The sequence below is a fragment of the Lytechinus pictus genome, chromosome 10, assembly GCF_037042905.1.
Source record: "Lytechinus pictus isolate F3 Inbred chromosome 10, Lp3.0, whole genome shotgun sequence".
Lineage (NCBI taxonomy): Eukaryota > Metazoa > Echinodermata > Echinoidea > Temnopleuroida > Toxopneustidae > Lytechinus > Lytechinus pictus.
In genome coordinates, this window is record NC_087254.1 from 37011263 (window position 1) to 37155441 (window position 144179).

At 36.5% G+C, this 144179-nt stretch overlaps 2 protein-coding genes and 1 non-coding gene across 4 annotated transcripts; 2 read left to right on the forward strand and 1 right to left on the reverse strand.

Annotated features, from left to right (window-relative positions):
• Positions 1–21273: 21273 nt before the first annotated feature.
• LOC129269571 (TATA element modulatory factor-like) lies at positions 21274–81602 on the reverse strand. Of its 2 annotated transcripts, none has more exons than XM_054907083.2 (17): positions 80981–81602; positions 69844–71088; positions 60209–60276; positions 53372–53475; positions 50226–50399; positions 47938–48105; positions 47311–47396; positions 46712–46838; positions 46047–46203; positions 43638–43785; positions 39680–39974; positions 38702–38864; positions 36649–36774; positions 34939–35079; positions 33125–33250; positions 32546–32656; positions 21274–26119 (listed from the first exon to the last, which is right to left on the reverse strand). In XM_054907083.2, the coding sequence occupies exons 1-17, from the start codon at positions 81246–81248 to the stop codon at positions 26090–26092; spliced, it is 3537 nt and encodes a 1178-aa protein (XP_054763058.2). In that variant the 5' UTR covers positions 81249–81602; the 3' UTR covers positions 21274–26089. The 2 variants fall into 2 exon arrangements, with proteins under 2 accessions (XP_054763058.2, XP_054763059.2); XM_054907084.2 differs by having other exon boundaries at positions 60209–60273; positions 80981–81591.
• Positions 81603–82032: 430 nt separating this feature from the next.
• Positions 82033–82142, forward strand: TRNAI-UAU (transfer RNA isoleucine (anticodon UAU)). The gene is made up of 2 exons: positions 82033–82070; positions 82107–82142. It is a non-coding gene; the product is annotated as a tRNA-Ile (tRNA).
• Positions 82143–130442: 48300 nt separating this feature from the next.
• LOC135155775 (uncharacterized) lies at positions 130443–143591 on the forward strand. Its single transcript, XM_064106001.1, has 3 exons — positions 130443–130544; positions 136915–137022; positions 137508–143591. Exons 2-3 carry the CDS (start codon positions 137008–137010, stop codon positions 140304–140306), a joined length of 2814 nt encoding a protein of 937 aa, XP_063962071.1. The 5' UTR covers positions 130443–130544; positions 136915–137007; the 3' UTR covers positions 140307–143591.
• The last annotated feature ends 588 nt before the right edge of the window (positions 143592–144179 follow it).

Consider the following 144179-nt stretch of genomic DNA (forward strand, 5'->3'; position numbering starts at 1 on the left):
GTTGGGTGTATTGCGCAATCATGATATAGGCCAATCAATCAATCAACGGAAACGACGTAGCTCCAAACGTATAGATTCAACTCGTCCAATATAATTGCAACCCGGCCTCATCTTGTTTTTTGGCCCAATCGAAAATACTCGAGACAGTCATCTCGGCCATCTCGGCTCAGTGCTGAGAGAACATGTCGAATAATATGTCAAATGTTTTCTTCCTTTCCTAAAAAGTAGCCATTTTCGACTTTAGTTTATTTACCGTAAATTTATGTTACTGGCGCGGTCGCCAGATATGATTTAGTTGTCCCCCTCTTTTGAGATTGAAGACATCTTTATTTTTTTTTGCTTGTCAAATTTCTTCGGGTATGAAATATCCTTAATTTGTGGTTGATTTTTTTTGGGTCAAAATTTGCCCCCCCCCTTTGGAAAGTCCTGGATCCGCCCCTGCTAACGCTCTATGAAATATCAATAAATTATGATGTTGTTCTACCGTATTTGCTGCATTTAATTTTTTATTCATTCATTTAGGCCTACATTCAGAATCAGAAATCATATTTGTATGTACATGTATAAATATACACACATTCCATGCACACATTGTCTGAACACGTTTATATATTCATCAATACATCTGCTGCGCTTGAACGAAGGTCAGCAAAATATTGGTGACGTCATCATCCATTGCGATTAAAGGTAAATTCCAGTTTTGGGAACGATCTCAAAATGACTTTTTACAGAATTTAATATAATGATCACCAAAGTGTCTGTTTGTATGAATAAAAAATATGTGCCAAAGGATTCTGGAAGAAATTGTGTAATTGCTGAGAAATAAGCAAAATAAGCGCGGATTCGGTCACTTCCGTCGGGTCTTTATTCCAGCAATAATAATACACTGTCCCACGTGTGCTTATCTGTGTTGGCGATCTTCAGTGTGATCGTTTTTTAGCTAGATATTATGATTTCACAAAGTTCAGTTTATGTAACTGTACCAGATCTAGATCCACGATGATATATTAATACTTTGCCTTGGTTTTACAGACTTTCTCACGAAATCAGTGTTTTACTGCAACTACGTTCATTTAGCTTTAAGCAATCTATAAGTATGTATTTGTGATACTTTCCGTGGCTGGCTAAGCAGTGTGGATACTTCGTATAGCAAAATGGTATTGCAATTATAATTCATATAATGTTTGTGGGTTCAATTCCTACTGCGTTCTCTTCTACACGCGCGATCCAGTCATTTTGTTTTTTTGTTTTTTTCTATATTTTTTTCCTCTGCTCTATTTCGGGGAATTCAAAACGCAATGTATAAAATTGTTTCTAGAATAAATTATCCAAACATTTTCTTCGTTTTTTCAATCCATTTACAAGATATTCCAATTCTAGACCGACTTATTGACCAATATATTTCTCTTTTTTGTAAATTTCATTTTATTTCCCAAAATAGTGCTGTTATGATAATTGTCGATAATTATCATGGTTGGTATGCAAATGAGGAATCTTGTGACATCACATACTCACTCTTTCTTTTCTATCAATTATATGAAATATGAAGTATCTTAATTTTCTCCTCATTGTAATGTGATACAACTGTTTACTTTTCCAATTATTGCTATTGGCTCAATCTATCATCAATTCAAGAGGGTACCTAAATAATTATTATCAAACCTGTAAAAAAATCATTAATACAATCATGGACCTGGCCACGGTGGATTATCTATTGTTACTGGGGGTGCTGTGACAATGCTCAGCACCCCCAGTAACAATAGACTAATCCTCCGTGGATAGGTCCATGAATACAATTAAAAAAAAAATAGTGAAACTGATACGTCATAAACTCTCTCACTTGCATATCACTGAGCTGTGCATTTAAAAAAACCCGCTAAACTGATGCTTTGGAATAGCGCATCTACATACAAAGGCCTATAGTATGTTTTCAATCTGGGGAATTTTGTCACACAAAAGTATTCATCGAAGATGAACTTGGAATATGAATATTTAGTCCAAGACGTATTCAACTTGACCAGCAGAAGGGGCTAGGATGATATATTTGGGGGATGCGTAGTGTTGGTATATATTTATAAGCAAGCAAGAAATATAAAAATAAAAAAGAGGGAAAGGAGAGAGGGGGCAGTTGTTGTTAACTGCTTTTGCAAAAAAGCAAAAATGGGCACCCCTTCTCTCCCCCCCCCCCCTGACGAAAGCGTGAATGATGATGTGTCGGTCTGACTCATAGGTATATGAATAACGACATTTACGATTAAAATTGTCCGGTTCGCGGAGTTACCTCACGGTAAAGAAATATATTTTCAAAGATTATTGGCGTCTTTTTAAAATCATGATCTTGTTTTTTTATGTATACTGACCAATGTCAAAAAGTTATTCCAAGTCCATGACCCCGTTGGCATTGACATAGATCGCTAGGCCGATCATGTTTATAGAAATTTAAAAAAAATAATAATAATAATGATAAAGAACCATTTTACTCCATCAAAATTTGCAATATTTTCTTTAAAAAGATCATAAATGTTAGATTTACCATATAAGAATGAGAAAACGAACGAAAAAAAAACCGAGGAAAAAGAGCTGGATCGCGCGTGTGGAAGGGCACGTAGTGGGAATCGAACCCACACACATTATAAGACACATAATTGCAATTTCCATTTTGCTATACGAAGTATCTACACTGCATAGCCAGCCATACTGCAGTTCACAAATAGATACTTATAGATTGCTCAATCAATAACAATGCAGGGTGACATCATCCATTCTGAAATGGCCTTCCTTCAAGCGCAGCAGTATATACGTGTCATATTGTTCATGACGAGGTGAATTATATTACTCACACACACACATCCGTCCGTATAGTAGACAGGAGAGGCAATACCGGGGGAGGTCTGTAGGGCCGGGTGGGGGGGGGGGGGGGGACTCAGATTTGGAAAGGGTAGGGGCGTGCGGCCCTTTATCTGAAATCATACCCTACAATGAGGGGCAGATAGCCCTGCATATTTAGTGGGAGTGATTGGGAACTGGAATTTAACATGGTAGTGGCGTACCGTGGGCATGGGGGGGGGGGGGGGGGGGTAGCAAGAATTTTGAGGCACTTAGTGGGCGCGCGAAGAGCGCTCAATTGCCAGGTATACTGACATAATAGAGACATTTAAAGGACTGTGCCATTAAACGGATATGTATCTCACAGTGAGATACATATCCGTAATGTCACAGTAAAATTATCACTGATCAAACAACATGAACAATGCGAGCGCGAAGCGTGAGCTGATATTTTCTAATATTCTTAACAGAAAAAATACATTTTTTTTTTAAAGACCGTTTTTTTTGGAATTCGCGAAGAGCAGACATATCTCACCAGTCCACTAATGCGAACGTAAGCACGGCCTTGAAATGTTTTATATTAAGACCGTGGAAGGGGGCAATCACTTTAAGTATATAGTCATAAAAAAGCATATGTTACTACATAAAACAATAATTGCGAGGAAATAATTTGGTGTATATTGACTTGAAAACGGGATGTTTTAGTACAACGGGATTATATATCTCATTAATCAGACAATGCGAGCACCAGGAATTATATATAACGCCCTAAAGCAAATTGTGTTTCATAAAGTGATGAAAAAATTTCTATTGTAATAAATATAACATAATACGATACAATATACAATAATTTATTCTTCCCCATTACGTTTCTCTTTCTTCTTCTTTTTCTCCTTTTTGGCTAAGGTTTAAAGGGTCAAGAAATACACAACGGTCAAGTTATACAAGGACATGCAGTGGTCCAGCATGTCTAGAAATCCAAGATGGCTTCCAAAATTGGAGTCTAAACACTAGCGTACCTACGGGGGGGGGGGCAGACTGCCCCCCTGACGAGTCACAACCCATGCAAGGGACATATCCCTGCCCCCCTGATGAGTCTTGAAGACCTTTTTTTTTTTTTTCCTTGTCAATTTTTTTCTGGTACGAAATCCTTTATTTATGGTTGAAGACCTTTTTTTTTTTTTGCTTGTCAAATATTTTGGCGGACGAATTTGCCCCCCTGTTGAATATCCTAGGTATGAGTCTAAAAAATGGTTGTTGTATACCTAAAAACTGAGATAGTTTATTTAATATCCGCCTGTGGTTTATGACTATGTTGTCTAACCCTTGGTTTAATGGTCAAAGAATACACTAGGATAGGTTAGAAGGATGATCAATGGTCCTGTGTGTCCAAAACTCCAAGATGGCCTCAAAAAGGAGTAAAAATGGCTGTTGTTACTTAGAAATGGGCATAGTTCATTTGGAATCCTCCCGGGAGATACAATACACTATGGTTTCAAGGATTAAATAATAGTTTTGGATTAGTTAATGGCATGAAGTTGTCGGCAATTATGCCTAAAAACTCAAAGATGACTTTCAAAATGCGTCTAAAACGAGTCCACTTAGAATTAATCATAGTTATGTGAAAAATATTTGTTGTCTATGGTATTGTGGTTTGAAGGCTCAAATAATACTTCGAGACAAGTAACATTGATGATCTTTTTTTCCTTTATTGGTGTTTAACCCATGCTTTAAAGGGTCAAGTAATACATTAAGACAGGTTACAAGGTCAGTCAGTGGTCCAGCATGTCCAAAAATTCAAGATGGCTTCCAAAATTGGAGTCTATAATGGTTGTTACCTAAACACTGACAAAGTTTGTTTAGTATCCGCCTGGGGTATATGATTATGTTATCTAACTCTTTGTTTAATGGTCAAGCAATACGTTACAAGGACAGTCAATGGTCCTGTGTGTCAAAAAATCCAAGATGGCTTCTAAAAAAGGAGTAGAAAATGGGTGTTGTTACTTTGAAAATGGACATAGTTCATTTAGAATCCACCTGGGAGATATGATTTTGGTGACTACACTACGGTTTTAAGGATTGAATAATACATTTGGATTAGTTACAATGGTATGTGTCCATTATGCCTAAAAACTCAAAGATGGCTTCCAAAATGCGTCTATAATGAGTCCATCACTTAAAAATAGTTAGTTATGCAAAAAAATATTTGGTGTCTACGCCATTGTGGTTTGAAAGCTCAAAAAATACATCGGGACAAGTAATAAGAATGGTAAGTTTTATTTTTTGTAAAAAAAAAAAGATCCAAAGCGACTTCTAATATTAAATTACTGCTGTTCCCTATTCATGAAACCTTAGGCATGTTAGGATATTCGTAAGCACTAAAATGACGTGTCTCTAAATTGTGGTACATTTTAGGCGAAAGTGGCATTTTAAAAGTTTTTTCGGGCTTTTACATACACCGTCTAAGTTTATAAATTTTATAACACTTACTTTGATGAACCTTCATAAAAACAATGCCGAGACACCAAAATAATGGCTCTACATAGGATAATGTATGAGGTATTGCCATTTTTTGTATCAATTGTGGCCAACTTGAATGGAATTTTTTAGCCTTCTTCAATTTTTGGACAAAATGGACAACAGCGTTTCCATGTAATTCGTCTTAATCTATATTAGTTGACCCTTGAAATCATGGGAAAGACACGAAACATATATTTAGGAAGACAGCATGCACTTTGCAGCCAATTTAAAAAAAAAAACAGCAACCCATTTTTGAAGCCATCATGATTTGTTTGAGAAACTGCACCACTAACAAACATTGATTATTTTTCCAATGTATTTTCCCTTGGAACTATGATTTTCTATTTCTATCAGTTGGATATTATATGATTTTAGACCAATTCAAATTACAACGTCCATTATAGATGCCATTTTTGATTCTCTGACACACTAACTGACTATCTTGTGAACATGTCCTGATGCATTATTTGCCTTGAAAACGTTTTAATATAAACTTATTTTTACGCTGCAGTAAGCAATCGATGATATACTTTAATTTTTTTGAGTTGATGGTTCAACGACTGCCGTTTTGGACGCCATATTGGATTTCCAGTTACCCTGGACAACTCTCTTTTTTAAACTATAACCTGTCTCAATCGATTTTGTTTAACCCTAAGTTTCATGAAATAGATACTTATACCCTAAAAGTTATAACATATCAAAAATTTAACCTCGGTCAAGATTTGATGTTGGCTTCGCCGTCGCCAAAGTCATTGCCGTCGTCGGAAAAGCGACGTCCATGTTTTGTTTCTGCTATGCAGGCAAGGAAACATGGCGAGCAAGTTGAAGTTTGTTTTATTTACAAGAATATTTTTATGAGGAGGCTGCAGCCTACAAGCTCCGCTTTTTAGCAGCCTCCTCCATTTCCAACCTGTTAAAATGATAATTTCAATTCGTTTTTCGTTTCATTTCGTTTATTTCCATTTTCAACAATTACAGTTTATTTTGCACATTTTAACATATAAATAACAAAACATATTTCAAGTATTTCCTTACAAAAAATTATATTCAAGATTATTACATATCAGGTTGGAAATGGAGGAGGCTGCTAAAAAGCGGAGCTTGTGGAGTGCAGCCTCCTAATAAATATTCTTGTAGTTGCATAGCATATAAAAATCAAAATAACAACTTGAGCATGAACCAGTTAAATTAAAAGGAAATAGGGGAAATTAAAATAGAAAAGGAAATAAGAAAAAGAGAGATTAAAGGTCTCCAGAATCCAACCCCAGCACTCACAGACGGACCTCGCTGATCAACAGGAAAACGAAAGAGATGGACAAGTGTACGTGACATGATAATCATGTTTGATTAAAAAAATACAAGAGTTTGAGTGATGAAGAGTTAAATTCAATGTTTTGGAGAAATTTTTTGAACTTATATTTGAAAGAATTAAGGCTTGGTGATTCTTTGATGTTATTATTAATGGTTCCCCAGAGTCTAGGGCCTTCAAAAGTAAAAATTGATTTTCCAAGGATGGTCCGGGTAGTGGTAAATGGAATTCATCTGATTGACGTGTGGGATATTTGTGAAGAGTTTTGTTTTTGTTAAATGAAGAATTAAATATGAGTGGTAACATATTATTGTTTAACTGATACATGAATTGACCTAAGTTATATTGGTACAGTGTTTTTATTTTTAGAATGTTATTGTTAAAAAACAACTCATCCGTGTGAGATCTCCAGGACAAGTTGAAAATAACACACAATGCCTTCTTTTGTAAAAGCAATATTCTATCAAGGTAGGTTGAGTGTGTATTTCCCCAAACAATTGCTCCATAATTTAAATATGGTAAAATTAATGTTGAATAAAGCATTTTTAATCGTAACTATGACGTTGTGGCGTGCGCCTGTAATTCAAGCTGTGGGGAAGTAACAAATTGATGCAGATGTGGGGAAGTTACAAATTGATGCAGAGGTTCGAGGTTCGAGGTTCGAGGTTCGAGCCCTGGTCACGTCTTTCGGATGGTGACGTTAAAGGTCGGTCCCAGACGTAAATAATCATATCTGATTGATACACGTCTGACAAAACTCAAATACACACACACATGTATTTATAATTATTGTACGAAAAAAATGTAAATGTTGAAAATGATATAAATGAAATGAAATGAAATGATCACAATGCGATTTTGCCAGCATCGCCCTAAAATTATCAAACATTTGGCCCTATTCAATCAGCAGCTGTGAATCTTGACAGCCATCTTGGAATTAAAGAAGGCTGACGAATCAATCGGATGCTTTATGTTTACAACCCTGAGTATTGAAATATAGTATAGACCCTGTTTCGCCCAGCAGAAAGATTGTTTGAATTTAATACATATTTGGAATTTTTTGTATTGCTTATTTGAATTTGTTTTCCATCATAGATTTAAGATACCGTATAAGATGAAACATGTTTATTTTTTATGCAAATTAAGTCCGCGAAGCAGAGTTCTCTGTGCATAACAAAGATACAACGTTGACGAGTCACACTCCATTTTGAAAGGTTTAGGATTCGGACCCTTGTGTCGGCCTCCGCAGTTTGGGGAAAATTTTGATAAACGTGGTTTTATGTCCCGCCAGAAAAGAGTAAGTGTTCTAGAAATCATTCATTCTTTTATATATTTCATATTTGTCATAAGAGTAAGGTAAATTCAATTTATAATGTCACAATTTGCCCGGTTTAGCAACAAGAGCAGGGCGTTAGGTTTTCGGCGCGGTTTCCTGTTTCGGATTTCCGGTTTTCGGTTATTTTATCTAAACTCCTCAAATAAATCTCTCACTTTGATCGATAATCCCTCCTCGGTTTTAGTGAATTTTGATGTGTGAGTGATACCAATGAATAGATCATTTAATTTTCTTTTAAATGATACCCTACATGATACGATTATGGTTCACATGGAGATGCAGTGCCTTGAATTGTGGGTCAAGATCAAAATTCAAAAGTTGCAAAATTACACAATATTGAAAGTCACTGTTCTTTTTTTTCCCGTGGTTATTCGAGTTTCTCAGCGGTTTCTTTTGTTTTCATGCACCTTAACATCAACATTAACATGGAATCAAATTGCGCGTGCACTTGTTAAGGGTATAAAAACACCGGTTTTCCAAAAAAGGTGGTTTTGAAAGACTGGTCAATGGTCAATCGCGGGGTCAAACGTAATTTGGGTGTATGTATTTTTCCAAAGCTTTTTTTTTTAAAGACTAGCCAAACGTGTTTAGTATATGTTTTTTTCCCCCAAAGCTTTTTCCCTGGGGTCATATTCTGGCGACAACTTATTTAGGGGCCAAAATGTGTCAATATAGCCTACTAAAAACTTGTTTAGGGGGTTATTTTGCACGCAGAGAAAAACTCGTTTTGGGGGTGTTTTGAAATAATTTGGTCACGCATGATTGTGTACAACAATACATTTGACTGTCCCCCGGAGAACATCCCGGAATCATACCGTACTATTTTCAAATTCGTTCCGACGGGCCCCCCCTTTTTTAGGGGGGGGGGGGTTGTTGCTGTTGCTAGTCTATCTGTATGTCAGCGGATCCTACCGATGACGTCGTTATTGCACCATGCATTAAGCAGTTAAGTACATGCATTGAATCACTCGATCAGCTGGCCAGCATGGTGGATACTTCGTCTCGCAAATACGGTTTGCTCTTATAGTGTTTTAGGGCTTGAGGGTTCGACTCCCCGGTGGGTTATAAGCACCACATGCACCATCCATGAAATGTCAAAATATCGATTTTGAGGGTTTTTTTTGCAGAAAATGAAAGTGCAAGTTGTACTTTATGGTTCAATTTCTGGGCAGGAAAATCTGTTAGTTTCTGAGATGTGAGGGTCTTGAAGACGATGTCATGACATACACATTTTTGGTAAAATGCGCAAATGTAGTATGACGGACATCTTTGTTCATTTGTTTTCATGATATCTATGAAATTCTTTTTTTAGATGCAATTAAAACCTAAGAAAACATTATTGCAGACTATTCAATGTTCAGTAGCTGATTCTGTACTACCTAAAAATTGATTCTTTTATATACATTGAAGTATCATAAAATATTGCCCTGTTATATATATATATATATATATATTGTAAAAGAAATGGATAAAGAGAACACTGATAGGCGTAGCTTAAATCAAGGTTCCACAGAGCTATCTACCCTTTGGAAAAATGTCTCTGCCGGGAATCGAACCCGGCCCCAAGCTTTGAACGCCGGTGCCTTAACCACTAGACTATAAAACCACTGAATATATATATAGTGGTTTTATATGTATGTGTGTGTATATAATTACATATCAACTCTAGCTTCCAGTCTTTCTTGTTTTTCATACTAAAAGCAGAGATTGTTGGTATTAAAAAAAGAAAAAGCTGGATCGCGCGTGTAGAAGGAACGTAGTGGGATTTGAATCCACAACCTCTATTGAGACTCAAGTGAAAATCAAGCGCATTAACCATTTTGCTATACGAAGTATCCACACTGCTTAGCCAGCCAAATCAACCAGCATATAATTGACCCTCAGTGGCGTAGCTAGGATTTTTTTCCTGGGGGGGGGGGGCACTGGGGGGTCCTTGCTTTTTCAGGGGGGGGGGCACAATTTTTTCCGGTGTGTGTGTGTATGTGTCACAAGGGCGGATCCGACTATCGCCAATAGGGGACGGGGCCCGAAATTATCTTCACCTATATTTTCCCCGATCAGTCACTTCTTAGTTTTATTCTTATAAAACAACATAACATGAAATAATCTCATAAGCCTTATAAAAAGCGCGAGCGCGAAGCGCGAGCGATTTTTTAAAAAAACTTTCATGTATTTTGTCCTGAAAATTTAATATTCTGGGCAATGTTATGTATGATCCTGAACAAGATTCGTATGTAACTAGATGATAACTGCGAACGCCAAGCGCGAGCAGAAATTTATATTAACTGTTCTAGCATTATCGAAAAGGGACCTGTTAAGGACTGCTTACAGTTACCCACGAAGACGGTATATATTTCAATAATGGGAGCGCGAAGCGCTAGCAAAAAATTTATATAGTAACATGAAAGATTTTTTTTGCACGTCTTCCCCTCACGTACATTATTTCATTCACTCCTCTTCCTCTTCTTATTTTCCTTTTCTTTTTTTCTTTTCTTTCTCCTTCTTTTCTGTTTTTCTTTTCTTCTTTCTCCCTTGTTTTCTTTTTTTTGCTCTGCCAATTTTTTTCAGGGGGGGCACCTGGGGGGGCACACCAAATCTCAGGGGGGGGGGGGGGCACGTGCCCCCCGTAGCTCCGCCACTGTTGACCCTTAATACATCTCGATGACTGTGTGAACTACTGTATTGCAACACAGATCAACATTGTCATAATTTATGACGTCATTACATTAAAGTCGCCCTCTACGATGTTCTAAGATAACTATGTCTCATCAGGGCATTCCATAAAATGATCAACCTTTTTATACGTCCGATTCCGACCCCCATTTTTAAACTGACCAAGTCATGGTCCTTTTAGAACATTACAGACTGTCAAAAGAACAAGAAATCAGAGAGAGAAAATTCTATGAAGGTCCCACATAGGGGGTCGAACGTTATTTACGGAATTGCCCGTCAATCGGGGTAAGAAGAAGAAACGATTATCCGGCATTAATTTTATTAGATTCAATTCCTTAATTGAGATAACTGTAAATAATAATTGAAAGTATGAAAACTTTTCAAATTAATTTTAAGTTAAATGAATGAATCAAACGGTTGAAATTTAATAAAAACAAAACAAACAAAAGAATGAAGGAGGTAATTGGGGTAGTTGTCATCCAATTCGTTTCAATCATTTTTTCTTTTGCAGGGGTGATCTCTATTCAAAAATAAAAAATTCAAATGATTTTACAAAACATACAACATTACTGATTGAATTAAAAATGTGACAGTTACATTGTCATGATGACGTATACATAAGTAAAGGCGTGGAGTGAGTTAAAAATATCTCCACATCAATTTTCAGTGAAAAATAACGTATAAAAACAATATCTGTAATAAATTTGGAGAAAGAATCTAACGGTATCAAACTCAGCCTCACTAAGCCTGAAGATCTAGCGGACAGAAGGTCCTCAGTGCACGCGCGCTCTCTATAACATGCAGAATTTCCCTGCATCCGGCCTGCATCACCTTTTTTTTCGCAAACTATATATCAAGGATAAAAATGGAATCGGGTAGAGTTTCCGTGCCCTGGAAATGAACGTTAATACCTGCTTCTATCAGCAGACCATAATTTTATTTACATCCATTGAGTGGGAAATGTGGCACTACTATCAAAACTCAGGAATACAGAGTGCGTATCAATAACAAATTTACACTTTGAAAAAGTCCTGGGAATTGAAAAATATATGTGGATATTTTTTCACATATATTTTTTGGTTTTGGGTTTATCTAACAAATGAAAGTAAAACAAATTGACAGAAAAGTGAGCACTGTCCATTTTTGTAAAGCTCGCAGAAATTGGTTTGCGCAGAAATGCTCATTTTCACGCGGTGTGATCCTTCACCCAGCGTGAAAATGAGCATTTCTGCGCAAAATTAAATGAGCATTTCTGTGCAAAATGAGCATTTCTGCGCAAAATGAGCATTTCTGTGCAAAGTGAGCATTTCTGTGCAAACCAATATAATAATAATAAGAAAGGCGAAAACAAACTGACCGTGCGGAACATTTCTCATACATTTTATTTTTTAAAGCAAATAATAATAAAACCCAAGAATATATGTGAAAAACCGCAATTGGATAATCCATAATTTGGGTGAACGATGCAGGATATTGTTAATTGTCACTATCGTCTCTTAGGGAAATTTGGGGATTTCTTTTATGCAATATCTAGGACCTAACTAGTCTAAAGTCATATGTGTTTTAGGAGAAAATATCAAATGGTTATATATATAGTTCATAATCTTTTTGGGAAATCTGCATTCTTATTATTATTATATTTTTCTTTGTTAATGAATGAAAATTCACCCCAAGATATTGTTAACTGTCACCATTTGCCTTTTACGGGAAAGTTGGGGCACTTATTTTTCATATCACTCGGGGGGGGGGGGGTTATTATTTTTAATTTATTTTTTGCAATGTATTGGAAAGTTTATTTCATGATTGCTTTGCCTCTATAATTGAGTGAAGAAAAGAAAAAAACTGGATTGCGCGTGTAGAATGTACGCAGTGGGATTCGAACCCACAACACTTAAACGAAACTTAAGGGCAATCAATTTGCTATACGAAGTATCCACATTGCATAGCCAGCCGATAGAGCGCAGCATATTGGCTATTCATAATGTCTGTCACATATTGCACCATAAAGATTGAACAACTCACCATAATTTACCTCTATTTCTATGTACAAAAGGTATATCATGGCTGATGTACAGTATAGCGTTGTCAGTTAAATATTTGAGGGGGCAGACTTGCCGTATAAGGCAACTATATTTCTAAAATGATGCGAGCAAGAAATATTTTTTTAACCTTTTAAAAATCTAATTTTGAGCTAAATTTCTACATAATATTCAGAAATTTCACCTTTCCTTTCCCTTTCCTCTTCTTTCCCTTTTCTCCTTTTTTTTCTTGGTCGTGAAAATTTCGGGGTCCATGAAACCAAGACCCCCATGTATACTAGCGGTTAAGGAACAGCTCGAATACCCCCTTATATTATAGTTGTGAATGGATCATTGACAGTCATTAATATATTAGGTCACTTCCTTGTTTGAAGACAAATTATTCCCCCTTCTCTTGAAAAAAAAATCATTTATCGCGAAAAAGCTGGATCGCGCGTGTAGAAATCACGTAGTGGGGATCGAACCCACATCCGCTTAAGTGAGAGTTAAGTGCAATTCCATTTTGCTATACGAAGTATCCACACTGCTTAGCCAGCCAATAGAATAGAGTAAATACTGACTATGATAAACAAGTCTAAATATTGCAACACAGACACTGACGTCATCAACATGTGACGTCACCCATGTGCTGTCGCCCCCTTTGTCATGTCTGTGAACACTGTTAAAACGCAGCATGAAAACTTGATACACCGCTGTTTACTAACATTTTAAACGAGTGTTTAGAATGTTCAATAACCGTTCTTATTTTCTTGAGGATTGAATATATATATATATATAATATATATATATATATATATATATATATATATATATATATATATATATATATATATATATATATATAAACCCCTGAAAAAAGTTTGGAAATCTGAGTTTGGCCATTAATTTCTCCCAACTCCAAATATTATACACAATGCATATTTGACATCATTCAAAAGATCACTTAATTTTCTTTAAAATGATACCATGCTTGTTATGATTATACCATCACAAAAAAGCAGGATTCAAAAGAGTTGGATGAAGTCTGAATTGAAAAGCTGCAAAACGAGCAGAAATAGTCATGAATGGTCAATACATGCAGGACATGATTCTTTTGTCTGTGTGGGGTCTGTGTCAACGGAGATGAAATCCATTCAAATTAAGCCCCTGCTTCTTAATTTTTTATGTTTTGTTGTGGTTTATGTAGTGATGGTTTGTTTGTTTGTTATGTGTTTGCTTGTGCAGAGGTGTGTTTGATTCCATGTTAATGTTGATGTTAAGGTGCATGAAAACAATTAAAAGAAACCGCTGAGAAACTCATTCATCACCACGAAAAAAAGAACAGTGACTTTCAATATTTTGCAACTTTTAAATTTTGACCTTGCCCCACATTTCAAGGCACTACACCTCCATGTGAACCATAATCATATCATATAAAGTATCATTTTAAAGAGAATTAAATGATCTATTTATTGATATTAATTGTACATCATTTACTAAAACCAAGGAGGGATTATCGATCAAAGTCAAAAGAAACCGCTGAGAAACTCACTCATCACAAAGGAAAAAAGAACAGTAACTTTCAATATTGTGTCATTTTGCAACTTTTGAATTTTGACCTTGCCCCACATTTCAAGGCACTACACCTCAATGTGAACCATAATCATATCATGAAGGGTATCATTTTAAAGAAAATCAAATGATCTATTCATTGATATTAATTGTACATCATTTACTAAAACCGAGGAGGGATTATCGATCAAAGTCAGATTTCCAAACTTTTTTTTGAGGAGTTTATATATATATATATATATATATATATATATATATATATATATATATATATATATAAACTTTGTTGTTTAATATGATTTTAAATACTGTTAAAACAGCGTTTTACTGTGTATCATACGGGGGCATATGATAAAAACAAAACACTATAAATAGCTCTTTGTGTCAATATATTTTTATTTTATATTCTAAAAAAAAAAAAATGGATGGATACATGGATTACAAGTCCAGTGGCGTAGCTACGGGGGGGGGGGGGGGGGGGGGGCCTGGGGGGGGGCACGTGCCCCCCCTGAGATTTGGTGTGCCCCCAGGTGCCCCCCCTGAAAAAATTGGCAGAGCAAAACAAAAAAAGTAGAAAGAAGAAAAGAAAAAAGGAAAAGAAGAAAAAAAAAGAAAAGGAAAATAAGAGGAGGAAGACGAGTGAATGAAACAATGTGAAGGGAAGACTTGCAAAAAAACAAATCTTTCATGTTACTATATAAAACTTTAGCTTGCGCTTAGTGCCAGAATTGCCTGTTCGATGAGATTCATATCTTGCTCACTAATAGGCTGATATGGAGCAAGTTTTGAAGTCAATATACAAAAAATATTTTAGCTCGGACATCGAGCTTTCATCAATTTTTTTTTCATTAACAAATTTAAGTGCAACAAAATACATGAAAGTAACCACCAAAAAAATCGCTCGCGCTTCGCGCTCGCACTTTTTATAATATAAGGCTTATGAGATTATTTCATGTTTATGTTGTTTTACAAGAATAAAACTAAGAAGTGATTGATCGGGGGAAATATAGGTGAAGATTATTTCGGGCCCCGTCCCCTATTGGCGAAAGTCGGATCCGCCCTTGTGATACATACACACACAACGGAAAAAATGGTGCCCCCCCCTGAAAAAGCAAGGACCCCCCAGTGCCCCCCCAGGAAAAAAATCCTAGCTACGCCACTGATTACAACCACAACTATGGAAAGCCAGCAACTTATAAGATGCATATGTTTGTTTATCTTTATTTTCTAGAAAATACATTCAATGCTGTGCAAATATCCGATAGGAATAATTATGACAATGAAGGATTTCCACATAGTTGAGGTTGATTGGATCAATCACAATTCTTGAAAAAAGGGGCCCATAAATCCTTAAATTCCAGCAAATCCCTAAAATGGAGGGGTGGGGGGGGGGGGGGCTCATGTTCATGTACCTTGCAATGTTGAAAAAGAAGGGTATACATTGGGCATACGAATTATCGATCCCCCATATGAGTTTTCATATTTGTTTATTTCATGAAATGAAAAAAAAAGCGAAGAGGAAGAGAAAAGAATGAAAGAGTGTCTAAATGAGAAGTTATGCTTGAAAACATATAGGCCTACCTATATAATTTAAATAGAGATGAGCTCTCCTTTAAATCGTCTAATTGCGCCCCCCTAATCAAAGTAAACCGCCGCATCCATATTGAAAACAAATACTGAATGAATATAATGCCCACTGTTATTACATGTATTTTAATGTCCCGCTCCTCCCCCCCCCCCAAAAAAAAGAAATAAAAATAATCCGAATGATAAGTGAATAGATAAATATAAAAATGATAAAAAGCTGGATCGCGCGTGCGGGAAGGGACGTAGTGGGAATCGAACCCACAACTCTTATGCGACAAATAAGGGCAATACCACTATGCGATACGAAGTATCCACACTGCTTAGCCAGCCGAACGCAATTACGAAAATACGGATATCAAACTTGGCATCCGGTGTCGACATAGATCTCAACTGTGACGTGGATGACGTCACTAGATATCCTTGTAAAAGAAGGTCAGATCCTTGTTGAATCGGAATAGCCAAATATTCTTTGAATATTTAAGTTTTCCGTGGATACAATGAATAGCTGGACCTTCTCTTTCGGGGACTTCTTTTCCTCCTTGGAAAAGGAAACGAACACATCAAAATATATTTGTAAGAGTCCCCTTTTTCATAATCTGATCGGTTTTTTTTCCTTCTTGATTTTCCAGTCTTTTTTTGGCCATTCTAACAGTTTTATTCACACAAATTTGTGTTTATGTTGTAATTCTTTGAATTTTATAAAATGATCCCCCACATTAATTGTTTCTCTATACGTTTCCCAGTAGGCCTATTGGTAGATCTGGATGTTTTTTAATGAAATGTGGAAATGAGGAACCAGTTCTTTCTCTTTTTCTCATTTGCTTTCCAGCACCCGCAGCCCCCGCCCACCCCCTATTTTCAAAACCGTTCTGCGGCCCCTAATTAACTTGAACTTACATACCATCAAATTGAGCAATAATCGGGGAAATTTTTAATATTACTTCTTTTTCTCAAGTATGAAAAATACTCCACACATCTTCCTCACTAAACCTAAAATTAATGATAAGTCTTCTTGTAATTGAATAATAACTGTTTCACTGTCATGACTGTCTTATCTTTCTCGGGGTCCTCTTAGATAAGTGTTCATATTCCTCGACTAATGTTAATTACTTGAACAAATAAAAGCAGGCAGTCAGATGGATCTGTGATTGCGACATATCCAAGATGGCGGAACCGAGATATAATATCTTATTTGTTTGGCGGATGGAGCGGGTCGCTAGCTTGGTGATGTGGTTACTTCGCTTCTAACTGTTCTGTCTGCTTGGGCTGTCAATGGATTATACCGTGGGGATCGATCCCATGTAAGAGCCTATCGCGCTACCTAGTACCCATTTTTATTTTTTTAATGATCAATTTATGTTATTTTTTAAAAGAGAAAATGATGTAAATTTTATACTAAGAGTAAGTGATAGAGATTTAATAAAGAAATAAGAAAAAAAAAATCATGTTGGCTATAGAACCCCCCCCTTCCCACACAAAAAACCCTTAAATTATAGTTTGAGATATCAAGTTCCCTCTCTAGATTTGTCTCTATTTTCTCCTTGATATGTATTTTTATACCCCTTTTCATCAACCTCAAAACTCTAGCTTTGTTTTTTTTCTCCAACCAGTTAGAGATTGCCATTCTGCTTTTGTTGTAATTTGTGCCGTTACATTTTTGGTATCCAAACGCTCTACCTTAAATTAATTTTTTCTCTCTCTCAGATTCTCATTTCACTCTCACCTTTATTCACTTCTCTTCCTCTCGCTCTCTCTCTCTTTATATTCCCCTCTCTGCATCTCTGGGCCCCGTCTTACAAAGAGTTACGATTGATCCAATCAATGCTTTATTATTGTTATGTTCAGTGCATGTTTAGTTATCATAAATTTTCCAGTCATTATTATGTGTTTAGCTTTTAACATTGATAAATCATGTATTCATTTTCTTGTGCTCGATTGTCCATTATAGAAACATGTATTTACTTTGACATTTTACTTTTTAATGTTCACATTTACTATTACCATGTATGCACCGCTTTGTTCGAATTACCGACAGATATTTCATGTTGTATGTTATTGATGTTTTTGAGAACGGTATATAATATATTCTTTTCATATATATTGTTCGTTAAACCATAGAGCTATAGCTCCATGGTTAAACACTGGTTTTAAAACCTTTACTATGTCAATTGTATATTATATTCCACACGGCCCCAATGGAAATCAGTCTGTGAACTGTTTGGGCTTTTTAACCGTGTATAAATAAAATCAATCTTATCTTGTTTTATCTTATCTCAACTGTATGGAAATTCGTCCATGCCATATTTTTTCTACAAAAATGTTGCACAATCTTCGTAGTAAAAAAAGAGAATCACACTGTATCTTCAAGAGAACGATGAATGTATGAATATATACATCATATTTAGAAAATATTTTGAACAAATTTGCATTTTAGATGTTGCTGGCCATCCATAATTGTGATTGATCGGATCAATCGCAACTCTTCGTAAGATGGGGCCCAGTTCTCTCTCTAGCCACCTTTCAAAACCTCTACAACGCGACATTAGAGTCCGGTAACACAAAAGTTAACGATTAATCATAGACTCTATTTTCTAGATTGATTGTACATTATAATCAATGAAATCAATCATAGAAAACTGTTTTACATTCATTGCTAAGCTTTGTGATACAGGCCCTATAGATCTGCTTTTCGTGTGCAAATTTCTTTACGCGACACCCGCACCATAATTAAATCCCGTTTTCATGAATGTACGTCTGGTAATCAAATATGCCCCCTGAGCCGGCGGCGAGCCTCTACTATGACAGCTGGCTGGAGATATTCGAAATGCAGGGCCCACAACAGATTATGACATGGATAAGTGGTTTTTCAAACAAATCGAGTACATATTGAGTGAGGAAAAACTTACTGAATTAAGGCTTAGATATAGATCATTACAGTCCATCGAATCGATATTGCATTTAATGTGGATTATTGGTGGATCACTGGCAATTGATTCCATGGGTCAGATCACCTCTCCAGCCGAAACCATTTCGCATGCGTTGATATGTACACATCGTATGCAATAGGCCTATGCATTGTGTGCTAGAGGAATATCGTTTGTGTAGGAGTAAACAAAAGAAACAAGTGGAATGCCTCTGGCGGTCTCACCTGCATCACGCGATTCAATATAGCAGCAGTGCTGACTTTGAAAACTACTGTAACTCGCACAAGATGTTCAGTGATACTTGGTTACTCTTATGTCCACGTTTTATGAACTAGACCAATACACTTACAGAGATAATGATGGTAATTCAACAAATACCCCCAACATGGCAAAGTTCATTGACCTTACATGACCTTTGACCTTGAACATGTGACCTACAACTCTCACAGGATGTTCAGTGATACTTGATTACTCTTATGTCCAAGTTTCATGAGTGAGATCCATAAACTTTCAAAGTTATGATGGTAATTCAACAGATACCCCCATTATGACCAACGTTCATTGACCTTGGTCATGTGACCTGAAATGCGCACATGATGTTCAGTGGTACTTAATTACTCTTATGTCCAAGTTTTATGAACTAGACCAATATACTTTCAAAGTTATGATGGTAATTCAACAAATACCCCCAATTTGGCCAAAGTTCATTGACCTTTGACCTTAATCATGTGACCTGAAACTTGCACAGGATGTTCAGTGATACTTGATTACTATTATGTCCAAGTTACATGAATCAGATCCATAAATTTTCAAAGTTATGATGGTAATTCAACAGATACCCCCAATTCGGCCAAAGTTCATTGACCCTAAATGACATTTGACCTTGGTCATGTGACGTAAAACTCATGCAGGATGTTCAGTGATACTTGATTAACCTTATGTCCAAGTTTCATGAACTAGGTCCATATATTTTCTAAGTTATGCTGACATTTCAAAAACTTAACCTTAGGTTAAGATTTTGATGTTGATTCCCCCAACATGGTCTAAGTTCATTGACCCTAAATGACCTTTGACCTTGGTCATGTGACATGAAACTCAGGAAGGATGTTCAGTATTTTTACTTGATTAACCTTATGGCGAAGTTTCATGAACTAGGTCCATATACTTTCTTAAGTTATGCTGTCATTTCAAAAACTTAACCTTCGGTTAAGATTTGGTGTTGACGCCGCCGCCGCCGTCGGAAAAGCGGCGCCTATAGTCTCACTCTGCTATGCAGGTGAGACAAAAACCCCTCAAAATCGACTGAAGTTCAGACGTATTTGCGGGTTTTTTTCTTTTGTATACTCCTACATAAACGGTATGCCTCTAGCACACAATGTAATGGGCATTATGTCTTACTTTCCCCAGAAATGGGGATAAGATTCAAATTCCAGGGGGGACCACTTCCATTGATGAGTGGATACCAGGCACGACCACGGGGTTTCGAAAAGAACCCTAAACTGTTAACAAGTATTTGGCTTGTGAAATCCTACAAGTATTGGAAATATATCCTTTTTTCAGTATTTTAAACATCGTCTTTGACACCCTTATAACGTTACATAGACCTATACGTAACGTACTTGCCCACTCTGTCCCCTTTTACGGGTGGTCGCGCCTGGTATCCACCCGTCAAAGGAAGTGGCCCCCGGGCGGCCTCTCGAGCTCTGGGAGGAACCAAATGTGGCTCTGGAAAGTCGTCCTAAATCGGATGATATCGCTGTTACCATAGTAGCAACCAGAATTTTGCACACGAAACGCATATTGAATGTTTCCGTTGCAGATGCGAAACGAAAAAAAAATCTCATGTCACACAATTTGCATTGCAGGACAGAGTTTTACGACCATGACGACGGGCCCAAAAAGTATCTTCCAAAATCAACTACCGTCGTAAATAAGCGTTCGCGTTCTCCAACGAAAGGTCGGGTCTCTCTCTCTCTTCTCAACTATTTCCCACATTCTTCCTCCTTCAATTTTTTGTTGCTTATTTCCCCCAATTCTTCTCTAATCTTCTGTTGCGAGTTCGTGCTCTCTCTCCTTTTAGGTATTTTCTCTCCTTTTTCTTTTTTTTAAAGGAATGTGTTGATTGAATCTGAAAAAGTTTCATTCATGAAAAGAAATGAAAGCCACAATAATAATGAAATCCTGGGAGCACTTCATGAAAGGGCTTGTCGGACTAGTCCCGTTTTATCCAAAAGTTACCATAGGAACTGTGCTTCTCCGCCAATCAAAATCAAAGAAAGTTGTCAGATTTGACAATTTGTTGACGAAATATGTTGATGAAGTGCTTCCCAGAAGTGGGCAAGTTCAGCAATTTCAAGCAAGGTTAACTTTATTCATGTTCATGTAATTACCCAAGATTACGTAGACTTAATTTGATTTCTTACAATGAGAGATGAGTATTAAAAAGAGTCACTTTTTTTTTCTTACCTTTTAAAAACTACAAGGCAAAATGTTGTCCAAGGAAAGCGATTAAAGTTTCTTCAGAATTTACATTTTTTTTTTACTAATCACATTAGATAGAAACCTAGCCTCTTATTAAAGGGTAGACAAGATTGATTTCTGGGGCCCGTTTCATAAAGGACTTGCAACTGTTGTAACTTTGCCATTATGGCAAATACCATGGCAACAGGGCTCAGCAGCCAATCAGAATCAAGGTTACCATGGTAGTTGCCATAATGGCAAAGCTACAACAGTTGCAAGTCCTTTATGACACAGGCCCCTGATTCTCCATTGAATAACATTGACAACCGACAAACAATTGATTAAAAATACAAATAGTCATTTTCAATCACAGAAGAATTTCTTTTACATTAAAAATATACTACGATATGTTCTTATAATCACAATGCTTATGTCAATAAATTACTGAACTTTGATCTGACACAAGTACATGTAATATGAATGCAATTGGAAACCATGGCATCAAACATTGTGGAATTTGTAATGTTCTGTTCATACACTTTAAGGGGCATTTAATGAAACAAATAGACAGTGAATTTCAGAGACTATTGTTACAAGCTACGGAAATCCTAGTTTCTGATTGGCTAAGACCAAATTCATTAGTGAAAATCAACAAAACCCTTCCAAAGTCTTGAAATTAAAATCATTCAACAGGCAAATCACATTCATTCTAACATTATATTTCGTGACAGGCGGGGCTGAAATCATAGATTTAAGGATGATTGCTTTAACCTGTAACTGGCTTGTGACTTTGATGAGAAAATGGATACTTAAATTTCAGTATGATAATGGACATAATAACATACATGGCATGCAAATCTCGAAATAAATCAGCCATACACTGTACACCTAAACAGATCTTAAGCTTACATGAAATAATATCTACATCAAAACATTGTATCACTGAAATAACATAATAGAAAAATACTACAACCATACCTAGTTAGACCTCATAGCAAGCGATATTGCTTTGAATATTGCCAAATGAAATGTAAGCCAAAGATACTATAAATCATATTTGATAGAAGACATGATAGCTCAGCAAGTAGAGCAGTGGTTTTAAAATCCGTGAACCCGGGTTCTATTCCCACCTGGTGTGCTAGTGCCCTTTAGTAAGGCATTAATCCTGATTACCAGATCCCTCGGAGAGGACCTTAAGCCGCCGCTCCCCTGGCTGCTTGCTTACAAGCATTCATGAATTCTTAGCAATCAGATAAAAAAAAAAGATCACTAAACCATACAATGATATAAAGGAACATTTAAGACTAATAAACATGTCATTCAATATGTTTGCCGGGCCCACTGGAAATCTCTTCATAGCTGAAGAATCAAGCCTGGGTAAACAAACGATGTCATAGGCCTGAATTCTCAACTCGAGTTTAACTTAAATTCTAGTCTGAATTTGTGAGTTTAACTATGGATAGCCAAATGCAACATAAATGTTCAATAAATCAGCTCATTTGGCACCCGTATCACTCATACCTGTCTGGGAATATAACTATAATAAATTTTTTCCTCATTAAAGCATGAGGAAAGACCACAGTTAACATAAGAAATATAATATGACGTAAACAACATCGGTTGGACTGGCAATATATACAACTATTATTCCATCAGGGCTTCGCCCCTTCTGCGGAAAAAATAGTAATTGCCATACCAATTCCCACTATACTTTCTCAAAGCCTGATATTTTTGTACATTATACTTTTCAGATAATATGAATTTGAAATGAGTTCTATACAAGAAAAAAAGAACGAACATGATGTCTTATCCAATCTAATTATATTCCAAGTGGAAATACACATAGATAGTTTGACACAAGTGATGTCACTGTAAGCTTTCCAATAGTTCACCTTCAAAGGATGGGATATTATCAAAGGGACTTAAGCAGCAAATCTGAAATAAATGTATAAGGGTATCCAATATTATTTATCATATACAGTACAATGGAAAATATAGCCTTTTTCAATAATATCGGACTGTTAATTTCACCAGTGTTTAAAGTTTGTAATTGGATATTCCAATATCAACTATTATCATTTCCTTTCACTAAGGCTAGCTTTTACCCACAGGTGTAAATAAACAGTGAATACACTTCATCTTCATGGGCATATGGCTTCTTTACATTCCTAAAATTCACCTCTTCATAACTAAAAGCAAAACGGTAGTAAAAGTAGAGATTAATATCAAAGGATCTGCCAGTCTTTCCATCATGCAAATCAGTGATTAAGCTCTGAGACAGGATACTGAACTCTTAATTCCATGCTGCATTACCATTTGGCAAGCTATTATAGTAAATTGCAAAGTCCTTCAGACAGGAGTACAAGCCACAGGCATGTAGGTTCTTACTCATTTGTAAAAGTATGAAAGAAAATTACTTTTTTACTAGCAATAAAACATGTTCACCAGCCAGGAAGCAGGATTACAGTGAAATAAATCCAACACTGAAATGTGAAAGAAAAAAAAAGTCCTCTACGGTTTGTACTACAGTATAAACGTAATAATATAATATGAATCAGAAGTGCATGTAAAATCACTTCTCAAATTCATGGAATGAGGCTGCATTGCCCCCAAATACATGTAATGTGTATTGCTGGCAATGCATTCATTACATAAAATAGAACAATCTAAATTCATTAAAAAAATCTCAATTTTATGTTGCTGTGTTATATGCAAATAAATAAATTGAACAGAAATCTCGGCATATTTTTCACTGATGCAAGGTGCTAATGCATCTACAGACAAACTTTGTGATGAACATAGCTGACACAATAATGTTCAACAAAATAAAATTGCCAATTTAAAGTGCATTTAAAGATCACACAAGAGATAATCCTTCTTCATATCAAATTTTAGACAGAGATTTATCATGATATACATATATTTAATTTTTTATACAGAGTATACAAAAAAGCTTGAATAGTAATTATCATACAAAAATGGACGATAATTTGATATAAATACTACAATTAAAAGAAGTATATGACCCTATCATAACATCTCTTGGAAGAAACTCATAATCAAGTCGTTGTACAAAGTAAGAATTACCAAAATTCATTGGAAATAAACCCATAATAATTCAATAATACATGTACATCACTACTACACATGGAATTTCACATTGCTAATTTACTGAATATCTTTGAATAGCAGTGATCTAAAAATAATAAAAGTTCTGCAAATATATCTTTCTTTCTATTCATTTAAAATTCTGCTCAAATTGCACAAATCATCAGATATTCAACTCTCAAGAAAATTTTCTGAAGCCATGCATCTTGTTTAACGATACTCAATTACTCAAAGCATTGTTTGATCATCTTATATTCCTCAAATTGGCAACACTAATACTTATTCTTATTGTTAAACTTTCCTTTTATACTTTAATGTATACATCAGAAATAAGAGATTGAAAAAAATTATGTAGAAGTTCCCAATTTGCCAATTTTAGTTGAGAGGCAGTGATTTGACATTACCCTCGGTTGCCAATTTAAGGATTTTAGTGACTACGTTCCTTGAAGTAGTTTTTGGTACTGAGATAGATATATTGAGGTATCAAAAATGAGCGCAGTATACGCACACTTTTTTTTTTTCTGGTGTGTCTTGTCCGATTCTTTTGGCTTTGCATCAAGAGTTATTGGGCCAAGCCATGATAATGTGTTTAATGTGTCCTTCATGACATCAGTCTTAAGGGATGTTGCAAGAAAATACTTGAAATCAATTGCAAATTCAAATTTACAATTGATATATCAATCATAACTTAAGCAAACTGATTATCATTGCTTGATGCAAGAAGCAGACTGGCAACCAAGTGCAAAATGGCAAATTATTGCCAGATTTATCATTGATTTTGAACCCAAACTTGACTTGCGATTAATTGCAGGTTTCTTGCAATGTCTCCATTAGTCTCATGTTTATATTACCAAATGACTCGATACTTTCTGAAAATGATGAGTAAGAGAGGATACTGAAGCAGCACTTATTAATTTTCTTCAAAATATAGTAAAGATGTACACATTTTGAATTCAAACAATCAAAATAACATTCATCAAGCAATCTTTTTTTAGATCACTCCTTTTGAATGGCACATCATACATGTACTTGCAAAATGGCAGATAGTTGTATCATATTTTTTTAAACAAAAAAGGAGTAACATACCACTCTGGTAGATTATCTAATTAGTCTAAAAACGAATAATCTGATTATTTTGAACTTTGTTCAAGCCTGAATGAATGTGATACCATCATCACCATCAATCATCACCATCATCTCACCATCATCATATCATCACCATCTCATCATCATCATATCATCATCATCATCATCATCACAATAAACCATCGTCACTTCCAACAAGAAGTTATTCATACTATAGATACAGTAACTGTTTTTATTAATCCTCCAATTACAAATTAAAATTCTTTAGTCTAATTTTCAAATTTCAAAGAAATAGGAAATAATAGTACATACCTCATATTGAAAATGATGACTAGGTTAAATGATCACAAAATCATGCTAAAAAAGTTATAAATATGTAACATATATATCTAGTAAAAAAAATGAAGAGAGATGCCTAAAAACCATCATGCATTCCAAACATCACAGTGGGTCAAGTAACGCAGCAGATCCAGGAATCATTCACTACAAAAGACAGAAATCAAAGTCTTCTTAAACCCAAAAGATAACTTCCAAAGAGCCTCCTATGGATATCCTTAACAGGCAGTTTAGATGTCAGCATGTAGTACACATGAAATCCAATTCCTCTTCAAAAATGAAAAGCAGGATGGGTCTTGATATAACTTCATATCAGAAACCAATGTTTCCCATATTACGTTGATCCTCGGATTAAATCCTCAATCTGGGGAAAGAGAAACAAAAGGCTATCAGGGCCCCATCTTACAAAGAGTTATGATTGATCCAATCAATCATAACTCTATGGAAATCTAACAGTGTCATAATTTTTTCTACAGGAAATTTGCACAATGTCTTTTGTAAACAAAGAAGCACAGCGAATTTTCAAGAATACAATGAATGCATGAATATACATCATAGAAAATATTTTGAACAAACATATATTTTAGATGTTGACGTTGCTGGCCATCCATAGTTGTGATCGATCAAATCAATCGCAACTCTTTGTAAGATGGGGGTCCTGGCATGTAAAATAATGATGGAATACTGCAATTTTTAAGGGCAACTTGTCAAAAGTCTGTGCTGTGTCTTGTAGCATGAAACCCACTATAGAGGCAGTAAACATCTTTTCACCTACATGTAGCAGCTTTCCACATTCCCCATTATTATGCCTAAAAAAAAGTAGAGATTTGTTATAAAAAGCTGTTTGCAAGATACATCCAAGCCACCCCTTCTGCCCCCTTCCAGATCATTTATCACAATGAAGGAGAGGTAAGGGAAGTAGCGGCCTCTGATTATCGGGGCTTATTTAGTAAGTTTTGAATACCCTTCTAGCAAAGGAGGGTTCCCCGCAAAAGCGAGGTTCCTGACAAAAAGCCAGGAAAAAATTGCTCTGTACTATGTCTCTGACTTTTGACAAGATGCCTAAACTGGAGGCAGCTGCTCATCTATGACGTCACAAAATCAGGTTTGCACCTACTGAACAACATTGAGAGCTTAGGAAACAACGTGTCTGTGTTGAACCTAGAAGTAGAACTACTAGAATGAAAAACAATCCTGTTCCTTTTTTCCACAGACTGCTGAATGAATATGGACTGTAAAATTAACAAGTGACACTTTCCGATTGCATGACTTTGAGATATTATTTTTTTTTATTTAAGTTACAATTTTTTTTTGCTTTTGACACTTTTTTTAAATGAAAATTATGTCACCTCAGGGTTTTGTTTTACCCTGCACACCTACTGGTCTCAAATGTATTGGAATATCAACTCTGGCATAACTTGTGTCTTGGGTTTAGAAATTGCTCAGTTTGATAAGGGTTTTGTTTCACATCCGAACAAATTTTTGTTTAAACATTCTAACTAAATCATGGAAAAAATAACATATTTATTAAATATGTATCATTCGATATAACTTAATCCTTTTTTAGCTCATTAGGATTACCAGCAACTGTTTGTATCTAATAAAATAAATTTTATTTAGTTAACGTTTTACATTTACATTATTTGAAAAATGGCTAAACCTCAATTTGCTTACATAAAGGTTACATACATACTTATTTACCACATAATCAATGAAATGAAAAGCGAAACTAGTGGGTTTATGGAATGTGAATTAAAACAATAATAAAAAAATACAAATTACCCTTTACAATGCATTTTAAAATAAATATTGGTGTTAATTACTGTAAATATAACTTTAAAATATTCATTCTATCAGATGTCAGATGTTTCCAATGCTTGTTGACTTTATATACATGTACTACTTCTCTCTCTCTCTTCGTGCAATATCTCACATAAATAAGCCTACTCAGTGGTTTTACGAATTTTAAAGTGCAATTAGGGTCCATATAGTTTGATATTTTGTTTTATATAAATGCTAGTTTTTCGTATTTTATTAATAGTAAAGTATTTTATTAATAGTAAAAGTAAAGTCCTAATGGTTTCCTGTGTGTACCATTCTGATAGTTTTAACCTTACTCATTAAATATTTATAAATCGTATCTAGTTTAATTTACAAGTAATAACTTAGTATTATTTTTTTGTTTGTTAAGCATTTACAGGGTCATTTTCGTGGTGCACTTTGGAGGATTGTATTCAAAGTTAAAGGAGAATGAAACCCTTGAAACCAGCTGAATCCATATCAAAGAGAAAAATCAAAGAAACATATTGTTGAAAGTTTGAGGAAGATTGAATGAATAATAAGAAAGTTATGAGCATTTGAATGTCGAGATCACTAATGCCATGTAGATCCTCCAATTGGCAATGCGACCAAGATCTGTGATGTCACACACGTACAACTCCCTCATTACTTTAGTACTTATTTCGCTTATATTCTCACTATTATAGAGTCTATCACAAGGTGAGGTGTTCTCTTTATAAGAGGACAAGTACAGAGGTTTCACATCATTATATCATTGATGAATCGTTTGTCATATGATTAGAATGAGCAAAAAGAGATGTTTTGGGGTATATTTTCAGTGTCCAAAAGGGGAGAGTTGTTCATCTGTGACATCATAGATCTTGGTCGCATTGCCAATGGGAGGATCTCCATAGCATTAGTGATCTCGACATTCAAATGCTCATAACTCTTCTATTGCTAGTCATATTTTACTCAAACTTTTGTTGATCTTATTCTTTGATTTTTCTGCTTTCACAAAAGCTAACTTGCTCCAAGAGTTTTATTCTCCTTTAATTTTCTACAGGTATCCCTTTTGGGGTGCCTGGAAACGTTACCTAGTTTTCTGTTTGTATTTCTCCTTACTGAAATTAAGTGCACTGCGCGAGTGACCCTTTAATTTAATTTCCTATGTTAATACTGCGTATTGTTTATTGTCTTCTAATTCTTTTTATTTGTAATTCATGTTCATTCCAGTTTGTACTGCGAGACATGATGTTTTTAATAAAATCCATTTATCTATCTAACTCATAACTCTGATATTCTTTGACAGATTTTCATCAGACCTTCATCAATATTTTCCTCTTTCTCTAAGTTTTCATCAGCTTTTAATCCTTATTAAACTGGGGGGGGGGGGGGTCAATTTGACCCCCCCTCAACAAATTTTGTCACTACGCCGTCGCACAAATTTTTTGAGACCAAATTTTCCGACGCCCGGGTACGCGGTTCCAAAATTACGCAACGTTTTGTAAGTGCATGTCAGACAAGAAATTGCTCAAAAACGTGATTCCGTGTAAAAATTCAATGCAAATTGTGTTTTTCAACCAAAAATTATAAATGTATGATTATTCTTAGTTTTGTTGGTTTAAATGGATTTATTTTATGCTATTTATGATCGCAAAAGGGTCCTCGACAAAGTTCATTGGGAAAAACAATAAAAAACAAAGGTTTGAAAAAACAAAGAAATACATAAGAATTAAAAAAACAATAATTAAAATACATATGAAATTGATTATATTTTTGCTATTTTTTTGTACATATTTGTTAGAAATGTAATAATTGATACTCCCACCAAAAATTAGCATTCTACATGTACTAGCTATATAAATTGAGTTAAAGGCAAATACATATACAAAAAAACAAAATTTATGGCAAATTTTCATATGCTTATTTGCATAATTAATTAATAAAAAAAAAAAAAAAAATTTAAGTGAGTCAGAAAAAATGTCCCACTTTTGTAAAGTTGAACTGTTTAAAATATGAATATTTAATCATTAGTTTCATGATATGTCTTGATAGAGGTATCCTCCAAGTACATTCAGGTACCATTTTCATTTGATCCCGTGCACGCATGACTGAACATCGGACAATCTTTAGAAGACTGTCAGATCTCACTTGCGCCAAGTTACTGGGTGATGAATAAAACAGTGCTTTAGACAAAGACAGTCAGACAGACAGACTGGCATGCTCACACACACACACACACACACAAACACACACAACACACATGGTAATAACTGGTTCATAATTTTCTCTTTTCTGATTAAGCATTGATTTTTAGCAAGATCGCTGAATGTTTAAGTGGCAATTCCCGACAATCTTTCCCCTAAAGACACATTCACTACCACCATCATATCATCATCATCATCCTCATTGTCATCATCTTGATCTTGATCTTCATCATCATCATCAAGTGCACATAAATCCAATATGCTGGTTATGTCTTTTGTTGGTTAACAATGACAATTTACAATGGATGTCTGTGCTTTTGTTGCACTTGCCTATAAAAGGGCTTGCCTGATTTGGCAGCAGTCACTTGAGCCTCTTTTTACAGTAGCAAAAGTACACGAATCATGGTTCGTCCTCAATTCACACCACAACATATGTCATTTATGGTCACCGAGTATGCAAGGACTCAGAGTGTAGCAGTTGTTTTGCAAGGGTTTCGCCGCCGTTACCCAGATGTTCGGTGTCCCAGCAGAAAGACTGTTCTCCGGAATGTTCAGAAATATCACCGAACAGGAACGAGTACCAACCTCAACGCAGGGCATTCAGGTCGTCGCAGAACAGCAAGGAGTCAGCCCAACATCGATGCAGTTCGGCAGGTGTTGGGGCACGTTCGACACAACAACCAACGGATCTCGTCCCGGAGGAACGGGCTTCAGCTGACCCAGAGCACCTTCAACCGTATCACCCGGCTTGATGTACGATATCACCCGTACCAGATGATACGTAGGCATGAGCTCCTGGCAAGAGACCACGAACGAAGAATGGCATTTTCGAACTGGCTACTGCAAAGACCTCCTCGCTTTGTTGAAGATCTTGTCATCGGTGATGAAGCCTGTTTTTCGCTGAACAGTTCGCTCAACACGCACAACATCTGCCAGTACTCCCCAAGAGGACAGCGGCCACTCATCTTTTCGTACGAGAAGAAGAATTCACGACAGAAAGTTACAGTTTGGGTCGGCCTTGTCGGGAATGGAACACTCCTTGGGCCGTATTTCCTTGACCAGAATGTGAACGGAGAATGTTACCTGAACAAGATCAATGACCAGGTTGTTTCAACCCTGGACCAGATGCCACGATTCGCACGTCGACGAAACGGTCAATTCAGGCGTCTATGGTGGGCACAAGATGGTGCTCCAGCACACAGGCGAAGGATCGTAACTGACCGCCTACATCAGCCCTTTTGCAACAGAGTGATTTCGTTGAATGAGAAGGTTGAGTGGCCCCCAAGATCACCGGATCTCACTCCTCTCGACTTCTTCTTGTGGGGGCACTTGAAGTCAAGGATCTTCAGCAGCCCACCTGCAAACATAGAGGAGCTTCGGAGGAGAATCGTGGACGAGACAGACGTGGTACGCCAAGATGGGAACCTGATTCGGCGAGCTTGTCAAGGAATGCTTCGCCGAGCACAACTGTGCATCAGGAGAAATGGCGGACATGTCGAGGATTGAGTACGGAGGATGGAGACCATGGAGAACTTTGGGGGAAACAGATTCATTGTTGAACCACAATAAACTACCTCAACAAATACAAAAATTCCCTTTTAATAGTTTGTGTTTTTATTCACCGACTTTTGCAGTAATTGTGTGTCTGTGTGTGCGTGTGCTTGTGTGTGCATGTTTGAGTGGGTCTGCCAGTGCGCGTGTGTGTGTGTGAGAGTGTGTGCGTACGTGTGTGTGTTTGTGTGTTTCAGTCTGTCGGACTGTCTTTGTTCAAAAGAGTGTTTTATTCCCCACCCTGTAACTTGGCGCAAGTGAGATCTGACAGTCTTCTAAAGATTGTCCGCTGTTCAGTCATGCGTGCAGGGGATCAAATGAAAAAGGTACCTGAATGTACTGGGAGGATACCTCTATCAAGACATATCATGAAACTAATGATTAAATATTCATATTTTAAACAATTCAACTTGACAAAAGTGGGACATTTTTTCTGACTCACTCTGTACACTCTTGTAGTTTAAATCCGGCTCTACGCGCTTGCAAATTTTGGCGGCAATTGCGCAATCAGCGGCCGAGATCTGAGGGGGGGGGGGGTCAAATTGTCCCCCCCCCCCCAAGTATATACTGGTTCGAAATAGCCCAGTTAAGATAGGGTTAATAAAACCATCTTTCCATCAGGGTAAATTTCCCCCTAAAAATATTCACCCGGTATCTGTATACAGCCATACTGACCAATCACAGACTGAGCGTAGCATCAAGATGCAGTTTATAGTAGACATAATATCCTACAAAGATTTAATCCTGGACAGTGATGAGTTCAAATAACACATTGTAACCAAATAAATGATGGAATAGTGCACTATCCCATCATTGACGCCGCAGATCATGCAATCTCTCGGACGCACGGGAAAGCGAGTTGTCTCTACCAAGCAAGTCCTGTGATCTCCAACAACGCACACACTACTCAGATTCCGCTGAGCGCGGTGGCTCAATGAAGATTAGGTCAGTCAGCCCACTATTCAATTGGGCTCTGCAGCCCAGTGCATATATTTTGGTTCAGATTGGTAATAAATCAACGAGGACTTGATTATCAAGACCTATCCATCGTTCTAACTTATTAAAAGAAGGATATAACACAACCATACTAGGTGTTACTTTCAAAGGTGTAGGGGAATTATTCATCCTTGGTTGGACTGGCAATATTACTATTTATCGGCCCTCAGTAAAAATAGCAATTGCCAGTCCAATGTTGGACGAATAATTCCCGCTACACTTCCTCAAAACCTTGTACATTTGTATATTATATCTACCTGTTGTCTGTACATCTCTTTGACATCTTGTAGATCTAGTTTGAGTTCCTGTACCTCCTCTGCCTTTTCACCATACATCTGAAGCACTGCATTATAACGATGTTGGAGGTCCTAAATATTAAATACAAGAATAGTTGAATAGAGATGATGCACCAGCATTTTCAAAGTCACAGACTCCAATGTTTTCATGCAAAGAGAATTATGATTGTCACTTCGTGCAATTACATGTGAATTCAGGGCATATCTAGGAGACAGCTAAATAAGCTTTTTTCAAGAAGTCCCTATCATTATTGTTGCAACTTTATAAACAATGTAATTTTTGAAAGGTTAACAATATCTGAAGAATGAATTATGACAATACTTTGCAATTTGGATAGCATCCTTTTTTATTTCATCGTTTTATTATGTAATATTTTGTTAATTATTTAGGTTTGTTTTTTTTTTTTCTTGCCAAAACAGGATAAACAATGAAGCATTAATGACATGCATCCTTGCATTATACATATAGATGAGACAGACTATTTTTTCTTTCTTCTTCATTGATACAAGTATTATATTTCTATGAAGATTGCTACATACCTTTAGCTGTATTCTAAGTTCAGGTACATAACTAACTTCTTCTTCCAGTCTGTCCGTTTGATTGGTCAGCTTTACGATCTCTTCAGCCATCGATGATCTCGTTCTTTCCAGTTGAAAGATTTCCGACTAAGATAGACAGATGAAATACTTTACTTAATAAAGCAGCAACACCTTAGACTTACGGTTACACTTCGTAATTCCGAAGGTTGGTAATTCCGAAACACGTAAATTGCCTATACCTCGATGTTCGTTAATCCGAACATTTGTGGCGCTATTCCGAAGGTTCGATAATCCGAAAACGAAACAAGGTTCGATGTTCCGAAGGTTCGTTAATCCGAAAACGAAAGAAGGTTCGTTTTTCCGAAGGTTCGTTCATCCGAAAACGAAATAAGTTTCGTTGTTCCGAAGGTTCGTTAGTCCGAAAACGAAATAAGGTTCGTTAATCATTTCGTTTTCGGACTAATGAACCTTCGGAATTACGAACCTTATTTCGTTTTCGGATTAACGAACCTTCGGAATAACCGAACCTTCGGAATAACGAAGCTTCGGAATTACGAATGTATGCGTAGACTTACAATGGTACCAATACATACTTGGTTTTTTATTTCAATAGATATTACATGACACCTAGATAGATCCTTGCCAATTGATTGGTTGTTTGATATCGATCACTCAGCAAATTTTACAGTGAGGTCATCATACGTGCAATTTTGGTTTCATCCATTGTGTAATTTTGGATCCATCGCACGCGCGCAAATACCACCAGCACTACATGTAACTGCAATTCTGTTTGCAGCGTGAATTACCGAGTATGTATGTGATATCATAATAAACAGACCGCACTCGCTCAGCTTGCACTGCATGAATTTTTGCATCCAATGCAAAATGACAAGGATCTATATTAAGGTGTCATATGACACAAATAATGAATGTTGGTTTAATTTGTGCAATGGACAGAATATTTCATTAGGTAAAAGATGAAACGATCCATTCAACCAGGTGAAGATCATCATCTTTCACCTCCTGAAATATTGCACTCATAAACCTTCGTTATTTGTAAAATAACCTGTCAGAAAATTCATTCAAGCCTAAGTAATCAATTGGCCTCTGTCTATTCTCTGAATTCTTTGATAAGGAACCTGGGGTCAGTCAAAAATTAAGTATGTGATAGTGAATACGCCAATCTTATACAGTATGAGGGGAATTCCAATTCCTACTTTGACAAGATCATGGTATCCTTGAAAATCAAGATTTATGGGGCGGTGCAAGAATTTGTAATCGATCCCAAGTCACGTTCGGAATCCAAAATTAATCACAAGTCTTACAATAAATTGCAAGTTTACACTCGATTGCTAGTCTACTTTTTGGAACATGAACATGAAGTTCAAATTCATTTTTATTGCTAAAATTGATCAATTTTGTTTGGAAACAGAAATTTGCAACTGATTTCAAATATTTTCTTGCAACTGATTTCAAATATTTTCTTGCAACACCCTATAAGATTGTTATTCATGGACAACGTCATGGCATCAGAATCTGTATGCCTTTTATATATGTTTCTTTGTAAGAGAATAGCTTGGGTCTCTCTTATTGTAGACTATTTTGATAGAATACCTGACTATTCCTTTTAAATATTACATTTTTTTTTTTTTTTTTTTTACATCTTCTGACTGGGAGAGGTCTATATACAGAACTAAGTAACTTTTGACGTGTAAGATATATATCTGGCATATTTCAAATATGTTTTATACTGATGGCTTTGAATAAAGGTCTTGACTAAGATGCCTACGTAAATATCTATATGTGGGACAAACCTGTAGTTGTGATATTTCCCCTTCTCTCTGTTTCAGCTGCGATTGTAGACTTTCAATAATAGATGTAGCTGACCCAGACACAACACTATCATACACCGAGCCAGTCATACTCATGGACATCGTCCTCTCCAATATTTCATTCTATATGTAACATAAATAAAACATATTTCATGGTATCAGATGTTAAACATGCAATATTCCTTTATTAATGTAAGCATCTTTACTAGATAATGCATATGGAATAGAAAAAAAAACCCAAAGTACTCCTCTTTGTTTTTGTGAAATTTTCTACTTAAAAGAGTACAGGGGAAAAAAAATGACAATATGAGATATGGTTCCTACTAGGAACACTTCCAACACTCCTGCTGAACTACAGGTATTTGGATAATTTTGTTTTGTCACAAAACCATATGGTATTTTGAACAAGAGTGTCGCTTGGGCGAGCACGTAATACACCCGTCTGTAACGCGGGAAATGGAGTTATTGGTCAAGCAAGAAGTGGAAGGTGGCAACTTGACCTTTGACCTTTTGACCTCAAAATCAATAGGCTTCCTGGGATCCATGCTCGTGTCATAGACACCAAATTATATGAGCCTAGGTTAAGTTAAACTAAAGTTTTTATGCTTACAAGGACTTCAGAAGGGTAAGATGAAATCATGTCACTGTGACCTTGACCTTTTGACCTCAAAATCAATAGGCTTCCTGGGATCCATGCTAGTGTCATAGACACCAAATTATATGAGCCTAGGTTAAGTAAAACTTAAGTTATCATGTTTATAAGGACTTCAGAAGGGTAAGATGAAAACATACCACTGCGACCTTGACCTTTGACCTTCTGACCTCAAAATCGATAGGCTCCCTGGGATCCATGCTAGTATCATACACACCAAATTATATGAGCCTAGATTAAGTTAAACTGAAGTTATCACGTTTACAAAGGAAAATTAACAGACGGACAGACAGACGGATGGACGGACACCAAGCGGGATACCATAATAGCAGACCTGCCAACCTCTGGGAATGAAAAAGTGTATTCTTTGATTTAAAAAAATGTAATTTCCCCCAAAAAAGTGTATTTCATAATAAAATGTGTGGCGCACTCGCTCATCGCGGCGCTCAAGCTGCATGCAAGCTAAAATGCGCACTGCTCTTGCAGATGAAAAAAAAAAAAAACATTTAAACATGTGTATATCTCACCCTGGTTTTAACAAAATGATTGAAAAAAAAAACAAGTTACCTGAAATTACATTGGTCTAATAACCATATTTGTGTAAGTTTTATGAAATAGAGACCTATAGAGATGATTTTTCTCAATAAATTTCTATTTTGTAAAAAAAAGAAAAAAAAAAACATATTTTTAAAAGAAAACGTACTGCCGTATTTTGGTTGCAAAAACGTACTACATACGCCAAAAACGTACTGGTTGGCTGGTCTGTAATAGGACAGGCATATAAAAAGGAAAGGGAACTTCTTGTTGCACAGTAGACCCTGCCTAAGTCAACTTTTCATAAGTCAAATAATCGCCTATGGTATGTCAAGGCATTTTTTTCAGGCCAGAAAAGGCAAAAGAATATTATTTACATGTACGTCAAGAGTACGGTAGATAAAATGGGTGTAGAGAAATCCTCAAGTTGCCACAAATCAACGGCCATGATTGTATCTACATGTATGCATTGAAAGTTCTATGGACCATTTTCAAAACGAACTAACCTGTGAGGGTGTCCTTGATATACTAGTGATGAAGGACGGTCTGAAATCAGAATGGACGGGGGTGCTAGCTCGTGAACTGGGACTCGGTGAACCTGAGTTCTCTTCAGACTGCTGTAGCCGTCTCTCCTGTAATATAGAACAGAAGGAATTGAAGGATCTACATGTATATTTACAGATATCGTAATATACCCATAATGCACATTAGAGTGTGTTGTGGCAATGCAGCGCATTCAAGGGTATTTGCAATATAAGAAGCAGCGAAAGCATGAGGTGCTTGCACCGAGTGCTTTTGCATGTTTTTGCGAATATCGGAGATGCCTGCATAGTCAATAACATCACAAATTAAAAAATGTGCAATATTTGTTTTATAAAACGAGTCGACAGTACGAATTTGAAGGGGAAAGTATTTTTGAGGGAACACACAGATGAAGAGGTCACACCTGCTTTCTATTATGACATCCCAGGTACATGTATATCTAGTATGCGTGTCTAAGTAAGCACCTGCACCAATAGCCCCAGTTTCTATTGTGCTATGGTAAAATGATGCACCCAAGTTGCACAGTGCTGCAAAAAAATGCACGGCTTGGAGGTTGTGTAGAATTCTCTTTGTTACCTTCAGCTTTCTTCTCTTTCCCCCGTCATTTTCACTCATTTTCAGTTAGAAGAAACTAAATTTGTTAATATATTTTATTAATCGCATGCTACACCCCTTTATAATTACGAGTATTTTATTATTGTTTAGTTATTAATATATATTGTAAATCAACCATTGGAATTGGGACAAGAGGCTTCATGCCACAGTAATTAAGTTAACTTTTACTGTTCCTGGCGTTCCAATGGTTGATATTTCTTATTTTGTATAGTTTACGCTGAAATGTATTTTGTATATTATTTGCCGAATAAATAGTAATAATAATAATAAAAGTATGAACATGTGACTTGTATATACACTTTATACTATTTGCTACATCCTTGAACCTGTTTTATAAACAATCATGTAATATACCTTTTGAACCATTGATCCTCTAGTTTCAGATTTGATACAACATCCTTAAGTTTTTTTTAAGGTGGACGATTCATAAGGCTATTGAGAAGTTATACATGACTGAATGCGGAACTGCTGGCCCTTTTTGTGCTACATGAGATTCCCCATATTTTACCTGGTGGGTGCTTTCGTAAACCTATTTGTAAGTTACAAGCACCTATACGAATGACTGGTGATCCTATCTTCGAAGCTACATCCACACCAATAAAAATTTGGTGCACATATTGGATCACCAGTCATTTGAAAAGTCGCTCGTAATTTACGAACAGCATTATGAAACACCCACCAGTTCTAACAAGAATTTGTTTGCTGTAATCACAGAAATAACAAGAAATTGACTAAATTCTGATGAAAATCACATCCAATACACACAAAATTGCATGTATAGTACTGCACATAAAGGGTTGGCCTAACTTTTAAAACTGTTTTCAATCATATCAAAATAACTTGTAAGGGCACTTACGCTGAAATGTATTTTATTCTATGCAGTGGCCCATTAATTTGTTTTGAGTGTATCTTACATCTAGACTATCCCTTTAATTAAGAAATGCAAGAGATAATAATAACATGCTTTTATGTAGTGCATAATACATCAGAATGACATCTCTATAGGTGCTTTAGAGATAATTGCCCAGGTAATCGCTTTCTGGTATGCCCACACCCACACAATGCAGGCACTTTCTTCACTCCCTGGGAGCATTCCAACAAGAGTTTTCAAACTAAATTGCTAGACATACTACATAAGAGACATACTGGGGTTGTTTCACAAAACTTGACAGCGCTGACTAAATTGTCACTGCTGATAATTTCAGTGGAAACCTTGGTTTTGATTTGCTAATTTGCCAGAGTCTCTGACTGTTACCATAGTAACTGTCGGAACTGACAACTTTCTTGAAACACCCTCCTGGTGTCGGGATGACCGAGGTCACAGACACAAAGTGCATTCACTATTTGTTCCTGGGACCCAAGGAACTGCGTGTCAACGGATGAAATGCTGGAGTATCCTACCTTTTCCTCGAGCGCCTCCTGGGCTAGACTAAGCTTCTTCCTCTCCGTCTCCACCTTGATGTGTTCTAGCTGGAGCTGTTTCTCCAGGTTGGATTTCTGCTGCTGAGCCTCCTCGAAGGATCTCAGGTAATTCTGCAGCTGGTTCTCCATGTGACTAAAGTCCCTGAAAGATCACAAGAAAATGAGTAATGCCATCACAAGGGCTTGCTAAATAAGTGAAATAGGTGTAGGACATCCTTTACTTAATAGGATACTAAGACTAAAATTTGTAATTTATGACTTTTTGCTTGAACTTCCAACCTCTTAAACAATACTCTTCCATCCTTGAGTGACAATGCCATGATAGTACTACATCAGAATGACAAGAAGACATTCCTACTTTGCATCATTTAATTTGAGCTACTTATAAATATTCTGAACTTTGTTAGAGTATGTAGTCTGTAAGTCATGGAAAACATTTTTATGTTTATTTTCCTCTTCTTTTTCCCCCAATAGCAAACAAAATCATAAGGGAGAGACAGCAACCCGAACTTACACTCTAGCGTCCCTGTATGAAATAGTTACATCCATTCTGTGTGGAAGCATCGTGGTGTAGTGGTCTGGATTTTCGCCTTGCAATCAGAGGGTCACCTGTTTGAATCCCACAACGGCCTAGCGTCCTTTGGCAAGACGTCAATCCACAATTTGCCACTCTCCACCCAGGAGTTAAAAGGGTACCCAGTAGGATGTGAAAGCCTATGTAGTATGCCTATCAATTGAGCCTGGGAACTCTTGTTGGTGCCCAGGGAGTGGAGAAAATGCATACATTGTGTGCGGGCATGCCAGGATCCCATGAACAGGGTAATAATAATTGCAATGTAACAAAGCGCTAAATAGATGTAAATATCGTTATTATCATTCTACTTTTTTTGTTTTTCATAGATACAAGAAATATGTAACTCACCCTTCTCTTGATTATGTGAACCCAATTCTATTTACCTTGTTTTGCTTTCTTCCAGACTCTCCACTCTAGCTTTCTCCATCTCTAGCAGTGCCCTCAACCTAGACTTCTCCTGTCTTAGCATGGCTAACTGTGACTCTAGAGCAGCCACCTTAGAGCTGGCTTCCAGTGCCGCCTCCTGAGCACCTCTCTCCTTCTCGGCCGACACAGCTAGCTGCGTCTGCGCCTCGCTGAGACGTTCCGTCAGACTCCTTTCAACCTGTTCCCACGACGATGACTGTGCGTTGAAGGTGGCCTGTAGATTCTCAATCTGTCTGAGCAACGGTCTTGTAGCTGCAGAAATACACAACAAAAAATGCAATTTGACTCTGCAATTACTTTTTAGAAAATGACAGTCGATCTTCACATATCAACAACAGATATGTTTGAAATAAAATATTATTTTCTGAGTCTGACTCAGTGAAAGGCAGGAATACTCCACAGGGATTGAAGAATGTGCATACATTATTATGAAGTAAGACTTTACAGTAAATCCAATGACCGGAGTAATGATCATCTGTAAGCTCTTAACCCGTTGCTTACGGGAACTGGGTGGTCCCTGTGTTAAACATACGGGATTCAAAGAATCTCGGAGGCAACAGGTTAATTGCATTCCATGCTTTACGCACCTTATGAATCTAATGGAGCATTACTATTTTGAATTCAAATATAATTTTGTTTGTGATATTTATAAGTCTTCTTAACTGTTGTTTGTAAATGGATATTTATTGTTTAGTAGGACCCCTTTATAGAAGAAAATTTCAGCTGAGATGGATGTTCTACCCATCAGTGGAAATAAATAAAACGATATAAAATATATCATCAATGTTTTCTTCATACACATTCAATTAGCTTTCATGTGAAATACTCTGTACACTATGAATCGCTGCTATACAAAGTAGCCCTTTGCTATTATCGTCAGAATTAAACTTATAACAAAATTCTGTGAATAATACCTTCATTGAATAGTCTACTTTTTGTAAAACTGGGTGTAAGTTTGAAAACGAGAGTGAACTTTAATTGCAAAAGCAAAACTCACAATCAATGCCCAAGACTTTTCTAAAGAGCACTCTCCTATTCCAGGACTATAAAAACAACTCATTTACATGAGCGACTATCTTGTAAGGGTGTTCCATCACTGGATTATTCTTCAACTGACTCTCAGTAACACCTTATTTGTTTTTGCTCTTTCAGTGATAAGGGCGGGCTACTTTCAATCAAGTTTACCAGTGCTTCAAGCACACAATGAAAGGGATTTACAGTTACTAATCCAGCCTTTGTACTCGTGTATACAGGATTTAGCACAGTTTTCTCCATGACCCTATGAAGTTGCCGAATCTTTCTCTTTCAAAGGGTAATGCCAGAAATGCATGATCATTTTCCTCTCAGTCATGCCTTATCATTCAAACTCTCTTTTATATGGGCATTCATCAATAATAATAAGACAAACAATTATTTGTTTTCTAATAGTTTGTAGGTATTGCACTCTCAAGCATTTTCATCATCTTTTGTAGTGTAGGAGGAAGGCGGGGTAAGTTGAGCATAGGGGCAAGTTGAGCCACCGCCCCCAGGCCAATAATGAATGAGTCAGACATTATGGTGGTGTCATGTATTGATGACCCATTACATAACCATTAACCCCACCACATTGTTTTCAACTTTGAAACAAAAAGTATATTTTTAGAGGGAAAAATACAAATTTCAGCCAAAAAAGTAAAAAAGGGTGTGAAATAGATAAGTGTTTTTTACACACACACTTCTTTACATATAATAAAGCATAAGAACAACATTGTCAGTCCAGGTATGGATCTTCATTCTTGTCACAGTCTTTTACATGATGGATATATAAGAAATGTGTGGATGCGAAATTATCGCATTTAGTTCGGACTGGGGTAAGTTGAGCCAGCAAACATGGGGCAAGTTGAGCCCATGGTAATTCTTATGGTAATGTAAACAAAAACACAATCAAACCTTAAAAAGCCATCGATATGCAGGCAGAAAAGAGCAAATTCACATGACAGTTCTTTTACTTTTAGAGAATGTTGGTATTTTTAGAGAATTAGCAAGTGAAAAGACTTTAAATAAAAAATTGACATGCTGGTTCTTCCCGCATACATTTTGTACATAGTTTTTATGGCTCAACTTACCCTCGAAGGTGGCACAACTTACCCCATAGATGGGGCAAGTTGTGCCACTTTACATCGTTTTTTTTCAAAGGTCACAACGACTTTCAGTGTGGGGGTAGAAAGTTGTATATAGGTGAAAAAGATTTCCCAAGAATCATATTTAAAGGCAAGGTACTTATTTCTACAATATTATTAGTCAAATCAATTCTATCATGCAAAATGCAAAAAGTGTCACAACTTACCCCGCCTTCCCCTACTGTCATATAACATGACGAAAACCTCCATTTGAGAACACTATACCCCACTTTCCCTTCTCATCAATTCTCTTCTCCAAGTACGACAAACCCTAACTGCCCCAAGCAAGCAATTTAAGTATCAAAACACCTGTTTCTTGAAGTCGGTCCGAAGATAACACAACAGCCCGGCATATACAGTCACAGCAGCGGGCCACACACGATGGGATGCATGCGCAGGGCTGAGTGCGGTCCCTGCAAAGCATGCCGTCATTTTTATTCCCTTACTTTCCTTATTTCGAGGTCGATTTTCTTCGTTCGAAATTGAAAATGGACTAACATTGGATTACTGAATAGAATATGCCTTTGAAAACGTGATTAAATATCGAATACAATAATTTCATTCCGAAGGTCCTACTACAGGCAGATAAGTCTTACGTAATAGCACAGCTGTTGTTTATCTTTTCGTCCTTTGCTCAACGCTCATATACTGGCCTGTGGAGGTGAAATTGAGACAGCGGGGATTACCTGGCCAAGCACGGTTGATAAGGGCTTGGAAATGATTTTTGGGAGATCCAAATGGAAAATGGGGTATAATACCGCAGTTTGCAATCTGAACTGTGGTCTTCCTCCAAACGGGGGTTTGACGTAATGAGGTAAGATGTACTGTCTTTAAAGATGTGTTTTCTAAAAGGTACTTTTTCCAAGATGTACTATTTAATAGTTTTGTAGGTATTGTATTTCCAAGTATCTTTTGTAGTGTACTGTCTGGAATTTTGTAGAGAGCTTCAGAAAAAATGGCTTTATTTAGTAAAAAATCTTGCATAGCATCTATCATTTTCAATGTATTCCACTTGCTTTTCTGCTGATGTCATCAATCAGTTAGTCACATTGTGTTCCATTCAACTTGGGTTGGATAAGCCTTGCCATAAAATCATATTTTTCATGAAAGACAAACAATAATAATCAAAATAAATAATAATATCCGAAAAATTCCACACAGTACACACAACCAATATATTCATCTTCATCATCTTGAAGTGAAGTAGCACTTTGCACTGAAAGACGAACAAGAGACACTGAACAGAGAGGAATAAATAAGCCGGGGCTAAGAGTGATTATCCCCTGGCACTCATATAATAGCTACTTTAAATGAATAAAAAAGACCCTACTTCAAATAGTATTTCTCCCTATGGGTCATAGTGCATTCAAATATTTGGACATAAATAGGTGGCTTCCAGGGCGGCCCTTGCGAAAAAACATGAATCACAGGGGTCATTATTTGAAAATATTACAAAAATATGACATTTCCATTACAGTTCTGATCTGGCAAACACATGAATGTACTTGAGAGTTGTATAGTTATTTTGTTTTATGTAACCCTATAGCCACCCCCTTGACTTTTCAGCTGAACCTCATTCATGTATTAATTCATTGACTATATCAATATTGTATATTTGATGTAAACATTTTAATTGTTTGTTACTGTACCTGAACGAAATAAATTTCAATTGAAATGAATAAGTTTTAACTGCATGCAGCCGAGAATCCATCTAGTTATTAAATTGGCAATAACCATTTGCAAATTGGTAACTGACCTGCAGTGACACTTTGACTTAGCTCCTGGTTGCGTGCCTCAGCTTCCTGTAACCTCTGCTGAAGGTCAGAGATCTCTTGTCTGAAGGCGTCTTCCTTACGAGCATTCTGCTGATCGGCACGGTTCAGGCTCAGTTGGAGATCATTCACCTAGAGAGAGATTGAGATAATCCCATAATGTAATTTGGACTGACAATGACCTATTTCACATAAATACACACATTCTTAAAATTGTGCTTTTTCATCTCATCAAAAAATGGTGAACATACAAAGAGGACTTGATAATGTTGCTTTTAAATTTTCCTTTAAAAATGACATTCATAAGCAATAGATATCCTTATCAACATTGCCAATTTGAGTGCAAAATAAAAAGATCTATATCAATTCATAATTGATTATCATCTTTGTACAAGGTTTTGCATGGATTCACAATAACAATAAATCATACAACTGAATGTATCCAGCAATGAGGGGTAAGTTCATTCCAACTGCATAGCCAAAAACATATATGATACCAATTATATCTGCAGTAATTGAATTGAATTGGATATAAAGGAAACTTGTATCACATCGGTTTTACAAATGACAATGCATATGCACTGACAGGTTAACATAAAATTGCAATACCAGTGGGAGTACAAACATGTATGCCATATATGTTATCATTAAGCAAAATTAGTAGGTGTCCTTCATGCCATATACTTGCCGTCATAAGAGATTACATATATACACAATCTCCACTCCCCAAGGAGTGATCCATCTTTGAGGAGTGGAGTCCGGATGATATGAAAACCAAACTATTCTGTAGTAGGATTCCTTCATGCTGTCTCTTCACTCTTAGTCGAGATGAGTGTATACCTAATGCCCACTCCCTGGGGAGTGATCTATCGATGAGGAGTCGATTCATTCCAATATTAAAACAAATTAATCTGTAGTAGGAGTTGTCTCTAGCTTAGATCAAGTGTACAATCACTCTCCACTCCCAGAGGAGTATTCTATTGGTGAGGAGTCAAGTTAAACCATATCTCCACTCACTGGTGAGAATACCATCAGTGATATTAAACCAAACTTACCTGAGTCCTTGATGCAGTCTCCTCACCTCTAGCTGAGTTTGAGAGTATACCTAATCTCCACTCCCTGGGGAGTGATCAATTGAGTCAAGTCACTCCAATATTAATAACAAGTGGAATGCCTCTGGCCGTCTCACCTGCATCACGCGATTCAATATATCAGCAGTGGTGATTTTGAAAACTACTATAACTCGCACAAGATGTTCAGTGATACTTGGTTACTCTTATTTCCACGTTTTATGAACTAGACCAATACACTTATAGAGATACTGTATGATGGCAATTCAACAAATACCCCCAACGTGGCCAAAGTTCTTTGACCTTACATGACCTTTGACCTTGATCATGTGACCTGAAACTCGCACAGGATGTTCAGTGATACTTGATTACTATTATGTCCAAGTTTTATGAACTAGACCAACACACTTTCAAATTTATGGCTGTAATTCAACAAATACCCCAATTTGGCCAAAGTTCATTGACCCTAAATGACCTTTGACCTTGATCATGTGACCTGAAACTTGCACAGGATGTTCAGTAATACTTGATTACTATTATGTCCAAGTTTCATGAATCAGATCCATAAACTTTCAAAGTTATGATGGTAATTCAACAGATACCCCCAATTCGGCCAAAGTTCATTGACCCTAAATGACCTTTGACCTTGGTCATGTGACGTGAAACTCATGCAGGATGTTCAGTGATACTTGATTAACCTTATGTATAAGTTTCATGAACTAGGTCCATATATTTTCTAAGTTATGATGACATTTCAAAAACTTAACCTTAGGTTAAGATTTTGATGTTGATTCCCCCAACATGGTCTAAGTTCATTGACCCTAAATGACCTTTGACCTTGGTCATGTGACATGAAACTCAGGTAGGATGTTCAGTAATACTTGATTAACCTTATGGCCAAGTTTCATGAACTAGGTCCATATACTTTCTAAGTTATGCTGTCATTTCAAAAACTTAACCTCAGGTTAAGATTTGGTGTTGACGCCGCCGCCGCCGTCGCCGTCGGAAAAGCGGCGCCTATAGTCTCACTCTGCTATGCAGGTGAGACAAAAACCAATCTTACCTGTAGTAGGAGTCCTTTGTGCTGTCTCCTCACCTCAGGCTGAGATTGAGTATATACGCAATCTCCACTCCCTGGGGAGTGATCCATCTTTGAGGAGACAAGTCACTCCAATATCAAATCAAACTTACCTGTAGAAAGGAGTCCTTCATGTTGCTTTATAGTCTCTAGCTGATATTGAGTGAATTCACTATCTCCACTCCCTGGGGAGTGATCCATCTTTGAGGAGTCATCAAGTCGCTCCAATATCAAACCAAAATTACCTGAAGTAGGAGTCCTTCATGCTGTCTCCTTGCCTCTAGCTGAGATCGATCTAAAGCTAGCTTCAGCTCCTCCTTGGCATTCATCTCAACACTGAGGGCAGTCTCCTGTACCTTGCTTTCCTTGGCCGCAATGCTTCGATGGAGCTCTGCAATTTCCCTGTTGTACATAAAAGTGGAAGATATATTTATGTAAGCAACTGATAATGAGACTTGAATATCATTCTCTCTTGTATTTTCCATATTTCTTTCTTTTCCTCACCAATATACAGTATCATTCATTTTAATATTCATTCATTCTTCATTCACCTTTCATTCAATCATTCATTTTCTGAACATTTATTAATCCGTTAGTTCACTTTACATCTCTTTGTTCATTCATTTAATCAGTCATCCATCCACTCTTTCATTCATTAAGTCAGTTATTAATTTAATTCCATTCATTCATTCATTCAATCCTAAATTCATAATATAGGTAAGGAACACAAGCTTGTGGGGCCAATGACAATATAAGAGCTAAACACAGATCATGTTTTTAAAAATTTGTCTGCTGAAACCCTCTTGGTGTATTTTCTTGAATACAGTAACAAAATGATTTAGAAGAATATCTACGTGAATGAAACTATGGTGTCTTGAAATAATTTTCTCAGAAGAAAATTTTAACTTACTTGTAGGAGGCATCTAAGGCATGTTGTGTGCTGCGTACTTTCTCTCTCCCTTCTTCCAATTCAGACTTGAGATTCAAAATCTCTTTTTCTTGCTTCTCAACAGCAGTATTCAATGTCTTAATGGCATCTGTATGTGTAAAATTATATACATGTATGTATAATGTATAACATGTATATTTGTATTTCAAGTAATTAAATTGATACCAGAAATCAGATTAAATGTTTCAATCAAAATGGTTTCAATAGGGATAATTTGATCTACATATTCAAAATGTTCATAATATACTTATTCAGTATTCAATTCATCATTTATTATTTACTAACCATTTTAATACAAATTCTATAATCACGAACATTTTTTTTCATGGGTACTTTATTTGAGGCTTCATTCATTTGAAATACTATTCAGTGTTTACTATAGATACTTTTTCATACAAAATTTCAACCAATTATATAATTCGCAAATCAAATTTTAACCAATTCATTGATAACAGAGTATTGTTTGAAACAAAAAGAGATAAAAATAATGAACAAAAACATGAAATGAAATAGATTTGATAAATGTCACATGTGATATACAAATATTTTCAAAGACATACCTTTTTGTTTCTTTTCTACATCTTCTTTGGCATCTAAGACTTCTTCTAGATGAGAAACTCTTGTCTCTGCTTGATCCAACTGTTCCCTGTCACAACAAAATAGTAAGAAAGTATGTTATTAATGAGAGATGCATTCTTCATCCCTTTTACTGCTTCAATGTTCCTGATCTCATATACAAGGTAGCTTTAGGATTGCAACATATGACTATCATTTTCAAACTCATTTTAGACCTGCAATGATGCAATTCTAGAAAGCAGTGCTAAAATTCCCCTTTCTTATACTGGAAATTTTACTTTAAATATTTGTATTCCCTTAATGAAACTTTATTTGGAAGGTAAAAAGATTTATGATAAATGAGATTCAGATTTTGCAGAAACAAACAAAATTCATCATTACTTTGATATATTTGAAATTCAAATATATCATGATAGCATGCTAATATCTCAAAATCCAAAACGTTTTACGTCTTTTGAACCCATGACCTTCTGTTTCAAAGTCCAGGAGACCAATTTACTGGGCCACAATGCTCTATTCAATATTTCCTGATATGAAGTACATAGAGCTTAAAACTATTACCAAAAAAGTTAATTAAACTCGGTATGCAAAATCATTCCCTTTTTACTTACTTTTGTGTCTTAAGTAATTTATCCGTCTCCTTCTCCTTGGCCCTGAGTTTCTTGATGACGTTTGAATTCTGGAGCTGCTGTTTTGAGAGCTTCTCTCCCTCTATCATCAGCTCTGAGATCTGCTCATCTTTCTCAGATAACACCTTACTGGTAATATCATTCTTCTCACTGGAGATGGAAGAGAGAAGGATCGATAGTAAGATAAAAAGAAAGATAAGATAGATGGAAGGATGGATGGAAAAAAAGAAAGAAAGAGGGAGGGAGAAATGGAGAAGGAAGGAAGGAAGGAAGGAAGGAAGGAAGGAAGGAAGGAAGAAAGAAGGAAGGAAGGAAGGAAGGAAGGAAGAAAAAAGGAAGGAAGAAAAAAGGAAGGAAGGAAGGAAGGAAGGAAAGAAAGAAAAAAAAAAAAAAAAAAAAAAAAAAAAGAAAGAAAGAAAAGGAAAAGAAAAAATAAAAGAACAGAAAAGAAAAGGAATTACAACAATGGAAGAGAGAAACATACAGAGAGAGAGAAAGAGAGAGAAGAAAAAGATTTGTAAACAAAATATTGGTTGAAATATAATCAATTAAAGGGAGAGGAGATTGAGAGGGAGCAGCAAAAAATAATTAAATGCAAACAGGCAGCAAACAAGGGGAAAGGGAAGAAAAATTAAATTCAATTCAATAACAATGAAAATGTAAACAGAAAACAAAAGGAAAAAGGAGAAAGAAAGGGAAGCAATTGAAAATTTCAAGAGAAGAAAAGGAATAACAAAAAGAGAGGGAAAAGAAGAAAGCCTTAGAATTGTCATGAGAGGAATGACACTAAGCAAACAACTTTTCTGCCTAATGTATTTCAACAACTCTCCACATACTTTAGCCGAACAAGGTTCATTGAATGACATAAAAGATCAAAACCTTCACTTGTTGTGAATACTTGTAAGAGGAAAATCATTGACACAGATCAATACCCAAAGCATGACTTGAATAAAGTATGCCAAATCAGACATACATTGGAGGGGTTAGCCCCCCTCCCCCCCAAAAAAAAATAAATACATAAAATAAAATAAATAAATGGATGGATGAATAAATAAATATATATATACACTCGGCAAAAAAAGTTATTGGACACTTATAAAAGTTAAAATATTCCATATAGATATTTGATTAAAGGCAAATTATGGTATGTCAACATGACCAGACAATATTCCTCTTCTAGTATGACATGCATGGGTGGTTAAATGCTTTAAACAATAGCAATGTCAGTAAAAGAAAATTGCAAGAAATGGACCATTCAAATGCTAATGATCATGGCCATCCTGTAGGCATACATTCAACAATTTCAATAGGTGGTTTTCATTTGAATTAAATGCTTAGGGATGCATCATGAGATGCATAATGAGATGGATCATTTGGACACTCACTTTCAAGATGAAGCTTTCCAACCAAGAGCGTGCATGAGCAATAAGAATGCATTCTGGGCAGTCATTTAGACGAGTGGCTCGATATTTCCAAGTTTCACCAACAACAATTTCAAATTTGAACCAGCGGTATTTGGCTACTGATGAAGTTAGAGACCGCCCTAGGAGTGGTCGACCTAGGGCCACCACCCCTGCAGAAGATAGGAGGATAAGGATGCTTGCGTTGAGAAGGCGATTTGTCACTGCACCAACTATCGGATCTGAAATTCATCGACTAACTTTGACTTAAAATTTCAGTGGAATAGTGATGCCCCGAGTGATGCGTCCAAGGTGGATAATTTTCTCTTCTCTTTTAGAGTGGTATTTGACTTTAAGTTTGCTTTTATCGTTTAATGGATATTTATGCCACAGAAACTTTCATAACTGAAAGAATGACTGATCATTTTCTTGCAATTTCCTGTTACTGACATTGCTATTTTTTAATGCCTGTAACCAGCCATGCACCGACTGTTCCATTTCTTGCAATTTTCTTTTACTGACATTGCTATCGTTTAAAGCATTTAACCACTCATGCATGACTGTTCACATGAAAATGTCATGTCATACTGGAAGAGGAATATTGTCTGGTCATGATGACATACAATAATTTACCTTTAATCAAATATCTATATGGAATATTTTAACTTTTATAAGTGTCCAATAATTTTTTTTGCCGAGTGTATATATATATATAAATAAATAAATGAATGGTTTATTTGATGTTTTCATTAAATGACAATGATTGACCAAGACTTAAAAATTTACATACATGTATTTGAATTACAACATGCATACATGTACTTCACCATAATGAAATAGATCTTTATTAGAAAATCCCTCTATACTTACATGTCATTTAGAGCCTTCTGCATCTTTTGTGAATCTTTCTTAAATTGATCCCTTTCTCTATTTGCCAGTTGTAATTTTTTCTCCATAGAACTGATCCGTTGGGTGAACTCATCAGTCAGGTTTTGAAGATCGTATGTTTCGTTTTTCAACTTTTCCTCTGCCAGTGCTGCTTGACTGAATGAAAATGGGAGAAAATGGTACACATCTAGGTTGGTGGATGAATGCCGCTCTGTTCTGCAATATGTATAATTTTCCTTAATGTTTTTTTCTCCACAGAACTGATCCAATGTGTGAACTCTTTAGTCAGGTTCTGAAGACGTTAAATTTCATTTTGCAATGACAAGGGACAAGCTCCCTTGTTTTCAAGTTTCGCTTAATTTCACCAGCTATGCACATCCTGGTCGGTATGCAAATGAGGGGACTGATGACATCACTCACTATTTCTTTTGTATTTTATTATATAAAATATGAAATGTTCTAATTTTCTCCTCATTGTCCTGTGAAACAAAGTGTTATTCCGCCCTGAACATATGGGTATTACGGTATTGTTATCACATTTTATGGTTCAGTTACATGTACATGTAAGTTGGTTGGTAAAAGTTGAAATATTGTATAATTCAAACAATAAAAAACAAATAAATATATTGAGTGATGGACATCATCGACTCTCATTTGCATGTCACTGAGTTGTGTATAAAACTGTTTTGTGAAAAATAAGCGAAACTTTAAAATGTCATAACTTTTTTAGTTTACATCCGATTTTGATAAAAATTTTCAGCACTATGCATGTTTGATTTTTCTCTATTTATTCATATCAACATTTTTCTTGGGTGCACTTAACCTAGTACAGTACAATAGAGATGAGAGATTCTGGCCAAAAAGGGTTTTGAAACGTTTACTTTCAAACACACTCACAAACAATGACTCGGGCTCAGCTCAAGTGTGGAATCAAATTGAATTGCCATTTCTTTAATCATTAGGTCCCTTGCAGTAGTGCATGGTAAAAATAGCAATAATGTCTCCATATACGGTAGTCATCCAGTTCAGTAAGTTTGGGTGGTGAGATGAATCTATTTTGGGTTGTTTATTTTTACTTTTTTGTATTAGCAATCAAGCAATAAAAGCTAGTCAACCAGATTTACAGTGCAGTACGAAGCCAGCTGCCAGTCTATAGATAAATGCACCTCACAAAGAAGTGAAAAATTACAAGGAAATCTTAAAACACAGATATCACAAAATTTTTTGTCCATCCTGAAATTTACAAAAACAGAAATCTACACAATTAATTCACCGCATCAAAAACTGTTCAAGGTTATGCAGGCATGTTACAAACAGGTGTACATTTGTATCTACAGTATTTAGTAAAACATACAAAGTAAAATGTGTCAAGGAATACAAAAAAAAAGTTTGATTAAGCCTGTACAAGTTTGTATCCCAATATTACAATAAAGTAGCATCAAAGATAAAAACTTTAAAAAAAATTAAAACACAAAAATACAATGATGCAAAGTACAATTAGAAAAGGAGATAGATTATATTATATTCATAGGTTTATGTAACAACTAAATTAAACAACCCCCCCCCCAAAAAAAAAAAAAAAAACATGATATACAGAACATGTATTAGAGCAAACAGACATAAGATAACATAATATGACAAAATTTTTATAAATGACAAATCTTTCTGAGTTATGGTATGAGACAAAATTGTACAACAAAATTATCCCACAGATTTTTAGGCATTAGTTTGGATATGAAAGGTTGTGAAATCACATTTATGATGGAAGTATTAACATGAAAATGACTTCATGAAAGTAACTGTCACGAAAATAACATCATCAAAGTATTATAAAGAGGAATTAGTTCCATATCACTGGTCATAAAATTTGGTGTGAAGAGTTTTATATACCACGAATTTACAAGCCAGGAGTACCAGTACAGCTTGTGAAAATGGATAAAGAAATTGTCTAGCTGAAATAATCAAGATAACTACTACTCAAGGTTGTTCTGCATATGACATAATGGTAAGGAGTTACTGGAGGCTTACTATATTATTAAAAAAATATGTACTACATGTGTACATTGTAAATGTTGGGTTTATAAATACATGTATGTATGTGGTTTGGCTACACGTAGCCAAATGCTACGCAGTTGGGCATGGTGTTCCTCATTGTTCTCGACTTCTGAAAAGTGTTTCAATGAAGTGACTTGCTGGATGTTTTAATATACACCAAAGTCTGTTTCATCTGACACCTGTGTTTCTACGCTATAAGCCAATAATAATCAAGAAATGTTGTCCAGGTTCCAGACTTGACCAAATTCAAATTGGGCTTATTTTAATAACCATTACCAGGACAAAGGAGTGTGTGGGGTGAGGGTGGGGAGTCATTTCAATCCCCCTCCCATCAGATCTTAGTAATAAAAGTTCTGATCAACTAGTGTTCTTATGAAGTGTTTTTTACAAATTGTTATACAATTACATCAAATTATGAAAAGTACATTAAATGCCTCTTTCCTCAAATACAAAGGTCCCAGTGCCAAATATTTTGAAACAAAAATTTGTGGAAAGTTTTTTAAACTTAAGTTCATCATTTGTTATTTTTTTCTGTAATTATTTCATTTTTTCTTTATTCTCATTTCATCATTTTCATGACTGAATGTGTTCCAAACTTTCCTTTGGATCAATTACGAATGAAAGAATAAAATGGCTTTAAAATGGATGTGAAAAATAGGAGTGTTTTTATTAAAGCAATCAATGCAAACTACATGTACATTGTAGTATTTTTTATTACACATTGCTAAAAAATGTTGTTTTTCATTACAATTCTTTAAAATCAAAGCGGGCAAACATTTCATACACTTTTACTTAAAAATACATCTTTGGGAAAGATCTGGATATATCTAGGAGGTGATTTCAATGACACAACCTTCAAACTTTATTTTGATATAAAAAATGAAAATGAAATTGCCAAATTTGTCTGTTATCATATCAAGTATTCTTATTTTATCAACAAGGCTGAAAATCTAAATATTTCACAAATATTTGGTGATGGAGATTCCCCCAATGTACTGCGCATCTCTCCAATGCTGTCTAGTTTCCTTTTGAGCCATATCATGTGAAAAGCCCATGTTAGAAAGCGCACTTACTTTTTGTAATCTGTAACAGATTCCTGCAGTTCACCGTTTTGTTGACTGAGATGAATTATCTGAGCTTCTCTTGCTTCTAGCACTTGGGCCATCTCAGCTAGTTTCTGAAAACAAGAGTCAGAAAATGCAGATTTTGATTTGCACAACACCATCCAAAAAACTTTCAACACACATCATTTTCACAGTAAAAATATCAAATACGTCTTGCACTCCTGTAAACTACGTATACACAAACAGCACCACATACAGATCCGAGAAGCAAAATCATGAATAATAAAATGTAAAATAGCAGACAGAAACTGAAAAAAAAATCAACATGTTGGATACTTTAAATAAATTAAGTGAAAATCTGAAAGCACAATATGGCAATAAAGATATTTTAACTTTTTTAAATAAAAAAGATTTAGACTGCCAATTTGATTTTTTTAAAGTTTATTTTTGGAAATTTTGAAATGTTCAATGGATCAAACTCCACTTACAACACCAACAGAAGAAATGTCTCGCACGAATGTCCACTCACAACACTTGAGACAATTATGAGCCCTGGATTCTTCGGTATCTTCTGAGAAGTCCTTGACATGAGGATGACCAATTTATTAAAGACAGGGCTCATGAAAATTTTAATGATTATGTTTGCGCAACAAGCGTAACAAGAGGAGCCACAACTTGTCACCTGATAAGGTGTTTTCCATGGAGTCCTGATGATTAATAGGGTATACTGGTGGGTACATGTACATGTGTCCCTCTGTGAAAGTGCTGGCACCCCTTCCTTCGCATCAAAGGGTGCTGGCAGTTGGCCGCCCTGGGCAGTCAAACTTTTCTGTCTTCGGAAATCAGAAGCACCTCAAGAAAAAGATCAGAAGCACCTCAAGAAAAAGTCCTGTCTGCTCTCTTTATCTTTGCTCTAATTCACATTATTTCAAAAAAGAGTGGTTTTATCATTGCAGTGAAAACAGGTTAGCAGGTTGAAAAGAATGCCAGCTTTTGATCCTCCCCCCTTCAGTTCTGCTGGCAACAAACATCTTCCCTTGAATAGCTGGAGAACTGACTCCCAATTCAATGGCAATAAATCTGGCTTTAGGACCAGCTTAGTGGGTTTCTTGGGACAAATATTGACACACAGAAGGCTATTGAACATTGTGAGACGAAACAATATTATGACACTTTCCTCATGAATAATTCATAAATGAGGTCCACAGCCTATGACATACACTGTACATGTACAGCTTGCAGAGAGGGTTAGAGGGTCAGAGAGTGAATTAAATGAGGGGTGAAATATAGAGAGGAGATCTAGGGATGATATAGAAAGAGAAAGAGGGGGAGTGAGGGGAGAAACAGAGATGGGAGGGGGTATTCCCCCTTTAGTATTAAAGGAAACCAAAACCTAAGAAGAGAAGCAATCTTATTGGAAAGAGTAAAATGAGAGGAACAATTCACAAAAAAGTTTCATCAAAATCAGTTATGAAATAAGCAAGTCATGGACGTTTAAAAAGTCTTATACTTTCTATGGGGATCCTTATATTGGCAAACATGCTTAAAAATGGCTGATTTTGTGGACAACTCTCCATTTGTTTTGTACACAAATTTTCAGATTTTCCCCTTAATTTTACAGATTTCACATTAACTCCTCCTGACCTTGACATACTATGTAAGTGGTGTGAATTATATTTTCCAATGATATGTTGTGCTCAGAAGGAGGCAAGATGCAATTTGAAAGAAAATGAGGAAAATGAGGAAAATCTGAAAATTTGTGTACAAAACAAATGGAGAGTTGTCCACAAAATCAGCCATTTATAAGCATGTTTGCCAATTTGAGGATCCCCATAGAAAGTACAAGACTTTTTAAACGTCCATAACTTGCTTATTTCATAACTGATTTTGATGAAACTTTTATTGAATTGTTCCTCTCATTTTACTCTTTAAAATAAGACTGCTTCTCTTCTTGGGTTTTGGTTTCGTTTAAAAGTGCACGCAGTAAATATTGAACACATTCATCAGTGATTTCAACATATTTTGGTGTTGTGACCATGATCAGTCCAAAGGGGTACATGTAGCATGATTATCAATGAAGGGTTGTTTTTAACTTGAAATGTAAAGGGTGTCACAAATAACATTAATAAAATATCCTCAAACTACAAGTATAAATTCCTTGAAATACAAGTTATAGCGTAATCTAGAGAGGTTAAAGTCAATTATTCAGTTTACATTGCAGAGTGATCATCAAGGTCAAACCCTTGAATGAAGACAACACTAGGACCAGGGCCCCATTTTACAGAGAGTTATGATTGATCCAATCAACCACAACTACAATATGGAAAGCCAGCAAAGTCAACATCTGAAACACATGTTTGTTCAAAATATTTTGTAGATTTGATGTACATGTACTGTATATTCATTCATTCATAGTTTCCTTGAAAACTTGTGTGCCTCTCTTTGATTACAAACTAAGGACATTGTGAAAAATTCCTGAAGAAAAAATTATGACATTGATGCATTTCCATACTTTAGGTTGAATGGTTCAATCATAACTCTTTGGAAGACGGGGCCCTGGAAAGTCCGAAATCATTTTATTTTTAGTTTTAATCCTACTGTACATTGTAAATGGAAGAAACATATTAATGAAATTTTGAAAAATCTATATTTTTGAAGAATATGTTATGACAGATCTATGAACTTTTCAATTTTGATTTTATTATGACATCATTGTGATGTCTAAATACATGTACACCATCAGTCATTTATAGTGAATTCTTTTATTGAATAGTTCATGGTGACTATTTTACTCATAACAACTACATGTATACTTGCTTATAATGGTGTTACACTTCCTTTACTAAAACCTTCAGTAAAGTGCTCTACAATTTATAGTTCCAAGCAATGAAGCATCAATAAAGTTATGTGTTGATGATTTACAATTCACAGATACATGTAAAATCTAATTTTACTTAGACCATGAAGGTCCTTGCTTCATAAGTTTTTACCATCAAAAGTGAGTTTCCAAGGGTTTTTTCTGTATAATTCCATTGTTGAAAAGAGACGAGAGCAGTAGAATAAACAAACATGTTCATGCTTTTGTCTGCTTTTTGCATGGCACGGTAGTATTTCTGGAAATGTACACTACGGTACCGGTATGTATTCTCTTCTTATCTACTAGCCCGTAATTTAATAATCCCATATTATTTAATTAGAGTAAACAATATGAAATACACATCTACATGTACAAGATTTTTTTGTGTATTGTAAAAAATTATTCCGATACCATGCGCAGCAATTGTCAGCTCTACATTTTTATGTGAGAAAATAATGCACATGTAATTATGTGTATGCATTGATTATCAAACATGTGCCTCAAGACTAAATAATGATCCGAAGTTGAAGATGTCAACATTATTCCATGATTTTATAGGCAAAAACAAGTTTTGTTGGCTGTACCGACCTAAACAAAACCAGTTGATTCTTTTTTAATAAAGGGCAAGTCCACCCCAGAAAAATGTTGATTTGAATCAATAGAGATAAATTAAACAAGCATAACACTAAACATTTCATCAAAATCGGATGTAAAATAAGAAAGTTATGACATTTTAAAGTTTCACTTATTTTTCACAAAACAGTGATATGCACAACTCAGTGATATGCAAATGAGAGAGTTGATGATGTCACTCGCTCACTATTTCTTTTGTTTTTTATTGTTTGAATTATACAATATTTCAATTTTCACAGATTTGACAATAAGGTCCCTCTTGGTTGGACCACAATATGTTCAAACCTTGGTAATTCTACATGTTCATGGAGAAATGAAACCTTGTTTCTCATGACAATAAGGAGAAAATTGAAATATTTCATAATATATAATAAAATAAAAAAGAAATAGTGAGTTGGTGATGTCATCAGTCCCCTCATTTGCATACCAAACAGGATGTGCATATACATGTAACTGTTTTGTGAAATTAAGCGAAACTTAAAAATGTCATAACTTTCTAATTTTACATCCGATTTTGATGAAATTTTCAGTGTTATGCTTGTTTGATTTTGAGCGTGATCGGTTCATCACGGACGGACATTTGATAGATTTTGAAAACTTTGAAGGCTTGTAACAAATTGGGAATAAGATGAACAGGGTTCCTTTGTGTTTTATAGTGAAGGGTAGGACACAGTATGCTGAATGATGAAAGAAGTTTGTTGCCATGGTTACCTACAAACATAGGTATCCACTAAATGTGTCATATCACGGACGGACATGATAGATATGTGGTTTTCAGAATTTTTGTACATTTTTATTGTTTCTATCTAAACAGCTTAACATTGACCAATAATTGTTAATGCAACTAATACTGAGGTATGTTACTTTCTATGTTCAGCATATTGAATTCTTAACCAATATCAAACTTCTGAGATAATTGCAAATATTTTCCATCACGGACAGACACAATTAAAATACATTGAAAGTACCTTGTAAAAAGTTCTTATTACTTTTTTGGGGAACAAATGCTATTGTATTGATGATTTGTACATTTTTTAATATGATTAAACAGTATTAGTTGCACAATCAAGTTGCTACAACTTCAATCAAGTTGCTACAACTTGATTTAAGTTGTAGTAACTTGATTTCTATGCTAGACGCACAGTATAATCTAGACATATGATTGCTTTTAAACACGTTTCTTGTCAAAATCAAATGTAAAGAATGTCCTAGTGCACATTGTCTTCTTTTTCAAATTATAGAATACCTGTACCAAATCAACATCTAGTTGATCAATGATCATGTTGATTCAAGTATTTTTATGGTATATCATGATGATACATGTTAATACATTTTAAGGCATTAATTTTCCAAGAGCAAAGATGTTTTTTAGGTCTATAAACTAAATCCACAAGATTCACAGGTTGCTGATCCTTATGCTTGTTTGGTGGATTAAGTATGTCCACAACACTTGTCAGAGGCTCTCTTCAAATTCACCTTTTGCCCCATAACATCAACAGCCCTCATGTATTTAGGCCCTGACCGAATCAAAAATTGAAATTGATAAATCATATACCAATCAAAAGCTTATTAAACTTCTAAACAATGCAGTGCAAGCTTTACAAATAGTATGCATTTTCACAGTTTACCAGATAAGCAATTTGTTTAAAATTAGCTCCAAAATGGACTTTGAAAAAAGGTATTCTTGTACTTTTCACAAGCCTCAAGACCCTGATGTCATGTTCTGTTAGAAGCATTGTGAATCCATAGGTTTGTACATTGAAAAAAATGATGATTTTCTGCTTATCAGATTATGCATTCTATTTCTACTTTCTTCTTTTCCTTCACTTTCTGCAAGCTTGAATTGATGAAGTACAGCTTTGGACCAGTTCTTGCCATATTTTATTTCCTGCTTTTTTTGGCATACATGTAGCTTTCCACCTCTATCTGCATTCCAATTATGTTTAACAATTTTTTCCTGACAACAATTTAGCTCCAATAACAGGCAAACAAAGATATCACAAAAATTGTGAAGAATTGTAGGTTTCCATCCATATGAGTTCTGAATAATTCTCAGTGCCATTTTTCACTGAAAATTGAAACTAATTTTAAATTCATAATCTGCTCAGCATAGTTTCTCATTTGCATATGGATCATTCCACAGTATAGCAGTATTTGCTTTTATATTGCTCACTTGTCCGTCCATGAGAATTAATGTCCGTCCGTGATCATTTTTGATTGATTTATGATATGCATAAAATGTATTTTTTTTAGCTATGTTCAAATAAAATGATGTACAGTGTCTAGTGATAAAGAATAAAAAGCTGAATCTATACATATTATCCATATCATAAACTCAATAAAAAATAATCACGGACGGACATTTATTTCATCACGGACGGATATTTCAAAATGGAAATGTTAACATCTACCAGAAAAATTTACTTCCCATATTTTTTTCTACTAATTTATGTTTGATGATAGATTAAGGTTCAGAGTGCAAAAACATCCAAACCAAATTAGAGTAACTTTGAAAACAATAAAACGAGAGTGAATTGAATTTGAGTGAATTTACTTTGTCCGTCCGTGATGAAATTAATGTCCGTCCGTGATCATTTTTTATTGAGTTTATGATATGGATAAAATAAAATGTATGGATTTCAGCCATGTTCAAATACAATGATGTACAGTGTTTAGTGAGATACCTCTACACCTTTTTATTTTTTATTTCTATATTGATAAAGAATAAAAAACTTTTCATCTTTTTTTTCATCACGGACAGAATGGAAATGATAACACTTACCAAAAAAAATTACTTCCCAATATTTTTTTTCTACTAATTTATGTTTGATAATAGATGACTGTTCAGAGTGCAAGAACATCCAAACCAAATAAGAGTAACTTTAAAAACAATAATACTAGAGTGAATTTAATTTGAGTAAAAATGTCCGTCCGTGATGAAAGGTAACAGCACCCCCATGAATAAAAAGGACTATTCCAGTACTTTCGGAATCATCAATCTTCATGAAACTAAGTTATTTGAAACCTGAGATATCAAAGATTATTTTAAAAGCAATTTTGATAGAAGTACCTAAAAAAATTCACCTCAATGTTAACCCTTAACCGATCATGCTCTTTTTCTCTTTTTATTCAAATCAACTTTTTGTTGGGGTGGACTTGTCCTTAAATTTTTTCAATTTCATTCAAATTTGAGGGGGAAATCATGTGAAATTTCTGACCTCAATTTGTTAATTACCAGGAGTAGAATATCATCTTGCTTCTTTTTAAGTTTCAATGTTACAAATCACTAATATTCATGATTTTTCGCAATTTTACATTAAAAATACAAAAAAAGAGGAAAGGAAATCAATACTTACCTTAAGTAGTTTTTGTGGTTGAGTTGCACTGTTTTGGTCAAACCCTTCCTCACCTTCAGGACTGGCTGCTGGAAAATCAAGTTAAAAGGATCAAGATTATTTTCAGAGCTCTTTCCTTTTGCTCCTCAGATATCAGCGGTATTGCCTTCCAATTGACAGTTACTGTCAATTAAAAGCATGCTCTATATGCATATTGTGTAGTACAGTAGTTACTCAACAGTGTCAACACAGAACCGGTTTTCAAAATCGAAAAAGAAATGGTAATGGTGGTGAGGATGATGATCATGATAAAAACAACATTGATTAAAATGATGAGAGATGGTGCGCTTATTAAAGGATGACATTGTTAATTTCATCCAAATCTACTATTTACCAAAAGATTTAATAAATGAATAAAAAATTGCTTTGATAATATACTGTACATGTAAATGTAGGTACAATAAATCCAGGTACAGAAAATACAATGTACAAATGTACAGAACAAGGTGACCAATTCTAAAATGAGTCCTGAACTTTTAACTCAAATGACTTTCTTAAGTATATACAATTCAAAAGAATTTTCACTCCTATTTTATTTACATGATCTCTTGATGTCAGAGCATTTGTCCCTGATCTTTTCAACGCATATATATCACACACAACTTAAATTAAACAGCTTAGAGTGAAATTTCTACACTACTACAGCTTAAACATCTTTCATGTAAACAATTTACAACATGTGTACATGCACATTTTATTTGTACTAATGAAGAAGAGGTTGCTTAAAATCCAAATAAATCAAATGACAATGAGGGGAGGGGACCCAATTGTCTATTAAAACAGTAATGTTTGAACAAGCAGTGATTTTTTTAAAAGTCTACATGAGAGTGTTTAGAATGTTCTTCTTCATTGACGTCATCTTGGCTTTAGATCAGTACAGTGTAAAGGCTCGTATGTACATGTACAGACTGAACTTTGACAAACACACATCCATTTCTTCCTCCAAGGAAATTTTGAGATCGTTTCGTGTTATAATTAATGCAAGTCACTTTTTCTATTTATTTCTACACAGGTTACCTGTCCAGTTAAGAATCACATAAAGATATGATTGTCTTTAGGGTCTTTAATGGTCAGGCCCCAAGTTACATCAGATCTCTTGAACTTAAAATCCTGATCTCATGACCATCATTTCATAGCTCACAAGATACATGTACGCTCACACTGCAAGTACCCCCAACACAAGACTACAGCAATATTAGGAGATACAGGTTATTTCTTATATCAGCCCCCAACTATGGAACAAACTTCCCCTCGACATTTGAAATTTAACAACTTTACATATTACATTAATTAAAAACCTTTCTATTCCAATAGTATCCACAGCATCTGGGAAGCTCTTGCACCACAATAGAATAAATATAAATATTTTTGTGCTCTATAAATGCATTATTATTATTATTTTTTTTTTTTGGGGGGGGGGGTTATTGTTGAAATTTTATATTGTTTTAATTTATTCATGTTTTACTCATTAATTTGTTTCATAATCATGACCATCATCATCAATGTTATTACCATTATTATTATAACCATCATCATTATTATTATTTTATTATTTATCATTATTATTATAATCTTAACTATTATTATTATTATCATCATCATTATTACTGTATTATTTTCATTTTATACACTTTATTTAATTTATTTTGGCATTTTTCATATCTTTTTTTTTTTGAGGGAAGGGGTGCACTTCTCTTTCTTTCTTTTATTTTTCAATATTCTTACAGCCACATGTACATCAAAATCTTTCCAGGACAAAATGATAACCCAACCCAACTACATGTAAGACTCTTGATTGAGGAGAAAGCCATGAAGGCATAGATTTTCACAAGTTTGCATCTTTGACACAAAGATTGTTTTTTTTTTCAATTCCACTTTAAAGTGTTATGCTTCAAAGACTCCCATTTTGACAGATGAATTAGTACATGAAGGAGGCAGAGTGCAAACAATAACATCCCTCAATGCAAAGTCTGTTTCTATAGTATCCAACTCCCAGGCACTGAAATTTGCTTCTTGGTGTTAAGCTGGGCACTACTTTGAACTTACCGCACAGTGGCGGCAGAACAGTATACCCAAGTATGATGTCACAGATCAGAACAATTTCCACAACACAAGTTTACTAGGAGTGGACAAATCCATTCTTTTTACACCTAGCAAACAATAGACTGGTCCAAAATATAAACTTTCCCAATCTCAGTGATCTGTAATCTAATCTGTTAAATCAACTTTCTCATTCATATTGACAGGATGACCTGTTTGAATTTTACTTTAAACATGGCTCTACATTGTACACATGTTCATTGTACATTCAAATTTAGAATCTGCCTAATTTTCTTTTATATCTGAGCACTTATTTCCAGCCCTTATACCCTCTATCCTCAAACAAGCACTTAGTGATTTTCTTCCTCTCTTTTTCATTAAAAGAGGGCAGCAAACTGATTTTAGGGTACATTGGACATATAGGGCTGACCACTGGACAGTGACACAAACTGGTCACTTCCCAAACTAATGTAGACCAAAGCAATAGGCCTGGATAAAGGTAAAAACTTCTGTAAGTTTTTTTCTGGGGGGGGGGGCTACATTTAACAACACTAAATCTGCAACATTAGATAAGCTTTAAAAGTCAACAGTGAATTGGGATTCCAGGCTCTTTGTTTCACTCTCCAGGGCTCTTTCGACTATCTCAGAGGCAAAATTGCCCTGAGCTCATATGTAATTATTTTCCTGCCTGAATATCAATATCATTAAGGTATTATTCAAAATTTGCAACAAAAAATCAAAATCAATTTTAAATTAAATCTATTATAAAAGGGGAAACTGTAAAATTCAAAGTTTCAACTACCGGGTATATAATGAAAAAAAAAAGTCCAGGGGGCCGTTTCATATTAAACCGTTCGTAAGATAAGAGCGACTTTAAGAACGACTAGTGATCCTTCCTTGTGGTAAATGATGTTCACCATCAATGGTGATTATTTAGCGCATAAAAGTCACTCTTAACTTACGAACAGCTTTACATATGTATGAAACACCCACCAGGTGTACATGTACATGTAAGTCATAATATGCTGTACATAAATCTGCAACTTTTTTTCAAAGTAAATTATAAATTTCCATTTTAAATTTGTTTATAAGAAATCATAACCAGAATTTTTCTATTGGAGACTCTGACTGTACATACATCTAGTGTACCTGTACATGAAACTGTATCTAAAATAAAAGGAAAGTGCTCAGTTACTGAAAACATCGTGAGACATTGATTTCATTTTTTTCAATCAATAATTTCATTGAACTTTCACTGGCCTGTGATCTGGGGGGTGTTTCATCAATATTTTCGTCCGACAACTGTCAGCGCTGACTAAAATTGTCAGCGCTGACAATTTAGTCAGCGCTGACAAAAATTCGTTTCATCAAACTCTCGGAGCTCCTCTGACTATTGTCAGAGAATTTTTATTTTACAAATCGTCTTGAACGAGGTTCGCTGACTAATTAGGCCACGCCCACTCCCAAAGTCGTGAAAAAGATGTAAAATTGATTGATGTTTTCGCCACGACGATTCGAAATGAAACGAAGAAATGAGAAGAAGCGAAGGTCCTCGTAGAGGTGAATGAGGATTTTACCGTAAGTAAAACCCTTCAAAATGTCGTTCATATTGTATGTAAGGTGATTGAATTATTCGTTGTGCGTGATTATCAAATGAATTACAAGAAAAGAGGATCTTCTGGCAGGACCCCTGTCGATACGATCGGTGAACTTGACAGTACAAAATCCAGTCTAGTCCCATACCCGTGTTTCTGTGTCTGTAGAACTATCTCAGGTCCAAACTAACGACACGGCTCACGGCTGTCACGTTTTTATGATCCGCACATGGCTGCAATGTTATAAATTTTGCAAAGAGAATTCTTTATATTGTTCTCCCTTTATGTCATTATATGTTGCAAATCATATTTTTTCATTTCCTTTGGTTTTGTAATAATTTTGTTGCTCGGTGTAGTCGGAGATTGGCTTGATCACCAGGCAAACCAGCGTGTGCAATTGTAAATGTACACATATCCAATGGGGCCATCCTAATTCTGTGTTACAGAAATTGGAATTGAACAGGAGCTAAATCACATGGTAATAGTGTGAGTGGTAAATTTGTAAAGTGGATGTTCTCAACTATTAATGTAGGCTTAGCCTTAGCAAGTCACAAGTCGAATGAAGTGAAGGCTCTCGACAGCTGTCGAGGATTCGGGCGGGGGGGGGGGGGGGGTGATGCGATTGTGGCAGAGGTGCGTTCACACCCAATAAAAATTAAAATCTAGATATAAAAAAATTATTAGATCTAAGTTTTAAATAGTGCAACCGGCCCGTGGCCGTACTGGTATAGCTTATACTTTATAGGCCTAGATCTATCTTAAATTATCTTTGACTTTGCGCACCCAAGTGAAATGAGCCATTTCATAGCTCCCTTTAAAAAAAAATATTGATCGTCCAATTTGGGGGAGACGAAATAATGCTCTTCATTTGTGTGCGATTATGAAGTTTGTTTGGCTTTTATTTTTCTAAGTCAATTTTTTAGACAAATTACTATTTAGCATGAATCTGCAATAGCATCGGTGTTATTGGGGTAAATAAATTAAATTATTGTTGATAATGTCTCTTAATCTATTTTTTGAAAAATACTGTCGTACCACATAAAGTTAGAGTCTAGTCATACCTAACCTTAAATAGCATGTAAAGGTTAAAGGTCTCTTCATTAGAAAAAAATATAGGAGAATATGGAATGGATCTCATCAATCCCAAGTATTTTTCTGCCTTGAATCTCATATTAAAGTTCCATTGAACAAAGGTCACAGTCCAGAAATAGTTGACAGTTTGATGGTTTGATGGGGATGCAATTTGCTGCAGTTATGAATTAGGAGCCTATTCATATTTTTTATTAATTTGATTGTGGCTTTTAACCGGCAAGGTATCCAAGCGCTATTGAGTTAGAAAAAAACTTTTATTTTTATTTTTTAATTAAAAAAAAAAATTATTGAAAAAGCTGTTTTACTATTTTGTATGGTTAATGTGTTAATTACCGTCTTGTTTATAATCAAGTGAAAATTATATGAATTAACAAGGATAAATTGTTGACCGATTGTTGGTAAATTCTATAAATTTCAGGATAATAAAAGAAGAAAAATGATTGGTATATTCGATCATTCCCCTTTATGAAATGTCAACAATATTCATTGAAGGTGCAGTATTTTTCAATGATCACTGTAAATCTACATATTTTCTTTGCTACATGTATAACAATGTGATATTATTAATATTTTAATTTCAGACTATGGACATTTGAACAGTATGCAGAAGAAGACGGATCTGGAACTAGAAAGCAAGGCTCTGACTGGTCTACTACAGCAAGGAATGTGCCAGCGGCCAATTTGATGAACATGTGACAGAAGATTTGGCAATGGGTGAAGAAATACTGAGATTGAAATGCAACCACAGGTAACATGTAGACTAGTAAAATGCGATAATGATTAAAAAATAATGAAGGATATTGTTTTGGTTGCAGAATGTAAAATCATAAAAACCCACATCAATGACAATGAAATCGGACTGTGACCGGATTTTCTATTTAAAGTCAGTTTGAAATGCAAACATTACATAAGCATGAAAGACATAATAGATTCAATATATTTTGCATGTTAGCTGCAGGGTCAGCAGAACGGTTTTGAAAGTGAGGGGGCTGAGCCGAAAGGGGGGGGGGGCTGACCAATGCAAAAAATCATAAGCAGATGGTCAATTTTACATTTTTGTACATGGTTTTGGAAAACAGTGCGGGGGCTGAAAAATATGAAATGACCATCTGGTTACGATTTTTTGCATGGTCAGCCCGTTCACTGTAAAAACCGTTCCGCTGACCCTGCAGCTAACATGCACCCCCCCCCCCCCCGCCGGTTTCCGGAGCCCCTGCTCTCACCCCTCAATCCATTTAGCACTACTTGCTCATGTGTATGTACATACAAGCTACATTGTGAGGAATAATTTCACTTTTTAAGTTTCTCAGCCAGAGCATATGTCATTTTTACTATTGTTTGTATTTTTTATTAACATAATAAAAACTTGAACCCTTTATTTACCCCCTTCTATATGAAACCTGGTAATCAAAAGATGTTTTATTTCCTGTTTTTAGACATGTACATATACATGTGAGAAGAAATACCAGATTATGGCAAATATTTTAATTAGTTATTTCAATACTATTTTTCCTTCAGGTGGAGGCTTCAACCAAACTTTTCAGACAGACATGAGATACAAAGTTACACAAGTATAAATGGTTGAAGGTTTAGGAGAGCCAGACAAGAAGGCAGGAAATGTGATGTCACTTGTAAGTTAAAACACTCTTAATTATGACTGCCTCACTTTGGCGAAGAAAGTAAAGTCACATTAAAAAAAATATTAAATTACTGGTACTGCTCTCTTCTTTATTTGTTCTACTCAAATATTTGAAAACAATGACATCTCTAAGTGCTTAGATGCTTAATTGATTAATGGTGATATTTATTGGACAGTTGTAAAACAACCAATATCAATCAATGCTAGATGGTGTGACTTGCTTTCTATTGCCAAAGTAGTAAATGAATGTTCCATTGTTCTGCATTCCTATTAGACCCCCCCCCGCCCCATCACCATCTGCTTTGTATGGGAGTAACACTGGAAGATTACCCCCCCCCCAAAAAAAAAAAATCTTGCCTGTTGATTGTGCACTCGCTTCAGAAATCATGCTGCTGTTCCTGATGTTGTTTTTTTTTAAATTTAATATGATAACATGACTCTTGCATGAAATCAGCATTTGGCTCAAGAAATAAAGACCAAATGTGATAATTTTGGATTTTGACTCCCTTTCTTTGGTAAACCAATGAGAAAAACCCAAGTCATTAAAATCAATTGTGTATAAAAAAAGAGGAAATTTTAATCATTTTCTTATGCATTTCTTTGTTATTAACTTTTTTGTTTTCATTGTTTAATAAGGCTTTGGTGACAATATTTTAACCATTTAGAACTTAAAGTTCTTATTTCAAACATTAGAAATAAAAAAATGTTTTAACAATGATAATTAAATTAAGAATAAATGACTGATATCAATAATGATGGAAATTGATATCTTTATTAATAAAATATCACATGCTCTATAAATTAAATCCATTTCAGTTACTTCCATGAACATGGACAGCAGCAGGAGCAACAACAGCATCAGCAGCTGAAACTACAACTGCAGTAAGAGATGCAACAACCACACCGACAACATCAACAGCAGCAGGAGCTCCAACAATCATGCAGGGAACATCGGGCGCAACATAAATAACTTCATCAAGAGATGCAACAACCACAGTGGTAAACATCAACAGCAGTAGCAACAACGACAGTAGAAACAAAGCAAACAGCAAGGATTTTAACAAGCAATCATACAAGCAACAACACAAGCGACAACATCAATAGATGCCTCAGGAGATGCAACAGCCACACTCGTAAACAGCAGCAGTAGCAGCGATGACAACAGCAACCACACAGGCACCACCTTGAGCAACATCAGTAGCAAAAATAACTAATTGCACCAGGAGATGCAACAACCACACCCACAACACCAAGAGCAGCAAAAACAAACAGCAATTCCAGCAATCACGATGACAACAGCAGCAGCAACACCAACAACACTAATGAACATTGAAAAAACTTGTACAAAAGTCAATGAGGTCGCATTTTTCAGACATTATCAGACATTATTGATTAAAAAATGCACAATGATTTATTTGGGTTAAAGAAAATTATGTTTGAAAAAATGTGTACATTTGAAGATGTTTCCTATGTATTGATTGATATAATATAGTTTTAAAGATGAAAATATTATTCTTGAAATGTCTACTTTTTATTTGTCATTGACTAAAAATAAATACATTTTCTTTGAATTTTCTCAATGAAATGAAAAATAAGCAATTTATTAAAATGTTACATTCAAAATCAACTGAAATTGATCGATTTTAGCTGCAAAGGCCCTCAAAAGGCTGATTAGTCGGTGAAAATAAGTTTTGTCGGTAGGTGAAGGCCACCGACAAAATTAGTCGGTGGTTTCCAATAATTTGTCGGAGAAAATCACCGACAAATTTTCATGAAATGGAATTTAGTCGGTGATGGCAAAATTGTCGGTGAAAATGAAATTAGTCGGTGAAAATCACATTTAGTCGGAGAAAACCACCGACTAATTGTTTGATGAAACGCCCCCCAGGTTTCTCAATATACAACTCATGATGAAGGGTATTAATTTTGGTTTGGCTCAGCAGATTTTTTGTGTCGCAAACTTTGGTTCTGTTTTGAGTTTGATGCCTCAAAAAAGATAGAAAAAGGGAAAAAAACAATTCCTTTCACTAGAATCTTATTACTAACAATTTTGGTTTACAAAGATAGATATTTATTTAATATTTAATCATGAATGTGTTCTTTTTTAATTTTTGTTTCCAAACAGAACAAATTATTTTGTTATAATAGACCAAATCAAAGTGAAAAGTTAAAAAGAAAACAAATAAAAAGACAGGAATGAAAATTAGCAAGATAATTAAAGATAAGGTAATAAATTTTTTTTCTTCAGATTTGACAATAAGGACCAACTTGACTGAACCATACAGTATTGAACAATGCTAATTCCACATGTTCATGGAGGAATGAAGCGTTGTTTCACTTGACAATGAGGGGAAAATAAGAACATTTCATTTTTCATAAAATAAACTACAAAAGAAATAGTGAGTGGATGACATTCAGTCTCCTCATTTGCATAACAACCAGGATATGCATATCTGTTTTGTGAAATTAAGCGAAACTTTAAAATGTCATAACTTTCTTATTTCACATCCGACTTTGATGAAATTTTCGGTGTTATGTTTGTTGGCTTTTTCCCTTTTTATTCAAATCAACTTTTTGTTGGGGTGGACTTGTCCTTTTAAAGAAAAATGTTTGACATGCAGCCCTACTCATCATTTACATACCACCCTGGTTTTACATCTATTTCACCATTTTATTAAAAAAAAATCAAAACTAATTACAAATTATTCAAAACAAAATAATTATTATTTTCAAAAATTAACGGTCACCCTATTAAGAAAAAAAATCCAAATTCAATGAACTTTTCAGTGTTTGTTTGGTTACTCTCTCTTCATATCTACATGAACTTAGAACTTGTTTGAATTGACTTGACCTTTAAAATCCATTTACAATGAAATTTTTGATGTTATACAGTACATGTCTGCTTGTTTGATTTTTACCCTACATTTAATGATATTGACATGAACTTGGACTGAATTACAAAGGCCCCTACCATATTATTGTAGCAACTCCCGCCAAAATATCAGAGTGACTGATTAACACTTCCTTACGCTCTAAATAATTCTTGGTTCAATACAAAAATTGGTGTGCCAATTTTTCAGCAACATTTCCCCACCTTGCCCAAGATAAAAAGCTTCATTTCTTAAAAGTTTATTTGAGAAATTAAAAATTATTGGAGAATAAAAATTTGCAGGCAGGAAAGAGGACAGAAAACAGGCGTAACAAATATGGTTTGAAACATTTGCACTTACCTTTCAAGGTATCTTCATTTACAGATCTTGGTGTGTCCTCTTCCTGAGGTGACTGTGGCGATGATTTATGGCTCTGAGAGTCCTTAGGGGTAGGTGTGGAGGTACGCTCTTCCTGGATGATATTCCCCTCTTCTGAACTGGACCTAGGACGCTCGTCAGTGCTCGAGGATGGAGTCAGTTTATCGTCCTGATCTTCTGACTCAACATCGGCTGAGTATGAAGGAGACACACGGTGAATAAGAGCCATGGAGGCCTGCTCGACGATGTTTCCAACATCTTGGCTCTGCGCACTGGCATGGATAGGATCCTGCATATCATTGAAGCGCCCTTCGGAGATGATACTAAAGTCACTATCAGTGGGACTGCGCTTCCCATTCGAGGATGATGAATAGTGCTTTGGAGATGCATTCTCTGGCGACTCCCTGGTGTCGTAAAGATAGACAGAAGACTGCTCACTGGCTGTATGTTCATTTATCACAACAAAGTCACTATCACTCCTGACAGACGTCTGTTCATCGGTGTTCTCTGATTCTGACTTTGTGTCAAGGTCGCTACTCTTGCAGCGACTTGGGATAGACTTTTCTACTTCATCTTCACCTGCCTCAACAGTACCAGTACTTGTGGAATTACTACTCTCGAGGCTTTGCCCTAGAGGTTTGTCCATCATGTTGTCATTCTCTTCTTCAAGTTCTCGAGCATCTGATGACTTTACCAACAAGAAGCTCTCTGTTGACTTGACAATTTCAGGATTTATTGCACTATCCTCTGACTCTGGGATGCTCGAGTCCTGGTTAGCTATGGAGTCCTCCTTGGGGGTTTCAGGAACACCTTCTGTTGGAGGAGCAGTACTCTGTGGCAAAACTGGCTCAGGCAGTCCTACATCAACATGCAAGGGTTGCAACACAGCTTCACTCTTTGCTTCTCTGCTGTCTGCCTTCCTTGAACCCAAATGGGATTTCTTGATGGACTTTCCAACTCTCCTCTCTGTATCTCTTTCATCGGAATCATCACTGTCTTGTGATGGAATCTTGCTCTTGGTCTTTGAGCTCTTTGCTGACATTGAAGATAATCGAGTAGGTTTCTCACCATGACTTTCCTTGGCAGCATCTTCCACTTTCACTGGTGTCTGAAGTTTCTTGCCCAAGGTTTTCTTTGGCTGGCTTGTAGGTTCACTCCCAGAGAGGAAGGAATTGAAAAATGTGTCATCTTCAGGGGTAATCTTGCTAGCCTTAGATCTTGTAATTTCTGTTAGAATAAATTGAAGAAAGGGAAATACACATGTAATGATAAGAAATTACGTTTTTTGAAGGCGAGGGGGTAATGTGGCATAATATACTCCACATTTAACTTGAGTACATTAATTTCCAGCAATTAAGAAAAAAAAAAGTAGATTAACAATTGTGCAGAAAAATTCATTTTAGATCACGGAAGTGAGGGAATTCATTTAGATGACTAAAAGACTACAGGGAGTCATTTGTGAAGAAACTATTTTGAGAAATCTCAAAACCCTAATTGATAACCGTCTCTTTCTTATCAAACTTTTGTATAGAGCGATAGCCCATAACGATTTATTTTCTGAAATAAAAAGAAAGGATTCCTCTGAACATTGCATTTCACCCAAGGCGTTCTTGCATCTGTTTATTTCATGTCCTCAAATACAAGCTTTGTGACAAAATACAATTGGTTGAATCAATCAAAGCAAAATAAAAATATTTTCAGATTTTGAAAGGATGTTTTAAAGTATTCAGGGAGACTCCCTTTAATATGTTATACATTTTTCTATCATTAAAATATTTTTTACATCTCTACAAATATCAAAATAAGATCCCTGACTTTGTTTGCTTTTAAACCTTATTCGATGAGTAACATAGAAATTGAATACAATATTGCTATTAAACAAAAGGTTAACTTTCTGGAGGTTTGATTTTTCTTTACATTCTCTTCTATTGGTGCACTATAATTACAGGGTGCTACATAAGCACTTGCCTGATTGCCCGGGGCAAGTAAAAGTTAGAGTCGGCCAAGTATTTTGAAGTAAAGATCAAAACTACTTGCCCGAATTGGGCAAGCAAAATTCACACAGTAGAAAGCAAAATTCTCAGTGGAATGACCAAAAGTAAGGTCGATATGATATGATATTGACCCTAATTTTGGTCATAGCAGGCAAAATAAAATCACTTTGGAAAAAGAAAAGCAATAACAAGGTATATCAAGGGTTAATGGTTTATAAAACCGCAAAACTTTCTTTTGAAGAGGTAAACCTTTTTATTTTCAAGGATTTTTGGGGGCAAGTGAAGTAGATTTTTGAGCAAGTATATTCCAACTATTTAAAAATTTACTTGTCTGACTGGGCAAGCGCTTCTAATTCTCTTCATTTATTTGTAATTTTGTGTTGAGTATGTTGTTATGTATTCTTAATAGATATTAAATTATTTTCAACAAGTGGAGCGCCTCTGGCAGTCTCACCTGCATTACGCGATGTACATGTAGTAGCAATGCTGACTTTGGAAACTTCTATAATTATTCACAAAAAACACCATTCATATAATGATACAATATGATGTTCATTGACCCTATATGACATTTGACCTTGATTATGTGACCCAAGACTTGTCAGTGATACTTGACTACCCCTTTGTCCACAATTCATAAACTTTGAAAGTTATGACAGCAATTCAGTACCTCCAACATGGCCAAAGTTCATTGACCTTAATGACCTTTGACCTTGGTCATGTGACCTGAAAATCGTACAGGATGTTCAGTGATACTTTATTACTCTTATGTCCAAGTTTTATGAACTTGACCAATACAATTCAAGAGTTATGATGGTAATTCAACAAATACTCCCAAAATGGCCAAAGTTCATTTAGACCTTAAATGACCATTGACCTTGGCCATGAGACCTAAAACTTGCACAGGATCTTCAATGATACCTGATTACTCTTATTTCCAAGTTTTATGAATCAGATCCATAAACTTTGGTTAAGATTTGATTTTGACTTGACGCCGCCGCCGCCGGAAAAGTGGCACCTATAGTCTCACTCTGCTATGCAGGTGAGACAAAAATGGTCACAAAACAAAAGCAGCATGTCCCCATAATGGTCAACAATAAAGCCCGACCTCTCTCCCTCCCCAACCCTCAAGATTACCTCGGATTTTCACTCTTCATCCTCTACTATTTGCATAAGACTAGCTGCAAAGCAGGGTTGGCGCGTTTTAAACGGTGTGTTTTAAAACATGTTTTAAAACGCGTTTTAAAACACCTCATAGACTTGTGTGTTATAAATATGCATGGATGTGATTTTTTACATGAATATATTTTTTATACTTTTTTTCTTAAGTGGTATATTATTTTCTTCTAACTAAATCTCTTTCTCACCACCACTCTTTTTCTCCTCTCTCTTTCCCCCCTTATTCTCCCCTTTTCCATTGCTTTGTCATGTTCCTTTCCTCCTGTTCAATTATGTAGATCAATCTATATATTCTCATTTTAACAAGCATTTGAGTGTTGTGCTCACTTTTAGACAGGGAAAGAAACACTTTTTAAAATAAGCTCAAATATGTAATAGTAGTACTTGAATGAAATGGAAGTGTTGCACAAGCACAATAATATTTTGCAAATAGACAGTATAACTGACATTGTAACCTTGAGGTACACACGAAAGTAGGTGAAACTTTGCGCTTTGTAAAGATGAAGAAAAGTAGTTTAATTCAGAATAAGATAATCAGCTAGCAAACCTTAAAGGACAAGTCCACCCCAAGAAAAAGGTATTATGCTGAAAATTTCATCAAAATCGGATGTAAAATAATAAAGTGATGACATTTTAAAGTTTCGCTTAATTTCGCAAAACAGTTATATGCGCATCCTGGTTGGTATGCAAATGAGGGGACTGATGACATCACTCACTATTTATTTTGTATGTCGTTATTTTCTTTATTGTCATGTGAAATATATTTTTTTTTCATCCCTGAACATGAGTAGAACTACCATTGTTTTAACATTTTTTGGTTCAGTTAAGTTGGTCATTATTATCAAATCTGTATAAATTGAAATATTTTATTGTTCAAACAATTAAAAAAACAAAAGAAATAGTGAGGGACATCATCAACTCCCTCATTTGCACATCACTGAGTTGTTATAAATGTTTTGTGAAAAATAAGCGAAACTTTAAAATGTCATAACTTTCTTATTTTACATCCGATTTCGATGAAATTTTCAGCATTATGCTTGTTTGAATTTTCTCTACTGATTCAAATCAGCATTTTTCTGGGGTGGATTTGACCTTTAACCCTAACAATCCCAGGGGACTGCAATGGACCCCTTAAAAATTTCTATGATAAATCCATAAGAACAGCAGGGCCACGCCATATTGTTCAAGACTATTTTTTTGATACATGCATGGATATGCGGTTATGATATTACCATGGAGCTATCAACACATTGATAGCTCCATGATATTACACAAGTAAAGCCAACGCAAATTTTTCGCCAACATTTTATCTGTATCAATATTTGTACTTTTTGTTAATGATTGGAAAATTATTGCCAATAATTTCCATTAAAAAACGATAAAAAACCCCAAAAGTAACCACAAAACTGTACATAAGAAATTAAAAAAAAAACAGTTAAAACAAACATTGAAAAAAACAATTTGATTAAAATTCCTCAATTAAAGAAATAAGCAGTTCAAGGGCCTAATATTTATAGATTTAAACCCAAACTTATATTTCATGCAGGATGTGAAAGTCATTGTAGCTTGTCCAGTACTGTGTGCGCCTCACTAGCGACTGACTGGAATACTACCCAGGGAGTGGAGGATGTGCATACATTGTGTGCGGGAATGACTGATTGAATCCGATGACTGGGTTAATAATATATCTGTAAAGTGCTTAGACACGTCGTTCCAATGTATTAAGCGCTATATAAAAGCGGACTATTATTATCATTATTATTTATTTTACTTAAAATTTGTATAATTTATACAAATGAAATAAAGCATATTGAGTAAATGAAATTAAGCTTTGAAAGCCTATAGTCTATAGATTATGTTGTTTTCTTACATAGTGCAACTTCTTCTCACCCCTATAGATTGATAAGACTAAAACAAACCTGAGACTACATGTATGAGGAATAAACTTATAAAATGTCAACTTAATTTTTTGGCATTCAATTTCCTTGATTTAGTAATTTTGGGAAAAATATGAACTTTTCTGTTGAAAATTCAGTAACAAAAATTGTAGTCATCTCTTAATACTCAAAAAATGTAATTAAAACATCAAGAGCTTAAATCATATTGTATTAAGTGTATAATTTAATTGATTTACAGGAAAATTACATCGTTCGTTGGAAAAGAAACGTTTTAAAACGATTTAAAACGTTTTAAAACAATAAAAAACGTTTTATTTGTTTTTTTTAATAAAAAACGTTTTTTATTACAGCAAAGTAGTGCTGTAGCTCGGATCACCTTCCGACCTGAATCCCGCCGGGTTGAGCTGGTTCGGTTCGGAAAATACAAATTGGGCTTCACTGCCAAGCTCTCTCAACCTGGAAAATTAACCCGAATGCTTTACAACTTGTTTCCGTCATCGTGATAAAACTAAAAATCCATTTAATTGTTTATAAAACATTGATCTATTCACCTGCAAAGTTAGAGGCAGACTCAAGCCAAGCCTTACGGCTCATTCATAACTTTAATAGGTACCGTAGTCCAGTCCGTCCATGCATGACGATTGTCCCTAAATACTTAGCTATGTTTTTTTCAGCCCGATATAATCTTGCGTTAAGCAATCTTTGCGTGCCATGCGCCCCTTCGCTGCCCGCCCTGGCCCTGGGCCTATTCTGTGTACATGTGGCTGTGCGGCTGTACTGTGCCGTTATCACAATGTGTGTGTATTATGTGTCCATATAGTGTACAGTGCACGTTGAATGCGTGTGTATGGAGTCATGTGATTGATCACCTGGTCAGGAATGGTTTCAATCACTTGCTTGATCGAGTGCCCGGTTGTCATGTTTACATTAGTTTTCTTGGATTTGTGAGCTACATGCAGACCTGCCAACCTCTGGGAATGAAAAAGTGTATTCTGTGATTAAAAAAGTGTATTTTTCCCCAAAAAAGTGTATTTCATAATAAAATGCATGGCGCACTCGTTCATCGCGGCGCACTCGTTCATCGCGGCGCTCAAGCTGCATACAAGCTAAAATGCGCACTGTTTTTGCAGATGAAAAAAAAAAATATTTAAACATGTGTATATCTCACCCTGGTTTTAACAAAATGATTGAAAAAAAAAAAAGTTACCTGAAATTACATTGATCTAATAACCATATTTGTGTAAGTTTTATGAAATAGAGACATATAAAGATGATTTTTCTCAATAAATTACGATTTTGTATTTTTCTATTTTTACAAAAACATACTGTACTTTTTAAAGAAAAAACGTACTGCCGTATTTCCGTTGCAAAAACGTACTAAATACACCAAAAACGTACTGGTTAGCAGGTCTGTACATGTAACTGTCATCGGTGGTGGTCATAAAAAAGTCAGAATGAGAATTCGGTTTCCTTCGAGATGATTGTGATGACAAACAAATGACTTTTGTTGGAGCGTTGTGGCCCAGTGCATTAGTCTCCGGACTTTGAAACAGAAGGTCGTGGGTTCGAATCCCAGCCATGGCATAATTTCCTTCGGCAAGAAATTTATCCACATTGTGCTGCACTCAACCCAGGTGAGGTGAATGGGTACCTGGCAGGAATTTATTCCTTGAATTGCGTGTGCGCTCCGCTGTAATCTTAGTAATTACGGCTGCCAAGCTACAGCTGGGGTAATAATATCCAAGTCCTTTGGAAGCGCATAGAGACATTATTCATATTCATATATACAAGAACTGTTTACTATTATTATTATTATTCTTTTTTGTTTCCATGTTGTGTCCGAAACTAACCCCCCCCCCCCCCCCCGCGTGTTACAATGGTATATTTACGGCGTCTGTATATTTACAATTCAGTCACCGCAGTGTGATGTGATGTGATGTGATTCAGGTAGTTATTAATTTTGTTGATGAAGAGAAAAGAGAAAGAGAACTCGAAGGAATGAATGAATGAAGGAAAAATTATTTGAAAATGACTGATATACAGTTTGGATGATAAAATCATTTTAAACCACTTTTGTATTTAGGCTCCCACACGCTACGGTCTTGTATTAATTTTCCCAGACCCCAGCTATATAAAGTGTGACGGAGTGAAGTGAATGAAAGCAATGGATATTGAAATGATGCGATTGCAAAGTTTTAAAATTGGTACAAGAGTGTTTTGAAAGAAACGGTAGAAAAAGAAAGACCAGTCAAGGTTTCCATCTCATTCTATTTTGATATCGTGGACAATATTGCAACAAATAAATCTTGCCTATACAAAAGAAAAAAGAAATAGGAATACATGTTGAAAATTAATGGGATTTTTTTCTTTCTACAGAGCGAAATGTCTTAATTTTTTTTTGTAACTACATTTTAATCATTTTGTGAGTGGTTTAGTTTGAACATTGACTTCACTCATGATGAAAAATCCCCTTTCCAATTTTCTGATCACTATTAGCTGTTAATAAAGTACCCCAAAAGCAAAAACCCAATTCTAATCAACTTTGGCTTCATTCTACTGGAATTTCCATTGCCCTTGGTTATAATTTATTGACAAAAACAATGTCTGGAGAGTATCTGGAATTAGGTCACCACGAAGAAGAACTTCGACAGCCGGGTATAATAAACAATGTGATTTCGGCTTTCACACATTCCAAAGCATGTTGATCTTTCATTTAAGACCATGTGCTTACGGCCGGAGAGTGATTCCTGTAATTGACAGATGAATGAACCAATCACAGCTTGCAAAGACTAAAGTTAACTGTTATTGGCTGATTTGGGTGTGTTGGTGCGATTATAGATGGGAGTGGTCGCATTTCTTGTTTATTTTACGCGTTGTACTACTGGCTTAGCGCTCAGCCAATTGCTGATGAACAGAGATGCGAGTCAACGTACACGTACGTTGCACTATTATAGCGAGGGCCAGGGCGGGAGCGAAGGTGCGCAGCGGATGAGGAAAAAGTCTGAATTGCATGCCCTCAAGCGCGAGTCGAGTACAGTGTTGACAGAGAGAGTTTGGTGATATATTAATTATCAAGACAAAGTATTGGCATGTGGTGTGTAAACAAAAGATTTTTGGGCGTGTGTCCTCTTTTGAGGACAAGGTCAGAGGGGTGATGTCAGTCACAGTAGTTACAGTCAAGTAGGTCAAAACATTACATTTTTTGCACAACGCACATCAAATTAAACTGGTCCGAGTTACCGAGCCAAACCAAGACGGACTTTGATTCTAATAAAATTTCCGAGCCGATTTCGGGCAGAGTTGAAGGCTCCGAGCTACAGCACTACTGCAAAGGCCAATATTGGAGACAACACCGGTCGATAATGCCAGTTGTGTATAAAGGATACCCCAAAAAATTGTGAATGCCTCACTCCTCTGAATTTCTGAACCTGCTCCCTAAATTTTGTAAATGAGGCCGAGTTATAACATTTTTAGTGTATTGTCTTGATCTGACTTCAACTTTCAAGAAGAAAAGTACAACTACGACTCCCAGCCTGCAGCTGCAGATGAAGCTGTTGCGACTACAGCAGTGCTTAGACATTGGAATAGCTCAGATCTTGGAGGAACACTTCATCAGGTTAGTATTGAATGTTTGGAGTGGATCTATAGGCCTAAACATTCTAACATTAGTCTACAATCATTAGGAGTCTGTCTGTCGCGTCGTCTGAAACCCGGCGGGGGGGGGGGGGGAATTTAGGATGTTTTATATGATCACACTCATCATAGTCAGCTACAGCTGAGCCTACGTACGCACCAGCAGATTGGCTGGCTGGATCGAGCGAACCTGGCTGACCCTGATCTGTTTGTCATAAAATTTCGCTATTTTCTAGCATATTTTTCGGAAAGCTGGTAAGCTATATTTATCTTTATTATTCTAACCCTAACCCTAACGCACCCTTTCTACATAGGCACTGTAGTTAAGCGGAAGTTGTTGTTTGCTCCAACATTACAAGCCCAATGGCAGTCATCGGTCTATTGACAGAGGGGATGCCGCGGTGCCAAACGAAGTCTCAGCGGAGCATATCTCTGACAGAAATAGACCTATTTATTGGTTTAGATGCGCATATATTTTCATTCATAAACTGGCTTCCAATCGTAGCTGTGTGATGTCATGTAATATGCCAACCCCTAGCGGTGGATGTTATGTTTAAGCCTGAGTCGAATCGATTTTAAAATCGGTGTTCGATCGATGTCATCGAGCGCCGGTGCAGATTTTGCAAAATCGGTGCATTGAAAAAAAAAAAAAAAAAAACGTCAATCGGCCGATTCGTGTGGTTCACACAATCAATCATCAAAAATCAAAATAACAGTAATGTCCTACATGTACTTGACTACTACTTACTTGATTTATATTGCCCCCAAAATGAAACCGATTGTGTAATTATGATGCCTACCGTATATTCACCATTAATTTGAAATTTATTTCGATCATAGTTTGAGTCTTATACTCGTCTGCTCTTGCCGAGATAATTTATGCACGATGAATTCATGAATGGAAGTCGCCATTGATCGTGCATGCGCAGTACTGTGCTTTAATCAAACCAGAAAATGGCCGGAAAATTGGCGCGATCAACGTAAAATAAATCTTGCTTTCATGAACAATATTAATATCATGACCATAGAACACAATTTAATCGTAATAATTAACAATAATTCGCATATGATAATCATTAATATGAATTTAGAGCTTGATGTGAAACGTTTTAATTTCCTATCAATTTCCAATGACGGACATCACATGACGATCGACTTGAGTCGTGCACTTGTCTAAAAAAATAATTATCACGTCAGGATTGATTCTCGAACATTGTCAACATGCAGATACTCTTTTCAAGATCGTAATATCACCATATAATAACATTTTACATGACAAAACAGAGAAAATTGCGTTTGATATTTTTCCCCATCAATTTGAAGCTATTTTGTGCCCAACTTTGGGCTCTGATTTCATGAATGGAAAATATGTCATACGTCATCGAACGCGCATGCGCATTGTGCTTCTTTTCTCGGAGCTCGAAGACGTCGTCCAGAGATGGAATAAAAATAAAGATAATGCCAGTATAATACTATTAATTCTTCCATATGAACATAACATACTTGCTGACATCGTCATTATTTTTAATATGGCCATAAAAATCTTATTAAATAAAATAGTAATTATTTAACATCCAATAATAATTTATATGAATTTAGAGCTCGATCCGAGACATTTGTATTTATTTTGATCGCATGCTCTTGTGTCTGACTTTAAAATGAAGAATGGATTATCAGGATTAATTCTCGAACATCGTCATAACTCATATTCCACAATATTTCCTCACAATCGTTATATCAGCATTGAATACCAATTCAAATGACCATCCAGAGAAAATTACGTATTTATTCCCATCAATTTATTTGGAACTCATTTTGGATCCAACTAGCCCGCCAACTACATAATCTCAGGAAAGTTACAGCGCTCTCCTCTGTTCGCACTTGTTTGCTGGCGCTGGCAAGCACGCCTGTCGTTTCGGGGAGAGTGGGTGTATGGGGCTGCGGACGGGGCTGGTGTGTGCGAGTCTGGACTGCGAGTGCTAGTCGACCGAAAATCATTCGGATCGACTCTGTGTGATTCATGCAACGCACGCGTCTGTAACGTTGGCGAAGAACAATAGGAAACAAGATGGCGGCGTAAACATCGGGCAAGTCTCTTCCGTTTTTTCACAATATTTTTCTCATTTTTTTTATTAATTCCTGTTTAAAAATAACAACGAGAGCGTAGAAATGTCGGAAATGAAGTTTTATCCCATGTACATGATTTAGTTTTAGGGCTAGATCTAGTTTTAGAAGGAAAGTAGAAATCTCGGGGTTGAAAGTTTCAGGTTTAATTTGGCGTCCAGCATGTCCAGCTTCGTCATTGAGTGGGACAATCCCAATTTTTGGACCAGCGCCTTACTGCGCACAAACAAACGTTGAATTTGCAGTTAATGGACTGCTGACTTATTTCACGATATTGCCAAAGATAATTACCTGAGCCTGAGGTAACTTGCTGCCCTGGGACTGGAGATGAGTATCCTTCCCCTGACAAACTCGCCGAAGCCGAGCCCGAGGCAATACCTGAAGTTGACAGCGATGGCTGTCGGTCAGTTCCCGCGGAGCTCCGGGCAGGCTGAGTGCCACTGCCGGTGTCACCGCCTTCCTCATCCTGAATGTCGAGAACTTTGTCAATGGATTTTTGCGCCGTCGACAATGCTGTTTTAGCAAAAGATGAGAGACTAGCTTGGTTAAACCAGCTCATGTTTCATCCCCAAGCCCCTTACTTCATTAATTGGAGTAATTTCCTCTGTTTTCGATGACTTTCCTTTATTTTTCTCGCTGTCGACACGTAAACATTGATTTTCGTGTGAACAATCTATTATATAAAGGGTCAGCCCGTTTCGAAGATCGATGAAGATTGGAAAAATAAAACATATTCAGAATAGCTAAGTTCATGTAATACTTTACTAGCTTGTCCAGCAATTATTATATATCATATTATTTGTTAATTATTGGTTTATAAACGCACAAGGAATAAATGAAAGTTCTCTTAATCCGTTTACTTTCCCTCATTTATACGTTAATATAATGTCCCTCAATCTAATGGATTCATCTTATCAAATTGACATTTTTCAAACGGATCAATTCAAAAAATATTGACAAAGAGTTTAAATATATGTTATATTTTATTTTGTTACTTTATGATGAATTCAATGAATTTCAATTAATTTTCAGATTGATTTTAGAGTACACAAATATATTTAATATATGATTATATTGCACAAATGCAGTCAAATCGGTTACATAGTTTTAGGGATAAGCTTGATGCCAATTTGAAATAAATGAAAAACCGGTTTAGTTTCTGAGAAGTGGTTCGTTTCATCACAGCGAAAAATCATTACCGAGAGGGCTTTTATTGTGTCATTCAATTATTTTTAACAATTATTCACAAGAATCAACCGAAGTAATACTGAATTATGACCTCGAGTAAAGATAATGCGCTACCTCTGCCAATATCTCTTTAATTGCTCTCCTCTCGCCAACCGTCCCCAGTGGCGCAATAGGTTAGCGCGCTGTACTTATAGACAGTACCCAGCACCGTCTGGCTACAACTGTGGGCATGCGGAGGTTGTGAGTTCAAACCTCACCTGGGGAAATCGGTTTTCTTTTGCATTTTTTTCTCAGTTTCAAAAATTGCCCCAGATACTAATTACATATCTTAAATGATGAATTCAGTCTCCAAAGCGATATAACAGTGTAGTCGGGTAGGTGAATTATCGGATAGTCTATACCACTTGGTGTATAGACTTACTTATCGAGTTCTGGACCAACATATGAATATTCATGACTTGCGTCTTCGGATTGAGAGTACGCATGCGCAGTGGACTTGGCCTCGACCAGTACCGATCGTAAGCATTCACGTTGCTCAGAATGAATTTACCCCATCTCACTAGGAAGGCGATCATAGCGACCATAGCGATCTGTGTAAATCCCGCAAATCGTAGCAGAATCTTCCTCGAATTCTATTTTTAGCCTGCGAGACGATTGCACTGCAACTTCTCTGCGACCGACCTGCGCTGAAGGCGATGGTAATACGCTGAAAGTACGACGATGCACTTTCTTGCGACGATTCGAGGCAGATGTGATGCGCTGCTTCTGCGATCAAAGCGATCGTACAACGAGTCTCATACGCTAATTAGGACCTCGGTACGGTGGTGCTACGAATGGAGCGATTATGTTACGTTCATGATGGGCTCTTGAAACGATTTCAAGTAATCGGCATATTAATCGCGGCACATGACACATTTTTCAGTCGACTGCCAACCTCCGACCAACATGGATGTCCAGAATTTGGTTGGACTTATACATCTTAGCATTCTACAACAACATCAGTTAAAAGTTGAATGCGAGGACAGGAGAAGGAGGAGGCCAAAAAGATACAGGGTCCGATCCTGGCTGTCACCTAAGTCATAATATACAATATTTATTAAATTTTCATTCAAAAGATGTCGATGAGCCAAATAGTTAATATGAGGGATGCATCCAGAATTTCATAAAAGAGCATAAAAATCTTTGATATTCTGTTTATTTTTTTTTCCACAAAAGTTTGTCACTCAAAAATATTTGGTAAATTCCTTTCAAATTTGCTGACAAGAAGTAGTCTACTGATGTGAGAGCACTCATAAAAAAGGGAGGGGGGAGGAGGGGGGGGGGCACAATGCCAGAATCTCCCTAAAGATTGCCTTTCCCAATCAATACATTAGTGATCGAATCATTAACAAATTTGATATTGTCTACTGTCACTGTGGTTAGAATTCAATCTAGTTTTAAAACATATAGTCAACTTATATATTTCTGCAGAGGTAACCCATTTCGTCATCAAGACATGTGAGCGTCTTTTTTTCTCTTTCCAGTTGGCTCAGCAGTAAGATTTTCATCCTCCTCCTGTACCCCCTCCTCCTCCTCTTCCTCCTCTACCTCCTCCTCCTCCTCTACCACCACCATAACCCCTTGTTCTTCCTCTTCGACCGCCGGCCTAAGAGGGGTAGCTTTGGCAGCTTTCCCTATTTTGGTCCTTTTTCTGGGAGGTATGTTTGAAAACGTCGTGGTGTCGCCTCGTAATCTGCTGCAAATATGATAATCTGCCACCATCGGCACGGCATTTTATAGCAGCGCGGACGGTCGTTGCGCAATCGCTGCCCAGTCATCAGCGGCGCAGCAAAAGCGCAACGCGAATGCCTGTAGCGGACTGAGAACGTGTGCCACATGCCACCCAAAGAAGAAAGCGTCGCGGTTGAAGCTGTGTGAAGCGTGTCGAGCGCAAGGCAGTCGCCTTGTAAACGGAAGCAGCGTAGCAGAATTGTCTTGGGAACGGGCCTGAAAACCACGGGCGATCGGTGCCGCTTTTAATGCGCTTATACTACGCTTTATGCGTTGGGGCTCCGTTACAGCTACGAATATGTCGTTTGTAATACGCTCATGACTCGATTGTGATGCGCTTTAGCACCTCCGTGATCTCGCTACGTAAGTTTTGAACATGTTCAAAATTTTGTGGCGTCCAGGAAGATGGTGGCGATCCTTGCCGCTTCAGAAAAGATGAAGGTACGACGGATAAGATTGAAAAGATCAAGCCACGATTAAGCTACGTTATTCCACGCTTTGTCGCTTTTTGACGATCGCAGTGGAATCGCCATCTAGTGAGATGGGGGTATAGTTACATAGGTCTTATAGGCTTAGATCTATATATATATATATATATATCCAATTCTTAAACACTTAATAAACTAGCTGCCATTAATGGCAAGACATGTGCAAGGGTAGGGCTAGCTTAGGCTAGCGCATTAACTTTACCTCAAATATGGACCTGTCTAATTAATGCCTAGTACTAATCAGTGTTGTAGTGCCTTGATGCACGGCCTTGGCCTTAAGGCGCCTTAATGCCTAGCTACTTATTATTTATTTATTTATTTATTTATTTTGTTTTATTTATTTTATACTGCAGGGTAGGCCTGTTCAGTTCTTAAAACTGCTTTACAAAGGCGCCCTGCAGTTTAAAATACATGTCAATATAACTATGAACAACTACAACAACAACAAACAACATCAAAAATACAAAATACAAAATATCTAACATCAGAAACAATTAACACCAAAATATAGAGTGGGAAGTGACAATTTAAACATACATAGCATTGTAAATCAATGGAATATTGCATTAAGTCTTATTTATTAAAGGAAACCTTCAATAACAAGCTTTGCTTTCCAGAAGGTTCCTATTTCATTTCAAAATGTTATATTATATTTTGCTTTACTTTGTAACTTTGTCGAAATTTTGGAATGAATAAATTCGTTGTCAATCAATCAATCAAATCAATATCATTTCGCTCTTTATCAATTCGTATGAAAGGCTTTGCATATTTTTTTAAAAACTAACAAGGAGGTACAAACTTGTAAATTTGAAGGAAGTGCATTAAATAATTTGGGTCCGACATATGCGAAAGATTTTCTTTTATGTTCAATTCTAGCTTTGGGAAGCTGAAGGGGGCACCGTAAAGAATACCGTGTCCTGTATTTCACGGGCCGTTTACATACTAAAGGTTTTAAATAATTTGGAACTAAATCATTCATCATTTTATATACAAGAACACAATTCTGATATTTTATACGCTGATCTACTGATTGCCACTTCAGTGACTGCAACAAAGAAATTTGTGATGTATTATAATCTTTTTTCAAAAGCATTCTGGCATATTTATTTTGAAGTTTTTGTATCTTATCTAAATGTATTTTTGCACTGCTTCCCCAAGATGTAATACAGTAATCAATGTAAGGTAAAATCATACACTCTTAAAAATGTTGGGCAACATACGGTCCACACAACAATTGGTTAAAACTTTATCCAATTCTGGGTAGTTTTACACCAATAATGTGTGCTTTGGGTGAAAACTACACAGTATTGGTGTAAAACTACCCAGAATTGGATAAAGTTTTAACCAATTGTTGTGTGGACCGTATGTTGCCCAACATTTTTAAGAGTGTAGAAAAGTACAGCTTCTTCATGATATCAAAGGACAGTAAGTGCTTAATCCGCCTTACACAACCTATTGCCCGAGATATTTTACAAACGATATTAGTAACATAGGCGGATCCAGCTTTTGGCGAAGGGGGGGGGGGCGCACTGCCGAGCGGCACACATATTTTTGCACTTCACCGGTGCCATAAAAGAAAATGTTAAAAAAGGGGTAAAGTCTGACCCTGTCAAATGCTCTTTTCAAAATGTAGGATTTCCAGTCATTTTGCATGACCACACGCAGATAATATTTCCGGGGGGGGGGGGGCAAGACTCGAAAATTTGGTGCACATCTCACATTTGCACATTTTTCATAGTTTTCATGAAATGTTAAGGAAAAAAAAATGTTTTTCACAACAGCAGATCGCGAATGTGCCCCCCTCCCCTCCTTCCCCCTTGCTGCGTACGACCATTCCCTGAAGTCCACTTAAACATATCTCATTATAACAGAAATATACATCAATTTAAACATATAATCTTTCTAAAACATATATAGCAGGGGCCGCGGAACGGTTTTCAAAGTGGGGGGGCTGAGCCAAAAGTGGGGGGGGGGGGCTGACCATGCTAAAAATCACAATAATATGGTTATTTTTACGTTTTTGTACACGGTTTTTGAAAAAAGTGGGGGGGCTGAAGCCCCCCCAGCCCCCCCGGTTCCGCGGCCCCTGTATAGAGAGAGATTGAAAAACTTATTAAAGAAAGAAACAAGCAAAAAGTAACAGAAATTATGCATGTTATGTGCGATTTCAAAATCTCGTGTATTAACCCTTTTATTGCGATGAGGCCAATACTTTTTTATATTAATAGAGATACAAGTTTTTTTAAAATATATATGTATCTATATATATACACAGGGGCGTCGATCCTTTTTTAAGATTTGGGGGGCAAAATCATGAATCAACTTTCCAAAGGCGCTCGATATCACACAAAACAAACAAACTCACACAAACACACACACATATGCATATATATATATATTTATATGACTCATGAGATAGAAACACATATCTCACCAACAAATTAATGCGAGCGCGAAGCGCGAGCTGAATTTTTTTAGTACACTGACCTGAAAACAGGAAAAAGGTGCCTGTTTAGGACTGTTTGTAGTAACTCATGAGGAGGATACATATCTCACTACACAGATAATGCGAGTGCCGAGGGCGAGCTGAAATTTCTTTATATTCTGACCAGAAAGCTTGATATTCTATGCATTTTTGGTACCAATGATTAAAATGGGTATCTAAAAAAACAATAGATGTGAGCGCGAAGCGCGAGCTTAAAATTTTGATATTTCGATCTGAAAAAAATGACAGTTTAATGGACGTTTGTAATAAAGAACAAGGTCATATCCAGCAAAAGATTATTGCAAATCGAAGCGGGAGTTCTTTTGACGTTTAGTCCTTAAAAAGGGACATTCTATTCACCTATTTGATCATGAAAAGTATGGGGTTTTGCTACAGAAATGATGCGAGCGCGAAGCGCGAGCTGAAAATTTTTATATTCCAATCTGAGAAGCGGATAATTTAAGCACGATTTTAAATAAAGAATTAGTTGTGTAGCTTAATCTCAATATACGACTGGTTGCGTAATTACACACTCCTGGTACTAGCAACGGGTTTTAGCAAAGTTTTGGGCTAAAATATCGAATCATCTTCATAAAACACTATAGTAGCTGTCTTAAACTAAAGGCCATAGAGGTGGGACAATGTGGAATGTGTAAAGAATAAAAGTGACTGACCTTCTTTTTATTAAAGCATTGGAAAATAAGATCGAAATTAAAGGATTTGCTCTACGCTTTTGTATGATTCTGGGATTTTTAAAATAAATTAAAGATTTCATGACATCTGTCATTCTGTGCATGGGCAACTGCCCCGCCCGCGAAATTATTTTTCCCACCGAGTTCTGGACCGACATATGAATATTCATGACTTGCGTCTTCGGATTGAGAGTACGCATGCGCGTGGACTTGGCCTCGACCAGTGCCGATCGTAAGCATTCACGTTGCTCAGAATGAATTAGCATCGTCAAATTACCGGTACCCTTACATAGTTACATAGGCCTTATAGGCTTAGATCTATATATACATCCAATTCTTAAACACTTATCAAACTAGCTGCCATTAATGGCAAGACATGTGCTAGGGTAGGGCTAGCTTAGGCTAGCGCATTAACTTTACCTCAAATCTGGGCCTGTCTAATGCCTAATACTAATAGGAATAGCCGACTAATGCCATGGTTAACTCCGAACTTGTTAATTCCGAACTTTACGTTTGATTAGGTTTGGACCAATATTAGCTTATTTACCATGGTTTAATATGTCTAGTCCGTATACAGAACAAGTCCACGCGCATGCGTACTCTCAATCCGAAGACGCAAGTCATGAATATTCATATGTCGGTCCAGAACTCGGTGGGAAAAATAATTTCGCGTCCCGGGGGCGAATATTTTTTCCGTACATGGAAACGCTATGGACATGCATTATTCATAAGTTGAGCTAAAAAACTGAAGTGCGCAGGCGCATGAACTTTGCGATAGTTCTATAGCTTCATCAATTTGTACATGAACGAATGGACGAGCACACTCTTGTACAGAAATGAATGGTCTCCATCCCAATCTCCCCGCTTTCTGAAGTTTCGATTTCTCTCTTGCAATCTCTCTCCCTTCCTCTCTCTTAGCACACTCTCTCTGCTTTATGAATCATGAATGAATTGACTCGCAACCCCCTCATCTAAATCCCTGTTCCTTACTGATCATGTCAGCCAAGTTCTCCCTCTCTGTTGCTCTCTTTCTCTCCCCTCGCTCCATAATGATTATGCCTATAACTTTTAAAAATACATTGATGCCTATACCTTAGGAAATAAAAATTAATGTTGAATTTAAATGTTGATTAGGATTCATGAAGACTTAAAATCTCAAGAGCTTTAAGCTAGTAATTTCAGTTTGAGTGATTTATGATTTAGTTATACTTTCCCCGAACCCCCCACGTCACATTTCAATGTCGAATATACCTTGCAGACAAATATAAATCATTTTGTGGGGGCTGACCGAGGTCAATAGTTAAATTTTTACAAAATCATAGTATACTGTATAACGAGTACAAGGGAATGATTGTCCGAATGGTGCTGTATACAGAAATATGTCTACACTCTATAGGCAAAAATTTCAAACTTTTAACCTACCCTGGGCAACATACTGTCCACACAACTATTGGTTAAAATCTGTCCAAATTGGGTAATAAATTGGTTCAGTTGGATATTGCCCAGAATATATATTTTTTACCCAACACAGTGGACAGTATGTTGCCCAACATTTAAGTGTGTATGGTGAGAGAGGAAAGACAAAACATGAGTTAGACAGGAGAGACAAAATTCCTATAGGGCGTTATCTCAGAACCTATCAGTTAATGAAACTTGATCACCTGTCTTATTTCGTCTATGCCTGTAGAAATTATGTAATTTGTTGGACCAAAGTAAGAAGAAAATAAAATCAGAATTTAATCATTTATTCTTATTTTTAAAAATATATCTTTATACAGGATAACAAGCTCAAAACGACTGTTTTTCAGCATGGACCTGTTAACATGAAATAACAATGTATACATAATTCGTAATTTTTTGTATAAATTATTGCAAAACCATCTATTGCACAAATTGAATGCTTAAAAAGGAATCAACCCCAAATAAAAACTTGTTTTTATTAGGAAAAGAAAACTCAGACAAGTTGATAGGTGAAAGTTTGAACAATATTGGACAAACAACGAGAAAGTTATGAATTTTTAAAAGTTATAAATATTGGTAATCACTATACTCATGGAGACTTCAAATCTGCCGCATATGGGATGTCATAGTGATGTAAGGCAAGGGCTACTCTTCCATGTACTCCAATACATATTATGGCTAAAATGTCATTTTTCCCAAAAGTTTTATTTCAAATTATATTTTTCTTTCATGAGGACATAAAAACAATATACTACCAGGGTTTTATTTAGATTACTGCCCCAGGGGAATGGGTACTTAGGAGAAAACCACAAATCCCTGATAATAAAGTACATGGCCTATGAGAAAGTTGTCCTTGCCCCTTGTCATAACTTACTTACCCAGTTGCCAATTTGAAATCTACATAGTGTTAGTGATCTCAATTTCAAAGCAGCTATAACTTTCTTATTGCTTGTCCGATTTCTTTCAAACTTTCACCATTCCGTTCAATTTATTTTTCTCCTTCCCAACACAACATTTAATGGCCAAGGCTGGATTCCCCTTTAGGATATTGCATACAAAAATTTCAGAGCTATTTGCCAGATAGAATTCATGAAGATATAATATCCTAAAAATGGCAAGGCTTGCAATCATCATCTGACCAAATCGATATTAAAAATGATGAAAAGTGTAAAGTTACTTTTTGTCAATGACCGAGTGAGGAATAAAGGGTCTGAATAGTTACCCCCAAAATGATAATGAACTGCATGGCGACTTTATTATGATTAAAAATATATAGGACATTATTATATTGCGTAACATGAAAAAGGTCCATCATATTATAGACCCACTGTAAAGCCGATATAATTTTTTTTTTTTTTTTTTTTTTTTTTTGGGGGGGTGTTTTTAAAAGTTAATTTTGTTTTAGTTTTATTAAAGTATGCTTACTATATAGGTGTATCCTCTAGAAAGGGCAGGTTATATCTGTCCCTGTTGTTAATTTTTGGTGATTTGGTATAGCTCTTGGATATAACCAAGCACTTTATCAGTAGAAAAAACAATTAGTGGCGGCACCAGGGGGGGGGGGGCATTTGCCCCCCAGTCAAGATCATTGCCCCTCCCCCATACATTTTTGAAAACTGAAGAAAGAAATGAAGTTAATGCTATCATAAACATCCTACTCAAGCTATAAAGTGCTCCAAAGCAACATTTTTTACCATGCCATTGTTAGCTCCCAACAAATTTGTCAGGTCATTATATAAAATTCAAAATTTCGTCGCGCTTCGCGCTCGTAGTGGCTGTCGATTGAGATGAATAAATGCGCTCAATACGATAACATGGGACATTAAATTCCAGTTTTCAAGTCGATTCGCACAAATTCTTCTTCTAAAGATTCGAGTTTTCATTATTTGTTTAAGCAAGATATACGTATTCTGCATGCATGTTCATAGTATTAAAAACAAATTGCTGAATGTCAAACTTTTTCTGCTATACGCGCTCGCATCCATTGTTTAGTGAGATACCCATCCTGTTCATCATTTTACAAAAAAAGTGCTTAAATAACGTAAAGTTATCACATCAGGATGGGTTTTTTTTAGCTAGCGCTTTGCACTCGCATGATATATTGGAGAGATGTCATCTTTACAGTTCTTAACAGGTCCATTTCCCAGTCAGTAGCGCCTGTATTAGAAATGTTAGCTCGTGCTTCTCGCTCGCGATATTCCCGACCTTTCGTTGGAAGAACGCGAACGCTTATTTACGACGTTAGTTGATTTTAGACGAGACTTTTGGGCCCGTCGTCATGGTCTGAAAACTCTGTCCTGCAATGCAAATTGTGTGACATGAGATTTTTTTTTTCGTTTCGCATCTGGAACGGAAACATTCAATTTGCGTTTCGTGTACAAAATTCTGGTTGCTACTATGGTAACAGCGATATATCTGATTTAGGACGACTTTCCAAATCCACATTTGGTTCCTCCCAGAGCTCGAGAGGCCGCCCGGGGGGCCCATTTTCATTGAAGAGTGGATACCAGGCGCAACAACGCGTAAAAAGGGTAAGAGTGGGTAAGTACGTTACGTATAGGCCTGTGTAACGTTATAAAGGTGTAAAAAACTATGATTAAAATACTTAAAAAATTGGATATACTTCCAATACTTGTAGGGTTTCACAAGCCAAATAATTGTTAAAAGATGCATTTTCATAATCTGGAAAAGACTTGCTTCCCTTGTTTAGGATACTTTTCGAAACCCCATGGTCGTGCCTGGTATCCACTCATCGATGGAAGTGGTCCCCCCGGAATTTGAATCTAACCCCCCATTTCTGGGGAAAGTAAAACATAATACCCTTTACATCGTGTGCTAGAGGCGTATCGTTTGTGTAGAAGGAGTGAACAAAAGAAACAAAAGAAACCTGCATGCAAACGTATTGCATACGCTGTGTACATATGCGAAATGGGTTCGGCTAGAGAGGTGATCTGACCCATGGAATCAATTGCCAGTCATCCACCAATAATCCACATTAAATGCAATATCGATTCGATGGACTGTAATAATCTATATCTAAGCCTTAATTTAGTAAGTTTCTCCTCACTCAATATGTACTCGATTTGTTTGAAAAACCACTTTCTTATCCATGTCATATTCTATTTTAGGTCCTGCATTTCGAATATCTCCAGCCATCAGTCGCGGGTGTCGCGGGAAAGAATTTTGCACACGAAAAGCAGATCTGTAGGGCCTGTAACCCCCCTGTAACACAAATCTTAGCATTGATTGTAGAGCAGTTTTCTACGTTTGATTCTATTGACTATAATGTACGATCAATCTTAAAAATAAAGTGTATTATTAAGCGTCAACTTTTGTGTTAGGGGACCCTAATATTAGCGTCCGTGATGATTGCGAAAGGTGGCAATTGTGAAATAGGCCAAAAAAAAAATCATGACCGCCTTTGCCCCCCCCCCCGTTTGAAAATCCTGGTGCCTCCACTGGGAACAATAATTTCTTCAATTGGTCAGCAGATAGTCAGAAGGGGGCCTACATGTGAAACGACCCCCCCCCCACCTCCCACATGCCCCCAAGAATGAAAATACATCCCTACATTACAATTAGTAATAATTTTATTAGTAGTGCACTATTATTTTTGTTGTTGCTATCATCCATATTCTTCTTAATTGTTATTATCATTAATATTGTTATCATTAGTATTGTTAATGTTATTATTATGATTATTAGTTAGTATCATTATTATTATTAGTATTATTATCATCATTGTCATTATCATCAAGTCCTGTTTATGCAGGATATATAGCCTGCAGACTGTTCATTCAGAGGGCCCTGTTAATGTCCACAAATACAAAAAGCAAAGGACAAAAAAAAACGATGCAAAAAATAAGAAAATAGGCCTATAAAACATATTATAAGTTTTCAAAAAGACAAAATAAAAATCACGAAGACAACATCTAATTTTCATGAAAAAAAAATCGAACAACGTGATTGTGTAAACCAATATGGCGATGGAAAATGATTTTCAGATTGCATGAGAAAGTTGCCTTTGAGACCCGTGGTTTTCTAGACAGTTGAGGAGCTGTGCGAATATTTAGCTGTTTATCAATTAGTAAAGAGTAGATCGACATATTTGAGCGGGGAGCGAGGGTGGGTGGAGGGAAAAGGCGAGATGGGATAGAAGGGGAGAGATTGCAAGAGGGAGATTGAGAGAAACAGATAAGAGTGCAAGAGCAGTGGCGGATCCAGGGGGGGGGCACAGGAGGCGCGCCCGCCCCCCTAATATTTGAGCGGCGCCGCTCAAAAAAAAAGGAAAAGAAAGAAAAGGCGCTGCTTGAAAAAATAAAAATAAATGAAAGAAAAGAAAAGGCGCCGCTTAGAAAAAATCATAAACTGATATAGTATTAGCAACAGTAGAGGAAAGACTATCCCCCAGCAAAGCACAATCATATCATCTTCCTTATCTTTTCTTTTAACTATACCCTTTTCCCAACAACTTCGCCGGTTAAAAATAATCAGCAGTGCGCTGCCTGCATATAACTGGCGCCAATCAAGAATAATCAGCACCACCTAAATCTAAAACGGCGCCGGACAAGAATAATCAGCGCCATTTGGTTATATATCGGCGCCAGTCAAGAAAAATCGGCATTGCCAGAGTCTTAACCGGCGCCGATCAAGGATAATCAGCGCCACCTAAATCTAAATCGGCACCGGACAAGAATAATCAGCGCCATCTGGTTATAAATCGGCGCTGCCAGAGTCTTAACCGGCGCCGATCAAGAATAATCAACTTCACCTAAATCTAAATCGGCGCCGGGCAAGAATAATCGGCGCCATCTGGTTATAAATCGGCGCCGGTAAAGAATAATCGGCGCCTCCTGGTTCTATATCGGCGCCAGTCGATTATGAATTGCCGCTGCCTGAATCTTACGTGACGTCGGTAAAAATAATCAGCACTACTTGTTCTAAATCGGCGCCGGTCAAGACAAATCGGCGCTGCCTTTGTCTTAACCGGCGCCACCTAAATTCAAATCGGCGCCGGTCAAGAATAATCAGCGTCCCCTGGTTCCAATAAAAAGGCGCCGGTAGAATAATGAAGAAGGGCCTATTGCCAACCAAATCTAGATCGGCGCCGGTCAAGAATGATCAGCGGCACCTGGTTATACATTTTATTGTTGAATGGTCATAACAAAGCTTATCGCATGCCCTTACAGAGTGGACTGGGGCGGGGCAGTTGCCCACAGATGTCGTGAAATCTTTAATTTGTTATTAAAAAAATCCCAGAATCATACAAAAGCGTAGAGCAAATTTTTTTAATTTTGATCTTATTTTCCAATGCTTTAAAGGGGAATGAAACCTTTGGAACAAGTAGGCTTGTGTCGAAACAGAAAAAATCAAAGAAAAAGAACAAAGAAAGTTTGAGAAAAATCGGACAAATAATGACAAAGTTATGAGCATTTGAATATTGTAATCACTAATGCTATGGAGATCCTACCATTGGCAATGCGACAAGGATGTGTGATGTCACATGTGAACAACTTTCCCTTTGATGGACTATAAAATACCCTCAAAATGTATCTTTTTGCCTTTTCTTATGGTGATACAAACTCTTTATCCATGATGTATTCTTTTAAAATCTGTATTACATGCCCTCCTATAGAAAGAACACATGATCTACTGATGGATGTGATAAAAGAGTCAATTTAAGTGAAATGTATACTAAAGTAATGGGGAGACTTGTTCACAAGTGACATCACACATATTTGTCGCATTGCCAATTTGAGGATCTCCATAGCATTAGTGATCAATATATTCAAATGCTCATAACTTTCTTATTATTTGTCTGATTTTTCACAAACTTTCTTTGATCTGTTTCTTTGATTTTTCTGTTTTTACACAAGCTATCATGTTCCAAAGGTTTCATTCTCCTTTAATAAAAAAAGGTAAGTCACTTTTCTTCTTTACACATTCCACATTGTGCCACCTCTGACTATGGCCTTTAGTGTAAGACAGCTACTACAGAGTGAGTCAGAAAAAATGTCCCACTTTTGTAAAGTTGAATTGTTTAAAATATGAATATTTAATCATTAGTTTCATGATATGTCTTGATAGAGGTATCCTCCAAGTACATTCAGGTACCATTTTCATTTGATCCCGTGCACGCATGACTGAATATCGGACAATCTTTAGAAGACTGTCAGATCTCACTTGCGCCAAGTTACTGGGTGATGAATAAAACAGTGCTTTAGACAAAGACCGTCAGACAGACAGACTGGCATGCTCACACACACACAAACACACACAACACACATGGTAATAACTGGTTCATAATTTTCTCTTTTCTGATTAAGCATTGATTTTTAGCAAGATCGCTGAATGTTTAAATGGCAATTCCCGACAATCTTTCCCCTTAAAACACATTCACTACCACCATCATATCATCATCATCATCCTCATTGTCATCATCTTGATCTTCATCATCATCATCAAGTGCACATAAATCCAATATGCTGGTTATGCTTGTGTGTGTGTGTGTGTGTGTGCTTGTGTGTGCATGTTTGAGTGGGTCTGCCAGTGCGTGTGCATGTGTGTGTGTGTGTGTTGGGGTGTGCGTACGTGTGTGTGTGTTTGTGTGTGTGTGTGTTTCAGTCTGTCGGACTGTCTTTGTTCAAAAGAGTGTTTTATTCCCAACCCTGTAACTTGGCGCAAGTGAGATCTGACAGTCTTCTAAAGATTGTCCGCTGTTCAGTCATGCGTGCAGGGGATCAAATGAAAAAGGTACCTGAATGTATTGGGAGGATACCTCCATCAAGACATATCATGAAACTAATGATTAAATATTCATATTTTAAACAATTCAACTTTACAAAAGTGGGACATTTTTTCTGACTCACTCTGTATAGTGTTTTATGAAGATGATTCGATATTTTAGTCCAAAACTTTGCTAAAACCCGTTGCTAATACCGGGAGTGTATAATTACGCAACCAGACGTATATTCGTTAGACCTTAAACCACTAAATATCAATTTCAATGTATAAATACAGTTTGTCAATACCTTTGTTTTTAACGTTTAAATGTTTACGCCACAAAATTTGATTTATTTTCATCTTCCATTAAGTCAAATATTATTCATCTGATCACTCAGGAAGAAGTTAAAAACAAAGATAACGATACCTGTAAAACTGGAAAAATATTTCCAAAGCTCTGTCTTGAAGGATCTCTTTCTGAATTCAGGTCATAAGCATCATATCCAGTTTCATCAAAGTAATTAGATAAAAATTACTCATCATTACAAATTGCATTAGATTTAGTGAAAAGCATCACAATATATACCAAATTCTGTATATAGGCCTATACATCATGTACATGAAAATTGAATGATAATATATAAACCTGGATTGGTGATGTATTCCAAATGATTCATGATGTAGTATCATTGTATATACAGAGGCGTCGATCCTGGGAGGGGGGCGATCGCCTCACCAATGAAAATATTGGGGGGGGGGGGGCAAACATATCGTTTTGCCCCCCAATAATTCCGCACGTGCAAAAATAAAATAAGATGGTAATGTTACAGAGAAATCAGCAAGCGAGATTGAGCTACACAGCTCGTTCTTTATTTAAAATCGTGCTCAAATTGTCCGCTTTTCAGATTGGAATATAAAAATTTTCAGCTCGCGCTTCGCGCTCGCATCATTTCTGTAGCAAAACCCCATACTTTTCAGGATTAAATAGGTGAATAGAATGTCCCGTTTTCAGTTCTAAACCTCAAAAGAACTCCCGCTTCGATTTGCAATAATCTTTTGTCGGATACAATCTTGTTCTTTATTAAAATCGTCCATTAAACTGTCATTTTTTTCAGATCGAAATATCAAAATTTTAAGCTCGCGCTTTGCGCTCGCATCTATTGTATATGCATATGTGTGTGAGTTTGTTTGTTTTGTGTGATCGAGCGCCTTTGGAAAGTTGATTCATGATTTTGCCCCCCCCCCCCAATCTTAAAAAGGATCGACGCCCCTTTGTATATATATATGTAGTAAAAAAAAAACTTGTATCACAATTAATATACAAAAGTATTGGCCTCATCGCAATAAAAGTGTTAGTACACGAGATTTTGAAATCGCACATAACATGCATAATTTGTGTTACTTTTTGCTTGTTTCTTTCTTTAATAAGTTTTTCAATCTCTCTCTATATATGTTTTAGAAAGATTATATGTTTAAATTGATGTATATTCTCTGTCATAACAAGATATGTTTAAGTGGACGTCAGGGAATGGTCGTACGCAGCAAGGGGGAAGGGGGGGGGGGGGGGCAAATTCCCGATCAGCTGTTGTGAAAACAAATTTTTTTCCTTAACATTTCATGAAAACTATGAAAAATGTGCAGATGTGAGATGTGCACCAAATACTTTTATTACACTTGTAAAGAGAAAACAATCGCCTAATTGAGCAGCTCGGTCCGTTTACTCTATCGTTTTTATTTTCTTTTTCAAAAATATGTTCGAGTCTTGCCCCCCCCCCCCCCGGAAATATTATCTGCGTGTGGTCATGCAAAATGGCATGACTGGAAATCGGAAATCCTACATTTTGAAAAGAGCATTTGACAGGGTCAGACTTTACCCCTTTTTCAACATTTTCTTTTATGGCGCCAGTGAAGTGCAAAAATATGTGCGCCACTCGGCAGTGCGCCCCCCCTTTCGCCAAAAGCTGGATCCGCCTATGAAGAGGGGGGAGGGTTGTGAAACTAGAGGGAGGAGGGGGTGGCAAGGACATTATGCGAGTCCTTTCAGTCATGATTCATAAAGAAACAGAGGGGGAGAGAGGGATATCATTCAAGGGGGAGAGCTAAGAAAAAAAGAACTTGGCTAGAGAAATAAGGAACAGAAATTTAGATAGAGGGGGTGGCGAGGACATTCAGTGCGAGAGAGAGGAAGGGAGAGAGATTGCAAGAGAGAGAGGGGAAGAGAGAAATCGAAACTTCAGAAAACGGGGAGATTGGGATGGAGACCATTAATTTCTGTACAAGAGTGTGCTCGTCCATTCGTTCATGTACAAATTGATGAAGCTATAGAACTATCGCAGTCCATGCGCCTGCGCGCTTCAGTTGTTTAGCTCAACTTATGAATAATTCATGTACCATAGCGTTTCCATGTACGAAAAAAAATATTCGCGTCCTGGGGGGCCACTTACATTGACGAGTGGATACCATGCGCTACCATAAAAACACGTAAAAAATATGTCTTTTTCAAGATAGGGCACGTTACGTACGTAACGTAATAAGGGTGTCAAAAACACTAAAATAGTGAAAAAAGTGTATCTATTTTTGATAGGAATGCTACGTGTTTAGGGTCAAATTTGCGAGGGTATACAAAAATTGAGACTAAAATGTTTTATAAAGGATGTACTTTTTGCCCCAACAGTCAACACTACCCAGGTAACAAGCCAAGGTTGGCTCTACGTTGGAAACTTGAAAGTCGTTGGACATTGGAAAAACTTGAAGGATTTACGTTGAATCGACATTGGAAACTAGTTTGATGGAAAGATGATGGACAATCAACAATGACACGACGTTGGCAACGTTGGAAACTTGTTAGTTGGAGAGTTGTTGAACAGCCAGCAAAGGCACAGCGTTGACAAAGTTGAAAACTTGTTTGTTGGAGATTTGTTGGACGGTCGACAATGGCACAACGTTGGAAACTAGTAAGTTGGAGATCAGTTGGATCGTCGACAATGACACAACGTTGGAAACTAGTGTGTTGGAGATTTGTTGGACAATTGACACTGGCACAACGTTGGAAACACGTTTGATTGGATAGTTGTTGAACAGCCAGCAAAGGCACAGCGTTGGCAACGTTGGAAACTAGTTCGATGGAAAGTTGTTGAACAACCGACAATGGCACAACGTTGACAAAGTTGAAAACTTGTTTGTTGGAGATTTGTTGGACGGTCGACAATGGCACAACGTTGGAAACTAGTAAGTTGGAGATCAGTTGGATCGTCGACAATGACACAACGTTGGAAACTAGTGTGTTGGAGATTTGTTGGACAATTGACACTGGCACAACGTTGGAATTTGGTATGTTGGAGATCAGTTGGATAGTCGATGATGACACAACGTTGGCAAGGTTGGAAACTAGTTCGATGGAAAGTTGTTGATCAACCGACAATGGCACAACGTTGAAAAAGTTGGAAAGTGGTTTGATGGAGATTTGTTGGATAGTCGACGATGGTACAACGTTGGAAACTAGTGTGTTGGAGATTTGTTGGACGGTCGACAATGGCACAATGTTGGAAAATGGTAGGTTGGAGATTAGTTGGATAGTCGACAATGACACAACGTTGACAAAGCTGGAAACTAGTTCGAGGGAAAGTTGTTGATCAACCGACAATGGCACAACGTTGACAAAGTTGGAAAGTGGTTTGATGGAGATTTGTTGGATAGTCGACGATGGCACAACGTTTGAAACTAGTGTGTTGGAGATTTGTTGGACGGTCGACAATGGCACAATGTTGGAAAATAGCAGGTTGGAGATTAGTTGGATAGTCGACAATGATACAACGTTGACAAAGCTGGAAACTAGTTAGATGGAGAGTTGTTGAACAACTGACACTGGCACAACGTTGGAAACTGGCAGGTTGGAGATCAGTTGGATAGTCGACGATGACACAACGTTGGAAACTAGTGTGTTGGAGATTTGTTGGACAATTGACACTGGCACAACGTTGGAAACAGGTATGTTGGAGATTAGTTGGATAGTCGACGATGACACAACGTTGGCAAGGTTGGAAACTAGTTCGAGGGAAAGTTGTTGATCAACCGACAATGGCACAACGTTGACAAAGTTGGAAAGTGGTTTGATGGAGATTTGTTGGATAGTCGACGATGGCACAACGTTTGAAACTAGTGTGTTGGAGATTTGTTGGACGGTCGACAATGGCACAATGTTGGAAAATAACAGGTTGGAGATTAGTTGGATAGTCGACAATGATACAACGTTGACAAAGCTGGAAACTAGTTAGATGGAGAGTTGTTGAACAACGGACGATGGCACAACGTGGACAACGTTGGAAACTAGTTTATTGGAGATTTGTTGGACAGTCGATAATGGCACAACGTTGGAAACATGTTTGATTAGACAGTTACTGAACAGCCGACAATGGCACAGTGTTGACAACATTGGAAACTAGTTCGATGGAGAGTTGTTGACAGTTAACATTGGCACAATGCTGGAAACTATAGTTTGGTGGATATTTGTTTGACAGTCAACATAATATCCCGGCATAATATACACAGTGTTGAGAACAGAACTGGTTCCTTGGAGAATTGATATACAGACGACAACTACTCGCATAAAATCCAATGGGGCCGGGGGGGGGGGTGATCAAGTAAGTTTGCTTGTCTATCCATGTCACCATTGTATCCTCCCAGCAATAAGGGGAAAATAAATCGAGAGAGAAGGAAAATAATGGGAAGGGAAAGAGGAATTTAAAGGGGAAAACAAAAATAAAGACGAGATAGAATAGATCAGGCTACCGGGGCTGAAAAAGTGTCGATTAATATATGAATGAATGAATCTTTATTTCGTTTCAATTCCAATATCAAGCAACAACAATAACAACAGTAGATTATTGGGATACAAGTAAATAGCAAAGAACAATAGTAAATAATTACAGGATAATATACATAATACATGCATTACTTTTTATGGAACATTAATAACACCCATGAGAACAGACGGAAATGAAACGTGGTGACCTACTAAGAAGCTTAGCTTGTGGGCCATAGGCCACCAGAATGTTAAAAAAATTATATTAGCAATCATTTTAAAACATCATAGAACAAGCAAACAAAAAATTTGAGTAAATAACCAAAGTACAGATATACATATTTACAAAAGATACACTAAAAAGTAACAAAAAGGTGAAATGCAGAATGCAAACATTCTATTAGACCTAAAGTATAAGAATCTAAAATTCAAAAAGAAGAAAGAAAAGACGAAAATATAAAGAAAATAGGCAGAGCTCTATTTTTGCATAGATAATTGTGGGAAGAATACAATTTATAAAGTTAGACGAGATATAACAAGCAGGCATTCGTTTACTGATTTAAGTATTTCTTCAGTAAATCGGTCTTTAACTTGTTTCTAAAAACACTAAGGCTAACTGTTTTCTTCAATGAAGAAGGAAGGGAGTTCCATAATTTTGGCCCTGTATAAACGAATGTATTTAGCCGAAAACTAGTTTTGACCAATGGCAAGTGGAGAAAAGAAACTTGTCTTGTATAGTAAGAATGGATTTGGTCATTTCTAACACATAATGAATCAAGGGCAAGTGGAAGTTCTCTTTTATTTAATTGATACATAATGCAACCAAGGTTGAGATCAAATATGTCATGTAAATTAAGGAACTTGTTTTCATAAAACAAAATATTTGTGTGAGATCGTGAACTTACTCCACATACTAGTCTAATTACCCTTTTCTGGACTTTAAATAACCCATCTAAATGAACTTTAGCAGCGTTACCCCAGGCAAGGATGCAATAATTCAAGTAAGGCAAAATGAGAGTTGAGTACAACATGCATAAAATATTTTTTGGGAATATACTCTTCAATGAATTAATGACTCCTGAATTTCTGGAAAGAAGTTTACATAAATAAGATATGTGAACTTTCCAATTCAGCTTACTATCAATGTGTACCCCAAGGAATTTTGTACTCAAGACTTCAGTAATCTGAACATCACTGATTGTAATATTATCTGGCAATGTTGCTAGGGTGTTGCTGAATAACATGTAGTTTGTTTTAACAAGATTTAAGGAAAGCCTGTTAGCAATGATCCATTCGTTAACAGAAATCAATTCTGAATTGATAGTTTGCAATAAATTGCAGGGGTTCTTTTCAGAAAAAAATATGCTTGAGTCATCTGCAAACAGGATAAATGAAAGGATTTTTGAAGACTGAGGGAAATCATTAATATATATGAGAAATAAGATAGGTCCAAGGAGTGAACCTTGTGGCACTCCACATGTAATTGACTGCATAGAAGACTTAACACCATTTAAAAATACAAACTGTTTTCTATCAGAGAGGTAGCTCTTGAACCACTCCAAAACCTTACCCCGGAATCCATAGAAAGATAGTTTATACAAAAGGATGTCATGGTCAATTGTGTCGAAGGCTTTGGAGTAGTCTAGGAATATACCGACAGTATGTAGCCCATTATCTTTTGCGGAAGAAATTTTGTCAATAAAATGTAACAGAGCATGAGAGGTGGTATGTTTTTCACGAAAACCAAATTGTTCAGGAGCGAGAATATTATTAATTTTCAAAAATTTCATAACACGAACAGAAATTATCTTTTCAAGAATTTTTGAAAAACATGTAAGAAGAGAGATGGGCTGGTAATTTCCAATTTCCTGAGGGTTTCCCTTTTTGTAAATCGGCACAACTTTGGCTATCTTCATACTCAAAGGAACGATTCCATATACAATAGATAAATTGAATATATGAGTAATAGGAGAAACAATAACATCAATAACTTCTTTAATAAGCTTATTAGATAGGCCATCATACCCAGCAGCCTTATTTGTTTTCAAATTATGAACAATGTCAATCACTTCCTTTTCAACGACAGGAGTAAAGAAACATGAACAGGGAAGTCGATTACCAAGGTAATCATGGAAGAGTTTTTGACTTGCGGGAAGACTAGATGACAATTTATTTCCTATTGATGAGAAGAATTGATTACAAGCGTTACTCATTTGTACATGATCTTCAGTCAAAACCCCATCTACTAAAAGTTTAGAGGGACCCTGACTCTTTTGTTTTGAATTTAGCGTTTGTCTTATAATTTTCCAGGTTCCCTTCATATCTTTGAAGACTGACTTAAACTTTTCATCATAATATGATTTTTTAGCGTCTCGTAGTAAAGATGTTAAAATATTCCTATAGCAAGAGTATTTCTGCTTCGCTCCTAATGTTCTCCTTAGTTTAAAGGTATAGTGTATGATTGGTTGATCTCAGACAAGGGCAATGAATCAATTTTGAAATTATTACATTCATTAAATACCTATATTATTGCTCTATTTTATCACGGAAAAGAAACTTGCATAACTTTTATATTTTAATGATATTGAGGGGTGAAACATATATTATAACAAATCTCGGTTAAACGATATAAGTTTGAACTTTCCTATTGACGCCCTCTCGGGTTAAAAAATAAATTGATATTAGAACACCGTTCGAATCATGCATATTCATTACGACTCATGCATATTGATGAAATACGTCATGGCGCGTGCGCAGTATCAAGAAATCCCCGTATCAACAAAGTGCAGTACTCTGTGTGTGTAGCTGAGTAGAAAGCAAACATCGAACGGTGCGTGCAAGCTCAATGAGCCGATGCTAGCCGGCTAGCGACATGCTTGCGCTCTGCATTAGTTTCAGATATAATCCACTATTTGCGATAGCACACACAGGATAAGAATATTATATTGAGCTATATTCATAAATGTATCGTACGCGTGAAAAAGGATTCAGACACGTTGATTATCTGACGTGAATGACGAAGCAAAGGATTGCCCAATACGGCTTACTTTCGGACTCTTATGTCATGAATCTGAAAGTACTCCAAGACTAAAAGAGATACGAGAATCCCAGAGATGGGCAAGGGCCGAGTTCCGAGTTTGATCTTTATTCATGTGGATTGTAGCTCTTTTATGCACCTTTCCCTTCATGTATAGCTTCGCGTGATACATATACGGGAACTAGAGCGAGGCACTATAGCGCAGCTCACTGTATGTATACTCTGTATACTGACTCCTTGGCCCTCCCCAAAGGAAAGGGGGAGGGAGGAGAGAGAAGAAAGAAAGAAGTGGATTGGTGAAAGATAACCAGGAGAGCCATCATAAAGGGATATGGATACAACATACCCTAATTTGATATTTTGGTGTTTTTTTATCTTTCCTGAATGTTTCAGTCAGTTTCAGATTATTTAGATCCACTCGTTAGTTAGACCAAAAATATTTAAAACTCTAAACAGACGGCCACCACCATTCTGTCTACAGCCAAGCATGAAGGGAAAGGGCGAAGAGAAAAACGATTACTTTCAGAGCAGGTTCTACGATATAAAACAGGGTTTGTTTAATACGGGGTTAAATATAGGCCTATAGTAAAACATAACGAAGATGCAATCATATAGGCCTATAGTAAAACATAACGAATATGCAACCCCAATGCGGGGTTAAATATAGGCCTATAGTAAAACGAAGATGCAATCCCAATGCGGGGTTAAATATAGGCCTATAGTAAAACATAACGAAGATGCAACCCCAATGCGGGGTTAAATATAGGCCTATAGTAAAACATTACGAAGATACAATCCCAATGCAACACTTGACCACTCTTCGTTTGTTTAGATTGAACTCGCGAGGTCAAAAGGTGAGCTGAGAAACCTGTTGATGCGAAGTACGTACGTGTAGTCTACATTGTGTAGACCGTGATAGCATGAATGTGGCCAACGTACGCATCAAGTTGCAAATTTCTGTTATTTCTGTTGCCGAGGTTTTTACCTGACTGCTAAGAAAGCACGAATGCCTATGAGCAAGCAACCAGGGGACCAACGGCTTAAGGTCGAACAAGCAGAGTAAAGGCGTCATGAGTCAAAAAATGAGGGGGGCAGACATGACGTCAGGGACAAGATTTCTGGGAAAACTCTTATTTTTGCATCCACACAAGAAAGCTTGCATCGAGATATGGAAAAATGAGAAGTTGAGTATTGCGCGGTGCTATGGTCTAGAAACGCTCTACGTATTCAGAGTTGTGATTTCCAGGGCCGACCAGCATGTAGAGTCTTACAACAGAACTTTACAAGGCACGCCGTGGGGCAAAGTGCAACAACGTATGTGAAAGAAGACTAAGCAAACCTGGAGAAGCAGCAAGGTGCAACATGTACAAGGGAATTGTGCATGTACATTACGTCTGCTTTGAAATGTGTACATTTAGTCCATGAGTCGCCGAGTTTTTATGTAGTATGGGGAGGGGGTGGGGGTAGCCTATAATGATATAGTAGGGCGCTTTATACTTTATACAATCATGGACCTATTAGGTCCATGCTATAATCAAACCATCAGCACGACCGGTGGATGGATGACTGAAAGAATGGATGGATAGGCATATATAAATGGATCATCCAATTGATGTATTTTCCCAAGAAATGGATGGTCAAAGAGAAATGGATACAAATGATGCAGCAATAGATAGGGGCACCCCATGGGAGATCAACTTGCTACCCCTTCATAGACAGTAAACAAGTAGAAAGAATTGATAAAAAGATGAAATTTTATAGTAACAAATGAGAGGAAGAAAGGCCTCCGGGAAAGGCCTATACACATACAGAGTGTGCACGAGCAGTTCAACCGTTGAAAAAATGTGAATGACTGCGACATGAGCAGGACAAAGACATTACTTTCCGGCATTACTTGCATCCGGGACTTGCATCTTGATTGGCATAACATTTTAGACTTATTTATCAATGGAATTGTAACTCCCATTTCCCTGCTATAACTATAGGAAAAACGAATGATAACTGTTGTTTTATAGACGTGGAAATTTATGCTTCATATTAGGACCAAAGAGATTCTGGCGTACGTGTCAATATTTCAAAACTCATGCGGGAAAATAATATAATCATTTTTTATGATTGAAAAAAAAGTACCAAGTTCACACTGTCACGATTTTTTTTTGGTGGCGGTGCTGAGGAAAATTTGACAAAGCAAAAGAAAAACATTAAAAAAGGTTCCAATACAAAATGTTGGTAATTTTCCTACATTTATTCAATTCGACACCTATACCAGAATTCCAGGGGGAGCTGCCTACATGGAAAATAATGCACGCCGCACCCCATTGTAAAATCTTGGGGGTGCTTTGCACCCCCGGTTCCAAGGGCCTTAATTATAATCGCGGAATAATTAATCGTATCAGATCAGTCGAGGCGATCGTATTGATCGTATAAAAGGTTGGAATGGTTCAACTATGTGGTGATGTGGCTTTTTTGCAGGATTTTTTTTCCATTTATTGGAATAATATACAAAACAAATTTACAATGCTTGAGACATGATCATAATACAAGTGACAATCGTATATGTAGTGACTGGAAAAATACAATATATAAAAAAATATATATATAATGAGTAAAATGCATAGGCAAACTATATACAGTAAGCAAATATGTGCTTGAAGCATATAGCAGCCAAAATAAAAATGAAATTTCGAAACGAGACAAAAATAAAATTGTTATTTTGGGGCAAGCCCCATCTGGCGAGGTTTAATGGGTATACGCTTTTTCTGATCATGGACCCTGATGTACTTAATTTATGATGATGTAATGCACGGTTCCATGACATTTGCTCCGGCGACAATTGCTCCGATGGAAAATCTACACATTAAGCAAAACATAAAACCTAACGTCCAAAACTAAATAAACCCTAATCGTAATCATTACAATATTCTGAACTGCCGATGAAAATATAATATTTTGCCTTTATGGGTGTTTTACAACTCCAGGGGGATCAATGAGAATACAGTAATAGTTCTGAATACGCACTGAGAGAAGTGAAGGCCGGGGGGGGGGGGGCACTTCCATTGACGAGTGGATACCATGCGCGACCATGGGGTCTCGAAAAGCACCCAAACACGTATTTTCCATATTCTGAAACTGCACCCCTTAACAGGTATTGGCGTCTCAAACCGACCCTTAACAAGTATTGGAAACAAAACGATACTCTTGGCAAGTATTCCCGAAATGAACCCCTAAACAAGTACAGCGATATTTTATTGTCGGGTCCGTCGGTCGTTGGTTTTACCTTTACACATCATTATTTTGGTTTAGTACGGCCCCACCTTCCACAACTCGCGCAAGTCGGACTCTAAACACGTAGTGTTGCCGGCAAAAAGGACATCCTTTATAAAACATTTTAATTTTGTTTCATCATCCCCGAAAATATGACCCTAAACACGTAGCTTTCCTAGCAACATAGATACCCTTTTTTCAATATTTTTGTGTTTTTGACAAAAAGACATCCTTTTTACGTGTTTTTTGGGTCGCGCATGGTATCCACTCGTCAATGTAAGTGCCCCCCCCCCCCGGAGTGAAGGCAAAGCGGTCATGGAGCATGCAAGCAAACGAGTAATTATAATTCCTTGAATAGTCATACCATAATAAAGTTGGAGAGGATAATATTGAAATGAATAGAAAAATAACATTAAAAAATGCGAACATAAGGAATACACACAACCCCCAACCCAAGGCTAGGAATTGTGTAAACATCGAAAAATACAGAAAGATGTTAGGAACCATGCTTGAACTATTCATGAATACAACCATTGGCGTAAATAATAAACGTAAAATATATGAATTAAGGGGCCAGATATATGTGTCGGGCACAAATCATTTTTTATCGGTGATAGATTTTGACATAATATTCAGATATTAGTTCCCCTTCTCGCTTTCTTTTTGTATTGGCCGTGACAAATTTGGGAATCCATATAGCCCCAATCCTTCCCCATTATTTTGAACGCCACTGATTTCAACTGGATATCGTCAAAAAATATTGATTGATTGATTTTATTTCGCAAGTCACCATAATATATATACAGTAGCATTAAAAACAACAGGCTTACACAGGATGACCCACGAAAGCTCTAAAGCTATTTTCCAGTGGGGAAATAGGCTTTACCTTGTAAATAAATATTACCTTGGAAATAAGCTTTACCTTGTAAATAAATATTTACAAGGTAGTCAAACTGACAGCAGATGCAGCGTGTAAACAAAGTATGAATTTCATTACATGATAATAATAAAATGATAATTACGTAATGTCATGGGTGGTGAAACAAGGATGGGACGTTTTGTAATTCGCTACGCAGGCTTTTGATAGTAAAGCTGATGAAATACAGGGTTGAAAGTAAAATAATGAGAAAGACTGAAATGAAACGATCTATTCAAAATATAAATTCCATGAAAGAGAAGCGATTCAAACAGAGTATTATATTGCGTTTACATTCCCTTTGATTCATATTATTTTGATTCCCTTTCAACAATCTACTTCGTTCTTTATTTCTTCTCTCTCCTCCATGCCCCCCTTCCCTTTCTTGGGGCGGCGGGGGATGGGGGGGGGGGGGTATCGGATATGAGAAAGCCTGCAGTTTAGGTGTTATGGCACACTCGGACAAGTTCAATTTAGTGGCCTAGTAGGTCCATTGGTAAATTGCCAAGTCGTCGACTGCCAAGTGCCAACTTGCACTCACCACATGGTCTGATTTAATTTAGTCCATATCCATTCCGTCCATCAATATTTCGTCGAACAACTATTTGGTCCAGTATCCAATTCATTTTCATTCATTTTGCACAATAGCACGTTGTCCAATTAGACCAAATGGTATATGGACTGAATGGCTATTGGACCAACTGGTTACTAGACGATAGTGGATGAACATAATTATGGTAGACTTTAATGATAGTAGGCGAGTTGGCAATTTGACGATTTGGCATCAGACGAAATGGAAGTAAACTGATCTGATCCATGGACTTATATAGTATCACACCGGTATAGATAAAGAGGTACAAAAGTGGAAACGATGCCCGACGGACATGCGCATATCCAGGATTTTGCACCACGAGGGGGTCACTATTTTTGCGCCCCTGTGAACTTTTCGGAAAATTGCACCCCGACCCGACCACTCAGGCAATCAAAGTGCCTAAATGCATTTTGAATTGTCTTATTCCACAACCACGTGAAAAAGGCAATCGAAGACCTTTTTTTTTAATGTGTCCATAGTGTGTCCATGTAAAAAAAGATCAAAGTTGTATCCACTTCTTGAAAAGAATAAATGCGACCAGAAAGCATAGAATTTTTAAGCGTTTTGGGGTTTCAATTTAGTTCAACTTTTCATCAGAGTGGTAGACCATACTAAAATTATGTGCGGGAGCTGTAATTTCTTAACCGGGGCTAGATCCAGCTTTCGCCAATAGGGGAGGGGGATATTTTCATCTGTTTTCCGATCAAACATTCTACGCTTTTTGCAATCGTGAACATGATATGTATATGAATTATTTAAACAATTATTATTGATACGAGCGCGAAACGTGAGCTGAATTTTTTTTATATTCTGACCTAAAATTTGAGGGAAAAAAAATCTATGAGCACTTTTGGCAATCAAGAACAGGATGGGTATCTATCAACATTTTATGCGATCACGAAGTGCGAACTGACAATTTTTGAATTCCCAATCCAACACTGGACATCATAAGCACTTTTTATAACCATGAACAGGATGGGTATATAGCTAAATAATTAATGCGAGCGCTAAGCGCGAGTTCAAATTTTTTGATATTCTGACCTCGTAAATGTGTGCGAGTGCGAAGCGCGAGCTTAAAAAGTGATTGATATTTTGACCTAAAATGTGGACATTCTCGGCACTTTTGGTAATCATGAATAGGATTGTCATCTAACTAAACATTGATGCGTCCGCAAAGAGCGAGATGAAATTTTTTTCATATTCTTACCTAAAATTTGGACATTTGAGTAAGCATTTTCGGTTATCATGAAAAGGATGATCAGTAACAAAACAGTTTATGCGAGCGCGAAGCGCGAGCTGAATAAAAATCTATATATTTTGATACAAAGTCAGACATTCTAAGCACTTATCTTACCATGAACAGGATCGCCACCTTACTAAACAATTAATGCGAAGAGTAGGATGAATTTGTTTTTATATTCTGATCTAAAATTAGGACTTTCTAGGCACTTTTGGTAATCATGAACATGATTGGTAATTGATGGGAGCAAACATGAGTTTGGCACCCCCTCCCCTCCCTAGGTAAATTGAACCTGAATTTGATGCACCGAGACAAATATCAAATTGGCGTGTGGTGAATATCCATTCGGCACCCCCTAGGTTGAACATCAATTCGGCGCCCCTATATGTCAAACAGCAACTCGACAACCGTATATAGGAAAAATAATTATTCGGCACCCCATCCCCAAGGTTAAACATCATTTCGGTGCCCCTATGTCGAACATCTATACGGCGCCCCGAGGTAAAACATTAATTCGCCCCCCCCCCCTAGGATGAAGATCAATTTGGCACATCCTAGGTCGAACATCAATTCGGCGCCCCTAAGCAAAACATAAATTCGGCACCCGCTATATACATACTCTAGGTTGAACATCAATTCGGCGCATCCACCCCCCCCCCCATGTCAAACAGCAATTCGTCAACCCCTTTTCTTTCCTTCCCTTTTCTCCCTATTTTGGCGCCCCCGAATACGCGCATGGTAGAGCTACGGATATAGAGAAATAAGGACAAAGATGTAATGGAAATATAAAAACTCTTGAAATACTTTACGTTTTCTAGGCAAACAAGAATCCAAACTCCAAAGCGTATAATAACGTCCGGCTGAATAGACCTCCATTTGCATCCTGTTTGATATGCTTTCCTGTAAGTTCCATTGTGGGCAAAATAAAGGGCAAAAGTAAGTCTGCTTTCTTTGAGAGGGTGTAAATGATGATATATTCAAATACCAGCGAGTGCCATAGGTGACGGAATCATAGGCGACGGAACGTATTTTCAATTTTTTTTTTTGGGGGGGGGGGGGCAAAGCGAAAAAAAGGCACTTATATGCAAAAAATTGCATTTTTTATGCAAACTTATATTTTCACCATGAGATTATCATCTGTGTTAAGTAGTTGTGCGTTTTGTAGTAATTAAATTGAGCAAAACCGTTTTAAAGTCTTTTCTGATTGATAAATTATCTATTTAGGCTTTATTTTTCCGGGAGCGAGCGTAGCAAGCAAGCAGTTTGAACATTTTCAAATCTGAAGTTGTGAAACTCGCCGCTTTTTGGTCAAATCGCGCAAATTATTGTTAAAAGAGCATTCTTGCGAGGTGTTAAGAGCGCAAATCGCGAGCTATAAATTCTAGACATTGCTTGTACTAACATGACTAATAAGACATGAAAATCAAACATTCCGAGCAATTTTGTTATGAAAAAGATGTGCATCTAATTGAAGAATGGACGCGAGCGCGATATTCCAACCAGAAAACTGGACATTCTAAGCACTTTTTTAACCCAAGAACTTAATTGTGTGTCTTAATAAATAATAATTGATGCGAAGCGCGAGCCGAAAATTTGTAATATTTCAACCTGAAAACTGGATATTCTAAGCAGTTTGAAACCAAGAACATAATGTGTACCTTTGATGCGAGCGGAAAGCGCGAGCTGAAGATTTGTGACATTTAAACCTGAAAATTGAACATTATAAGCACAAGTTGTAACCAAAACAAAGTGAGTGCCTTCCTAAAAAATAAATGATGTGGGCGCGAAGCGCGAGCCAAAAATTTTGTGATTTCCAACCTAAAATGTATCGTTTGACTTCAAAAAGGGTATTTTATTTTGAAAAGGGACATACATGTACATCATTTTGAAATAAGTGCACTCTCCATTTAAAAAAGGAATTTTTTTCCTACTGGGATTTTTTATGTAGGGGGTTAAGTTCCCCTGCCGCCCCCCGGTTCCGCCGCCCCTGCTGCTAATATAGCCTCGGGTTATAATTTTTATCTAAGTTCAAACTGGTATTAACAAAAATATGTTGGTATGACTGCATTTTATAACGATGGTTTTCTTTAAAATATATATTTTTTACCATTTCGATCCATCACATGTTTGCATTTTTTTGTCCGTCGATATGCCCAGCGCTGAGAGGTCATGCCAAAACGTGATTTTGCATGAAGTACATTCTCTGAACCATCATCGGAACTTCGGAATCACACAGATATGGAAGACCCCTTCCCCCAAATAGTTCCGCCTAGCTGTATGTCCTCGAATATATATATATATATATATATATATATATATATATATTTAATAAGACATCAGAAATGCGAAACACAAATTCACGAGTAATGCAGTTTTTGCAATAAAATTTGCAATTTTATTATATATATATCACCATGATAAGTACGTAATTTTATTATCCGAGCACATGCAGCGGACCGAGGAGGAGTGGGTGGAGGGAGAGGCACCTAGGAGATGCATACTTGTTCTTGTTCAGTATATACTACCATAACAAGTTGAAAAGAAAAATACAAAGAGAAACTTGGAGGGGGATCGATGTTACATGGTTATAACATACAGACCTACGCACCGGTATCATAGGCGGATCCAGGAGGCCGACGTTACGCCCCCCCCCCCCCGATATTGGCGGCGCAAAGTAATATGAACGAAAGCAGAGGGGGGGGGGTGACAAAATATAAGAGGAAGAATGAATAAAAAAAGGTGAGGGGAATTCAGACTTGGGGAGGGGTGGGAGCCAATCATGTCACTACACATGTATAAAAACAATTTAGCCCGCGCTTTGCGTGTTCGCATTGCCTGTTCGATGGAACATCTATTCATCTATACCAATTCATTTATTGATTTATTCATTCAGTCATGGTTAAACAGGTTCACAAGTTCAGAGTTATTAGTATATAAAATAATAGTAACAAGTACAATGACAAGGTATAATTCATATCGAAAAAGTATGAGACATAAAGAAATATTAACTGATCAATGTAATACAAAACACGGAAACATTGTTGAAGGGCTTATAGTAAAACGAACAAGGGAACTAAATAGGCCTTTACTTATTCAAATTTTTGAGCACCTTATCCGTCAGTGTGCATCTTGTTTAATGATCATATTGCTCAGATCAATTTTCAGGACACAATACACAGTCCGAAAATAATACCTCACGCTCGCATTTTTTATAGGGTTTAGTACTGTTACGACTATAGATTCCAACAAAAACTAGCTTTGAGCTGCCGATCGATCGAGAAAAATGTGGATGAAAATATTGTTCACCCCGGCCCCGTTATTAGTGAAAGCTGGATCCGCCCCAGAATGTATTGTTTAAAAAAAAAGGCATAGGCCACGCGGTATTTGTCATTTTTTAGTGATAAATACATTGAGGCAGTATATTGACAAATAATCACTGGAAGAGAAAGAGCATCTTATAGGCCTATATAACGCACAAAGCAAAATAATGAAAAATGGCGGCCAAGCTAGTTCAATACAAAATGATTTCCTTTTCCTTAAAAAAAAATGTTACAACACGTTATAATAATGAACAAATCAAAATACAGAACCTGAAGAAATTGATAACAATTCAGTGAATCGGAATCGAAACAAAAATGCGTATGTAAATATAATTATAAAATAGAAATAAAAAACGGGAAAAAAAAGAATAGCCCTTTCACAAGCAACCATAATTCTCCCTCCCTTCATACCCTGGACAAGTAAAGAAAAAAAAATACAGCTAGAGAAACGAAGCAAAGATGAAAAGCAAGGAAAGGGAAGAAAGCCGTCTCTCGGTACCTGGTACTCTGCCCAGATATCAAGATGTACGTAGGACCTATTCTCCGCGATTTGAAAAACAACGTGCATAACATCACAATTATTATGATGGTCATTTCAAAAAGTTCCTTGGTTGTTTCCAAGTTATTTAATTTGCCGTCGAGGGACTGCGCGAATGCACACGCTCCTACAGGATATGAATGAAAAAGTCGCAAACAGACTCCGCCGTTCAATCCGATACTGTACTGTATAGCCGGTATACAGATCGGCACGTGAGACAAGCGCAGAGGCGATGGATATGAATATTCATGAGCAGGTATTGATGTCATTTGGTCTCAAGGTGGCGCTCTTCATTTTTTATGTCAATTTCAAAATCTGCATCAAAAGAAAGCTCACTTGGCAAAATTTATCTTCTTTATATATTTTTTTGAGAATAAAAACAGTTGTTTTGGCCAATGCAATACATTTTATGGACTCAGAACTTGTTTATGAGTATTTTGAAAAGCGAAGAGTGAAATCTAAAAGAAAGTTTTGAAATAAACCAATGTCACAATTTACCTTTAAACTTACAAAATAGTTTATTTTTCTTGTTGATACATTTCAATAAAGATTTGGATACCCAAGGCATCTGAGGATATTTTCTTCTATCTTTTTGTTTCTTGCTTAGGAGAGGGAAATTCTTTTCATATAGAGTTGTCAACAATTCAAGAAATTTGTTGTAAGCTATTTCAACGTCAGACTCATTTAAGACAACACTCCAATCGGTTGCATTTAAATCACACTTGAATCTTTGCATATTTTCAAAGCCAAAATTACGAGAAAAAATATTTTCATTCATATTCCTTGAGTTTTTTATACTTAATGGAAAAGAAGCAATTACTGGAAAGTGATCTGAAATATCAGAAATTAAGATCGATGATTTTATTGATGGTTGACCAACAGAGAAAATGTTGTCTATTAATGTTGAAGTATTTTCGGTTACACGCCTAGGTCTATTGATAAGCGGGACAAGATTTAAAGACGCAAGAGCATCTAAAAAACCATTCACTGATGCATTGGAACCATACTGCATAAGGTTTACATTGAAATCACCTAACAAGCAAACCCTCTTGCCATTAAGTACAGGATTTGACAGCAGATCTTGTAGCTCATCTGTAAATTTCTCAACACTACTTTGGGGTGGTCTGTAGACAACACCGACAATGAAATTACTTTGACCAGGGATAACCACTTCAACAAAAACTGTTTCAAGAGACTGATTCATTACATTCAGATCAGGTGTAACACGATATTCTAAGGTTGAGGAGATAAACAATGCTACTCCACCGCCAGTTTTGTTGTGCCTGCAGTTGACGACTGGGTTGTGGTAGCCAGGAAGAGAATAAAGGTTACTATTATCTGAGAGCCATGTTTCAGAGAGGCCTACAACTGAAAATTTGGTAACCAATTCTTGCAATAAAATGTTAAATTGATCAAAGTTTTTATTAATACTACGAATATTCAGATGAAACAATGAAAATGAATTGTCATTAACAAAGCCATTTTTAAATTTGTCAATAGTTAAGTACTCTGACGAAGGCAATATAGTTTCAAAATTATCATCAACAGTGTAGACGAAAGAGTCCATGGTAGAATTAAGGAAATCAGCAATATCATTCAATATAGAAAATAAAGGAGAAAAACAAGAAAACAAATGCAGTTCAAGACCAGAATTTCCAGAAACACCCTCGTCCTTTGCAGCTGGCTAGGCCTCTCACAGTAAGTACGAGATATAGGCCTACCGTCACATTTCTAGAAGAAATTGAAGAAGGAAATACAAGCATCAAATGTGCCTATTTAAAAATACCATACTATTCTGATGCGCAGAATTAGTCGCGACGCGTCGACGTCAGACTCCTTCTTCTGTGTAGTCTGCTTCTTTCAATTTTGAACTTGAAGAATCTGGCAGAATTTGAACTGGATATAGACAATTAAATTCCCGAATATCTAGTGACAGTGGCGTACCGTGGGTCACGGCATTGGGGGGGGGGCACCAGCAAAAGTTTTGAGTCACTAAGTGAGCGCGCGAAGCGCGCCCAGCTGCCAGGTATACCTAATAGAGACATTTTAAGGACAGTGCCATTAAACGGATATGTCTCTCACTGGTCAAATAATGCGAGCGCGAAGCGCGAGCTTAAAAATTTTGATATTTAGACCTAAAAAGGGACATTATAATCAATCTCTTGTAATCATGATATGTACCTGTCTCGCTAAATAATGCGAGCGCGAAGCGCGAGCTGAAATATTTGTAAATATTGACCCCAAAACAGGAAGATTTTAAGGACTATATTTTAGGAATGCATTAAGAGTATACACATCTCACCATAGTCATCTAATGCGATTGCCAATAAGCGCTTGCTGATTTTGTTAGAATTACATCTAAACATGCACATAAAGCACTTGTAATCATGATTAACATACCCATCTCACTAATCAAATCTTGCGCGCGCGAAGCGCGAGCTGAAAATTTAGGAAATTCAGACCTGAAGAGGGGCATTTTAAGGCTTGTTTGTAGAAATTCACGAAGACCATACGTAGTTCACTAACCAAATGATGCGAGCGCGAAGCGCGAGCTGAAATTTTTTGATATTCAGATTAGAAAGAGGGATATTTAAGGACTGATTCTAGGAATCCATGAAGAGCAGACATATTTCACCAATCCACTACTGCGAACGTAAGCACGGACAGGAAATGTTTTATATCAAGACCTTAAAATGGGGCAATCACTTTAAGTAGTCATGAAAAAGAAGCATACTATTGTACATAAAACAATAACTCGAAGTGCGAGGAAATATATTTGGCAGTTTGGTGTATATTGACTTGAAAACGGGAGGTTTTAGTATAACAGGATTATATATCTCGGTAAACAGACAATGCGAGCACCAGGAACAATGAGGACATAGGCCCTAAGCAAATTATGTTTCATAAAGTTATTTAAAAAAAATTTCTTATGTAATATAACATAACATAATTATGATATAATATAACATTATAATGAACAATAATGTCTTCTTTCCCACTTCGTTTCTCTTCCTTTCTCCCTCTTTTTCTCCTTTTCCCCGTTTTTTTTTGTCAGCCGATGGGGGGGGGGGGGCACGTGCCCCCCATGCCCCCCCCCCCGTAGTTACGCCACTGTCTAGTGATCTGGCACAATACTTATAAGCTGCATATTTAGGAACTACAAACTACAGTGAAATTTTCTTTGCACTTGCAGATAGACTGCAACTGTTGATCCCCTCCGAAAGATCCCGGAGTCAGCTTCTGTGTGCACACAGTCCGACGCTACTATTTTCGTGTAAGTACTTAACACCAGTCACTGCACTGCCTCCTGTAGCTCACGGACAGGGGGCGAACACGACGAACCATCCCCGTAAAATTATCTTTTACAGTTAAGATTAGAGCAAATCATTAGAGTTCTAATACATTTTAATGAAAAAAATATTACGCTCGGTGTTGGAGCTCAGTTCAGCAGCCCTTTCACGCTCTCAACACCGAACACCGGCCGTACTTGAAATCACCCAATGACTTGCTTACTGGCATTCCTGCCTTATTCATTATATCATACGCTGCCTTGAATTGACCTGGTCGGTCGTGCCTGGCCTAGCCTGGACGGAGTGTTTTCCAACTGCAGTCAAACCTGTAGGTTCTACGTGAGGCATGCTTACACTTAACGCTGAAATATCATTTAAGAGTTATGGCATGAGCGAGACTAGGCCATGGCCATGCATATTGAGATCTCAGTTGACTTCTATCTTAATAAAAAAGAGGCGCTCTTAAGTTACAGTAGGCAGTAGCTATGTTACTCTGAGTGAGGCCAAGTTACGCGACCTCCTTTTTAGATTTTGTAAATACTGAGAGACTGCAATTACACATGTGAGTTTTTGTGATGATTACTGACGTTGCAATTGGCATTGCATACCGAGTCATCAAACAATTGTAGACAGAAACAGAGATTGCAACTCGCAAGAAAATGTTATACATCTTAATTCTTATTACATATGCCTATGTTTGGTATTAGTCTTGTTTGAGAAAAAGAGGATGTCAAAAATGTTTAAATGCTACAAAGGCCTCAATAAATATCCTTCTTCTTCTTCTTGGTGATACTCCTCAACGTTCCTATTACAGGAACCACCCGAGGAGGAAATGGGAGTGCGCACTTTGTTTCTTCTTAGTCCTTGTTGCTTAAGTCTTTGTTGCGAAAGTATATGGTTGCCTGTGTTTTAAAATTATCAGAGACTGAAATTGATTGGATGTCGGGGGGTAGAGAATTCCAGTCCTTGATGGTGCGTGGAATATATGAGTTCTTAAAACAATTGGTGCGAGTTGAGCACTGGATGAAAGATCTTCCGGATGTACGTCTGGTAGCTCGAGTCGCTGGACGTAGATAGTCCGACACCGGCAGGGCCAGGTGCCCCCCAAGGCCTTGTGCAGTATACCAACCCTCGAAACTTTCCTTCTTGTTGAAAGGAAAGTTCTCTTGATTCCTCTTAATTATGTGAAGAGACTTGTAACAGAAAGAATGAAAAAAAAATGAAGAGTTGTAATGTTTTTGACAGAATCATGAACAGGTTACAGATGATGATGGCACAGTGTTGAAAACTGTTTGATGGAAATGGCGCATCGTTGGATTTGTTTGAAATTAGACCAACAAAGAACCAACGTTACACCAACGTTGGACTAACATTGGACTAACGTTGAATCAACTTTCCATCAACATTGGACCAACATTAGACCAACGTTGGATCAACGTTACCCAACGTTGGACCAACATTGGAACAACGCTGCCATACCTGCCTCATCTGGACATAATGATTATGCACTAATGAATATTCATTACATCAGTAAATTAATGACAAAAATTTTAGGTAATATTTCTATAATAATTAAAGTATTTATGTTTATTCTAAATTTCCACCATGAAAAGTTTCAGAAAAGTATGTGGCTCCATTACCATATCATTTATAGTCGAAACATATTATTCTAAGTGAAATTTTCAAGGTTAAATGTGGAAAATGATATTAACTGTATTCTGCCAAGTGTAGCAAAGTTGCTCTTTATATAGGAGTCAATGACAGGCGTAAAAAACTGGTCGAGTCGAGTCGAGTTGTTGTGCTATGCTGTTTCATTTTCGATTTTGGACTATCTTTTGGATTTATATAGGAATTAGGATTTATACCTTGGATCCTTTTGGATTTTGCTATTGCAGAAGGGTAAGCTGACATTTTTGGGCCTTTCACGCACTCTGCACTTAGATATAGCGAGGGTTTGAATTTCCCGCCAAACCACAATGGCGGGCGCCACTAACGTGGCGGAGAATCTAGCTCACCGCAAGCCTCCAGAAGAGGAGGGAGGTTTTCAAGTAATAAGAAAACTAAAAAATCTAAGTGATGTTGAAGAGCTGGTAGCGGATACTGATTTTGGCACACCGCCGTCAACTCCTTTCAAAACAGGAATAAATGCCCCAAAAACAGACCACCTAAAGGTACTCTTAGTACCCATTGATAGAAATAAAAACCTTAGTGTGGTTAATGAACTAACTGTCAAGAAGGATATTGGAAAGGCTTGCAGGTCTCCCCTGACTTCATTAAGTTTGTACGAGGTGGGAAGGGTCTCTTAGTAAAGTGTAAAAATGAGAAGCAACGTAAAGCCTTAACTCAGATACCAGAGATTGGCAATATTCCAGTCAAAATAGAGGAAAAAACCAATGCCTCGAAAGGGGTCATATTTGGAATTTCTCTAAAATCTTCTGAGGAAGATATTCCGAAGGAGCTAGAACAAAGCAGAGTAGTGAAGGTTGAGAGAATGAAGAAACAAATTGAGGGTGATTTGAAGCCCCTAAAGACAGTAATATTTGTAGTTTGTTAACTTTTGGACTCCTGCCATTTACAAGCTTTTTTAAAAAAGCTTTCTACAGGTGTTCCATTTTCCATTTATTTTTATTACTTACAATATTAATTTACTATGCTTATGTATTTGATCTATTTTTGTATATATATGTGTATTTCAAATGTACATATTTTGTTGTTTTTTAATGGAAAAGAATAAATGAATTGAATTGTAATATTGTTCTTCTCTACCCCCCAAATTCCAGAACATGTTGAATTTTGCTTCCAGAAAATAAGAGTCAAGGAATACATTCCACCAGCACCCAGGTGCTTTAAATGCCACAGATACGGGCATTTAGCAAGTGGATGTAGTGCTAAGGAAAGGTGCCCCAGATGTGGCCTAGGACATTCGGTAGAAAATTGCGAACTGGAGCGACAACATTTCAAATGTGTAAATTGCAATGGTAATCATTCGGCTGCTTATAAAGGTTGTGAGGCATCAAAAGAAGCACAAGAAGTGAGACTACGCTCCGAACAAAACGAGGAAATTAAGCAGGGAAAACATTTTGTAAACAAGGCAGAAATTAAAAAAGTAACAAATCCAATTAATAGAATAAACACTCAGAAAGGAAATGCAGTTTCTGATCAAACCGAAATGGAAATCGTCTCGGATTCGCAATTTTCTACCAAAACAGAGGTGACAAGTAAAATGTCTGAGAATGTAGGCCAAACGCATAGTAATTTCTTGAAAGGTGCTTCAGACATCACACTTATTTCTTTCTTTATTAGACTAATCAGAATAGTAACAAAGCCTGACTGTAATCCATTTGATGAAATAACACATATTTTGAAAGATACTCTGGGTTTACATCCCACAGACGTTGATTTACAGTCAATTCGCAGCCTATTCTACTAGTCTGATCACCCTCGTGGCATTCAGCATTCTCCAGTGGAATGCACAGGGTCTTGAATGCCACGGGGATGAGCTAATTAGATTTTTGAATCAACAAAAAAGATGTAGTTAATTTCTACAACCCGTGCAGCAAACTTAGCACAGATTCGCTGAATGAACTTTTCAAAAATGTGAGGGGGAAAAACCAGTAAAAAACCAGATGCTAATGGCAAAGTAGTGGAAGAATTTGCAAACGAGAGAAATCTTGTTATCTTAAATGATGAAAGTGCCACTAGAGTAGACTACCACACGGGTAATTTTTCTTGTTTGGATCTAACATTAGCCCCTCCTTGTAAAGCGAACAAAACAACGTCGCAGGTCCTGAACAACAGCTTTGGAAGTGACCATTATTCATTGTTAAGCCAGTTGAACATACTGAAAGGGAATGGTACGCAAACAAAGATCGACCACTCCCAGTCTATCAGTTCAATGTTATCCACAAAGAATGTAAATTGGGATGAATTTAGGCGGCAAACTGATGAGCAGTGGAATACCTTACAGAAAGGAGGCAAGGTCATAGAGTTCGATTCTTTCATGGAATCAATAAAGATTACCCTGGAAAATTTGAAAGGACATCGAGCTACCAAGAATATTAAGAAAAACCCAGTACCATGGTGGAATAAAGAATGTTCCTTTAGAATAAAGGAGAGAAATAGAGTAAGGAGCAAATTGAAAAGTTATGTAATACCCCCTCCAGTTTTATTGGAGGATTTTAAGAAGAAAATATCTATTGCCCAGAAAACTTTAAGGCAAGCCAAAAGAGTTTACTGGGAAAAGTACTGTCAAGACATTGATCGTTTTACCCCTTTATCCGAGATCTGGAATATGATTAAAAGGATCAATAATGATGGTATTTCGCCCAGGAAAAACATTGTTCTCATGAGAGAGAATAGTTCCGTTGTTACTGGCAATGACGTTGTGGATACTTTCGCCAACCACTTTAAAAACATAAACGATAGTTTTAAGGGCAAAGTTTTTACCCCTGAACAAATAGATATTGTTAAAAAATATGAGGACATCGTATCATCATTTGGTGATGCTAAGGGTAGTAGTGTCCTTAATGAACCCTTTACCATGTACGAATTGAGAATATCATTAAAAAAATGTAAAGAGTCTTCTCCAGGTAAAGATGGCGTTGGGTATGAAGTATATAAAAATCTCTCACACAAAGGGAGAGTGATAATGTTAACTATAATTAATAGCATATGGGAAACAGGAATTGTTCCCCTCCAATGTAAGCATTGCGTCATAGTCCCAATATTGAAACCATACAAGGAAGCTACAGACGTTTCTTCCTACAGGCCTATCGCTCTTAATGACTGTTTCATCAAAATATTTGAGAAAATCATCAAAGAGAGAATGGTATGGTTTACGGAAAAACATAGTTTGTTACCATCTTGCCACAGTGCTTTTAGAAAGGCAAGAAGCACAAAAGACAATATAACCCAACTTGAAAATGACATTAAAAAAAGTATTGGGAATAAAGAACATACCCTGGTCGTTTTCTTTGACATGGAGAAGGCTTATGATAGACTATGGAAGGAAGGCTTGATTTATAAACTTAATAAACTTGGTTTCCAAGGCAATATGGTCAAGTTCTTATGGAACTATTTAACCGGGCGCTCTTTCCAGGTCAGGGCAAATGAGTACCTCTAAGTTATACAGGACATAGAGGAAGGGCTACCGCAGGGTAGTTCCCTAAGTCCCGTCCTTTTCAATTTAATGTTGTCGGACATACCAATGGACGAATCTGTCAATATTTCTATATACGCAGACGACTGTGTTATATGGAAAAATGGAAAAAACATTGATTTTCTAAAAAGAAAAGTACAAACCTATGTGAATATCCTAAATGAGTGGTTCAACAGATGGGGTTTTACCCTTTCTAAAGAAAAATCTGTTACTTTGCTTTTTAGTAACACTAACAAATGTGTACAGATTGAATTAGATGAGGTACCCTTACCACAAAAGGACGAACATCTATTTTTAGGAGTAGTACTGGATAGAAAGTTAACATGGAGACCACATATAAATATGATTGTAACAAGAGCAAAAAAGAAAATAAATATAATGAAAATACTAGTGGGAACTAAGTGGGGAAGTAGTTATAAAAGCCTTTTGACTTTTTATAAAGTGGTCATCAGGCCATTGTTGGATTATGCAGCAGAAGCATATGATTCAGCTCATGATCATGTGAAGAACTTCTTGTTGACTATTCAATACCAGGCTTTAAAATTGTGCACAGGGGCGTTGCCTGGTACCTCCCTGGAATCCTTACAGGTAGATACTGGTGAATTACCACTCGATCTAAGAAGATACATGCTTAGCAAGGTTTACAAAGCAAAAATAAGACAAAACGCCAAACACCCACTCCAATCTTCATTGAAGAACTGTGGGCAATTTGAATACGAAAAAAATAAGAAAGCACGAAAACCTTTTGGTTTGAGAGTTTTGGAAGATGAGATATACTACACAACTGAATCTTTTCAGTCTTATACACCCATGCCTCCTTGGCATCTCTCTCCACCAGAAGTGTCATTGAAGCTGCATGAGCTTGTATCCAAAAGTGATTACGTTTTTTATCAATATAACACAACTGTGGAGTATATTAATACAAAGTGGAAAGAGAATCTCCATATTTACACTGATGGTTCTAGAGACCCGGTGCACGGCAATGCCTCTGCTTGTTTTACGTGCCTGCTATGCGGGTAATCGAATGTAAAAGAATGCAAAATTTTACATCATCGTATAGATCAGAATTGGTCGCCATTGTTCTCGCACTGCAGTGGTTGGAAAATTTGAATGTTTATAATAAAGTGGTAATTTTTACCGATTCTCTGAGTGCTATCGAAGCAGTGAAGGAAAACAACGATGATAATTTCGTTAGAGAAATCATAAATACCGCTACTTGTCTAAAATATAAAGGTATATGGATTTGCTTAGAGTGGATTCCATCTCACTGTGGGGTTAATGGAAACGAAACGGCTGACTTCTATGCAAAGGCAGCCCTAAAACAAGAAATAGAGATAAATAATGGTTTGAATATCCAAGAAACAATAAAGATTGTAAGAGTCCTTGCAAGAAATGAATGGCAGAAGAGATGGGACAAGTCAACTTCAGAATTAAGAAAATACCAGAAAGTTGTATCAGAAAAAACACCCTTTGATTATCTCTGCACAGACAAAAGTGGTGAAAAAATGATCCACAGATTACGTTTGGGAGGTTTGGGTTTGAATGACTTCCTTTTTAAGACGGGAAGACACACAACTGGAAAGTGTGATTTCTGCAATGAAAGAGAAACGATATACCACTTCTTATATGTTTGCCCTAGATTTATAATTCAACGAGCCCTATTACTTGCTGAATTAAATGCTAACAATATCTCTGATGCGGAACGTAAAGTGGAAAATCTCGCAGTAAAGACCCAAAGTGCACTTATCAGATATTTCAAAAGGACTCATAGATTTCAATTTGGTTGCCAGGATGGCAACCATTACAACAGGGTGTAGTCAAGACTTCGTGACCATAATACTTTTCTGAGCAAGGTGTATATATAATTATTCATCTTGGGGGGTAATTGTTTATGATGTAATCGATGATGTTTTCACCTAAATAGTCTATGTGTGCACCTTTCTTGTCACTTTCACTTTATCATATGGCCCTTGAATGTCAGAATTTACTCTACTGTAAATGTTTTTTTTTGTTAAAAAGTTATAAAAAAAAATGTTGATATTGATCTGATCGATTTGACATAAATTTTCACCTGCGGAATTTTAAATGGAGTTCTACGAGGTATCGGATAGAGCGCCACCTGCTCACGTTTGAGAGACATAGGGAGTACAATTTGTTTGTACGCCTGAGACGCCCTCGAAATGTACCTCGAGCGGGCTTGTCAGGATAACGTACTTGATACAGGGCAGGAGAGGTGGTCTTGCACGATTTCCTAAGAACTTTTCTTTCCTATCTTTCCTTTACTTTTTTAACTGATATATACAAAAAAAAGTAAGTCCCCCTTATGAACAAACATCAATAATTTCCGAACCAATGCAAGTTTTTAATATATTTTTACATGAGCGTGTAGGTAATTTTATAGGCTACCCTCTGAGTAAATGTTATGGACGCATTTTACGTCATGCTTCAGTGAGCACCGTCAGAAGGCAAAAATGTCACTTTTCAAAAGTCACAAGCCAAATATCATGACTTCGATTCCATTTTTATTGGAACTAATTCCACATTCTCATCATGAAAAATAGTCAGAAGGCTTGTAAAAGGTACTTTCTAAAAGACGATACAACTTTTCTGGCTAAATTTCACGGTTGAATGAACACAAGTCCAAATTTGCTATAATTGGATTTTTTACACATTTCTATCAATAAAAATGATAGAATATGATGACAGTTATTTTTGGGAAGAGTATCTTCAACAATATTCATTGTTTCACGGTTCAATGAACATTTATTGAAAACAAAAGATACGATTTTCAAATATCATAGGCAAGTATTGTTTCATTTTGGTAAATGAAAATGATCTTTTCTCAACTATAGGGTTTCGTTATGTTCATGACCAATTAACATGCTTCAATGATTCAAAGGCGTTTAATTAAACATTCACGCCCTTGAACGCCCACGTTATTGAAAAAAATGCAATTTGTAACTATGGATATCTATCACAAACCTCCTTGCATGGTTCATTTGATTTGATTTTTATGAAAATCCCGATGTTTAATGCATCAGTGAGCACACAATATTCGAAAATTATGCAAATGAGAAGAAAGTTCAAGGCCCTGGCCCCACTCTGTGCCGTATCAAACGGTTATTTTGGTGTGGGCACATTTTGGATAGTGTTACACTGAAGCCATGTGCGAAGTTTCATGAAATAACTGTTGGCAGAAGTAACAAAGCCGTCCATGAAACAAACCCTTATTTCATATTTGTTAAAATGTTGACTTCCTCTCTCATAGACTTGTGTACATTATGGGTGCATATGTTTAAGAATAAGTAACCCCCTATTCAATGTGGTGGAACTTTTTTTCAAGGCTGTCTTTAGCAATGTCATTTGGCAGTAATTGTTTATCAACCTATGGGCAGAATTCTGTGCAAAAATGAAATCGATTTGTTTATTTATGGATGAGTGAGCACACATCAAAGTGGGAAATCGGGTATTTTCAATGTCACAGACCCATTTTAAATGGTAATAAAGTGAATATTGGGGGCAAATTCGGTTTCAAATGTGACTTTAATTGCTGTTGTTTTTATCATCCATCATTTCTATCACCACACACTTTCCGAAGTTTTAAAATTTTCATGGTTGAGCGAGCACATTCGAAAACTTAGGAATGAATACTCTTTATATTGCATAAATGTATTTTTTCTTACAAATTCTCATGATCAGTTTAATTTATGGACAAATCAGTGGTGGATCCAGAATTTTAAAATGGGGGAGGGGCCTGTATCGGGGGAGCCACCAACATTTTCAAATTTTAACATGATCTAACAAGTTGTAGAGGATACTACCATAAACCCCTTTGATGATACGTCACTATACAGGGGCCGTGGAACGGTTTTCAAAGTGGGGGGGGGGGGGGGGCTGACCATGCAAAAAATCACAATCGTATGGTCATTTTTACATTTTTGTACATGCCCCTGCATTATTGTGCTCACTCAACCATGAACATACGATATCAAAATTGTGTGTGGAGTGGCTAAATGATGGATTAACACCATAAAATTCACCTAAAAACAACTTTTGCCCAGCTTTGTATTTGCACAATCTGAAAAACGACTCTTGTGACTTTCAAAAATTGTCATTTTTAATTCAATCTTTAATTACTCATGCATGACTCAACCGATCAATCTCATTTTTCCCCAGAGGTTGCTTAATGAGTGTAGAAAACCACCATTAGAAATATCATATCTCAAAATAATTCCGTTCAAAAGTTAAAGCAATTTGATTTAGGGGGGACTTACTTTTTTTGTTGTGTATAGATTGAACAAAGAAATTATTCTTTTTGAAAAAAAAGGGAAAGCAAATTTACAAGGCAACAATATTCAAAACTGACTAGTTTGCCTATTTAAAATAACAACAACAACAGCTTCAGTGGATAGGTGTAAGATGATAGGAATAGGATGTAGGATTAGGATGTAGGATCTTAGGATAGGATGAGATATGATGATAAGGATTAGAGTGTAGGGTTAAAACGGTGGACTTCACCTTGAAACCCATTAATGTTTTGTTAATTATTGCCATACGTTGGAATAACGTTGGAGCTTTGTTGGAGCAACGTTGTGACAACGTTGTAGCAATGTTGCCAGACAACATTGGAGCATCGTTGATGGACAGCGTTGAACCAACGTTGTAAACATAGTTGGACTGACGATGTATGCGCGTGCACTTCCATCGCTGCTACAACGTTGCCCATCAACGTTGCAGCAACGCTGTTATTGATGACTCAGCCGACATGAGACCATCGTTGGAGAATTGATGGTGGACAACGTTGAACCGACATTGGGAAATGTTGTTGGTCTGACAATGTATGGACGTGCACTTCTATCGATGATGCAACGTTGCTTGCCAACGCTGTAGCAACGTTGTATTTGACTATTTAGCCAACATTGGATCAACGTTGCCAGACAACGTTGGAACATTGTTGCTGGACAACGTTGAACTGACGTTGGAAATGTTGTTGGTCTGACGATGTATGCGCGTGCACAATGTTTGCCTGCCAACGTTGGGAAAAAATTTCCCAACGTTGGTCCAACCCTGTATTGTTACCTGGGTCGTAACATTTTTTCAAATTATGAACAGGATAGGAATCTTACTAAACAATATGAGATTCGAGCGCGAAGTGTGTGCTGATGATATTGTCATTTTAAAATTGGTATTATTAGCATATTTTAAAATCAAGGACAGGTTAGCAATCTAACTAAATTTTAATTAATGTGACCGCGAAGCGTATCCTGATTTTTTTTCTGACCAAAAAAGTCATCTTATTTTCACCTTATAGCAATAAAGAGGATAGATGCGAGCGCGAAGCGCTCAGATCTGAAAACTGGATCTTTCAAGCACTTTTGAATTAAAGAACAAGCATTTTATCTCAAACAATGCGAGCGCAAAGCGCGAATTAATTTTTATTTAGATTTAAACCTACATATCATGAAAAAGATGGATACCTTCCTACATAAATGATTTGATTTTATATATTTCGATCTAAAAAGTGAAAAGGTTTTAAGCACGTTTTGAAATATAGAGATGTCTGTGTATTAATGCAAAGTGCGATCGATTTTGTTTAATTTTTTTCCAATTAATTCCCCTCTCCTTCCATCATTTAATTTTCTTCCTCGTCTTATCTTTCTTCTTATTTTTCCTCACCTTCCTGTTTTGCGCCTCTAATAGGGGGTGGGCCGCCGCTTTGCCCCCTTGACCTACTTATGATGACCCCCCCCCCTCCCCACGGCAGGAATTTTGTGTAAAAATTGAATATAAAAGTCCCCAAGTCTCGTTAATAGAGTATTTAAAAACAAATTTTGAGGGATTAAACATAGTTAAAAATTCACTGCGAAGGATTAATCATAACTCATGAAAACCATTCTTTTTACTGAGTACGCGAACAATAAAAATATTCTTATATTCCAAGTAAATTTGGAATAAAGGGGAAATGAATTGGTTTAACAAAGGAATGTTTTTACGGGGTATGGGACATTCTCGTCTACCATCTTTGCGCTTATAAGTATCCAGAGGCGATTTTCTTTTTTCGTCATTTTTATTAGTTATGAAATTGACAATGGCCATCGATGTCATCATAGGCAAGTAAGGGTTAGGGTTAGGGTTAGGGATTAGGGTTAGGGGTTAGGGTTAGGGGTTAGGGTTAGGGTTAGGGATTAGGGTTAGGGGTTAGGGTTAGGGGTTAGGGTTAGGGTTAGGGTTAGGTTAGGGTTAGGGTTAGGTTAGGGTAGGGTTAGGGTTAGGGGTTAGGGTTAGGGTTAGGGTTAGGGTTTAGGGTTTAGGGTTAGGGTTAGGGTTAGGGTTAGGGTTAGGGTTAGGGTTAGGGGTTAGGGGTTAGGGGTTAGGGGTTAGGGTTTGGGTTAGGGTTTGGGTTAGGGTTAGGGTTTGGGTTAGGGTTAGGGTTAGGGTTAGGGTTAGGGTTAGGGTTAGGGTTAGGGTTAGGGTTAGGGTTAGGGTTTAGGGTTAGGGTTAGGGTTAGGGTTTAGGGTTAGGGTTAGGGTTAGGGTTAGGGTTAGGGTTAGGGTTAGGGTTAGGGTTAGGGTTAGGGTTAGGGTTAGGGTTAGGGTTAGGGTTAGGGTTAGGGTTAGGGTTAGGGTTAGGGTTAGGGTTAGGGTTAGGGTTAGGTATAGGGGCACTTTGCGCTAGTGGCGGATCCCGCCACCCATTCTCCATAGACTTTGTACATACACGTGTTATACCAATGGGAAATTCGAAAAAATTTCAAAGTATTTTTTTTTTTGCTATCAAATGGTGTAAAACGTGTGGAAAATTTTAATTCGAGAACAAAATTAAATAAGGTTTGTACATAAGAAAAGGGAAACTATTCCAAAGTCTGAAAGTCTTATAGACTTTGTACACATACTAATGGGGAAATTCGAAAAAATTTAAAGTCCCTGTAGATAGATTTAGGGTTAATTGTTGGGTATAGAGACACTGGCGCTACCATAGGCCTTTTACAGTAATATATATTTTCATAACAGTTTTATTTTTGAATAATTTGTGCCCCCAATTGTGTTCCAGAAGATTTCCTTCAAATAAAATACAAACCTAATAATAAAATAACGAAAATAACATTTAAGTATATAGAAGGCGAGCTATTTCCTGTTTTTAGTTACATATAATAAGAATCCTAGAGAGTGTCTAGACCAATATTGAAATGTTTAAGAGCAATATCTATAGATTTTCGGCCAAATTATGATTATATGCATCAATTAGCGTAGTTAATCAGAAATTAATCTCAAATATTTTGGCATTATAACACTCTTTTGTGAGAGATTACGACACGAATTACATGCGCTCGAATTTTCGGCGCAATTGCGCAATGTTCGACCGAGATCTTACGGGAGTGATTTCAAAGCAGGGAGGGTTCACTTTTGGCCACCCCCTCCCTGCTTTGAAATCACAAAATAGGACGGACTATGAATGGTCAACTAAATATTTGAAAACCAAAAACTATTGTAATTACTTTGTTACCTAGCAATTGATGCTCATTGATACATGGATCAAATCGTGGATCCATTAAGAGCAGCTCCTGTCAATGATCATACTATAATCAGGTCATAATACTTTCTTTTCCGTTACCGTATAAGTCCACGTTCTTGCTCACTCCGGCGCTAGCTCCACTTATGAAGAGCTCATTTCTTCCATTGCGTTCGAGGCATGTAGACAACACTGGACTGCCTTAAGATGCTGTTTCTCATTTTGGCTGTGATTTTGTATTTATTTATTTGAGGAATCGGAGTTTGCTGTATCCGAGAATCCTGTAAGGTCCAAGAGCATCAGATGATTTATTTTTTGTATGCGTTATACATGGTGAGACATTTTAATTCTTTCTTTCCACATTTCCCTGTTTTTTGGGAGGGGCGTTGTATTTGTCCACACATAACGGGAAAATGCTTATTTTTGTGAAATATGGACGGCTCCCGCTTGGTGCAAGTAATTGTTTGCTTGGAAGAGCATAGTTAATAATTTAAGTGAAAGGGTGAACTTGATGTTCCGTCTATTTGCCGAATATAAAAATGGAACACAAAAACGACTTGTACTTGCGGATCTTTGGGCCTGTGTGGTAGATTTCAATAGAAGCATACAACAAGGAAGATTAGCTGACATGGAAAAATCCTCTTCTCAATGTTTATATAAATAAAAAGTCCCTTTTAAATAAAAAAAAAAAAAATATCATTTCCCAAGTTGCTCGCTTTGAAAAGTATGTCACATTCTGTATGTGCTTACGAGCTTCGTTTACATTGGTCCATTTTCTTCTATTTCTTTCAATTTTCAGAAATATTTCGTTCCTGTGTCATCATCACAAATGGCAGTCTGCAGTGCGATCTGTTAAGCAATAACACGTGACGTCACAATCAGACAGCTTTCTTTTTAAATGAGTACGAGAAGGGTAAGAAACCTTATGTAATCTGTTTATTTGACTTCGTTTCATTAAGAGTTAAGACCAACGTTTTTTTCTTTTATATCTAGTTTATCTGAATGGAAGAAAACAATTATAATAACAGTAAAGATATTATTGTGATATGATGAAGGAGTCGTCGATATAAACTGTTGTTGCACGATCTATTGAATCAAAATTTATCATTTTTTTACAGCTGTTTACATTATGTGAAAAAACGTTATAAACGTTGTAAACATAGTTGGACTGACGATGTATGCTCGCTTTGAAAAGTATGTCACATTCTGTATGTGCTTACGAGCTTCGTTTACATTGGTCCATTTTCTTCTATTTCTTTCAATTTTCAGAAATATTTCGTTCCTGTGTCATCATCACAAATGGCAGTCTGCAGTGCGATCTGTTAAGCAATAACACGTGACGTCACAATCAGACAGCTTTCTTTTTAAATGAGTACGAGAAGGGTAAGAAACCTTATGTAATCTGTTTATTTGACTTCGTTTCATTAAGAGTTAAGACCAACGTTTTTTTCTTTTATATCTAGTTTATCTGAATGGAAGAAAACAATTATAATAACAGTAAAGATATTATTGTGATATGATGAAGGAGTCGTCGATATAAACTGTTGTTGCACGATCTATTGAATCAAAATTTATCATTTTTTTACAGCTGTTTACATTATGTGAAAAAACGTTATAAACGTTGTAAACATAGTTGGACTGACGATGTATGCGCGTGCACTTCCATCGCTGCTACAACGTTGCCCATCAACGTTGCAGCAACGCTGTTATTGATGACTCAGCCGACATGAGACCATCGTTGGAGAATTGATGGTGGACAACGTTGAACCGACATTGGGAAATGTTGTTGGTCTGACAATGTATGGACGTGCACTTCTATCGATGATGCAACGTTGCTTGCCAACGCTGTAGCAACGTTGTATTTGACTATTTAGCCAACATTGGATCAACGTTGCCAGACAACGTTGGAACATTGTTGCTGGACAACGTTGAACTGACGTTGGAAATGTTGTTGGTCTGACGATGTATGCGCGTGCACAATGTTTGCCTGCCAACGTTGGGAAAAAATTTCCCAACGTTGGTCCAACCCTGTATTGTTACCTGGGTCGTAACATTTTTTCAAATTATGAACAGGATAGGAATCTTACTAAACAATATGAGATTCGAGCGCGAAGTGTGTGCTGATGATATTGTCATTTTAAAATTGGTATTATTAGCATATTTTAAAATCAAGGACAGGTTAGCAATCTAACTAAATTTTAATTAATGTGACCGCGAAGCGTATCCTGATTTTTTTTCTGACCAAAAAAGTCATCTTATTTTCACCTTATAGCAATAAAGAGGATAGATGCGAGCGCGAAGCGCTCAGATCTGAAAACTGGATCTTTCAAGCACTTTTGAATTAAAGAACAAGCATTTTATCTCAAACAATGCGAGCGCAAAGCGCGAATTAATTTTTATTTAGATTTAAACCTACATATCATGAAAAAGATGGATACCTTCCTACATAAATGATTTGATTTTATATATTTCGATCTAAAAAGTGAAAAGGTTTTAAGCACGTTTTGAAATATAGAGATGTCTGTGTATTAATGCAAAGTGCGATCGATTTTGTTTAATTTTTTTCCAATTAATTCCCCTCTCCTTCCATCATTTAATTTTCTTCCTCGTCTTATCTTTCTTCTTATTTTTCCTCACCTTCCTGTTTTGCGCCTCTAATAGGGGGTGGGCCGCCGCTTTGCCCCCTTGACCTACTTATGATGACCCCCCCCCCTCCCCACGGCAGGAATTTTGTGTAAAAATTGAATATAAAAGTCCCCAAGTCTCGTTAATAGAGTATTTAAAAACAAATTTTGAGGGATTAAACATAGTTAAAAATTCACTGCGAAGGATTAATCATAACTCATGAAAACCATTCTTTTTACTGAGTACGCGAACAATAAAAATATTCTTATATTCCAAGTAAATTTGGAATAAAGGGGAAATGAATTGGTTTAACAAAGGAATGTTTTTACGGGGTATGGGACATTCTCGTCTACCATCTTTGCGCTTATAAGTATCCAGAGGCGATTTTCTTTTTTCGTCATTTTTATTAGTTATGAAATTGACAATGGCCATCGATGTCATCATAGGCAAGTAAGGGTTAGGGTTAGGGTTAGGGATTAGGGTTAGGGGTTAGGGTTAGGGGTTAGGGTTAGGGTTAGGGATTAGGGTTAGGGGTTAGGGTTAGGGGTTAGGGTTAGGGTTAGGGTTAGGTTAGGGTTAGGGTTAGGTTAGGGTAGGGTTAGGGTTAGGGGTTAGGGTTAGGGTTAGGGTTAGGGTTTAGGGTTTAGGGTTAGGGTTAGGGTTAGGGTTAGGGTTAGGGTTAGGGTTAGGGTTAGGGGTTAGGGGTTAGGGGTTAGGGGTTAGGGTTTGGGTTAGGGTTTGGGTTAGGGTTAGGGTTTGGGTTAGGGTTAGGGTTAGGGTTAGGGTTAGGGTTAGGGTTAGGGTTAGGGTTAGGGTTAGGGTTTAGGGTTAGGGTTAGGGTTAGGGTTTAGGGTTAGGGTTAGGGTTAGGGTTAGGGTTAGGGTTAGGGTTAGGGTTAGGGTTAGGGTTAGGGTTAGGGTTAGGGTTAGGGTTAGGGTTAGGGTTAGGGTTAGGGTTAGGTATAGGGGCACTTTGCGCTAGTGGCGGATCCCGCCACCCATTCTCCATAGACTTTGTACATACACGTGTTATACCAATGGGAAAAAAAAACGTTATTTTTCCTTCTTTGAAAATGGACTACGACATGGATGATGTAAGAGCATCCTTTATATTGCCAAGTATTTCTTTCATAGGAATTTATTTAAATATTTTGCTAACAATTAAACTCGAAGGATAAGCTTGTAATGTCATCAAACTCACCTTGGGACTAGACAATAAAAGTCCGTATTTGCGAATCTAGTAGGGCTCCTGTAAACAAAAGAAAGAGAAGAGAAAAAAAATTCCAAGACAGACGAAAGGTGGGAAATGGAAGCCCTTGGAAAATTAATTAAGGAGAAAAGAACACGACATATTTTTTTAGTTATTAATAAACAAAACAGAGATATATATTTTTTTCTAATAAGGCAATCATCTAATTACACAACATATTGTTTAATGTACCACACACAAAGTTGTATGAATGAGAAGAAATAAAAATAACTGAAATGTACCACTTGATACAAAACGTACGCAATTAGATAGAAAGGGAAAAATCGGCTGTGAAGGCTTTTTTACCTAAAAAGAGTGCAAACTGTCCCTGCTTTCGATAATAAAAAAAACAATGAAACCTTGCTCCGATGGAATTTCGATAGAATTTTATCAAATGTTTCACCTAAAAGATATTCTAATAACAGGTAAAATGTCCAATGCAAAGAGAATATCTTTCATTTACACTTCTGTGCTAACAGTGCGTCCACCAACACCTAAATAATCGGAGTCATGTTTATCTGAATGGAATTGCAATTATAAAATAATTGCAGCTATTTTGGCGAACCTCATTTTTGTTTTGAGGGGGAGGGGGGTCATATCATTCATGAAATTTAAATTGGATTTGCAAATGGTCGACTGGTGACAAAGAGATGTAATGCACCACCTTGTAAACTCGAAAATGAGCCATTCTGTAAGTCGACGTCATCCAAACCTTTGGATGGCGCATTCTCATTCCCCCTACGGCGGGTCGAAAACAGACGATTTAACATTTTTGTACTAGCTTCATGTACTGTAGATGGTTTGAATGATAAAAAATACTGATGTAGGGGAAATGTGACTGCGGTATTTTGTTTTTTATTTTTGTTTTTTTTTAGATATAATTAATTTTGGTCTGTCTTTTCGACGTTATGTAAAAGTTTTCCATACACATATGCAAAGCACTGTTATATATAATTGGGTTAAACTCGTTTCATTTCAAACAGGGTATTAGACAGAGATTCTCTGTCCTCTTTGCCCTTCTTTATATAACAGTTGAACTAATGGCTAATAAAATGACTGAAAAACCCCATTGAATTAAAGTCATTAGAAACAAAAAGAACTCAATATAGAAATAAAATTAACGCAGTATTAAGATAACAGTATTTTTTGTTGTCCTTGATCCTTTCCTTAGAAACATTGTTGAAAAAATAATTATTTTTAAAAAGTTGCTGGCCTTAAATAAGGAAAAAAATGATATAATTTGGTGAATCATTCTCTGATCTATTGTCTGCCAAACCTGTGATATTTTCATACCAATAATAATGATAATAGTAATATGCATTTGTATAACGCCATCTATCCAGGAACACTCTATTCCTAGGCGCATTATTATTAGCGCGCTCGTGCATTGAAAGAATTAATACTGTGTCGATTGCAGCACAGTGTGGATCCATTTCTTGCTGAAGGAAGAAATGTTTAACGTCATGGCTAGGAATCATTTTGGTACAGATATAAAGAATTTGCACTGAAAACCGAATGCACAGTTGAGTGAATAGAGATACCAAAATTAAAAAAACTAAAACACTCTGCACAGTTGGAAAAAAAGAAACTTTACTGTTTTCGAATGGCTACTGAAGTCAAGTCATTAGTATTGAGTCCGGTTATTAGGTGATCTGTCAATTGACAGATCAACTATTATTTTCTTACGTATTTTCATTTTTATTTATGATTTATTTTTATTTTCTTGTTGCCATAAAATCTCAAAATCTGCATCATTAATTATCTTCAAAATATCATCAGTTATGGGGACTTATCATGTCATCTGTATGAAACCAGTTCAAGGTTAAAAGGTCACCATGACGTCATTTAGATGCCATTTTTTAGATTCACATTATCAATCATATCTTCATTATCAATTATAAGAAATTAACAATATTTACATCACATTAACTTCATGTCAAGGGTCAACTGTCCATGGCATCAAAGGTCATGTAAAGGTTACGCAAAAGCTATAAAAACTGTTTGGTAAAAGTAATTCGGTTTGCAAAAACAGAATATTATAATAAAAAATTTAACACCTAAAGAGGTAACATGAAGAAAACAAAGAAATTAATAACATATTGGGGGGAAAAAATATATAAAATATGTCTCTTGAATATGGTGAAGTTCCTAATGCATTTAAAGTAGCTGAAATTGTTCCAATTTTCAAAAAGGGTGATCGTAAAGACATTGTTAACTATAGACTAATTTCTGTTTTACCCGTCTTCTCAAAGATACTAGAATTTTTTTTGAACGTTTGTACAGCTTTTTCAATCATAAAAATATACTAATCTTACAAAAATGTGGTTATCGTAAAATATATTCAACGTAAAAGCCAATATTTCACATTTATGATCATATAATGCAAGGAATATATAAGGGTAATCTCACCACTGGTATATTTTTGGATCTCTCGAAAGCATTTGACACCGTTCACCATGACATACTTCTTAAAAAATGAAACATTATGGGAAAAGAGGTCTCGCTCTTGATTGGTTTGATAATTATTTATCGAATCGCATGCAGTATGTTGTGGTCAACGGTGTCAAGTTAACTTTCAGTCATGTATCATACGGCGTTCCGCAAGGGTCCGTCCTCGGCCCCTTGCTTTTCCTTTTGTATATCAATGACCTTGTAAATTGTTCTTAAATTCTTAATTTCATACTTTCATTCTTTGCCAGTATTACTCTTTCACAAAAAAAAAATATTCCTCTCATTAACACCATCAATATTGAACTTCGTAAAGTTGTTTTTTGGCTTAAATGCAATAAACTGTCGCTGAACTTTGAAAAAAATGAATTTGTACTATTTAAAACACAAACTAAAAAAAAGTACTGACATTCCTCCAGTTATTATGGATGGCAAGATTATTTCCCTGGTATCAAATATAATTTTTTTAGGTATCAAGATCAATGACTTTCTATCCTGGAAACCTCATATGATGAATTATGCACTCGTTTATCAAAAAGTACTGGTGTCCCCCGCAAACTGAAGTTTATTTTACCCAGACATGTATTAATTCCACTTTATACTACGTTGGTTTTACCCCTTCTCACTTATTGCTGTATGCTATGGGGAATGGATTCAAAACACACTTACATAGATTATTTCTTATTCAAAAAAGGTTAATCAGAACAGTTTGTAATGCACATTTCAATAGTCACACAAACAAGCTATTTTTTATTGTAAAATATTGAAAATTTGTGACTTAGCTCTTATGTATACTTATATATTTATGTACAATTACCATTCAAATCTCTTGCCAAATATTTTTAATAATATCTTCAACACAAATGCCTCTTTCCATTCATTCTTTACGCGTCATTCAGCAGATCTTCACCAATATCTTCCAAAAACTAAAATTACCCAAAAATCTCTGCGTTGTATAGGAACCAAGCTGTGGAATGATTTAAATAATGGCATTAAACAAAGTAAAACCCTAAATAAGTTTTTAAAAAACTCTTGAAAGTTGAATATTTCGCTCAGTATAAAAACTCTTGCCAATAGCACACTATAGGTCACTATGATTTATAATTATTACTCCTAGTTTGCTGGTTTGTTTGTTTATTTCAATGTTATTTGTATTTCAATGTCATTTGTTGTTCACTGTTTATGTATGTATTACATTAATTTGTATTTAATTGTACAATGGTGGTGTCCCACCAACAAGTTTTTTAAATGAAAACTTCTAGGGGCTCCCAATCCTATGTTTTTACCTAATTTGTATGTATAATTTCATTAATGATTGATTGAAATACATTTTTAATTGGTATCTTTTTTTATTGAATTTTGAAAAGAATGTGATTTGAAATAAATGTATTTTGTTTATATCGGTCCTATTTTTGTCTGTTTCAATTTACAGAATTGTTTTGCTCCTATGTCATCACCAATGTCAGTCTGCAGTGCGATCTGTCAATTAAACACGTAACATCACAACAGACAGCTTTCTTTTTAAATGAGTACGAGAGGGGTGAGAAACCTTATTTAGTCTGATTTATTTATTTGGCCTCGTTTTATAAAGACCAAAATATTTTCTTTGATATCAGGTTCATCTGAATGAAATGAAACAATTATAACAGTAGAGACTATTATTGAAATAAGATGAAGAGGTCTTCGAACATGATATACATTTTTTTGCATGATCTAGTGAATAATTTTATACCAGTTTTCACATTATTGGAAAAAATTGTGTAGTTTTCTTTCTTGAAAAATGGACTACGACATGGATGGGGTAAGAGCATCTTTTATATTGCCAAGTATTTCTATCACAGGAATTCATTTCAATAATTCGCTAATGTTTTTCCTTAAAGGAGAAGCATATAATATTACCTTGTAACTCGACGATAAAGGTCAGTATTTGCGGATCTTGTATGGCTCCCATTGACAATGTCGCATTTGCCTAGTTCCCTAGTAGGAAACCCATTTATGTTTGGGTTATTTGTGCTTCATATCCAGATAGAGATGGAAGAGTTGGACCGAGAAGAGATGGAAGAGTTGGACCGAGAAGCTCTTATTGAAACGGCTAGAGACAATACAAGACAACTGGCACAAGAGATCGCCTCACATTCAAGTATCGAATCGTTTCTTCAGGATGATCTTGTTCGACTCAATATTCGACCAACAAATGCCACCAAACTTGAGCAAGCAACACTCCTGGAGTATAAGTATGATATTGATGGTGTAGTAGTCGAATTGAATAATTTATCAGCCTTGTCTTCACCAATTAACTATATTCGTTTCAATCCTTGTAAGGGAAGCATGCAACCCGCTTATCACTTATTAAAAAAACATGTCAATCTGCAATATTACAGTGCTAATGGGTTGAAACGCTTAATGAATGTTCATGCCTTGCATTTGTGTTATCCTCGGGAATGGAGGATATCCGTTTGCGTATTGCCAAATCCAGGTTACAATGCCTCTGATTTCTCAAGCAAGGCGCAAGCTTTGACAACTACCTTATCATTCTTTCAACGAGTGAAGACCCACTTTGTTAATATCATAACTTCCTTACCAAAAGATGACAATAATCGGCCTACTATCCAGAAAAACAGTATGCATGACATTTCCAATTATAATGTGCTACACCAAGATCAACCGTTCATTCTTTCCTGTTTCGATAGGGCTCTTCAAATGTCTTGTATTGACCCTAGTAAAATGATGAAAATAATTGCCACACAGTTTGGTCAAAAGAGCAACGTTCCTTTGAGGCTCTCTGACTATTTTGATACAACATCCATCGGTGAAACTAGTGTCCACCATGCTGTTACCATTTCAGCTTCGGACTACAATACCCACCTTTTGTGGTCGAGGCAAGGTATTCAAGAGCTCATTAATGACCGGGGCACAGTATTCAGTGCTCTTTCCTTTTACGAGGCCGTTAATTTCCAAACAAATATAGACAATAGACGAATAGATATATCGGGTGAGTTACGGAACGTATCAAAATATCCTGCACAGATTACTTTTTTGCAGATGTATGCTGACACGCCCCACTGCAGGACTGATCATGTGCGCCCTCACCCAGTTTCAGGGCTTATTGCCTGTTGCAAGTTACTGCATCCCAGTACAACCAGGGCAATGCAGAGGAATGCTGTGAATTACATGCAGAGCATGAGGGAGAATGAAATTAAGCTTTTAAGGGATATCCCATGTCGTCTGGAAATTGTAACGAGACTATTTCCACACCAAGTACCACAGTCAATTGAGGCGTTAGACCTCTTTGATGAGGAAGTTCTAATGTCGATCTGTGAAAATAAACCCTTGTTTGTTCCATTCCATGATTGTAACAGTGAAGATGATAACCATTCTTTCACAAAAATCATGAAACGCCTTGCTAGCTATGTGAACGATACACTGTCAACATTGCATGAACAAAGTCAACATCGCGGCGGTTACATGGCATCATGGAAGGCATACCAAATGGAGCTTTGCGCCGAAAAGCTATTCTGGGGCAGGCCGATGGTTCCGAATGATAATATTATTTCAATTAATTTAGGGCCCGGTGCAATCTATGACCAGAGGAGTGTGACCAACATCAGGGGTATTCTGGGTATTTCTCCAGCAAATAGTTCGTCATTACCTGATAGGCCACCTCCACTCAATCACTGGACGCACTCCCGTATTCAACAAGAGAGAGTAAATAGACTATTCGCATTCTCCGACAGCCTTCATGCTGGGGACGTCGTTATTGGTAGGAGTTTGCTCATGATTCTGTTTGGTGATCTATACAATAGTGATGTTTTTTCAATAGAAAGCTTCACACGTGATCACCCTGTCCCACCAATGCAATGTTCAGGAAGCATCTCCCTCGAACAATTAGCTCATGAGCTTATTATTCGTTCCCGTTTTCCTTTTCCATTCGCGTTTGGTAGAGCACTTGAAATGCTATCGATATCAAGCATCGATGCTCTCAGAGTGATTAAGGCAGGTGTGGTTGAGTTAAAACTCACTCATTTTCCAGCCTTGCAATTCAGAGATGAATCGAATCACCAGAGGGCGCAATGGAACAGGAAAGCTGCTTGGCAGATTATCTTTCCAGGAGGTAAAGAGTCCACAAGTGCAAAAGCAGCATCTTTGTCTGCAGATGTACTGGTAAATCTTGAAACAAGAAAGCTTACTTTTGCGAGGAATCTGGCAGTGTTTAAAGATACAGGAATGCCTTGGATGGTCCCGGTGGTTTCAAGACTGGCACATCTGGACTTGGATCGGAGACAGATGACGGATATTTGCGTCTTTGTCAGTGGTGCAGCGCTCATACAACAGTCTATATACGTAGATTATAATAAGTTATCGTACTTAGAACTAGACCTTGCTCTTCCACAAAAGAGGCTACAGAGCCTAGAAATCCTGTCCAACAGCCTGATAGCTGGTATTAACCGCATGAAGGTTTACAGACTCCATGAAAGGATCCCATACAAGGTTCCTAAACCACAACCTTTAGTGAATCCTAGATCTTCGGTACGGCAGACATCTGCCGCAGGTGTACCCGAAGCCCCAGAAGAAAACATCAATCCATCAGAGGATTATGATGAAGTTGGGGTGCAGCAAGATGTAACTGTCATGGAAATTCGAAACCTTCCTGCAAATTACCGAAGGCCATGGTCAACGAGAGAACTTGAACTCCTCCAAGCATCTAATCACGCCGCCAAGGGCTCACAAATTCTTGCATATAAAGAATATGTTAGAATGTGCACGGAGAATAGGATACCAACTAGAAGCTGGAATGCCTTTGAGCACAAGTCGAGGCGCCTATAGTTGATCTTCTTATATTTTTGCTTACTTATGTTGTCAGATACATTACCCTTTTCTTCATTCGTGAAAAAGGGAATGGTATTCGCCCATTCAGACGGAGATTTCAGACAGTGGGAGATCGAGTCTCTCCTGTTGTTAGGATATGTGTAGCAAGGTTCCTTTATGTTGTTCATTTTTTTTTATAGAAGCGCAATAGCTTGTAGCTTTTTGGTCAAATTGATTTTCACATTCAACAGCTGGAGTTTTGGTTATTGTTTGTTTTTGTCCAAGCAGTTTATACAATAACTTTTATAAGATATCGATTTCAAATTACTCGAGTATGGATATAGAGTAATTCATGATGTTCCCTGCAAAAAGATTGTAAAAACTAGACATTAATTCATTCATTCCATTCGATTCGGATCCTTGTTTTTATTTGACAACAAATCACGAATCCGTCCAAGCGAACCACTGGCCTGCCTTCCAGCACGCTGGGGGCCCACAATGGAACAAACAAGGGGTTGATTTTTCGTCTTTATTCCCGACTTTGTAGCTTTTTGTTGGTTCCCTAGTAATATTTAAAATCTATTTCATGAAGATAAATGTTAGTCGCACATTTTCCGGGCTTCATTTTTATAAGATAGCACAGACACATGTGACCAGATTGATCTTCCATCTCATATTTGTAAAATTCCAGCATTGTGAGTATTGTTTTTTTTCTTCTGATTCTCATTAATGCCTATTCAGACACGTTTCCAGGTTGTACGTGCAGTGATGATGTATAAAATGAAGAGTTTAGTTGCAATAGGGGTTAGGTCCACTTTGGACCATTCCGAGAAAAACCATGTTTTTTATTCTCACTTATTGAAATATTCTTATTAGAAATTAAATTGCCATGTTGTACTTCCCTATCATGTGAACATATAATTGGGCTTAAAAGAAATCTACCTGTCTTCATTTTTTTCTAAATGTTTTTCTTTTTTAATTATCATTGTGGACCTAACCCCTTTTGCAAGTAAACTGAAATTAATCCAATCTCTTTTGATTAAGAAAGTGATTTTTCTTTGCCACTTTCATTCAATGTTTTCATTTCAATTTCAAATTGCCTCTGGTATCATCAGAGTGACTAAAAATTTAGAGGATTAAAGACAGAAAACAATAGAATTTGACAAATGAGTTCTTCAGATGCGTTTAGTCGCAAAAAGGGTTAGGTCCACTCCAAGAAAGGCATTTGTTAATTCTTCCATATTGTAATATTCTTATGGGAAACTGAATTTTCATTATACCCTGCCACGAGAACATAAAATTTGGTATAACAGAAATCTACCTGTCTTCATATTTTTTAAGATATTCTTTTCTAAAAAAAACTGTGCGGACCTAACCCCTCTTGCAACTAAACTGAAATGGACCTGACCCCTTTTTAAAAAAGTGATTTTTCTTTGCCATTTTGTTTCACTTTTTAATAGGAATTTAAACTTTTCCTTGGTATCATCTTATAGAGCTATTCATTAAAAAATAAAAATCAAATTTGATGAAAAGTGGACCTAACCCCTTTTGCAAGTGGGCTTTTCAAATAATGCATGACACGGCACCAGCCTACTTACAGAAGATTTTTTTACAAAATAAAAGCTCAATATATATTCACAGTGCGAGGCGTGCCTTAAGGGATACAATGTGTGTAACTGTTTCTCGAAACATGTACCCAAAATGTTTTTAATTGATGATGAAGTTTATATGAACCGCAGGGAGAAATATGAATATCAACTAAAACAAAAATGAATTGTCGCACTGGTTGTGACACGTAGTAGTGAAAAAATAAAACATCAACTCTTGGAAACAAGCAAACTTTTAAGGGACGCTCCATTTGATACCCATGAGGGGGAAGGGGGCTTGGAAGTTTGGGTTGATGCATTTCCCCCCTTCTTTCAGCATTTTTTCCCTTTGTCCATTGAAACAATTATTATTTAAGCTCGCGCATCGCTCATGCATCGACTATTGAATTATACACCCGTCTTGTTCATGATTGCAAAACGAGCTAAGAATGTCCAGTTTTCATTTCTGAAAATAAAAAAGTTTAGCTCGCGCTTCGCACTAGCATTAAGTATTCAGATTCGTTTCCATTCTGTTCATGGTTACATTGCTTTGAATGTCCTGTTTTAGGATTAAATCTGAGAATGCAAAATCAGCTAGCGCATCTCTGAAATAAAAATATAAAGCTCGCGCTTCCCAATCGCATCAATTATTAAGATACGTACACATTTTGTTCATGGTTAAATTACTTTTAATGTCTTGTCTTAGTATCGAATCTAAGTATAAAAAAATCAACTCACGCTTGGCGCTGTAATACAAAGTTCTTATTAAAAAAGGGCTGGAACTGTCTAACTTTGGAGTCTGAATATAGAAAAAAAGAAAATCAAAATAGATACCCATCATCTTTATGATTGCAAACAGTAAATAACCTATCCTGATTTCGATCAGAATTCCCAAAAATTTTCTTCTCGCTCTTCGTGCTCGCACCATTTAATTGTTGAAATATATATTCAGTTCATGGGGCATTGCAAATAGTCACTAATATATTTCTTTTAGGTCTGTATATTACTAATTTCAATTCAACTTCGAGCTCGTATGAATTTTTAGTTAGTTATGCATATTGTTTATGATAACAAAAAGTGATTACATTGTCCATGTATGTATCCCATTCAAGAGTCATTGCAAACGGGTATTTTTGCAGGTCAGTATATTCGCCTTTGCGTGAATCGTTTAGTTAGATAAGCATCTTGTTCATGATTACATAAACTGCCCAGAATCTTCAAAATGTTTGCAATTAAATGTTGCATTATGCTGTTACCATGGAAAAGCTGTTTCAAAAAAAGTTTGAAAGGAGATTTGAAATTTTAAATCCTTGATTCAATGATAATAATTTGATATCATTGATGTATAGTCATCCTATTTACTGGTTGCTGATTAAAATACGTTTCCTACTAACCGTTTCTATGATAATTTGAGTTCTTTTTGACAACACCCTGGAAATGTTTGGAATTTTATTTTGATTATGTGTGCCAAGTTCATGCCTAATCCGAACATTGATACATCTCGACTACTGTTTATTTAATGTCTCCGTCTTATCTATGTCATTGAATCACCGTTGTTATAACGCCAATTTGCCTGTTTGATTTTCCTTTGTATGTGTGTTTCAACCAGCATTCTCATTTGTTGTTTAACCCAAATAAATTATAATTATTGTAATATGAAATTGTATTGTGTGCTGAGTATAATTATCCATTATATGGTTATCTTCATTATTTTCTTTGTTTATTTTTTCATGCTGAATAGAGAAACCCATCTAAACATTTGTTTCTTACAATAATATGTGAAAATATTTTCATTGAAATTTTTTTTTTATTTGTGCATGATTTTGTTCTTATGTTCTTTTGTCATTAATGGTGCTGCGTACTGGATATTAGTACGATCCTTGCACACTGCATATTATATTTTGTTTTTAACACTTTAAGAATTTTCAGAAACGGTGACCTTGTGCCACGAATTTCAGTTTTCTCTTTTTTGACGAAATACTATTTTATTTTTGTTTATCTGCTTATATTCTTTACATTGTATATTTCAAGTATAATTCAAGTCAATTTATGTTCCAAATATGACCACTATGCAATATCGTTTGTTAAATTATAATGGAATTATAATGAACTATACAGTTGCAATATTTAAAGTGTCACCATTAATTGTTTTTTTTTTCAATATCCTTAGTGAATAAGTTTGCTCTAAAAACTTTCAGGATAATACATTTTGTGTGTTTACAGTAATAATAATATTAATGTTTAAGTTTGCTCTCATGATCATTTCTATGTTTTTTAAATTTTAATTCCTTAACCATATGGATCT

Coding starts and splice junctions, on each gene's coding strand:
- LOC129269571 (XM_054907083.2), bottom strand. CDS start 81,248: ATGAGCTGGTTTAACCAAGCTAGTCTCTCATCTTTTGCTAAAACAGCA. Junction 71,089..80,980: donor GCAAGTTACCTCAGGCTCAG/GTAATTATCTTT, acceptor TTATTCTAACAG/AAATTACAAGATCTAAGGCT. Junction 46,204..46,711: donor GCCTTAGATGCCTCCTACAA/GTAAGTTAAAAT, acceptor TATGTACAACAG/GGAAATTGCAGAGCTCCATC.